The 124,532-nt window shown below is 38.0% G+C and overlaps 5 protein-coding genes and 2 long non-coding RNA genes across 34 annotated transcripts; 3 read left to right on the top strand and 4 right to left on the bottom strand.

The window, feature by feature from the left end:
* Positions 1 to 1,048: 1,048 nt before the first annotated feature.
* Eph (Eph receptor tyrosine kinase) lies at positions 1,049 to 14,751 on the bottom strand. Of its 11 annotated transcripts, none has more exons than XM_089472618.1 (15): positions 14,655 to 14,751; positions 13,623 to 13,963; positions 13,482 to 13,561; positions 12,781 to 12,961; positions 12,237 to 12,722; positions 10,903 to 11,799; positions 9,989 to 10,165; positions 9,439 to 9,456; positions 9,212 to 9,259; positions 8,845 to 8,973; positions 8,675 to 8,770; positions 7,692 to 8,062; positions 2,661 to 2,807; positions 2,257 to 2,589; positions 1,049 to 2,181 (listed from the first exon to the last, which is right to left on the bottom strand). In XM_089472618.1, exons 2-15 carry the CDS (start codon positions 13,798 to 13,800, stop codon positions 2,077 to 2,079), a joined length of 3,246 nt encoding a protein of 1,081 aa, XP_089328744.1. In that variant the 5' UTR covers positions 13,801 to 13,963; positions 14,655 to 14,751; the 3' UTR covers positions 1,049 to 2,076. The 11 variants fall into 11 exon arrangements, with proteins under 11 accessions (XP_089328744.1, XP_089328743.1, XP_089328742.1 ...); XM_089472617.1 differs by having other exon boundaries at positions 14,422 to 14,702; XM_089472616.1 differs by having other exon boundaries at positions 14,426 to 14,702.
* A 462-nt stretch (positions 14,752 to 15,213) lies between these two features.
* Positions 15,214 to 19,369, top strand: CaMKI (Calcium/calmodulin-dependent protein kinase I). 6 transcript variants are annotated; one of them, XM_089472636.1, is made up of 11 exons: positions 15,214 to 15,572; positions 15,662 to 15,681; positions 16,354 to 16,479; positions 16,541 to 16,675; positions 17,431 to 17,475; positions 17,728 to 17,802; positions 17,882 to 18,020; positions 18,098 to 18,362; positions 18,637 to 18,763; positions 18,830 to 18,917; positions 18,984 to 19,369. In XM_089472636.1, exons 3-11 carry the CDS (start codon positions 16,364 to 16,366, stop codon positions 19,284 to 19,286), a joined length of 1,293 nt encoding a protein of 430 aa, XP_089328762.1. In that variant the 5' UTR covers positions 15,214 to 15,572; positions 15,662 to 15,681; positions 16,354 to 16,363; the 3' UTR covers positions 19,287 to 19,369. The 6 variants fall into 6 exon arrangements, with proteins under 6 accessions (XP_089328762.1, XP_089328763.1, XP_089328760.1 ...); XM_089472634.1 differs by having other exon boundaries at positions 15,215 to 15,572; positions 16,292 to 16,479; XM_018013621.2 differs by lacking the exon at positions 15,662 to 15,681 and having other exon boundaries at positions 15,215 to 15,572.
* A 319-nt stretch (positions 19,370 to 19,688) lies between these two features.
* Positions 19,689 to 28,470, bottom strand: Taf3 (TBP-associated factor 3). Of its 2 annotated transcripts, none has more exons than XM_089472594.1 (8): positions 28,330 to 28,470; positions 27,973 to 28,205; positions 27,336 to 27,905; positions 24,380 to 26,188; positions 23,245 to 24,320; positions 22,608 to 23,034; positions 22,048 to 22,540; positions 19,689 to 21,988 (listed from the first exon to the last, which is right to left on the bottom strand). In XM_089472594.1, the coding sequence occupies exons 2-8, from the start codon at positions 28,136 to 28,138 to the stop codon at positions 21,859 to 21,861; spliced, it is 4,671 nt and encodes a 1,556-aa protein (XP_089328720.1). In that variant the 5' UTR covers positions 28,139 to 28,205; positions 28,330 to 28,470; the 3' UTR covers positions 19,689 to 21,858. The 2 variants fall into 2 exon arrangements, with proteins under 2 accessions (XP_089328720.1, XP_089328719.1); XM_089472593.1 differs by having other exon boundaries at positions 28,293 to 28,465.
* Positions 28,471 to 30,454: 1,984 nt separating this feature from the next.
* Asator (tau-tubulin kinase asator) lies at positions 30,455 to 45,441 on the bottom strand. Of its 6 annotated transcripts, none has more exons than XM_089472608.1 (15): positions 45,290 to 45,441; positions 44,732 to 44,832; positions 42,014 to 42,476; positions 41,547 to 41,912; positions 40,947 to 41,336; positions 39,861 to 40,067; positions 39,732 to 39,800; positions 38,959 to 39,306; positions 38,111 to 38,896; positions 37,294 to 37,424; positions 35,814 to 35,958; positions 33,304 to 33,775; positions 31,730 to 32,320; positions 31,508 to 31,607; positions 30,455 to 31,438 (listed from the first exon to the last, which is right to left on the bottom strand). In XM_089472608.1, the coding sequence occupies exons 2-15, from the start codon at positions 44,752 to 44,754 to the stop codon at positions 31,135 to 31,137; spliced, it is 4,395 nt and encodes a 1,464-aa protein (XP_089328734.1). In that variant the 5' UTR covers positions 44,755 to 44,832; positions 45,290 to 45,441; the 3' UTR covers positions 30,455 to 31,134. The 6 variants fall into 6 exon arrangements, with proteins under 6 accessions (XP_089328734.1, XP_089328736.1, XP_089328737.1 ...); XM_089472610.1 differs by having other exon boundaries at positions 45,131 to 45,435; XM_089472611.1 differs by having other exon boundaries at positions 45,412 to 45,434.
* A 17,617-nt stretch (positions 45,442 to 63,058) lies between these two features.
* Positions 63,059 to 64,897, top strand: LOC149268308 (uncharacterized). Its single transcript, XR_016270769.1, has 3 exons — positions 63,059 to 63,850; positions 63,929 to 64,067; positions 64,158 to 64,897. It is a non-coding gene; the product is annotated as an uncharacterized LOC149268308 (long non-coding RNA).
* Positions 64,898 to 66,859: 1,962 nt separating this feature from the next.
* zfh2 (Zn finger homeodomain 2) lies at positions 66,860 to 116,632 on the top strand. Of its 7 annotated transcripts, none has more exons than XR_016270767.1 (12): positions 66,860 to 69,200; positions 81,502 to 81,549; positions 85,241 to 85,351; positions 96,994 to 98,786; positions 100,784 to 100,965; positions 101,518 to 103,254; positions 106,513 to 107,868; positions 108,356 to 109,083; positions 109,153 to 109,296; positions 109,353 to 112,310; positions 113,150 to 113,343; positions 113,753 to 113,894. XR_016270767.1 is itself a non-coding variant. In XM_089472587.1 (12 exons), exons 3-12 carry the CDS (start codon positions 85,313 to 85,315, stop codon positions 116,589 to 116,591), a joined length of 9,657 nt encoding a protein of 3,218 aa, XP_089328713.1. In that variant the 5' UTR covers positions 66,869 to 69,200; positions 81,502 to 81,549; positions 85,241 to 85,312; the 3' UTR covers positions 116,592 to 116,632. The 7 variants fall into 7 exon arrangements, 6 of the variants coding, with proteins under 6 accessions (XP_089328713.1, XP_089328714.1, XP_089328715.1 ...); XM_089472587.1 differs by lacking the exon at positions 113,150 to 113,343 and adding an exon at positions 116,575 to 116,632 and having other exon boundaries at positions 66,869 to 69,200; positions 113,753 to 114,455; XM_089472586.1 differs by lacking the exon at positions 113,150 to 113,343 and having other exon boundaries at positions 66,871 to 66,953; positions 68,889 to 69,200; positions 113,753 to 116,632.
* On the bottom strand, positions 94,363 to 106,514 carry LOC149268307 (uncharacterized). Its single transcript, XR_016270768.1, has 3 exons — positions 104,060 to 106,514; positions 100,370 to 103,532; positions 94,363 to 94,675 (listed from the first exon to the last, which is right to left on the bottom strand). It is a non-coding gene; the product is annotated as an uncharacterized LOC149268307 (long non-coding RNA).
* Positions 116,633 to 124,532: the final 7,900 nt, after the last annotated feature.

The raw sequence follows: 124,532 nt of genomic DNA, 5'->3' as shown, positions 1-124,532 counted from the left end.
AAACTGTGAGCAAAGGGGACGTGGTATCCAAATCTGTAAATTACAAAATCTTTGTATTTATCAAATGTATATACACTGTAAATCTGAAGTGTTCAAATTAGGCTGAAAAAAGCAATAAATTTATCGATTGTCCTCGATAAAAAGATATTGAAAGAGTTATCGAAAAACTAGTGAGCCAAAATGAGCGGGTGAACCAAACCCAGCTAGTGAGCCAAAATGAGCCATATTGAAGGAGCTAGCTCAGTGGCTCAGTTTAGTGAGCCATTCATTTTGTCTCACTCACTCATGAGCTACCCAAGTCTAGTCTACATGCAAAATTTAAGTTCTCTAGTAGTACTGGAGAAACATCGATGTTTCGATGTTTTTCAATCAAAAACATCGATGTATCGATGAAACATCGGGAAATTATTTTTATAAATGTATTTAATGTTTATATTAACAAACATTAAATTATATATATATTTGATTTAAATCCATTCCTCATTTCATCAATTTAAAACTTAAAAATAAAAAAGAAACAAAAACTGAATGGAATATCATGGAATATTTTAAGATCTACAATTAAATTGTTATTAATATTATTGTTCAAAATTAATCTAAGTATGGGAAACCTTACCTTCCAATATGCTAAGAGGGCGCATTTGATCTTTTTTGTTGATGAATACTAGCATGTCAAAATTTTTGGATTTTTGCGAGCTTCGTTTTTGATGACATCCTCTCACTCTCAGTAGAGGTTGCTGACCTGACACGCATACATATTATTTAGTACTTTTAGCTCATAACACGTTTTCTGCTTAACTCAGTTGACTATTGTTAGAGATGTTTAGAAATAGTTCTATTAAACCAGTAAATTTAGTGGAGGTAACATTTTTACAAAACATCGAACATCGAACAAAAAACATAGATATTTCCCATTTTATTTGAAACCTCGATGTTGCGCCCAGCACTATTGTCTAGCTCTTAAGCTCCAAAAAGATGTATTTTAGATGAGATCTTTTATATATTTTATACCGGAACAGATCTTATAGCAATATGAAGCATCATAAACTAATCTTTATTGTTTCTTTTATTGAATTTTCGGTTCCTTTATATTTTGTGAACAATTTAAAAATAAATGATACTACAAAAAATACATGGGTATGCAATGTATAAATAATACTTGTTAAAGTCCAAAACCTTAACCTCAAGATTTAAACCAATCTACAATAAATGATGAATATATATCTATATTCTATATGCGCGCATATGTTTACAAGTGTTAATATATTAAAGAAATGAAATCAATTTCAGCCTCAAGAGGTACAAGGCATATGTATGCGGCGTGTGTATGTGTATGTATGTCTGTGTAACTTAAAGAATATAAGAATATTTTTATACCCTGAACCCATTGAAAATGGGAAATCAGGGTATAATGATTTTGTTTTTATCTCATTTTTGTATTTATAGTTAATTCTTTTTTTTTTTTGCTTTTTATTTTGATTTGGACGTTATATATACATATAAATACATATATATACATATATATATATGTGCGCATACTACTGTTAAATGACTTCTTACGGCTGCGTATACCGTTATATTGAGTGAAACGTAAACGGGTGTATGCCGTCATCAAACATTATATTTGAATTTTAGTTTGCGAATCAGTGATTATTGCGGCAAAATATAAATATGTTAACAGAACATTTTGCATTGCTATTGAAAAAAATTGCAAAATTTGCGTTAGCAGCCTTAAGATATATGCATATATATGCATATGAACTTATAGTTAATAAACTACAAAATGTACCTTACTATATATGTATATAATTTATATCTCTTATGTCTTGTATCATTTGTTTTGTATATGTAACACAACTTTAAGGTTATGACTCTGCAATCTCAACTGTGTTAATGCTATAAATGTATATATACAGAGTCAAATCCTTTAACTTGTGTTATTATCTTCTTATGTCATGAACCATATATTTAGTAAGATTTTGACTCTGCAATTACAACTGAGTTATACTATACTTTATAAAATAAATGAAAAAATGATATATATATATATATATATATATATTATGATTATGATGATTATATTATTGTATCCAGCTGCCGTGCTTGATGTAAAATCTTTTTTTGATGCCCTACTAATGTTATACCCATATCCGATAGCAATTGAGCTGTTAATCTTGAGATCTACAAATATAAAAATAATAAGAAAGTATTGAAAAGAACATGGGCTTGCGATACAAAGGAGCACAATAGACGTACCTGTTGAGCACTCACTAAATTAGCCTCTCTAAAGTGTTGACTGTATCTAGACATTTTGATATTCTCCAGCCATAGATCAGTGCTTATAAATATGTTATGACCACGTTGTGCATCCAAAATATGTGTACTGCTATCATTTTCTGGAGAATTTCGCGTCGTTAGCAACGATTGTGGCTGCCTAGCCAAGTTGTCCAAAGTAGACACAATGCTGGCAAATGTGGGGCGATGTGTTCGTTGCTTTTGCCAGCAATCCAGCATTAGCTGATATAATGCCTCCGGGCAATCCATTGGTGCTGGCAAACGATAGCCCTTCTCAATGCTCTTTATGACATCCTAATTGGAAGCAAGTTATAGATTCATCGTTTTAATCAGTCATTTATAGACAAAATGTACTTTACGCTTACTTGATTCGACCAATTCCAATAGGGACGTTCGCCATAAGACATAACTTCCCATAAAACGACTCCATAAGACCAAACGTCTGATGCTGATGTAAATTTACGAAACGCAATTGCTTCCGGCGCGGTCCAACGTACTGGTATCTTACCTCCCTGTCAAATAAATGAGAGGAATTAAATTAGGAGAGCCCGACTAGCGAATATGTTTGATGCTTTATGCCACCCCCTTTCATTCATAATATATCCTCATGCCCGTATGTATACAATCTCAGAAGATATAAGAGCTAGAGACTTGAATTTTTTTCCTAGGTTCGTGTATATCACGCACATATCGAGTTTTTCTCAAAAAATTGATAGCTAGTCCCGATATTTTGTTATCGATTATCTAAAATTAGTTTTTTAATTATATCTCCTACACCTTTAGAGCTAAAGTTTCCAAATTTTAAATCTAGACTCATATGTATTGTATAGAATTTCGATTTTTATTGTAATTTTCGGCGTGGAAAAAATTGTAAGTGGACAAATAAAAAATAAATAATGCAGGCGAGAAATGTAGTGTTATGGTTAAATAAGCACAGCAACGAATGCATCGATTTAACTTACGAAAACTCATATTATTATATTTGATAGCGGTCGATAGTTTGATTTCGACTTTTCGGCGTAACTTAAGTTATGGAAATGTCGAGCTGCTATCTTAGCAATATTTGTGTGTGCTAACAATCTAATATATGTACATATGTACATACTAACACTAACCACATAGACTAGACAACTAGTGGAAAGCTTTTTGCACGCTTTTTTTGAGGCTTTAACACCCCAGACTTTGGACTCGCTCGGCTCCTTACTTTTAGGTTCGAGCTACGAAAAAATACGAACGCACAATCATTTCGCTTCATGCGCTCGACCGAGATGGTCAACTTTTGAACAAAAGATCCCTCTATGCTCAATGTTTCCCTAGCTCTCTCTTTCTCTCGATGCTCTCTGCTCTCTCGAATGTGTATATGTATGTATACATGTGAGGCTCACATTGTGAGCACAAGCAGCAGCTCACGAAAATTGAAATTTCTTCGCTGCAAGAACCCATGTCTTCCCTTCTGAGTGAAGAGTATACCGAACTTTTCAAACCGTTTGCCATGCGTTTGCGTTATTATTTGTGGGAAGAGTATGAAAGCGTTGGTGCGCATAATGAAAATGTTTTCGCGACGAGCATGCACACACACACTTACAGTATGCTACATGTACTATGAGCATTTGTATGCCTGTGTGCAAAGCCCTTGCTGGCTGTAGCAATTTGAAATCCTAGCATTTGCATTTGGTCGATCTTGTGAAGTGCTCACACTTACATAAATATGTTTGATTGTGTGTACGCAGGGGCCGCGATGCTCACAAATGATGGGGTAATCATTGTAGAAGCAGTTTCAGTGCCTTTATATGTATGTGCGTGAGTGTATGTTTATATGTGTATGCATGCGACATGAGCATTGACGTGTGCCTACGACAACTTTGAATTGTGTGAACGATTTTGGGTTTGACCGGAAGAGGCGCGCTTACATTTAAGTAGCTGACTAACTAAAATAACAAGTGCACTTCCTATTACATTTATAGGTATTTTTTAATTGCATGATTTTGACATATTTTGACATCTAACAGATGCACCCTTTAAAATGGGTCCATTTAGCCAGTATATGTATGTACAGTTGCGAAAAATAAAATAGCACCACTTGCAAACGCAAAGTTTAAGAAGTTCTCCTAGGTGCATTTATCAATGTATTGATCTAATTTTTTCTTGTATATAAGCAGAAAACAATTAATAATCGCAACAAGCAAGAATTATCCCAAAAATATTAATCGTTTTTATATAATTCAAAAATTCTTAAAAAGTCGTAAAAATGCCGAAAAAAATAATAGCACCACTAACCCTTTTCGAGTGAAAATCTATATTTTTCGCAGATTTGAATATCTTCAAAAGCACTAATTGATGAGATTTGTTGGTTATATATCTATTTTGATTAAAAAATTTTCAGAATTTGTGAAAATTTTCAAAAAAAATGGGTCGTGAAGAGCATTACACCACCGAACAACCCAATCTCATCAAAAAGTTGATTTCGGCTCAAAATTTTCACAGGAAAGTTGGTCATTTGATGGGTTGTTCAAATAAAATGATCCACAATGCATTATTCCATAAAAAAAATTGATGAAAAGCGCAGATTGCGCTGAGTTCTGACCCAAAATCATGTCACTCGTCTCATTTACGAGAGTAAAAGGATCCTTTTAAGCCGGCTACTCAACTGAAAAAGGACCTAAACATATCAGCAATGGACCAAACAGTATGGAAATATTTAAGACATCACGATTTGAACACTTTCCGTTCAAGAAAAGTACCATATTTGAATATAAAACACATTTCCAAACGGATGCCGTTTGCAGGGGAAACACAAAAATTGGTCTACGCAGGAATGGAGAAACATACTTTTGAATAATGAAAGTAAGATGCTAATTTTTAGTGGAAAAGGATCGCGGTCCTACGTGAGACATCCACAGAACTTAGAATTCGGTCCTAGATATACAAAAAAAACCCTTAAACATGGAGGATCAAGTGTATTAGTATGAGACTGATTTTTTGCAAACGGCATCCGTTTGGAAATGTGTTTTATATTCAAATATGGTACTTTTCTTGAACGGAAAGTGTTCAAATCGTGATGTCTTAAATATTTCCATACTGTTTGGTCCATTGCTGATATGTTTAGGTCCTTTTTCAGTTGAGTAGCCGGCTTAAAAGGATCCTTTTACTCTCGTAAATGAGACGAGTGACATGATTTTGGGTCAGAACTCAGCGCAATCTGCGCTTTTCATCAATTTTTTTTTATGGAATAATGCATTGTGGATCATTTTATTTGAACAACCCATCAAATGACCAACTTTCCTGTGAAAATTTTGAGCCGAAATCAACTTTTTGATGAGATTGGGTTGTTCGGTGGTGTAATGCTCTTCACGACCCATTTTTTTTGAAAATTTTCACAAATTCTGAAAATTTTTTAATCAAAATAGATATATAACCAACAAATCTCATCAATTAGTGCTTTTGAAGATATTCAAATCTGCGAAAAATATAGATTTTCACTCGAAAAGGGTTAGTGGTGCTATTATTTTTTTCGGCATTTTTACGACTTTTTTAAGAATTTTTTGAATTATATAAAAACGATTAATATTTTTGGGATAATTCTTGCTTGTTGCGATTATTAATTGTTTTCTGCTTATATACAAGAAAAAATTAGATCAATACATTGATAAATGCACCTAGGAGAACTTCTTAAACTTTGCGTTTGCAAGTGGTGCTATTTTATTTTTCGCAACTGTACATACATATACTGGCTAAATGGACCCATTTTAAAGGGTGCATCTGTTAGATGTCAAAATATGTCAAAATCATGCAATTAAAAAATACCTATAAATGTAATAGGAAGTGCACTTGTTATTTTAGTTAGTCAGCTACTTAAATGTAAGCGCGCCTCTTCCGGTCAAACCCAAAATCGTTCACACAATTCAAAGTTGTCGTAGGCACACGTCAATGCTCATGTCGCATGCATACACATATAAACATACACTCACGCACATACATATAAAGGCACTGAACTGCTTCTACAATGATTACCCCATCATTTGTGAGCATCGCGGCCCCTGCGTACACACAATCAAACATATTTATGTAAGTGTGAGCACTTCACAAGATCGACCAAATGCAAATGCTAGGATTTCAAATTGCTACAGCCAGCAAGGGCTTTGCACACAGGCATACAAATGCTCATAGTACATGTAGCATACTGTAAGTGTGTGTGTGCATGCTCGTCGCGAAAACATTTTCATTATGCGCACCAACGCTTTCATACTCTTCCCACAAATAATAACGCAAACGCATGGCAAACGGTTTGAAAAGTTCGGTATACTCTTCACTCAGAAGGGAAGACATGGGTTCTTGCAGCGAAGAAATTTCAATTTTCGTGAGCTGCTGCTTGTGCTCACAATGTGAGCCTCACATGTATACATACATATACACATTCGAGAGAGCAGAGAGCATCGAGAGAAAGAGAGAGCTAGGGAAACATTGAGCATAGAGGGATCTTTTGTTCAAAAGTTGACCATCTCGGTCGAGCGCATGAAGCGAAATGATTGTGCGTTCGTATTTTTTCGTAGCTCGAACCTAAAAGTAAGGAGCCGAGCGAGTCCAAAGTCTGGGGTGTTAAAGCCTCAAAAAAAGCGTGCAAAAAGCTTTCCACTAGTTGTCTAGTCTATGTGTTCTCTGGTTAGTGCTAGTAAGAAACCTGTAGTCGAGACTGCCCGACTACGAGATCCTGAACTGGATTGCTGGCAACTGATATTTCAATAATTATTCACACATGCACACACACACGCGCACACACAACCATACGCACGCACGCATAAACACGCATTGGCTGCAGTGGTGGCTTACTATGGGAAGTTAATTGTTTAATAACTTTTCTTGTGGATGGACTATCTTCATGAAACTTTCAGATTAAGGTTATAACATAGATATGCCTGTATTTTTCCAAAGCACAAATGATGGTGAGGGGGTGAATTAGGGGTGGGGGTAAATTTTTAAATTGTATTAAATGCATATAAGTATACATTTAAAGTTTGGAGACTCTAGCGTTAAAGATGTAGGAGATATAAATTTATTATTGGTTGTCGATCATGTTTTTATTCGATAACCAAATAACGGGGCAATTTATCGATATTTAAAGCAAAACTCGATATGCGCGTGCTATACACGGACCTAGGGAAAAAAATTTCTCTAGTTCTTATACCTTCTGAGATTGACGCGTTTAAACATGCGGACAGACGGATAGAGCTAAATCGACTCAGCTCGTCGCCCTGATCAAGAATACATATATTTTACGGGGTCTGCCACGCCTCCTCCTGCCTGTTACATACATTTAACAAAACCATTATACCCTGATTTCCCATTTTCGATAGGTTCAGAGTATAAAAAGCCACAACAAGTCGGGTATAAGCACTTACCCGAGTGGTATAGGCATCGCTAGCATTTTCGATTTCACGCGATAAACCAAAATCGGCTATTTTGCAGATTAGTTGAGCATTGACGAGAACATTGCGAGCCGCCAAATCCCGATGGACGTAATTCATGTCGCTTAGGTAGGACATGCCGCTAGCAATACCCCGGAGCATCACAATGAGCTGCAGAGTTTGAAATTTTCCATCGTTGACTCGCAAAAATGTGTCCAGGCTGCCGTTTTCCATATATTCGGTTATAATCATCACCGGATTGGAGCGCGTCACGACGCCTTGCAGGTATATGACGTTCGGATGATCGAATTGCCCCATTATAGAAGCCTCAGTTAGAAAATCGCAACGCGCCTTCTCTGAGGACCCTGAGAAGAACAGATACAGATATGTATTAGCTACTGGAGTCTAACCAAGAATATGTCCTTGCATTTCTACTAAATTTTCTGTCAAGTCAGTTTATGTCACATTCCACAAACCCATTTAATATCAACATAAAAAGTGAGTAAGAGAAATTTACGCATAAAAAGCGAAGTAAAATGATCGATTATTGTCATCGATGATTGTTATCGAAAATATATCGTAAAAATATAAAATTTAAAATTTCTAGTTCTTATGGCTTAGATCTCAATTATCAATAGATAATCCGCGCTTTTTTGCAGGCTACATACACTATCGCTAAAATATTGAATAAATAAGTAAGAAAAGAATACACATTCACAGCCCATCACCCGAAATATTCAGATAAGATTTACCCTAGTGGGCGCGCAAAATTTCAACGTTCTAGCTTCAAAGCTGTAGATGATACAGTTTTACCCGATTTGTCACGCCCATATATTTTTGGTCTTGGTACACGAGTCTATGTTCCAAATTTCAAGCCTAAGGTTTCCGTCATGCGCACAGACGGACGAAGAGCAAGCATTGCACATAAGTATAAAAACATTCAAATTTAATCACGAGTTGTACAATATATATGGTACCTGGCTTCAAGGTTTTGATTGCCACGTCAATGTCCTGGACAAAATTTGGAGGAATTTTAAGACGACCACGGCACACATCTCCGAATTCTCCACCGCCTAAATAAATAAATATGTTTCTTGAATGAAATGATTTCTTTTTATTTATTTTATTTATTATTTTTTTTTTTTACCAATTATCGCCTCAATTGTAATATAATTTGCATCGATTTCACGAGCAAATTCTCTGATTGCTTGGTTAGGATCCTCATATGTGTGCGGATCAACGTAACTGCGACTATTACCAAATAAAGGAGTCGTCACTGAAAGAAAAAGTATTGAAACAAACAATTTGAAATATGTTATAAATTAGCTGGGAAATATGTAAATAAAAGTATTGGTTAATAATTATATATATATATATATATATATATATATATATATATATATATATATATATATATATATATATATATATATATATATGCAAAAAGAAAATAACTTGAAAAACCTAAATAGCTTCCCACAACCATAAAATCAACACATAAATAAATTATATACCATTCGAATGTAGAGTCTTGACTATTGGAGTTGTATCCATGGCATTTACTAAAAGGAAAGATAAAATTTTTAAACACATTTTATCGCCAGTTTAACAAAAGTATATTTCAAAATTAAATAATACAAATACAAAACAAAATAATTATTAAGAAAAAATATAAGCCTTTAATTTTAATAATATTAATTTCTCCCTTTCGGAGCAAGATTGTTTGTGGGAATACACTTACTATATGTCACAACGAGTCCTTAAAAAGAGTTTCGGGTTTGGTTATAATATAAAGGATAGGGATATAATAAACAATTAACATTTTGATTATTCATAGTTCATAATAATTATTTAAAAGGTTTTTAAAACTGGGTTTACCTACAAACTACAATCTAAAATAAAATTTATTCTCCTCACTTGTATGCATAATAGATGCCTATCGAATGGAAACAGCTATTAAGAAACAGCATTTCTTTAGTTTTAATGGACTGCAAAACACAATAGAATATGCGAAGAAATTGCTTGGAACGACGTAAAAAAAAAAAAAAAAAAAAAAATACCGGTTGTATATCTCCAAGAAGACTTGGAGATCTGCTACTAGCGAGAAGCCAGACAGATCAAAAGTATCTATTTATGTAGTCCCACTATCAAGGACATACAAAATTATCCTATTTATATTAAGTAGTAATGTAGAAAATGATCACAACCATATTATTTATTTTCTTTATAGTTAGCGATCTTTAAATAAAACAATAAACTGGTTCTTCTTTTGAATGTATTATGATAATTACCTTCATTACTTGCGTATTCCATAGGTAACGGCAGGTGGTTAGTGGACTTCTTGTCAAGCTCATCTTGATGTTTAGACCTCATAAAATAGACAGTGGCGACAATAAAGATGACCAGGAAGAACACGCCAGTCACAATGGCTCCAGCAATAAATCGTATTTGCATTGAATCCTCGTAAACTATGAATATAGAGTGGATGACAATGGTAAGATATTTATGCGTGAAGGAGACTTCTTATGGAGCAGTCAACTCAGCAGCAACTAAAGAAAACAGCGACCGGATAAGCGACAAGTAAGAGTGCCCGATCTAAAGAGCTTAAAATGTTTTCTTGCATAAAATCTGAGCTACTTCAAAAAGAGACAACATGAATACTTCCAATAGTATACACTTCCCTAACTTTTCTATTCTACTACTACTATGCCGAACACTATCTGATCCACAGTCAGAACTTAACTCTGGCCATGACGCAATCCTCGCTTTTGTCTGCAATTTTGGCGTAATATCTTCAGACCTCTTCTGAAGCAGGAAATGGTAATATGAGTGGTTAGTCGATGTCATTATATCATATTAATTATATCTTTTCATTCAAAGAAAAAGGCTTTCATAGTCAGAAAATGGTGGATCTTATTCAAGCCTGAACACTTAATAAATAGTGCCTAGAAATTTTCAAATTGCAAATGCTGACGAAATGCTCAAGATTGAACACTTGACATAGATAATATTCACAGATTATATTCGATAACCAACCCATACATTTGTCTAACAATTGGAAGCAGTTTTTTATTAACTACATCTATATTTACATGTGCTCGATTTCATCTCTATAATTAATTACTGATGAAGTATATTTGACGGAGTACATTTTAAGATTAACCACTCGATGACTACGGTTACGCATAGTTAGAGCAATAGTTACCTGTACCAACAGATTGATGTGTCTGGGCATACACCATGTTGCTATACGCACCAAAACCATTTACTGTTTTACAACGTACTTGGAAGCCGTATTCAGTATTTTCCAGTAGGTTATAAATAACTGCTTTTGTTTCCTTAGTGTTCAATGTGGTGTTATTGATAGTCTCCATTTCGGATTTGGGAAACCATCGTACTTCATATAGTTCAATCGGTGCATCAGTCTGCCCTGGTTTATCCCAAACTAGACTTGCTTCTTTGTTAGTTATGGCAACCACTCTTAAATTGAACACAGTCGAGAGCATTGCGGACTCGGTGGTAAATACAATTTCAGCATATTTTGTTTCAACTTCACTAAGATCAAGCTGGTGGCCGTTAATATTTGAAAAGCTTGAAGTATTGCTTAACGCATTATCACTGCTCGAATAGGTTAAATTATAATAAAGCCCGATATCGGCCACATAGGATATGCTATTCGCAGCATGGACCTGTACTGAATATGTTGTCGCTGGTTCCAGATTAGTGAGTGTGATTTTTGTTTCATTGAAAGTGTCCGTTGACGGATTGAACATAACATTTGAGCTGCAGCTACTGCAGCGCACTTTGTACACAACTTCTGTTCGATATTTCTCCAGACCATTTGCGGTTGCTAGCTGGTTATCGTCCCTTGTTGGTGCTGACCATGATATAATTGCACTGGTTTGATCTACAAATAATAGGGTTAAATTCATTGGCGCATTTGGCGGCTTATAACACGGCATATGTCTGCCATCAGCTGGATGCCTATAGTAGCCTGCTAGACAATTGCACATCGCGGATCCGGTTTTCGAACTATTCGAATTGGCTGGACATGATATACACTTCCGTACTTCAGCTGAGCGGAATGTGCCAGCAGGACATTCTGAAAGAGAAAAACAACAATCTTAGTGTGCTTACAATTGTATGCTTAGACTCCCATATGAGAAAACACTTGAAACCTAGAACAATGAGCCGGTTATTCGACCATTTTAAGTTTCGTGCATATACATACACTAGGCATAGATAGATAGATTAATAGACAATTATATGGAGCAATGTATCAATAACTATATTCCTTGACGATATCGATAACTAATCAGTTTCGACATCGATTCCCATTGTCCGAATGGCCAAGTTAAATTTAGTTTATTAATATATATTTTTACCAGAAAATATACATTTTATGATCTATGGGGCCAAGGTCTCCCATGCTTCATACATAGCAGTATTTATTGGGAGTTAGTTTAATTAATTTCTGTAAATTAATGTTCTGTAAAAGTATCGACTTGCTGGCACATGTATTGTTAATGATAGACCTACCTGTGCAAGTGTTATTAACTTCATTTGGTTCGTAGCCGACTTTGCAACGACAGCCACCTGTTAGTATTGTCCATTTGCCATCGCCCTTACATAAATAAGTTGGTGCCTCATACGGCTCAGCATTTTCTACGCACGTGCCATTCTGTTTCTCAATTATTGTTATCTCCCTTCCGGTGGGCGTTTCATTGAAATGAGCAAAGTTTTCGGTTACCGCAGGGCATGTTATGTAATAGACCTTAACGGCCAAAACACTGATGCAAGCGCCTTGATCACGAAATGCAAAATAAACTCCTTTCTTGCTGACAGCAATACTTTTCACTTCCGTATTAATATCCACATCAGAATTTTGATTAAAGCGCCCCTCTCCCGCCGCAATTCGAGCGATCAGTTTGTAGCTATCTGTTTGCCAAGGCGGTGGCTCACGAGTTGCTGCATCGAATTCGTAAAAAAGCAAACTGAACGTTTCCTTACAGGACAAAGCATTTCCTATTTCCAATATAAATATTTTTTATAACGTTTGAGTATTTGTATTTTTGTGTATTACCTGGAAATAGCGAACAGTCTCGTATCGTGAACTGTATCTCAATATAAAGTCGATTAGCTGGTCCGCGATCAATGAATGGTGACCATAGCCAATTGTTAACGTTGTGATATGCAACATCACAGACCACATAGCTGCGCCAGTTGATGCCCTTTACGAAATCTGTGAATGATTCCTCTACCCACTTCAAGAACCCAAAATTAGTATATCATACTTACATTTTAACTTAACTTAAATCATGATCTTGAGACTATGTCGGTTTGGGAGATTTTCTATGTAGAAATCGTTATTTAAATATATTTGTCTTAATCAATTTATCAATTTACAATCATTGAAACAGGTTGATAGTTGACAATTCTATAACTTAATCGTATGTGCATCTGTAGATAGTAGAGAGAATACAATCCTTAAAAGCAATTCAGGGTAGTGTCCAACATGGTCACAGAAATGTCCGCCATATCTACATCTTGATGTAGACGCAAGCCTTTATCATTTTAAATAAAATGGCTTCTAAATACTGGAAATAACATTTTCCCATGTTACGCATCTAGTATCAGAGAAATTTTAACAATTTATATATTTATGTACTCTTATTTCAAAAGTGACAAAATGGTTGACGGTCATAGCGTCGGACATTGCACAAAACTAATATACTCTACTTTCGTGAATAAGTTAACGTTGTTTAATTCAATTTAAATACTTACGCCTGGAGTCTGAGCCTGAGGACCGTATGGATACCTAGTCCATTCCAGAGTGGCTTCTCTCGTCGTGTCCAATAGCACAACTTTAAATAGAAGAAGAGAAAGCATCAGTAATGAAAGCAAAAGTAAATTGGGTGGCCTCACCTTGATCAGCATTTGCAATTTGCAAGTTGTATATCACGCTTATTATCCAAATTAATAGAACAATTGAGAAATTACTGAATGGAATAAGGGAAGTCAGCTTATTGTGTTTTGTTCTATTCCGATTTTGATTTGAGTTTTGTGTTTGGAATATGCGAAAAGTCCAGTGAATTGTTGACATTTTATATATTTCGTATATATGTATATTATATATATGTATATAAGCTCCCGTAGCAATCAAGTTATGAAATCAGTTTAGTCTGTCATATAAGTAATGAGTCCATCAAATACATCTCGATCAATATCCAATTCGATTAACACCATATATGTACATATGTATAAACCTGAAGATTACAAAAATATATGCTTAATTGATAATATATGTATAATATAAATAAGTAAATATAACGACTCTTAGAACATGCGTTGCATTCTAGTTTCAGAATTTAGTTATTAGTTGTTTACTAAATCATGTTTCGCCGCGTACATTGACTACCCCTATTGCATTTGTATTATAGTTTTTGCTTACAATCTTCAAAAATACACCAATGGAACCTTTTGTTTATACATATGTACATGTTTGCATGAAAATGCATGTACATACTTGCATGTCTATTTACAATGTATGTATGTGTGTAGATGAAAGTACAGCAATTTCCCCAAGATTAACGCACAACATAGCATGCATGTAGTTTAAGATTTATGGCATTTATAATTTTGCGGTAAGCTAAACATTATCTTTGTTAAGTATTGAATTGAATTGTATGCACGCTCAAGCTTTCCTCGCGACACATATACATACATACATATGTATTTTTCATTTCGATGTACATATATGTAAATAAATACATACATACACATGTATGTGTGTATACACACATTCACTTTTCAAGCCAATCACTGGTTGCTTTAAATCAAAGCTTAGTTTACATAAATATACGGCAAGTTATCGATTTATCATATTAGAGTCACACATTTTTTAATTCATTTAACTATTATTGTTTTCATAAAAGCAAAATATGTATATGTACACACATTAATTTCTAAAAAAAAGTGCTGCCACACTTGATAGTTTTCAGCATTGTTGAGCGAAAATCTCTTCGATATTTACCAACACTATACGGTTCGACATACATTCAGAAGTATCTTGCTTTGGAATCATTATTTTTTTCGAATAGTAAATCATCAATAAAATATTATTTATGTATATCGTTCATTTCTTTATTACTTGTATTACTATTATTTTCTTCAGTTAGATTCAATTTTATTGAAACAACGACACCAATAAACGACCCAATCTATCTATCGCTTACTATTCGAGACTTTGAAATATATTGCTTTAGAGTTGAGTGAATTTACAAAATAAAATGCGCTTATTTTTAGTATAAACGTTCTTATGATTCTACTTATTCACAACCCATACCCATATATATTGTAAATCAAGAGTGGCATTATTAATGCGGATCGGGAAAATCATCACAAAAGATATTTAATTAAATTGAATTGGCGGTCTTTTTATTAGATATAAAAATATGTATATTAATCGCTGCTCGATAACAGCCGAATGTATCGAATAAAATGCATAATATCCACATCTAAGTACGTACTCCCTTTGCAGGAACAGCAACGAGCGTTCATTGCTCGTCTAATTCATTTCTTATTCAAATATTTTTAGGGAAAATAACAAATTTGCAGTTCTATTCGATTTGAAAAAGTTAAATCACTGATTCTAAGCTTCGTGATGATAGTGTGACCAAACAATAATTTGTAAAATATACCGAACAAGATCTGCACGGACTTGAAAAATCAATATAATTCACATTACATTATTTTTGCGAGCACTTAAGTTCTTTAATGTTAATAAAATTGGAAAGTGTAATATATTTGTATTTGAATCGTTGTATTAAAAGAATTTAAATATTGTGGTATATAATTTAAGCCGTGATTTTATATGTAAGTCGTCAGTATGGTCAATTAAATATTTATTACTATAATCATAAAAATAATATGTGTATACCATTTTTAAATCGCAAATTGCAAAGAATATATTAATATAAATACAGTAAGTCGATTTGAATATTGTATACCTACTAACAGATTGTGGTCATAAAATTTGTATGAATATATATTTATTTGTAATTAAATATGAATATGTATTTGTCAATAACTATACACATACACATATTCATGTTTAAGTTCAGCGTAAATAAATCGATCGGGGTTTATTCACAACTTCACCAAAATTATTTTTAATATCGCAACAACCACACACCCATATATGTGCAAACACATACAACAAGAAATTTGAGCTGATGTATGTATGTATGCATATAAATTTGATTTTCGAGATCTACAAACTTCTCAACCTAATCTAAATATTTGTAGAAAAATCCATAAATTCTGTATTAGACTTATACATACATGTACAAACGTATTCATACATGTGTAAACATGTGTAAACAATATTTTTAAAACCTAATCAGTTGGGAAATAACCTTTGACTTCTCAAAATAATTGCATGTTTCTCTATTGACTGCATGTACGTACGCACGTACATATGTATGTACAATCATTTATATATAAATAAATAAACTAATTTTTTACTGAAATTATATCATAAGCAGTATTATAGTAGTATATGTATGTACTTACTATTTTGTCATTTATTATAGTTGCAAAATTATTTTGAAAGGATTCGATGGTAAATTTTCTTGATTAATTTATTAATACAAAGATTTGAAGTGATGCCACTGTTTGGCAAAAAAGATTCTGGCAAAAGGCCCAAGTCGAAGGACACGAAGGAACTAAACAAACAGGTCTCAATTGAAGAGAAATACAATCTGCACGGTCTACTCGGAACGTAAGTAAATAATGTATTAATGTCCTTACATACTTAACAAATTCTACTAAACAAACTGTAGTGGCGCATTTTCCGAAGTACGCTTAGCGGAAAGCAAAGATACGCCGGGCGATCACTTTGCAGTTAAAATCATTGATAAAAAGGCACTGAAAGGAAAAGAGGAATCTTTGGAAAATGAAATACGTGTTCTGCGAAGGTAAGTTTAATCTCGAGATATGTATATATATAGATATAGAAAGCTAAAGTGTAGCAATCGGACACAATCGACTGCATAATGCTCCTTCACATTTATGAAAACATCGACTTTTCAGCAGAAGAAAAATGTGAAAAGGAATAAAATAAGGGAAGCAGAATAGCAAATTAGAAAGAAGCAGAAAGAAAGAAGGCGGAAAATAAAAGAGGAAAAGGGAACAGGCTTGGAGCTTAGAGGAGAAGAAATTAAGATCGAGAGTAAAAAGATATGAAGGGAAGAAGAAAGGAAGAAGCATAGAAGCGGACAAAATCTGTATTCAATGAAGACTGTCCGAATATAAAGGACGTTTATAAGTTTTATATATTTCAAATCCTCTCTGTTAACTACTTACATACACACACATTAAAAATACAAAAATGAGTCGCAAACAGAGAAAATTTCAAACGAATACAGTAATATATGAGGGCATTAAGAGGTCTCTATTTCCATTGCTATTCTCTATTTGTATATTTATTATATTTTTCATTATGTTTGCATGATCAGCCTTATATATATTTTTTTTATTTTTATCTATGAATAGATAGTTTAGTTTACTCAAGATTAGTTATCTTGAGTTACGTAAACTCTATAAAAACTCTATAGTGTTCTATTTGTGTTCAAAATTTGTACTGTATTTGTGTTCCTTTTTTGTCTTATGTTCTCATTATTTTACTTTGTAAATTTTTCTTCTTCATTTAATCTGCTTTCTTTCTATGTAGGTTTAGTGCAAACCATTTTGATGGCAACAGTCCGAATGGAACGCGGTGAGTTTTGATCCCAATTCAAAAACTAAAAAAAAAAAAAAAACAATTAAAAATATCCCGTTTTTAAGTCAAAAGAGATTTAACTACATCTTAAATTAGATAGAATTTGTCCGAAATTCCCCATAAATTTACTAGAGGGCACTAAACTCAAGTATCCTCAGAAGAGCCTAAAGACAATGAATATTTCAATTCCAATGAATTATTGTGATAAAAGTCTATTTATCTACTTCTTTTGGTTTGTTGTATTTACAGACTCACCCACCCGAATATAGTGCAGCTACTTGAGACATATGAAGACAAGGCTAAGGTGTATCTGGTCATGGAACTGTATGCATATTGAACTTAAAACATTCTCAAATGAATTCATATAAATAAAAAAGATATATAAAAATAACTATTTCTATAGGGTAACAGGTGGAGAGTTGTTCGATCGTATCGTAGAGAAGGGCTCATATACAGAGAAGGATGCATCACACTTAATTAGACAAATCTTAGAGGCTGTAGACTATATGCATGAGCAGGGCGTAGTACACAGAGATCTTAAGGTAAACAATCCAAAATATTATTGCATATTATATTTTTATTATTTTGTTATATATATGTTTTTTTTTTTGCTATACAGCCCGAAAACTTACTTTACTACAGTCCAGAAGATGATAGTAAAATAATGATAAGTGACTTTGGTTTATCAAAAATGGAGGATTCGGGAATTATGGCAACTGCTTGCGGAACTCCTGGCTATGTGGCACCAGAGGTGCTCGCCCAAAAGCCTTATGGCAAAGCCGTTGATGTATGGAGCATAGGCGTTATATCCTATATACTACTTTGCGGATATCCTCCCTTTTATGATGAAAACGATGCCAATTTATTTGCACAAATTCTTAAAGGTGTGTTTGATTATATATTTAGCTTTGTCGAGCGATGCGAGACGTAAATTCGGCAGTACAAAGACCAATAGAATTCAGTAATAAATCATGCTACAATTCCTAATTTCTATGAAGCTCAATTATTCTGAATCCATTACAAATGGTCATGAAAGCGCAGTAAATCCTAGATCAACTGCTAAAGCATCGATAATTTGCTCAGTTTTCAAGGATTTGATCGAATACATAATAGGTATTTCTAAAAATATTTTACTTATAACAATATATTTTTTTCAAGGTGAATTTGAATTCGATTCGCCATATTGGGACGAAATAAGCGAGTCAGCCAAGCACTTTATTAAAAACTTAATGTGTGTCAATGTAGAAAAGCGATATACTTGCAAGCAAGCTTTGGGACATCCATGGTAAGTTCAACAGGAGTATTTTAAATTTCTATTAGTATACTTATTTTGAATAATATTCGCTTCTAGGATATCTGGTAATGAGGCTAGCAGCAAGAATATTCATGGCACAGTCTCGGAGCAGCTGAAGAAAAACTTTGCTAAGAGTCGATGGAAGGTAAATTGAACTATTGCCCCTATATATGTATATGTCTCATACTTGTGTCTTGTGCTACTTATACAGCAAGCATATTATGCTGCAACAGTCATACGACAAATGCAGCGAATGGCGCTTAGTAGCAATAGCAGCGGATCAGCAGATGGCAATTCCTCTCTCAATACATCAACAGCAACAACTGCAACTGCAACTGACAATGGAAATGGCCGAAACTGTGTTAAAGAAGCTGAAGGCGAAGCAAATGTTGGAGCTATCAAACAATCATCCTCAACAACGAGCGCGCCGTCTTTAAATGAATCCCCGCACACAGATATTAAGAATCACCAAAGAATCTCGCCAAATTGTAGTTTCAGTGGCAAAGCAAACTAACATTTTTTAAACAGGCGTATTTAGACCATAAGCACAAAATGAATGCTATATTAAATCTGAGGGATGAACTTGGCGTATCCATAGAGTATTTGGTATATATTTTGCAGCATGAGACGTAGATAATATATCTATATCTCTATACTATATATACGCGCATATTTAAATAGTTTGAGGTCAATCATATATATATACCCTGAACCCATTGAAAATGGAAAATCAGGGAAAGTATGTAACAGGCAGACCGCGTAAAGTATATATATGTCTTGATCGAGCTGAGTCGATATAACCCTGTTCGTCCGTATGAGCAAGCCGATCTCAGAAGATATAAGAGCTAGAGGGGTGGAATTTTGCATGCATACTCGTGTATATCATACGCAGTACAAGTATATCATATTTTTTCGATAACTCACCCGATATGTTTTTATAGAGAATAATCGATAAATTGATTTAGGTTTTTCAGCCTAATTTGAGCACTTTTTGACCTTGGAAATTTGCGTTGTATATAAACTTAATGGATACAAAGATTTTCTAATTTACAAATTTTGGATACCACGCCCCCTTCGCCCCAATTGGTAAAAAACGTATTTCAAATACTAGAGACTTGTGCTTTAGAATGTACACACATTTTAACTATATGATTAAGCTCTGAAAGTTTCATAAAGATAGTCTTACTACAAGGGATTCACTAATAAATTCTCATAACATTTCCCACACTGCAGCGCAGTCCAAGCGCTGTCGCTGCTAACTGCGCAGTCAGCAGAGCGAGTGATATACGTGCGTGTATATGCATAAAAGAAGTGCAGAATGAGTAGAATATCAGCTTAGAGGGTTCATGGTATCTCCCAGTCGAGCAGTCTCGACTGGAGCCTTCTTTTTTAAATAAAAAAAAAAAAAAAAAAAAAAGAATTGTTTTGTAAATTGGTTTCTGTAGTTATATGAACTTTAAATAATTGACAACCTATGTATATTAATTAATTAAGCATTAATGTATATTAATGCTTAAAAATTTATATACATTATATATTATATTTTCGCAAGCTTTTCGCACTTGTACCCTGTGAAATATTCGTATTGTTGTTTAAATCAAATCTAATGAGCTGGAACATGTAATTATATCCAAATTACATTTAATATGTAATTAAATCCGAATTAATATGCTTTGATTAACTCGAGCCCTAGTTAAATGTGTATAATTTTTCTATACAACTAAATATGTCTACTAATTGTGAAATCGAAATCTATAAAGAAAAAAAACAACAAATTACTGCATACAGAGCTAATCATGGATGTCCTTTCCAATTTCTACTATATCGTTACTTCCATTAGTCAACAGTTTTCGCATATTATTAAATTTAAATTAACGTCAGCGATTGAGAAAGATGAAATATATATATTTTGTTGGACTGAAAACTATTCTATCTAATAATATATGTTATAAACTTGTGCATTATATACATTACATAGATTATTGCAAAAATTCTATAGAACTATACTCTACACAGCTGAATACCTTCAATTGGCTATGGTGTATACAAATAATGGCTAAATTTTACATCAAGCAGTAGAGGCTAGAGCACATATTTCAATGTCAGTATTAGTATTACAAATAGAAATCCGCGCAGAGTTCTTGATGAATTCAGGTCGAGTACTCCTAAGGTATTTTGCTTGATTCGACGACGTATTGCTGCACATTTTTATACCCTGAACCCATTGAAAATGGGAAATCAGGGTATAATGGTTTTGTGAAAAAGTATGTAACGGGCAGAAGGAGGCGTGGCAGACCCCACAAAGTATATATATTCTTGATCAGCGTGACGAGCTGAGTCGATATAGCCCTGTCCGTCCGTCCGTCCGTATGAGTGCGTCGATCTCAGAAGTTATAAGAGCTAGAGAGCTGAAATTTGGCATGCATACTCGTGTGTACCATACGCAGTACGAGTTTGCTTTATTTTTTCGATAAATCGTCCGATAACTTTTTTATCGAGAATAATCGAAAAATTGATTTTGTTTTTTAGCCTAACTTGAACATTTTTGGACCTGAAGTCTTCAAATTTGTGTTGTATATAAAGTTAATCGATACAAAGATTTTGTAATTTACAGATTTTGGATACCACGCCCCCTTCTCCCCCAATTTGTAAAAAACGCATTTCAAGTACTAGAGACTTGTGCTTTGGAATGTACACACATATTTACCATATGATTACACTCTGAAATTAAGATCATATGTTTACAAAAGAAATTATTCGACAAATTAATTCTCATAATATTGCCCACACTGCAGCGCAGCCCAAGCGCAGTCGCTGCTTACTGCGCAGTTAGCAGAGCGCAGGCTTATGCGTGCGTGTGGATGCATCTGTATGTATGTGTGCATAAAAGAAGTGCAGAATGATTAGAATATCAGATTAGAGGGTTCAGGGTATCTCCTAGTCGAGCAGTCTCGACTAGAGCTTTCTTACTTGTTTATTAACTAATAGTTTAAGTTAACAATTGCAATTGGATATAAACATACATAGATTAAAAGCATAATATCTAGCTAATATTTAATCATTTATAAATCTCCTTTTGATGCTATTTAAGAAGTTAATTTTTTTTTGTTTCGCTTCTTCTTTTTTTCGGAGCCACTCACTTTTTTCTTAGATACGCAAACGCGACAAAACCAATCTTCATTATCGTTTGGAGCCACAAGTATGCCCACGCATATCCTATAATGTTCAAGCATGATAATGATGTAAAAAAGATATTTTTCAGTACACAGACTCACCAATGATACCATGCATCGCATCCGTCGCAACCGATCATGGCGGAGCCATCATCAACTTTTCCACATGCCGGACAAATCCAGATACGATAGCCATCAGCATCAACATAAGACGAAGGACGACTTAGTTCTGCACTCTGTGGCGTTGTTGGAGTGGGCGTGCCGTCAGACACTTTCGTTGCATTCAATGCTGCACTAGGTCTTGAGCTCTGCTTTAAAGGTGACAATGACAATGACGACGATGATGACGATGAGGTTGGCTGCATTAATTGTTGGGGTAATAGAACCGAACTAGCTGATATTGTTGATGTGGCCACATTTGAAGTCCAATTGTTTGCTGTGGCTCCAGTTAGAGCAGATAGAGCTGGCGGCTGGGTACTTATCAGTGGTATTGTCAACGCCGGCGACATCATGGGTGGAATAGCCTGTGTTTTGGTACTAACCGTAGAAACAGAAGCAGATGGGGCCATAGATAAATTCAAATTTTGCGTTTCGCCTAAAACAAGATGACTTATTGAATTACGCTTCATAAAAGTATTTAATTTTAGAATTCTATTGCCTACATTGCTTTGGTTTCGGAGCTCGGGTTACAAGTGGCGAGAATCTAGCCAACTCTGGCGAATTGTCTCTTTTAGTCAATGTGCTTGCCGTCTGAGGAGGGTGTCCCGTCGTATTAGTTACTAGCGCATTATGTTCATGATCCACTCCATCGACTGTAGGCTGTGAGGGTGTTGATCTTCCACTAAGCTTTAGTGTTAGCTTTGGTACGTGGTTAGGTGAGAGGTCTAACTTAGGTGACGCTATCAAATTTGGGGTCATCGGTATTGAGTGACCAACTGTCGATGGAGCTAAAGCGTCGACGTCTCCTCCAACTACTGTAAGACCCACGGCACCTACAGTAATATTTTTTGATTGCTTCATATCACTGCTTCCTTTTCCTCCTCCTGCTTCGTGGTTCTCTTTCATTATTTGTAATCTATCCGTTGGCAACTATAAAACAATTATATATATTAAATAATTTTTTAATTAAATTTAGAAGTGATAATTCTTATTATGTAGTTTCGTTGATTATTGATCATGTTTCTTGAGAAATCGAAAAGTTGTCTCGAAAATGGTTGGCAGTGATCTTTAAACGAATATAATTACTTGCCTTTGATAAATATAAAATAATTGTTTGAGAAATCAATTTGGAAGGCTTACTTGTTTTTTTCGTTTCTTATCCTTTCTTAATTTTTTCTCTTCGCTTCTTATCTTTTCACTAGATAAGACATCCATATCATCTGCCCTACATTTATTGCGGATTTTGTCTTTTTTGTCTTTCTTTTTTTTTATCTTTCCCTCTTTCGGCTTTTTAAATTTTTTATGTAACTTTCGAATTTTAAGTTCACTGATTGTCATACTATTGGTTGGGGTAATCGTTAAATCGTCATAGCCTAGAGCCCCAAGGAAATGTGGTTCGGCTGCTGCTGCTGTTGTTGGTGCTATTGCATCAGTTGATGTGGTTGTTGGTGCACCAGAAGTGGCGCCAAGTGCTAGGCTTGTTGATGGCACTGTCAAGGACGAATATGCCAAGCCACTGTCAATCCGCGACAGGGGTATTAGATCTGCGCCACCAGCAAGGCTAAATTTATCGCTACCCATGAAATTGATCTTAAATGGTGTTGTCGTTGCTGCCGTTGTTTGTTTTGTTGCTGCTGCTCCTACTTCTGCTGCTGTTTTTGTTGCTGTTGCTGTCGTTGGTTGTGGTGGGGGTGGCGCAACAGACAATAAGTTCTCATCAGTTTGACGCATTTTTAAAGTTTCCGTATGAGGTTGCCTATTGAATTGTGGTTGCAGCAAGGGATTGGAATTGATCGCATATAGTTGACATGCTTCAATACTTGGATTCATAAGACTCGAAGATTGCTTTAATTTCGATTTGTGACGAGGTGATAGACTGTTATTAGCCTTGGATTCGCCGTCGTTTGAGTCCGAATCGGATACCTCGATGGGATCACCGACGTTGCCTGTTGCAGTTGACAATAATTTTGCTTGTACCTTTCTAGTGTTAGTGGTGTCATCGTTAACAGCTTGAACGACAGTTGATCTATGAGCTACTTCTGCATCAGCGAACTCGTTACTTAGCATTCGATGGGGTGACTTAAGGTTAACGCCTTCAACTGGCAAAGTTGGCAATTTCATAGAGTCTGGTACCAGCGGCGCAACATTGCAATAGCTGCGCTCCATATGAATGTCTGACAGCGGCATTAGTCCACCCAGAGCATTTGCTTTATTATCTGTGAATTAAAAATTAGAATATTTCTTTATCTAAACCCTAAGTATGTTTCATGCTTACCCGGAGCTGTAGCTGAGAAGTTCATAAACGAATGTGGCATAATTAAATTAGAGGCCGTGCCGCAGGCAACCGACTTGTTAAAGCCAGTTAAATTCGGTGGAAATAAGCCTGGACCCGTTGGTATTAGGCCAGGTCGTGGAGGAAAGTGCAATAAGGGTAGCATTGGCATTATATTTCGCTCATTGTTTGAGCTTGAAAAATTGTTTGCTGTCTTTGGCCCAGAGTTAGTTGCAAAGCTAAGACTTCCAACTAGCTTTGTATCCGATTCCGCCCCTATGACAAGCGTTGAACCCTTCGACATTTTCATATCTGAATCCATTAAACAAATCTTTTTATTCAATTCTCGCGTATTGTCAATAATATTGCTGTCCTGATATTTTGTTTTCGATTTTTTTCTCTCCTTTTTTTCTTTAGCTTTTTGCACCTTGTTTTCACCCTGATTGTCCGCAAAATTTACATTACTTTTCAATTGATCGACATGACTTAGATTCAGGGGCTCCATCACAGGCATATGAAATGTTAAGGGTAAGGGGACAGCACTGGACATGGTTGGCATCACTGTAGTACCGTCTTGATATGTATAAACTGGATTCAGCTTCGCGGCTTTTGTTTTCTTTTGTATCTGTATAGACGAAGGTATGGACGACATGTGACTTAATGAGGGTCCTTGAGGCCTGCATTGATTTTTGCCTCCTGGTTTACGGCCACGTTTTTTTGGTTTATTCAAATCATTATTCGGTAAATTGGTTGCTGCTGGAGGCAATTGCGGATAGGTGTCTAAGTAATCGTATGTTGCCAAATTACCCAATGACAAATTTAAATTAGTATTAGTTATGTTCTCATTGACACTTGGGGCTGGCGGTGCTGGTGTTATAGTTGTACCGGATGGCAAATTGATTAACGGCGATGCTACATTGTTGGCATTTTCATATGCATTCGAAGAAACATTCAATTTGCTAGCCTTTTGCTTGGAGATCTTCTTGAAAATATTCAATTTATTCCGATCTGGTTCGTTAGCTAGTTTTATTTCGTCAATCAATTCAATTGCTATGTTGGGCGCTGTGGCTATGTTATATGCTTCTTTGTCTTTGGCAGCAGGAGGAAGAAATCCCACTTCACTCACGGGCTGCTCAACTGGTTCAGGATTTAAGCTATTGAATGGATTCACTGGCATAGTGTTGATTGCATCTATACTTAACTTGGAAGTTGATTGAAATTGACATAGCGGCTGCTCCTGAAGCTGTTGTTGCTTTTGGTATTTGATTTGCTTCTGCCTTAGTTTTGTTTGCTTTTTTATCAATTTCTCAAATTGCGCTCGCTCTGTTGAACCATCTGGCAAATCGGATAATATGCCACGATTTAAGATTTTCATTTTCTTCAGGTCAATCACATTGCTGCCGCTGCTGCCACCTTCAATTTGATTCTTTGACAACTTTTGAAAAATTTTCAAAGCTTTTCGCCGAGCCTTATCCACAGCTTTGACAGAACTTGAATCATTAGTCGTCTGACCAGTAGATATATTTTTCTTTTTGCTTTTCTTGGGTTTCGTGTTCGGGGCTACTGTTGCAAACGCTGTCGCTCCTGTCGCAGCAGAGTTTCCTTCCTCATTACATTTATTAATTTCATTCGATATGGTCGGACCATCACATGGGGACTTTTGCTCTATCATTGCAATATCTGGCAAAAGCTCTAGAGAATCAAATTTTTTTATTTGTGAAATATCAACGGCATCATTTGTGGCATCCTTTTGCATTTCCAATAATTTAGGCACATGCGGAATAGAAGGTGCGTCTAGCCCTTTGAATTTTTCTAAAAACAAATATGCATATCTTTCAGTATTATTATAGATACATGTTATGGATGATTTTATTATATATATATATATATAATCACAGGTGTAACTTAAAACCATTATCGACTAAAATAGCACATTCACAAACAAACAGCAGCTGTCCATTCAAACATAATTATATCGCGATTGTGATTCTAGAATGGAGATCATTGTCCATGCGTACTTTTACATGATAAGTAAAGTTATTATATCCGGGACCCATTGAAAATGGGAAATTAGGGTGTGATATGCGTTACAATTAGAAAGTAGAGTCGTGACAGAACCCATCTGTATACATATTATATTCTTCGTAGTTAGTTGACTACCTGCTCTGGCAGTGAAAGTGGGGATTTGGGCAATGTAGCATACATTTCTTTTAATGAATCATTTTTATACCCTGAACCCATTGAAAATGGGAAATCAGGTTAAAAGCATGTAACAGACAGAAGGAGACGTGGCAGACCCCACAGAGTATATATATATATATATTCTTGATCAGGGCGACGAGCTGTCCGTCTGTCCTTACGTATGAACGCGTCGATCTCAAAAGATATAAAAGCTTTTCTCTCGAAATCGACAACTACTCTCCATATTTTGTTATCGATTAAAAGCCCTGCAGATAGTCCATCGACAAGAAAAGTTATTAAACAATTAAGTTCCAATAGTGAGCCCACACCGCAGTCCATGCGTGTTTATACGTGCATGCCTATGTGTGTGTGTGTGTTTTTCTTGTGTAAGCAGAAAGACACGAAGAATTATTGAAATATCAATTCTTAGAAGGTTCCTTACATGCTATGTTTATATTTAAGGAACGACTTTCAGGGGATCTCCTAGTCGGGCACCTGGACTAGTTTCCTTATTTGACACTTACATAAAGAATTCTAATAAAAAGTTCATCATGCGATATATATGGTCTATAAAGTAGTCTGCAAAGTGGCCATTTAGTGATATGAAAATTCTTTCTCAACAAAATTAATCAATTCGCGGTATTGACTACATTTCAAGTCAAAAGAGATAGCGATCTCTTGTAGCTTCCGAGACCAGTGCGTTCAATAGAACACGTATTCTCTCTGTTACAGGCAATCCTTTTTATTGTTGCTTATTAATAATTGTCTGTGTACTCACCAATAATGTCTGGTACGTAAGCTTCTGGTAATTTGCCCTCAATTGCCGGCGATATGAACCCTCCAGTCGTCATAACGACGCTACTGATTTCTCGTATTGCATGACCATTGTCCAAGTTGTCAGTAGAGGATGAATTTTGAGTAGACAACTTTGGTATACCAACGACGATAGTTGCCGTAGCAGGAAAGGGGTTCTTCACATCTTGAATTAGCTTCGTCGTTGTAAGCTCTCGATTTGATTCCAGTTTACATAGTTGAAGATGTTCGTGCTCCGATTTCTCTGGCCATCTGATTGAGGAGGTAGAGTTGGAACAGGAGACAGTTGGCGTTGGTTCTGTGGGCAACATCGGTGGTAGGTATTCAAATATGTGAACGGGTCTCGTGAGAGTCTCTACACTGCCGGGTTTTAGGAAATTCAAGTTTGAATTTCTCTTTACTGGATATGCTGGTATTTCGCGAACGAATGGTATTGGCTCCACATTTCCAATATAATCTAGTAGCTCGGGTACATTAATGTTAACATTTTTTAGGCTCAGCACTGCATCCTTCAAATTTGGCTCAATGCGATTTGCTATATGGGATAATATAATTACATATCCGACTGTACGCATGTACATATTTAGAGAGAAGGTATTTACCGTGCTCGGCTTGGCTGTGTAGGTCCCGCGCAAGTTCTTGGATAAAACGCAATAAAATGTCCTCTAGCAGTTCTAGCGGCACACTCTGGGTTCTGTTATACCCAATAGTTTGCGCTATTTGGGCTATAACAACACCCAATAACTCAGAAGTATATTTTTCAGTCATCGTCTTTGCGAGCTGACGTCTTTCAGAAATAATTTTGTTTTAGTTATTTGCATGGATTGGTACTCTCCTGGTGTTGAGAAACAAACACAGGAAAAATTGTATTGTATTTGCTTTAGTCCCATAGAATTATATCATTTACAATTCATTGTTTTACCAATTTCGGGCAAGTGATTTTTTCAATTTTTTCTTACAAAGTTTCTAGTTCCGATAGACGTGAACTTTATTGCGCTTTTTTTACATGTATATAATTAAAAGAGTTCGGCGATAATAAATACGTGATACGACTACAAGAACAGAGATGTAACCGATATGTGTTATTAGTGGACTATCGACTTGTTCAAATTAAAGAAGCAGTGCTGCCACTAACCATACTATACATTAGTACTGGAGAAACATCGACATTGACGACATCGATTTTTCGATTTCAATCAAATACATCGATGTATCGATGAAACATCGGGAAATTTTGTATGGGAAAGTTTACCATCGAATATTCTAAGAGGTCTCATTTGAGACCGAATCTTTTTTGTTGATAATACTAGCATGTTGAGCTGGGAATCTATCGATGGTGGCAACACTTGATCGATATTGCAGCGATGGAAAGAACTATCGATACTATCGATGGTTCAGTCTTTAACCATCGAAGGAGAGCACCAGCGATACTATTGATGTTTCCATCGGTAATTTAAACGGGTTTGCTTAAAACTATTTTAAGGATTTAAACATTCTTTTAAAATTTCATAATGTTTTTAAACAAAAACAGAGTGCACACAAAAATAAGTGAAAAAAAGATATAAATTCAACATGATATCTATAGCTAGGAGAATCACTGCAATGCTTAAATTAAAATAACTTCATTTTGATGTCAACAAGAATCATTTATTGTGTAAGAAAAAAAAAAAACAATAACTTCATTTTGATAACTTAACCAGATGGATACTGACAGGATATGCCAAATATAAGTCAATTGATTAATGAGCCATTGTTTTTTGTTCATAAATATCAATGTGTTGACTATAGTTGATATTAAACTCGACCTTCGGTCCGAAGCAATCGATCCAGTTTTTCCAAATGTTCTTTCTGATTTGGCAGAACTTGCTGGTATACATAAATATTATTTTAACATTCATAAGGGCTTACAATTATATCCCTGTAAAATACTTACGCGAATACTGTAAGAACTTTTTCATCATATAGTGTATTTTGGTCAGTGGTATTATGTACCTAACTCACAACAACTTCGATAGATCGAATTCAAAAAATTTCCATCGATCTATCGCATTTCACAAGTCCCATCGATACTATCGATAGAGCCCTCGATGGATTTCTCAGCTCTACTAGCATGTCAACATTTTTGGATTTTTCGCTGCCACGAAGTCCAGCTCAGTAGAGGTTCCTGACACGCACACATATTATTTTTAGCACGTTTTCTGCTTAATTTAGTTCATTGTGATGTATAGAAAGAGTTCTATTAAACCAGTAAATTTAGTATGGGTAACATTTTTACAAAACATCTAACATCGAACAAAAAACATCGATATTTCTCATTTTATTTGAAAAAAAAGGTCAGAAAACAGGACCACACTTCTAATCGTATTTTTTTCTTTATTCTAACAATTTTGAGACATTGTCAATTGAGTGATCAGTGTCCTCTTCCTCTTGCAATCAGTGTTGCCGTTTTCCCCGAGAAAAACCGCTGAATTAGGACGAAAAATAAGCTAAATCCCAGAAACAGTTAGCTGAAAACAAGTAAGAAGACTCTAGTCGAGACTGCTCGACTAGGAGATACCCTGAACCCTCTAAGCTGATATTCTAATCATTCTGCACTTCTTTTATGCACACATGCACACACATGCATCCACACGCACGCATAAGCATGCGCTCTGCTAACTGCGCAGTAACACTAACCAGAGAGTTCTCTGGTTAGTGGCAGTAAGCAGCGGCTGCGCTTGGGCTGCGCTGCAATGTGGGCAACATTATGAGAATTTATTTGTCGAATAATTTCTTTTGTAGACATACGATCTTAATGAAACTTTCAGAGTGTAATCATATGGTAAATATGTGTGTACATTCCAAAGCACAAGTCTCTAGTACTTGAAATGCGTTTTTTACAAATTGGGGGAGAAGGGGGCGTGGTATCCAAAATCTGTAAATTACAAAATCTTTGTATCGATTAACTTTATATACAACACAAATTTGAAGACTTCAGGTCCAAAAATGTTCAAATAGAAGTTCCTATAAAAGTTATAATCGTTACGGTCCCTGGTTTTGTATGTTTATAATCTGGTTAATTTTGAATTTCAAAAAAGTTATGAATAGATAATAATATAATATAGGCAAAATATTGCATTTTATTAATTATTAATTGGCTATAATTCAAGTTTAATATTTATTTATTTACAGTTTAGTGAAATAACTATTAATTTATTTTGTCTTTAACAAAAACATAAAATAAATTCTAGGAGATATTTCAGGGTACTTATATGTAACATAATCTTCAACTCATTCCTGACAAGAGAAAAGTAAATAAAAAGCAATTTGAATCTTTCAGACGAGAAAATCATATATTGTCAAATCCCAGAACTCTTTTCAATTTGGAATGTGATGTTTCTTAGATTTTATTTTTATTTCATTTTTGATATAGAAGCCTTATATACCCAATATACAGATCAAGCTAGAGCACCTAAAGGAAAGGGTCTTACCAATAATTTGTAGCAAGCCAAACAAACAAGAATGCTCAAGCCGAGAGTGCCCTAAGGAAGATATATATATATATATATATATATATATATATATATATATATATATATATATATATATATATATATATATATATATATATATATATATATATATATATATATATATATATATATATATATACATATATATATTTTTTTTGTATGTTTATAATATATATAGGTGTACGTATATTTCGGGCGATTACCATGCATCGGATTCTATTATTGCTTTCATTACTGAAGAAGCTTTTTGAATTATTCTATATTATGCCGATAGCGACGAAGGCGTGCACTATTTTCTATTTTTGGATCGCCAGGTGGGGGCGAAATATCATTCCTTGGTGTTGTCGGGGGGGATGACGGTGTCGATCCAACAATATTTTGATTTCTTGCCGCCTTATTAGTGTCATCGATTAGTGATGTGGCCGTCTTCTTATACGTTGCATTATCTTTGCAAAACTCCCTAACACCATCATCGATACTAATCGTATCCACTGCCGGCGACTGATCATCGAAAGTCGTCAATATTGTTGTTGCTGTTGCGGAAACCTCACGCAACCTGCAATTGAAGAAGTGGTTAACTATGTTTTTGGGTACTCCGATAATTTATGTCCAGGCTTAGTCTTACCTGTTAGAGATGCGAGCTTGTGGGCGCTGAAATCTTAAATTCAATTGCGTGGGATCAGTCACGTACTTTCCCTCAGTTGACTCACGACGGCGACGCAAACCTTAATGAATGAGTGCAATTTATCATTGTTGTGTATATACCGCTATATTAATGAACTATATGTATCTACAGTCACCCGTGTAAGGGATGCCTTCTCTCTTAGCATTTAAGACATTAACTAACCTGGTGTCAAGTCCATAATATTTGGAGAGTTCTGTAAAACACTCGAATAAAGTTGAATTCGGGTGGGGCTATTAACAAGATCTACAGTATTGGATTTTTCTGAATAATCATGTTGTGTGTGAGTCTGGGATGCTGCTGCTGCTGTTGCTGTCGTTGTTGTTGTTCCTGTTGTTGTTGCAACACCAGCCCAAGAGGCACACTTCGCTTGTCGCAAATTGGAAGTGAGCACAGGAATCTTGCTGGGCGTACTCGACAAAGCCAATTCACAACCATCACACTCATCATCAGCCATGTGTGAGCTAGGATTTTCAATTTGTGATTTGGATTGTGGATCCGTTTGAATCTGATAAGCTGTAGCTGTCGATGGACCCATCACGCTCTCCGTTGGTGACCCATTGCCATTCAATTTGACTTTGTTGCTATCAGCATTCGACTCCTGAGCAACTTCGATTCGATCACAGTTAACTGAAATCTTATCATCCAAAAGCTTATCGCGCAGATCACCAGATGCCTCCTGCTTCAAAGATTTGAAATTTTTCATAGTGCTAGCTAAGGCATCGTAGTAGACAGACTCCTCCAAGTGCGAGTTTTCTGTATGAAATACAAAATAATTTATGTAATAACAGCCTACAAAATATAATGTACACAACAAATAAATTAGTTGGATTCTTCTATTCGGTTTTATACCCTCCCATTTTCAATGGGAAATCAGGGTATAATAGTTTTGTTGAAATGTATGTAACAGGCAGAAGGAGGCGTGGTATACCCCACAAAATATATATATTCTTGATCAGGACGACGAGCTGAGTTGATTTAGACCTGTCCGTCTGTCTGTCTGTCCGTCCAACCGTCTGTCAGTATGTTTGAACGCGTCGATTTCAGAAGATATAAGAGCTACAGACCTATTTCAGAAGATATAAGAGCAAGAGATCTAATTTTTTTTTGTAAAATGTCCGTGCATACAACGGGGATATCGAGTTTTGCTTTAAAAATCTATAACATGCCCCGTTATTTTGTTAGCGATTAAAGACATTATCGAAAACCAGTAATAAATTTATATCGGCTACTTTTTAAGGCTAGAGTCGCCAAATTTCTAATGTAGATTCATATGTACTTTTTAGAATTTCGATTTTTGTTAAAATTTACCCCCATCTCTATATTTACCCTCTCTCCTACATATTTGTAAAAGGCTTATTTCAAATACTAGAGACTTGTGCTTTGCAAATCCATGCATATCCATATTATAATCATAATCTGAATTGCAATCTTCATGAAGAAAGTAGTACATCCACGAGAAAAGTTATTAAGCAATTAAGTTCTCATAGTAAGCGCACACTGCAGCCCATGCGTGGGTGCTTGTGTACAGGTATGTGTGTGTGTGTGCATGTGTATGTGTGTATGTGTGTGAGTGTGAGTGTATACGTGTGTGTATGCGTGTGTGTGTGCGTGTGTGTTTTTGTGTGTGTGCGCATATCTTGTGTAAGCAGAAAGACGCGAAAAATGATTGAAATAGCTATTGCTCGAAGGGTCCAGGGGATCTCGTAGTCGAGCAGTCTCGACTAGAGCTTTCTTACTTGTTTCATTCATATCTTTTGGAATGACGCGAATTTCAAGACGCCCACTAACACAGCCTCCGTTGCTGTGGGTCGTAGCACCCACGAAGTTTGCAGCTCGATTTTCATGCTGATAGCCGTGCATGTCGGATGATATTGGGTCTGAAGCCAGGTTGCTTCTCTGGCAAAACGTTGTCTTGACACACCAAGGCACTGCAGCGACAGGTGCGACTGCGGATTCCTGTAGCTCAACAGGCGCATTTATATTCGAGTTCGGTTTCTCATCAAACATGTCTATGAGGCATACATTGGGCAGGCTATTGCGGTGCTTGCACAGTGATTGACTCTCGTTCGAGTTTCTTGATTGCATATCAATCAAATTGGCAGCCTCCTTGTACGTTGCAATAATCGTAGGAAAGTTGTTTGCCTTCGGTGCAATTTCCGATTGAGATTCACGTACGCAAACATTTCTAGTTATATCCATGCGATAAACCTATGGAATAATCAATCAAAAATTAGGAAAAATCTTTAATTTTGTGATATAATATGATTTATTGTCAGTGGAGTGATATTTTATGATTCTACGAGTAGTTTGTCCATGGGTATCATATATAGAAAGCTATTATATAAATATTTACTGATTTCATAGAACATGATTAAAATTTCAATTTATAGTCTTAGTTTTCTAAAGCTTAAATTTTAGTGCTCTCAAAAGTCATACATGTGAATAATTAAGAAAAAGTTAAAAGATCCAGAAAACTTAATTAAAGCACAGTGGAATCCGGTTAAGCCGACGCTTAAGGGACCGACGATTTTACGTCGCTATATCCGGAGGACGCTTAAACCAGAAAAAAAATATTTCGTTCTTCTTTTTTACAGTTGCCATGTTGCCATGTTTTACAGTTGCCATGTTAACCATGTCTGCTTAGTGGCTTAACATAAAACAATTTAATTTTTTAATCTAAACAAAAATCTTTATAAATTTCTTTCAATATTATAAAAATTTGTTTAAATATTTGTGAGACTTAGGCATTGAAGTTTGTCATTCTTTCTGACTCTCTGTCCTAGCAGCATTTGTGTCGTTGCAAGGGCACGTCGTAATAGCCGGTAAATGGCTGCAAAATATGAAAAAAAATCGTCGTGATAACCGGATTGTTGTTAAAAGCGGAAACGTACTAAGCGGAGGCTCCTTCATATAAGTTTGTATGGGGACCAACCAAGAATTTGCGTCGACCGGTTGAACGCCTTAATAGAAGTTGTTATAACCGGATTCCACTGTATGTATAAATTTGGATCTGGGCGTCGAACGGAGTTTCATCTGGCGTATAGTATAGTATAGGCTACCTACTAGTGTGACCGTCCCGACTTATTCTTACAATTTAAGTCTCTAGCTTTTATAGATTTCGGCTCGAAATTTTCGAGTCGGAACTTCCGACATCGACATATACCCAAGATATATTTTACGGCTTACGCCTATTTTGCTGTACAAAACTTATGAATAAAAAAAAAAAAAAAAAACATGTAAGAAGGCTCCAGTCGAGACTGGTCGACTAGCAGATACCCTGAACCCTCCAAGCTGATATTCTAATCATTCTGTACTTTTTTTATGAAGACATACATACACATGCATCAGTAAGCAGCGACAGCGCTTGGGCTTCGCTGCAGTGGGGGCAATATTATGAGAATTTAATTGTTGAATAATTTTTTTCGTAAACGGACAATCTTAATGAAACTTTCAGAGCATGATCATATGACTAGTGTGTGTACATTCCAAAGCACGAATCTCTAGTACTTGAAATACGTTTTTTACAAATTGGGGGCGAAGAGGGCGTGGTATACAAAATCTGTACGCGACAAAATCTTTGTATTCATCAAATGTATATACAGAGTAAATCTTAGGTCTCCAAGTTTAAAAGTGTTAAAATTAGGCTGAAAAAAAAAACAAAAACAATTTATCGATTATTCTCGATAAAAAGATATCGGATGAGCTATCGAAAAAATATGATAAATTTGTACTGGGTATGGTATACACGAGTATGCATGCAACATTTTATAACTTTAGCTTTATATCTTCTGAGATCCATGCACTCATACGGACGGACAAACAGACGGACAGGGCTATATCGATTCAGCTCGCCATCCTGATGAAGAATATATATACTTTATGAGGACTGCGATAATTCCTTCTGCCTATACATACATACTATACATACTTTTTCAAAAAAACCATTATACCCTGTTTTCTCATTTTCAATGGGTTCAGGATAATCATATTAAAAAAAAAAAAAAAACGTTTGAGAGTTTTTTATTGTTTTCAGTAGATAAACGTGTATATATACAGAGTCATCTAGTATGTTCTATATAAAGAGGTCACTTCACTATTCAAGTATTCAACACTTGACCCAAATGCTTCAAGTGTGGCATAGACATAACGCTCAATATGAAACATGCACACATATAGCTAACATACTACTATATCTACACATAAATATATTTAACATATAGTATGAATAAGTTGGGGTTAAGCTTACAGTGTCATCGAAGGCCGCTTGTTGCACAGCAGGTGGCTCTAGATCTTTTCGTAATACATTACCCATTGCAGGCTCTGACCAGCAGTGCGGTATCGACATTTGCAAAGTCTCATAGTTCTCAATTCCAGCTATGTTAAGTGTGTATCTATATATACATATTGGCATTTTGGGGAGATTATTATACAACTAATAGAATTACATTTGCATATAGAGGCTTGGCAATGTATTTAACAGGTGAAGAAAGTTGCAGCTATCGGATTATGTTTTGAGCATAAGAGCTAGATATTTGAGCTGAATCATTCACCACATTCATAGTTCAAAATTGGATCTACCTAGACATTCTTTCTATCCAAAAAGTTTGTTTTCTGTTCACTTTCTTATGATTTCCTCATAAAGTCATGTCAACATACCAAAAATGTATGCAGGTTGTGTGTGTGTGGTTGCGTTAAGAGCCTCCGTAGGCTTCACGAAGAACAATGATCTAACTGCAAGCTAACTCTCAAACTAATGGTTATATATTTGTTGCGAAACATGAAATATGAGGACGTACTTTAAGCGGACCAGTACTCCCTTATCATAATAGTAGGAGGGATCTAAATATGAAGTGAGGAATATTGCAGCGACTGCGCGTGGACGGCGCTGCAGTGAGGGAATATTATGAGAATTTATTTGTTGAATAAATTCTCTTGTAGTAGGACTATCTTTATTAAAGCGTGATCATATCGTTAGAACGTGTGTACATTCCAAGGCACAAGTCTCTAGTACTTGAAATACGTTTTTTTACAAATTGGGGGCGAAGAGGGCGTGGTATCTAAAGTCTGTAAATTACAAAATCTTCGTATCTATCAACTGTATATACACAGTAAATTTCTAGGTCTAAATGTGCTCAAATTATGCTGAAATAAATAAATCAATTTTCCGATTATTCTCGATAAAAAGTTATCAAGTTATCGGATGAGTTATCGAAAAAATAAGCAAAACTTGTACTGCGTTTGGTATACACGAGTCAACATGCTAAATTTCAGCTCTCTAGGTGTTATAACTTCTGAGATCTATGCGTTCATACGGACGAACGGAGGGACAGACGGGCAGGGCTATATCGACTCAGCTCATCGCCCTGATCTAGAGTATACTTAATGGGATTTGCGATGATTCCTTCTGCCTGTTACATACTTTTCACAAAACCATTATACCCTGATTTTCCATTTTCAATGGGTCCAGGGTATAAAAAGGTAGCCTGACTAAAGAAAGGAATCGTTCAATATTAATGGACGGTCGTCCGCTCAACCGTGTCAACTTGCTCATTTGGGCATGGCCAATCAGCTAATACTGACACATGACACTGCAACATTCTTACCTGTTTCTTTGGAAGATCAATCTAAGGTTGAAGAATTTAATTTAGACTGTGGACAGGAGTCTGATTCCTTTGCCCATGCTCTATCGATAACAGATTTTGAAATAGAGTTGATTTTGCACTTACCTCTTAACGTTTTCATTGTCAGATGGGTTTGCTTTTGGATCGCCGTTACAGGTTACGACTAAGTTCGTGTTTCTGCGTATTAACGGCAAAGATACGTCCGCTTTAGCAAATTGATCCAAATTTGGTTGTGACTGCGAGGCAAGAGGTTTTGGGATACTTTACATGTGGTAGATACAACAGAAACTTTGTGTAGCTCGAGCGTAAATACATATATAATATTGCTCATAACATATGAACGGATTGTGTTCAGAATTGACTTACAGAACTGGCGGACTTGAAAGGAGCTAAAAAAGTAAAAGTGCTCCTGTCGGAAGAAACTGACTATCGGGCTGCCTGCCGAGAGCTGCTGCTGAAGACGCACTTCATACGCATACACCGGTTAGGCATCGAGGTGTAATCGAAATATCTGTCTCGTTATTGATCTCATAGGAGGCACTAAAAATCCTTAGAGCATTTTCTTGGAACACAGTTCGCATATACATATACAGTAAATTGTAATTATAATATGGGTATATCTAAGAATGAGGCGGATAAATGTGAGTGTGAACCCGTATTGAACATATTATAATCAGGGAGCCCTAATAGGAGATGCGCCAAGCACAAGAAAGTGATTTTTTGCTTTATAAAATTATCCTGAGCTCGTATGTTCAACAGGTTCGAAGTATATGAATTGGCTATTGAGTGGAAATTCGAAGCATTTAAGATTAATTATATGAATTGATAGTGCCTCGGCGAAACTGTATGTATAGATACACACAATATGACATGCGGGAGCCTTTGAAGCATATGAATATTGCATTATTGATTATATAGTTACCGGCGGCTCCTGTTTCCATTCGTTGTCGGTTGTATCTTCTGAGTCGTCGAATTGGCTCTTCCATTGGGAGGCAAGAGTTAGAGCTCCGCCACCTTTGGTTACCTGTTGTAGTGCCGAGACATTCTCATCGTCGATTAAAGCAAATTGTGTTACCGAATGATCGCCAGCCGCTGTTGTTGTTCCAGTTCCTATTCCCGTTCCCGATCCTATTGCCGCTGCTAATGCATTACTTTTCGCTGAGATAATGCCAATGGCCGCTGCACGCTGGTTGGACGAGGGCAAACCTATAGACGATGATAGACGTAGATTGGTCGAGGTGGCCGAGCGACGGTTTGTCGGCGATATGCCAAAGATTTGCTCGCGCTGGCATATGAGACTCTTGTTATGATTTAAACTGGCATTCGATTCTTGATTCTGATTCAGGTTCTCCTGATCATTCAGCGCTGCCGTCGGAGCAGCCAGCACCCGAAGGCGACCGTAAGTTGATTTCTGTTCGACTACATTAGCGCTGTTCGAGTGCCAGCACCGTTTACTCTCGCAGCTCTTGTCAGCTGCTAGTTGATTGTTACTCGAACTTTCAAGACTTTCCACTTTTGTGATCTTGCTCGATTGCTTCGGCTGCTGCTGCGGCTGCTGGTTATGCTCTCCCCCTAGAGATCTGCAATTGCCGCCCTCCGCACTGATGAAACGGCTACTTTTATCAGCGGCATCCATGTTAACTTTGCCGTCAATTGTTTTCACAATATTCGACAGCGCTTGAGCTGCCATAGTTTTACTCTCCGGATACTGTTCAAATAGGCAAAATACATATACCCATATCTTTCTATAATCTGGTTTTTAGCACTTACATAAACTGGTGCAGAATTGTTTTGGTTGGTCGTGGCATATGAACCGGAGACGCTCTGAGGCTGACAACGTTTCCCGTGCGAAGACTTCAACTGCACCTCATTATTCACAATACTCACAGTAGAGGATTTGATCAGTGCACTAGGAAGATTAGGTGGAGCTATCGATGTGTTCGACACCAGCACAAGTTGTTGTTGCTGTTGCTGCTGTTGTTGTTGCTGCTGCTGTTGTTGCTGCAGCTGCTGCTGAGGATGCTTTAGTAGTGTGTTTGGATTTCCTAAATTAACGTTTTGCACAACGCAATCCGCCGAGGCTTGAGGTGTCATTGTGGCATTGCAATTCTTGTCAACCTGAAAGTGCGTGCCATGTATATTTGACTATGTAAGAGAAGCTCCCAATGCGCCCAAATAATAATTTTTTTTTGCATTCCATATGGAGTCTAGAAGTCGATTTCTAAAAGTTTTTAGTTCTGTTATCTTCGAAATACCTTTGAATTGAACCTAAATGATCTACCAGATAGACTTTTTGAATGGCAACAATTTAAAGGAAAATATTCAGGAACTTTAGTAGGATATCAAGGAATATTTGTAAATTTCGTTCTGTTCTAAAAATATATACAGATTTTTCAAAACCTTTATACCTATATTTATGTCATAGGGATATCAAGCTTCATATATTAACTTTTCGAAAATTTGATTCGATGATTCTGAGACGGATTTAGCGAGACGGAAAAGGGGGAATAGAAAAGTCTGTTTCAAGTTGGGTTCCATTTTACCTTTTCCTTTATATGCAGGGGCTCCGTTGAGGCCATTTGCGCAGTGTCTATATCGTTTCTCTTGCGCACCTACAATACACACCCATAGCTTAGAAGCTGTATTTCAAAGACGTTCTCGACTGCACTTACATAATCTGCGCCGCTGGCATTAGAAGCAGCCACCGTCATTTGTGTTACATTTCCGTGCATATACTCGTTCTTAGCCGGAGTCAAAGTGGCATTTGTCGAAGCGTTTATGTTACCAACTGCGGCTGTATCCACTTTCTCCCAGTCGTACGGATCAGCTTCCTTAACGCCACGTCGCTTCATACACCGCTCGAATAGACCAATCAACATCTGGCAGTTGAAATATATAAATATAGAGGACGTAGATATTTATATAGTTATAAATATAATAAATATATAGTTAACAAGTAAGAAGACTCCAGTCGAGACTGCTCGACTAGGAGATACCCTGAACCCTCTAATCTGATATTCTAATCACTCTGCACTTCTTTTCGGCGCACATACATACACACGCACGTATTAGAACGTTCTCTGCCAACTGCGCAGTAAGCAGCGACTGCGTTTGGGCTGAGCTGCAGTGTGTGCAACATTATAAGAATTTATTTGTTGAATAATTTAATTTCTAGACGTACAATCTTAATGAAACTTTCAGGGCGTAATCATATGGTGTATGTACATTCAAAAGCACAAGTCTCTAGTACCTGAAATACGCCTTTTACAAAGGTGAGGGTGAGGGGGTGGATATAGGGGTGGGGGGTGAATTACAACAAAAATCGAAATTATATAAAATACATATAAGTCTACATTTAAAATTTGCAAGCTCTAGCTCTAAAGGTGTAGGAGATATAATTAAATAACTAGCTTTCCATAAGGTTTTTGATCGATAGTAAAATATCGGGAGTAGTTACCGATATATAGAGAAAAGCTTGATATGCGCTTAATATACACGGACCTAGGAAACAAATTTCAAGTCTCTAGCTCTTATATCTTCTGAGATCGACGCGTTCATACATACGGACGGACGGACGGACAGAGCCAAGTCGACTTAGCTCGTCGCCCTGATCAAGAATATATATACTTTATGGGGTCTGCCACGCCTCCTTCTGCCTGTTACATACTTTTAACAAAACCATTATACCCTGATTTCCCATTTTCGATGGGTTCAGGGTATAAAAATTAAATTGAATTGATGTGCTTGGAAATATTTACCGCATAGTCCGGCCGATCGGCGTACGTAAGGGATTGTATGTGCTCCAGGAATTGCTTCAGGTCGGACGGCAGATGCTTTAATAATATTCTATGGTCATATTTCTCTTTGGTCAATCCGACTTGTTCCTTGTCTTTGATCTTCCTCCATGGCAATTGACCATTAACAAATTCGACGAGCATATAGAATAATGACCATAGATCATCATGCCGGCCCATTTCTCGGTTGCGATGCGCGTTTATGGAGGCATATCGCACAGTTCCTCGAAATCCAGCTGCTGCTCGGGGACAGCGAACTTCTCCGGTGCCCGTCGTATATTGCCGAGCTAGACCAAAGTCGAGCATATATACTCGTCGACAATTGTAGGGTAAACGTCCCACGGAAAAGTTGCTCTAAAAAATTTTCGAATAGCATTACGTTAGCCCTACGAATTATAGCCATTCACATTCCCAAAGCATTCCTTATCATTTGTTAATATTATATTTTATACTGACGGACCGACAAAAGTATCACGGACTTTGGCAGCAAGGCATTATAATATCACTTGAAGGTTGGGAATGCAGAGTATAGTACAGGTGGGGAATGGGAGAGTATCAGCTTACCGGTTTGATGTCGCGATGTAGGAAGCCAACCGAATGTATGGACTCAATGGCTTTGAGGATTTGCAAGCCAAGCCTGAGGGTTGTACTAAGAGAAAATGCGCCCCTTGGCTGGGCTCGTCTCAGTTCAGCTAAGTTTTTACCCTGAAGCTGCATGACCACATAGTTGAATCGGTCATTTCGTCCACACCCGATGAAGCGACAGACGTGTTCCTTGCCTTGCAGCTTCTTCAGCACAGCCACCTCCATTTTGAGTACCTGTTTGGGTTGTCGGGCGGACTCCACCTTAAGCGCCACTTGCTCACGGGTAATCAAATCTTGGCCCTCATAAATCTCACCGAAACCGCCGCCACCAATTTTACGTACAACCTATAAAGGATTTCAAATATGCATTAAGGGTTAAGGAAAAAATCTGTCTCTCTGTTCTCTCTTTCTCTCTCGGTATCCCTCTCTCTCTCTCGCAATCGTACCTTCCAACGCTCCTTAACCACATGTCCTGGCTGTAAAAGATCCTCAGACGTCATTTTGCTTGTTTCCTTCGGCAATGCGGCGTTGTTGCTGCTGTCCAAGTGAGGTGTTGCAAGTGGGACTGCAGGGGTCTGTGGTATCTTGAAGGTGACGCGACTTCGTACACCTAAACGATTGTGTTTCGCTGGCAATGTGGCAGATCGCTGCAATGCATTTGCGTGCGGAAATTTTGGGTCTCCCGATGAGTCAGCAACTGCAGGGCCACCGGTGCGAAGATTCTGAAAAAATAACGCTGGCTCTAACGTAGGCGGCGGCTTCGATGGGGGCGGTGGCTGCAATCGTTCTATATAATTGGGACTATTATCAATGTATAATCGCTGTGGATGCGCTTGGACTTGGTGTAGTCGTATGCCTTTAGCTTGAGCTTTGTGGATCCTATGTGAAACGGCGACATTTTCGTCATTTCTTAAAATATAAAAGAATCACAAATTGCAGTAACGGTATCCATGTTAAGGGTTAGCTCAAAGCTATACGATTAATTGTTAGGAGTGAAAAATAGGGAAGAAATAATATTTTTTCTATATACATCAAATTCGGAACATATGTATATATCAGTGTATATATTCATATATGCTTTTTAATTTTATTTGTATATATGTATGTATGTATATATACATATAATATATATGTGTATATGTACATACATTTGCATAATCTTTCTCCTGAGAAGACCTCAAATGAAAAAATTTAATTTAAAATTAAAATTAAAAAGAAGTGACCAAGGAAGATTACCTTAGTTATTTACTGAAATGCCACATGACTGGAATCCTCTGGCAGAACACGTAATGCAAATAAAGAAGCTCAAATACGTATGTATGTGGCCTAATAGTTGCAAAATTGAAAATCTATTGAAACACTTGAATGTCCTTTGGGCTTTTGGCACTTAACTCTTTTAATATTGCCCGGATTGACAAAGAATTGAATTATTTAACAATGATTAATAACGGAGCTGCGCTTGCCATATTATTTAAATGCGAACAAAAAATTCTCGTATTGATTGCAAAGCTCGCTGAGCTCTGTTCACAAGCAGAGCTTTTCTACTTAACAAAAACAACCAAAGGAAGCACGGCGGAGCGTGCGAGAGAGAACAACTGTGTGTGCACGGGTATGTGTGTGAGTGTGTATGTATGTGTGTGTTGCGTGTGAGCTATTCAAAATGACAGTTGCCAATGGTTACAACGAATTCGTCACCAGCTGCACCCTTAAAGCAGCGCATGCGCCTGGACTTGCACAGTCAGCGAGTGTTGTATCAGTGAGCTTATGTTTGTCCTTTTGGCAGCAAGGCTGACATTAGTTGTCTCTCAACTCTAATGAATAATACATTTGCAGTAAAGAATCAAAGTATTTTTTAAAACATATTCATGCAAAACAGATTTTATTTTCTCAACAACCTACGTACAGGAATTTGTGGAAATGGGAATATGCTAATATATATACAGTAGAATCCGGTTATAACGACTCCGCTTAAAGCGTCCAACCGGATATGTCGACGAAAATTCCACGTCTTGGTTGGTCCCTATACAAACTTATATGAAAGAGCCTCCGCTTAGTACGTCTCCGCTTTTAACGACAATCCGCTTATGCCGACGATTTTTTTTTCATATTTTTGAGTCAATTACCGGTAATTACGACGTGATAACAAAAAATCCCGAAATAATGACAACAAATTTCAGCATAAAAAGAGAGACAAAGTACAATGCCAACGTCACAAAAATGTTTCTAAACCATGTTATTGAAATAAGTTTATAAAAAATGGTTGTTTTGATTAAAAATTTAAATCGTTTTATAGTAAAAGCTATTACGAACATGGCAACCGTAAAAAAAATGAAAAAGAATATTTTTTACTCTTTCTGGTTAAAGCGTCCTCCGGGTATAGCGACGTAAAATCGACGGTCCCTTGAGTGTTGTATATAAAAAAAATATATATATAAAAAATAAAATATATATATATATATATATATATATATATATATATATATTTTTTTTTTTTTTTTTAATTTTTTTTATTTTTTTTATTTGAGCGTTTGTTTTTTGCTAAACAGAATTTACATGGTATTCCTGTGCAAATTTCACCTAAAAAAAATTTCATTTAACAAAATTTTATTTTAAAAATAAGATACGTTTTTAATTTAATCAAACAGCCGTGGCGTATATATATTTCTTCTTACTCAGGCCGATGAACTGAATAAATTTAGACCTTCCGTCCGTCAGTCTGTATGCTTGAACGCATCGATCTTAGAAAATATAAGAGCTGGTATAACTCCCGTTTTTTCGATTAAAGGCCTTTTCGAAATACAGCTATAAAATTATATATCCTACATCTTTAGAGCTAGAGTTTCGAAATTAATTTTCTTTTAAAATTCACACCCACAACTAAATCTATACCCTTCCCACAACATTTGTAAAAAGCGTATCTCGAATACTAGAGGGTTGTGCAAATAAACACAATTTAAGTCCTATGATAATAGCTGAAATACTTTTTGGGTTGATGAATAAGTCATTCTACGGTTTTAACACTTTATAATATAGTCCAAGCCAAATCTCGTTTAAAGGTTTCTTACTTGGTGAATTTCACATAGAAAATGTGATGTTTATGTAGATGTAGATTTGGATATAGATACGATATAGATACGATATTAATACGACTTGAAAATACTTACCTATTACTCTCCTGTAAATGCATTTGATGCTTTTTCTCTTTTTGTTCTTCAGGTAATTTTAACTATAGAAGATATTACACAATGGGCCTCCAGCCGATCAACTATATATTAAAAATGGTGAATTATATATTAATTATAATTAATTATTTATGTAATTCATATATCTATTAAATATATATTTTTTCAATTGTTTTTTTTTTATATATATTTGTTTATTTAATTTATCACCAATCGTGGTAAACGTTCTGGGTAAGTGTGTGTGTGGCTGAAATATTCTATTTTTAAATATATATATTTTGATCGATTTAATTTTAGAGAAAGGGACAGACAAAAACAAAAAATATAAGCCAAATATTTCGTTGACGATATGAAGCACGTGTCACAAAATCCAAAACTCACTAAAAAACTAAAATAATAGAAATAATAAAAGAACGTTGTAAATCTCAAAATTAAAATCGAATAATGAAAAGCGTTCAACAATCGGAAAATGAAAATTCAACAGTTTTGTTTTTGTATTTTATTTTATTTTTTTTTTTATTTGTTAGTTTCTATTTATACCAAAAAGAAGAATGGTACTCTCTTTTGAAAATATATACAAATCCATTTGAAGTGGATTTGGGAGAGTTGTTGACTCAATGTGATTTCTACTTTTCCGTTTTCGTAGAGCTTTTCTCACATACATACGAGATTGTTCACTGAAAAGTTTCGACTGAAACGTTTTCTCTTGTATGCCAACTCATATACACACGAATTTTGTTCGTATTTCGTATATCGTATAAGGGTACGGAATGCATACAAAAATATATATATTTATCTAAAAATATATGAGTATTTTATGAATAGTCATATGAAAATAAGATATCAAATATATAAGTGGAATTAAAATAAAACAAGTACATTAAGTATAAGAGCAATATATAAAAATTGAGCAAATGAATATATAAATGAAGAAATATATAAATATGAAAAACTAAATATAGAGAGTATTTATTAAACTAAATAAATACAAATAATAAAAAACATTTAAAAACATTTTTTTTTTTAATTAAATAATAAAAAAAAAACCTAAATTTTGATGAACAAAATTATTGACACACTTAGTTTTTTTTTTTTTTTATTTTATTTTATTTGTTAAAGCCATACGAGGTTTTTCGATAACCCCTTTGTGAGCTTCTTATCTGTTCATTCAGCCCTTTAGAGCGCGCCGGCAACTTACGTTGCTGTCGCAGCACTTAGTATTTTTTTTACATTTTCACCAATTGGGCAACATTGTTTTGGAAATTTCACCATCTCTTATGTTCCGTTGTTTGCGTTGCGTGTTGGGCGTTTCGCGCAGTGCTGCCAACTTTTCCGGGCAAGAAAATGCTAATTAATCTTTCAAACCTGCTAGAAACGGCTAGATCAAATTCTAGAATAGCCAGAATGATAGCTATTTCAGTTTTTTACCCTGAGCCTGAGTCGATTTAGCCCGGTCTGTAGGTCTGTCCGTATGTATGTGATGCGTCGATCTAAGAAGATATACGAGCTAGAAACTTGATTTTTTTAATGTCCGTAAAAAAAAGTCCTTCCACAAGAAAAGTTATTAATCAATGAAGTTCCAATAGTAGGCACACACTGCTGCCAATGCGTCTTTATCCGAGCGTGCGTATGTGTGTATGCATGTTTGTGTGCATGGGTTGTTTCTTGTTTAAGCAAAAATATCAGTTGCTCGAGGGCTTCAGGGGATCTCGTACTCGAGCATTCTCGACTAGAACTTTATTACTTGTTATGAATTATATTTTTTGTTCGAAAATCGACACACGATTATCGAGCTCAATAAAATAAATTTTCTCCTCGGCAGTGTACGAATTGTTTGTGGCAATAATATTCAAGTACATTGGAGGCACTTTAAATAATGATGATTTGATCTAAAAAAAATGCCAAATTTCCCGCCAGCAACTAGATTACAATTTTGTCTGCAATTGGCAGTTTAAAAAGGCCAGATCAGACCGGTCAAAGGCTAAGTTGGCAGCCCTGGTTCCGCGCAATACTTCAGTGCCACCTTGCCAGGTCTGGAAACTACTAAATCAAGATCCAGTGCTGCAAAGCGGCAAAGCTCAGCTAATTATTCATCTAACGTTCATATAAATTTAATGCAACAAATCTGCCTTTGATTATCGTCGTTTGATTTTTGTAGGTTATAAATTGAGATATTTCACTTTCTAAAAATGTAAACATACCTTATTTTATATTCAGTAAGTGCTAAAAGTATTATCGATATATTCGCGAGTGAAAGCTGACTGCTATAAATATAAGACGGACAGCCGTGTATGAATAAATCAATACACAAGTTATCGGCGCGCACTCGAATAAAGTTTAGTTTAGTATCTGCATGATATTTATTAATTATTCTCCTTGTTTATTATCATTTTCACTTACTTTCAGAATATATGGAAATTAATAAAAAGTGTATGTTTGTTTATGTTATATTCAATCGATTATCAATTATAATTATACTCTGATAATAAGCACAATAGTTTGTTAAAAAAATTATAATTTAGAAAAAAAGTAAAAATAATTATTAAACACACAATGTGTCGTTTCTTTGATCATAAAGACGTTGCGCTCATTTTCCAGTTTTCTTTTGGGTGCATTGGAAAATTCAAAATGATTTCTGCACAGGAAACAAGTAAAAAAGCTCTAGTTAAAACTACTCGACTACGAGATCCCCTGAGCCCTTCGAGCAACTCATATTTCAGCTTACAAAAGAAACAGCACAGGCACACACACCGGCATACGCAAGCACGCATAAACACGAATTGGCTGAAGTGTGGGCCTACTATCGGAACCTAATAACTTTTCTTGTAAATTGACTATCTATATGAAACTTTCAGATCGTGATTATAACATTAAAGTGCATGCATTTGTCAAAGCATACAAAGCATACACATACAATGACGACTCTAGCTCTAAATATGTAATTTTCAATAAGGTTTTTAATCACAAACAAAATAACGGGAGCAATGATCGATTTTTTAGAAACATTCGTGATATACACGGACGTAGGACAAAAATGCAAGTCTCTAGCGCTTATATCTTCTAAGATGAACGCATACATACATAACGAGGGGCGGATAGACAAACCGACTCAGCTCGTCGCCCTGATCAGGAATATATATGTATAGCTTATGGTGTCTGCGATGATTCCTTCTGCCTGTTACATACTTTTCCTAAAACCATTATACCCTGATTTCCCATTGAAAATGAATTCAGGGTATAAGAAGGGTTAAAAAGTTTCGAATTCCAACAACACAAAAGGCTCGACCCGATAATATTGATTGCGAATCGACTCGAATGGGGGTTACAAATGACACGCGGCCCACGACTAACAATATAAAACTCGACTGAAACTAGATAGACTATATGTGCACCAAATCAATATGGAAATAGAAAAAAAAAAAAAACAAAACAAAAAAAAAAACAAACAACAAACAAGTATCCAGCAGCAGTTGTCACCCTTAAATACTGCTCGATAAATAACAAACTAAATACGGCAGTGTCCGAAAAGGGATACCTTTTTATTTTGATCTGTTTTTTACTTGATGAAAATTCATTAAAATTTTTCCTTTGAGGAAACTCTCGTCAATCACGGAAGTGTTCAGATTTTTCGGTTACGCAAACTCCTTTGTTACTTTTTAATCCGCGAAATATGTATATACATAGATTTCTCTTGGGATAGTAGTCGGTTTCGACATATATATATTTAAGTTTTCTTAAGAGTCCCCATTTTCAACAACTTCGTCACTGTATTCATCAGCCAAAATTGATAACACTAATCGATGCATTGTGGCTGTACATTATTGATAGATAAAATAACCTAAGGTGAGGTGGCTAAGTCCATTTAAAAATTCATAACTCTATATATCCAACTTCGGGATCTATTGAATATATATTCCTAAAATGATTTTCCCGATTCGAAAATACAGCCGTATATACCACGCTATCCACCACCTGTTCGAGTGTAAACCGTTATAAAGCGCAGAAGTGGAGCTTAGCATTAGAGGTCAAGTTTTATACAGAAATATACTGATAGTGTTTGAGTTGATCAATCTGTTTGGGGATAGATTTTTAATTAGTCTCAAAAACTTTGTGCAGTTTCGATTCGCTACACCTTTCAATATTATCATATTTGAATTATTTTGAGTTTGAACTAAAGCGTCCCCCACCTAACATTTTATGTCTGTGCGTCCTGAAAGCGGGAAGATAAATGTTCCGCTGTGTATATGGATGAAAGCATTTTCGCTGTTTGCAAAAAGCCAAAAAATCGATATTCCATAATTCAATGTTAGAATTTCAGATGCTAAAACTGCCAAGCACTTTTTTTTATCCAATTTTTCACGGACTAACAAAAAAATATAACGAAAAAAAACTTGGGGGTGTCGTTTTATGGGCACACACGCACAGAGAGAGAAAGAGAAAGTAGGGCGTAGAGGACAATCGAATGAGCTGCAAACAGAACAACTGTACGTTCACTGCGCTGTCGTAGGGGATTCAAAGAGCGCACATGCCGAGACAACACACACAGCAGCAACAGCAGTAGCAAAAAAAAAAAAAAAAAAAATGAATGAAAAAACAACCCCGACAAAAATTATAATGAAGTTGGTGGTGGGCAAAAAAGTAAGCAGAATGCGAGTTTCAAACTCAAACGAGCCACGAGGATTCAAAGATTCGACGGGGAAGCGAGCAAATTTTGCCACCTTCTGGCACAGAGAACACCACCGGCACCACCGTCGCGTCGCGTTGCCACCCTACACACCATCAAAATTAAAAAAAAATGTATACATAAAAAACCGAGATCATCCACAATGATGAAAAAAAAGAAAACCAAAAGAAAAATAAAAGGGAAAAATAGCCCCAACCCTTGCATTTATTCCTGTATGTAAAAGCGTGCGTGTGTGTGAGCTCCTGCCATTGGGGTTTAATTTTTCTTTTCTCAGATTAGAGCAAAATATTCACAATATATATATATAGTGAATATTTTGCTCTAAAATATATATATATCTCAGCCACAACAGCTGCTGGAGATCTGAGATATGGTAAGTCCGACCTAATGAAGTACCTTTAAAGTTTCAGATCACGGATGGCATAAATCAATTGTTGTTGCGGTTAGTAGAGCATCTCCGAGCTAATCTCATCGCTCTTCCCTTGATTGATCAGACATTGTAGGTAGGAAGCGCCCCACACCAAAGTTTATCCTTATCCTGCCTTCAGAACCTCTATTTGCTTGAGGTTGACACTTTAAAAAATTGAATAGTGATTGACTTAAAGTTCTGTTCAGGTCCAGTTCAGTTTGTCCGAATGAACTACGAAAGAAGGGAATTTTTCATTTAAATTAATATCGGTTAAATGAATTACGACCCTTTGACCCTTTGGGAATAGAAAATGGCTGGGTCCCTGCGATCTTAGATCTTGTCAATATAAATAGCTTGAATTCGCTATTTCTAACTTGATTTCAAAACAAAATTTGATGTGGAGCTCTTTTATTGGATATATTTTACAGTCTCTTAGAATCCCAAACGCGCAGGATGTGAATCGCCTGGAATGAACTCGACAGTTGGCAGTGCGACAAGCTGCATTTATTGTGGAGCATAAGGGGAGGACTGTGCACGTAGGGCAAACACCGGATCGAACGAAAGAAGGGAGACAGGCGCAGGAATCTGCCCGTAGGTATCGGAGTGGCCCAGATGCGATTCATTTGGGTTTTGGTTAAGCCTGGAGTCTTCTCACATGGAACAAAAATATTTCTCTGCAACTAACGAGGCGCAAGCTGAGAGCGTGATTAAAAAAATGTTTTGCTTCATTTCGGGCATTCCATGGCGATTATTAATACTAATTAATATTTATGAACAGAGGGCGCCTCACATCATCAAAATACATTTACAAATTAAGACTCACCCTCGAGCCAACCACGGTGAGTATATCACAGTTAGTTAGTATAGATTGCACCAAATGGAAATGTCCCGAATATTCCTTTATTAACGCAATAAATAAAATAATATTTGTCGTTCTTACATTTTGTGAAAAATTATGGATACTTATACATATATTATATTATCATTTATTGTTATTTTTGTATTTTGGCTCTTTCTTTCATAATTCATATACGTTTTTACTTGAATTTCTGATTTTACATCTTTTTTAAGGTTTAAAGTTTAAGTAAAAAAATAAATAAAAAATATTACAGTACAAGTACAAGCTCAGTTCACTTGTCATTTACATTTGACCAAATGGATTCAATCTACTGTTGCACTTAGAGAGAGTTTTATATATTCCTACAATTTGTATGACTTAGATAATCGAATTAGAATAGTTCAAACGTATATTGAAGTATCTGACAAATTGCTGTAGGTCTCCGCCTTTGCACTCAAAAAAATATACTGCATACATATACCAACTATTTTCCGAAACTTATTTGTTCAGTGTATATTAGCCAGAAATAGCGTTCAGCACAAAAGTGTTAAAGAAATTGTGAATGAACGACGATTGTGGTGTCCACGTAACCACCCAACCACCCACACTCTGTGACCAATATACATATATCCAGAGCATATCCCCTTTGCTCGTCCACAACTACATAACATAAAGAGCCGGTCAGCCACACGTCTACAAATCCAGGATGGGTCCGGGCTCGGGCTCGGGCTCGGGTTGGGATGGGGGTTGGGGTTAGCGGCTCTCGGCATGTTGTGCGTGCAAGACCCAACGCGAAGGAGAGAAAGGGGATGTGTGATATCTTTGGCGATGGCATCACAATCACGACTCGCAAAACATTAACGCTTTAATTGCCTTTGTTTCATTTACCTTTTGGCTCTATGTACCGGAAATTTACAGGAACTTAATTTGTACTTCATGTATATATATATATATATATATATATGTATATATATGTGTGTGTGTATGCGAAGCGCATTCATGCATTCTGACTTCTTGTTCGTGCGTGTCAGAGATATTCGATTAGGTCGCCCGTTTCGCCCCTTTACATCAATAAAGAAACTTTCAGCACTTGTCCAGCTGGCGCTTAGCCTCTTAGCCCAGACTTCACTGTCTCTCGCTCTCACTCTCTAAGCGTACATCCAGCCGGATGTTGTGCGTTGCTTACAACAACAACAACAACAATGTACTCTAGGGTGTCCCATTTCTTCAGAGCTAGACAACAACAACAACAACAATTCCTCTATGGTTCCCATCTCTTCAGAGTTAGATTAAAGTATCTAGGTTAATGAATATCATTTAGTATTCGTAGCCATTTGAATAGAATAGCTTTAAAGTAACTAGCAACTCTTATAGTACGTTTTATTGATATTGCGGATATTTTATAGAAATATTCCCCATATTTTTCATAATCCGTTACCCACCACTTGAGTTATCTGTTGATATCGAATATATTACAGGGTGTAGTGGGCTTACTAAACTGTATGTGAAGAGCATAAGGAGGCGTAAACGATATGGGCAATTCTCTAGTGTCGAACATTCGCACGTATATTAAATAAAAACAAGAAAGCTCCAGTCGAGACTGCTCGACTACGAGATCCCCAGAACCCTTCGAGCAATAGCTATTTCAATAATTTTTCGCGTCTTTCTGCTTACACAAGACACACACACAGACACACACACACACACACACACACACACACACACACACACACACACACACACACACACACACACACACGCATAGTGCTTGCGAAGCAATGCTTTACGGCCGTCCCGCAAGCACCGCGCGCTATCCTAGCCACCACGCAACTTGCAATTTGTATAATTTTGTCAATAAATGAATAAAAAAAAAAAAAAAAAAAAAAAAAAACACACACACACACACACACACGCACGCACACACACGCACACACACACACACACATACACACACACACACACATACACACACACACATATATGTATATATACACACACACAGAGATACGCGCGCACGCATAAACACGCATTGGCTGCAGTGTGCGCTTACTATGAGAACTTAGTTTCGGAATAAATTTTGATCATAACATGGATATTCATGTATTTGCCAGCACAAGCACAAGTCTCTAGTATTTGAAATACGTCTTTTACAAATATGTGGGTAAGGGAGTGGAGGTAGGGGTGGGGGGTAAATTTTAACCAAAAAAAAAACGAAATTGTATAAAATGCATATAAATATACATTTAAAATCTCTATCTTTAAAGATGTAGGAGATACAATTTTATATCTGATTTTCGATAAGGTTTTTTATCGATACAAAAAATAACGGGATGAGTTATCGATTTTTTGTGATAATCTCGATATCCGCGCTGTAAATACGGACATTTAAAAAAATTGTCCGTCCGTATGTTTGAACGCGTCGATCTCATAAGATCGAGATATATTAGTGAATCAATTCTGCGAAGGGTTCGGGGGATTTCGAATTCGAACAGTCGCGACTAAAGCTTTCTTACTTGTTTATGTATTTTTTGAATACTACAAGACCTAGAGGCTTCAGATCTACTGTGTTTATATATTTGATGATCACACAAAGTTGTGTGATTGACCGATTTTGTATACTACGCCCCCTTCACCCTCATTTTGTAAAAAGCGTATTTTAAGTACTAGAGACTTGTGCTTTGGAATGTGCATACATTTTGATCTCGTTCTGAAAGTTTCATGAAGGTATTCCGACTCCAAAAAATAATTATTCAACAAATAAATTCTCATACTATTGCCCACATTTCAGGCCAAGCGCAGTCGCTGCTTACTGCGCAAATAGCAGAGCGCGTAGTGATACGTGCGTGAGGATGCATGTATAAGTATGTGTGCATGTGTTTTTGCATGTGTATAAAAGAAGTGCGGAGTGATTAGAATATCAGCTAGAAAGGTTCAGGGTATCTCTTATTCGAGCAGTCTCTCCACACCAGGTCATTATGAGTTCAGGGTATTTGATTATGTTTTACCCTTTTCGGTAATACTTAAGCGAGATTGAAGCAATTTATAATCAATCATATATTGTGAAAAACAATGAAGGACCGAAAACAATATACCGTCTTCCTAATGCGTGAGCGAGTATGAGTAGAGCCAAAGGAAACATTGAAAGAAAAGATTATTTATTTGGATATTTGACTGGAGTAGAAGCATTATTTGCAGAGCTCGTATAGCCGCTACATGTGCATGTATATTGTTTGGATTTCCATAATTCTTAATTTCTATTCATCATATGCCAAAGATAACAATCACATCCACACACACACACACACTTGCATATCTCTCCATTTCAGTTAATTCCCAGCGATGACTTCTGCATTCGTCCATTAAGCAGTGTCATTGAAATATAATTAATTTCGTTACGGTGCCAATCGAATTTTGGTTAAGAGCAAAGAGCTCGCATCCTTCTGGGTCGTAAAAGGCATAAAGCGCCCATTTATATGCTACGAATTGCATAATTATTGCGAAAGCTCCAGTTACAGGGAGAGAGCAATAGGAAGACAGACAAGGGAAGAGTTTGGGCGCGGCAGGCAGCGTTTTGTCATTTCGGCAAAATTGATGGAAATTGCGCGTGTCACAGCACGAAAACAAGAAGAAGCTGCCGATAGATTAGGGCGAGCGTAGCCGACTGCTAGACACTCTATTCAAACTTTAATAGTCTCGCATGTAATCCATGGGCTGTACCCAAGCTCCATTTGTGCTCCACTCCTATAGGGAATTTCCATCTCGTTCCTTGATTAGCTCCAACTGTTGAGTATGTTTGTTTGACCTTGCTTGTGCTTCTGACTAAGGCGAGTCTGCTTCTAATTACAGGTAACTGGTCAAGAGGCCAGGAGGCGTATCAAAGGGCGAAGGCGATATGCTCGCCTTCCTAGTGAGTGAGCATGTACGAGACGTCGTGGCCCTGCTTGCTTGCAGCTACATCATCCCCCAAATGAGTGATTCACTAATTCACTTTTTATGAATTACGTACGAATTCGTATTCACGCATTGCTTCCCATTCGGTCCGACACGGAGGACACGCTCACATATATACATATGCATCCGATATCATTAATTATTTACATTTAGTGGGCCCCACTGACTGCATAGGTCGGATTGAGATAGAGCCAGCTTAATTATATCGACGCACATCCTGCTTCCTTTCTATTCGATTATTTAGATACATCGATTGGAATCGCAGAAAGATTCATAAAATTAAATTGAAATATTCCATTATGTATGGTAAGATATTCCATATCCCTTCAAATCCTATCCCTACCTCGGCCTACTTAAATTTTAAATATATAAACGGAAGCGTTTCTAATTCATTATAATTTTCATCTTTGATCAATTACGAAGGAAAGTTTCGTGTGTCTTACAATCCTGGTCCCCAGTCGAGATTTGAGACCCACAACATTGCCCCATTGTCCAGATAGGAAAAGGTAACACACCTATCTTAGTTAACTCATATATGCGATTGCTATGCTATGAATGAGTGCTATGAATGTGATTAGATCAACGGTGTTTCTTAACGGAGTTGAGTGCATTTTCCACCAAATGACCATTTGAAGCTCCCTTCTCTGTTGAACCCATTGAAGACTATAATAATGTTATTTCACTGTGAGAATGCAAGCTTGAAAATTCATTTTGATTTCGGGTAACTTTGTGCTGAGCTCAAGCTAGGGAGTTTATTAAAAACGCCGATCAGACGGGAATCAAGGGATCTCCTCGTTGGGCCTCCCCGATCAGAGTTTTTTGCTTTTTATATCCCGAGCCCTTAGAAACGGGAAATAGGTCTATTTAATCCTTTGAAGAATCCACATTTGAGTTGCCCACTAAGCCAGCATTCAACTTCAGTTGCATATATAAGCTGGCCCATAAGTTCCTGCATATCATCGTATGTTGTGTAAGCATATTTAAAAGCACAGGTCGATCAGGGTCCAGGGTATCTGCTAGTCGGATGTAGCCGACTAGCACTTTCTTATGGCTGCCGGGCAAATGGACATGCGTGAGCGATGGCTGTGATTGTTCTTGTTGTTTCTCTATGTCTGTGCCTGTGTCTCGGTTATCTCGGCATCTCAGACTGCCCCAAAGGGCTACCCACTGGCCTCAACATAGTTTTCGCCAAGGCTTTCGAGCGGAGCTGGTTGCGGTCAAGTTTCTTGTTTCTTACCGTGTATTCGGGTTACTGCCTCTCGTGTCCTCCGTCTCGTTCGCTGTCTGTGACTGTGTCTGTGCCTAAGCGATCATTGGGACGGTATGGAAGGGCAGTTGGTTGCGAAAGCATTTGAACTACATTAACCAAATCATTTTCAGCTAGCTAGCTATATAAATTTAAGTTTGTTTGCGCATGAATGTCTGGTATAGCTCTGACTCCACCTTACATTTGTCCTGCGTTAAGGAAGTCAATTCTAGCTATCCCGACAATGCGAGGACTCTCTCGCTGGGAGTATATTGGTTTCGTGCGATTCTTCTTGTTATCCACGCATCTGTCCAGACTTGGACTAGACGTGGATAACCCCAGGATAAAGAGAAATGCAAACCATTCGGAGATGACTTATCTGACGTCCGACACAAAGCTATTTGCCCTGCCTAAACTCCGTTCTGCAATTCGATTCAGCCAACTCATCATTATCCACGAGTATATAGCAGAATGCAAGTGCAGTACATGTGTCTGGGAGCCGAGGCCATTATCCGGCGTTGTAAGCTGTGCGTAAATCACTTAATCGATGTTTTTGCTGCGGGCACTGAAAATTGAATTGAATTGAAACTGCGATTTTTATGAAATTCATTAAGACCCACAAAATATTGCCCCTTAACGAGAATTTGACCGTCGCTCGGTCGCTCAGTCGGTCGGGCGCTCGGTTTACGGTTTTTAATCTCAAATTAATGCCAAAACAAATCTGTGCGGGCTAGCTTAAATGGTCGCCCCAATGTTTATTTGTTTTCATTTCCTTTCAGCTCCCTAACAATTTTTTGTTTTCATGTTTCCTTCATGCCGGAAGTCAAATGGCTTTGCTGTCCGATTGCTGTCTCTCCCCTATTTCGCGTTAATTTTAAACTCTGTTAAAACAATTATAATTGAAAGAGCGCGGATTCCAGCAGCGGCCCTTGGCCGGCGAATTACCAGCATAATTATGCATTTAACGATTCTTTTGCCACTATTAAAGCGACAACATAATTAATTAAATACACTTCTCGAAAATCTCTTTCAACTTTGCTTCGCTCCCATCCTCAGTCAGAGCCTTTCACTTGCTCCTTGTTATGGTTACGCCTCTTCATCGTCATCGTTGAGCATAAAGCTGCCCCTTTAGCAGTTTTCTCACCAAATGTGAATACTTTTGTAACTCAGTATGCTTGCTTCCGTCCGTCCGGTAGTGCTTTAGTAGCACCAGTAGATACAGCAGCTTAACTGGTAGTAGTGGTACTAGTAGCAATAATAGTAGTATGTACCTGCTACTACTGTCGCACTACTTTGGCTGTAGCAATAGCACCAGGTACAGTTGCTTCAGTGGTAGTAGTACTTTAGTAGTAGCAAAAGCAGTAGTCTATGACTACTACTACTATAACTAGTGCTATGACGATCAGGTGGAGGAGCTAAGTCGACCTAGAGAATGGGTATCACCCTAGTCGCACACACCTGTGATCAGATCAGCGTTGATGGAGCGATACTGTTTCCTATTTAAATGACCCAAACCATAAGAAACTAAATTGGAATATTTATGTTATGTAGAACAAAGCCGCGCAATGCCGGTAGAGTCAAACTAGCTGTAAAAATATGTATATATATATATATATATATATATATATATATATATATGTGTGTGTGTGTGTGTGTGTGTGTGTGTGTGTGTGTGTGTGTGCGGGAAAGGTTTTACGTGTGGGGGATGCGAGGCGACGCAGTGAGTGGTCGTTCGGTAATTCTTGTCAATGAATATGAGAACGGCACGTCGATAAAATATAACCTAAAACGCTTTAATATCGAATGCTCTATAGCCCATTCATGGGGCAAATGTCTCCGGCCCACATACAAACAGCGTGCAGAGAGACAATAGAAGACAGCAGATTCAGAAGAAGCGGATGAAGACGAAGAGGAATGTTAAATACAACAAGAAACGCATTAAGTGGATAGCGAGGTGTGACCCAAACATAACATAAATATTTATGTACATACGAACACTCTTCGACTACGTTGTTTGTATTCGTTTGTCAATGGGTCCACACATTGTCCAGATGCGAGCATTTCAAATGATCATAGCCCACTATACCGGTTATCCGAGCCAAGCCTCTCTCTCTCTCTCTCTCTCTCTCTCTCTCTCTCCCCCCTCTCTCTCTCTCTCTTTCTCTTCCTCTCACACTCACCCTCTCTCTCACTATCTCGCATATCAACGTAACGTAAATGTTGGGTTCCAAGAGAGCATCTCAGAAATGATCAATACACAACTTGTGCAAACTAATAATAGTACATATATTATAATCATTTTAACATTTTTCTTCCCTCTCCCTCACTCTCCTCTCACCCCCTCCCCTTCTCTCGCCCTCTCTCTGTCTGTCTCCCTCTCTCTCTCTCTCTCTCTCTCCCTCTCTCTCTCTCTATTTTGTAACGTTAGAAACATACAATTTCAATCACAGAGTTGATAGGATCAACTTAGGCTCGGATATTCGGAGTATACGTAAATACGTATAATATTGACCTATGGTATTGGTATATATTCCAAGTATAGGCTTTCAGCAATCGTAAGTGAAAATTGCTCGAGTCGTAGCCCAAAGATTGTTAATTTATGTGAGCTGTAAAACTAAGCGCGTTAATCTGATCAAATCTGATATATATTTGAAGAGTTAATGAATGGACCCGCCTGAATGAACTCATAAATATGCTAACTAGACAAACGCTCAACTGAGCCCCAATACCAGAACCCGCTCTCAAAGCCGCATCAATGAGCTAGAAAGCTACAAAAAAAAAAAGAAGAAGAAGAAAATGACGAAGAAGAAAAAGAGGAAGGAGAACAACAGATAAAAAGCAGACGCAGTCTGAGAAATTGTTCAACTCTGTTTAGGTGTCGAATTATGGATAAAATTTTGAAAACGGAACTATGTCGACTCACCGCGGGCACTGCTCGACTGGCCAGATACCTTACAGCTCGTCGTAATCAGATCATTCGACATCGGCTCTGATCGATCTGATGGATTTTGGAGTGAAATAGATTTGATACATGTAGCAGTTTGCAGATCTCATCCTGCGCAGCTTATAGCCACCAACAGACGGACGGCATACTCATACCTATGAATATGCGTTAGAACACGCTTGGAGCTTAAACAATTTTTCGACCAATTTTATCTACTCACTGTGTACTACAGGGCCCAAGAATCGAATCCTAAGGATACATGGTATAAATATGCACATGAGTGCATGTAAATATGTGACTTTTATCAAGTATATCATGTGTATAATTAGAAATCTAAATACGGCAGTAAGTAGACTGAAAGTTGAGTAACAGAACTCATGGTTTATTTGAACACCTGTATTTATTTAAAACAAACCCGCGCTACGATAGCTGCTACATTCCTCCTTACGCCGTGATATGTTTGCCCCGATCAGCTGCGGCTTGCTGGCCTGATGCGTAAGTAATGAATGCTCTATGCGCACACACATACACACATACATATAAAGAGAGGAGTGGCTTCGAGTGTCGATCAATATCCACTCAATATCAATTACCTGCCTAATTATTTGTGTAATTAATTACTTCAGCCTAAAAACGAATAGGAAAATCAAAAATTTCTGCTGTGACAAAGCAAAGTTTGAAGAACTCGCTAATTGTATAAATCAATCCTACTCTACTTTGGGATAACTTCAAGCGCAGAGACAATTGTGGACAATGGCCAGTCTCTCTGTCCCTCTCTCTTAGTATCGCTCTTTTCTACCTTGGTGCACTTTCTCTGCCTTACCTTTCTATAACATTATCTCTCTCTTTCAGCTTTCTTTTCTCTCACTCTCTCTCTCTCTTTGTGTACATTAGCCTTTCTCTCTCTCTCTCTCTCTTGTGTAAGGAGGTCTTCTTTCTCTTAAATAACAAACCAGCTAAATAACAAAGATAAGAACTTCTGCTTCGCCGTCGAACTATTATTTTTATACCCTGAACCCATTGAAAATGGGAAATCAGGGTATAATGGTTTTGTGAAAAAGTATGTAACGGGCACAAGGAGGCGTGGCAGATCCCACAAAGTGTATATATTCTTGATCAGGACGACGAGCTGAGTCGATTTAGTCCGTCTGTCTGTCCGTCCGTTCATCCGTCTGTCCTTATGTTTTTATACTCATTCACGAAAGTGAAATGAGTATATAGGTTTTGTGCAATGTCCGTCTGTCCGTCTGTCCGTATGAACGCAGTCTATTTCGGTTCTATTGAAACTAGAGATTTGAAATTTGGAACACATACTCGTGTATATCTCCGATTTATAAAGTGTTAAAGAAAATGCATTTACCGTTATACCAGCAATCATATTAGTTAAAGAGCTACAAAGCTTAAATTTGGAATGTAGATCCGCGTCGACCACCCAAGATCATGAGCTATGGCGGATATAATAAATAATTTGATTTATATGCCTACTGGCAAATCGGACCTGAATATATAGTGATTTTTCGAGTTCTGCTATATTTTAGGCACTATTGGAGACCTGAAATTTTATATAATTGGGTTTGACCACCCAAGTCCAACGAGCTATAGTATATATATGTCAGCCCAAAAGGAGGCGTGGCGAACCGCTAAAGCTTATATCTCCTACAGTTTAAGAGCTATTCAAAGTTGGATAGTTGAGTTACTGGTAACCTCCTCTATCGATGCCCCGAAAATAATTGTTACGCCTCTTTAAGGGCGTGTCATATCGAAAAATACCCTGTAGTTTTCACATTTCTTTTTTGGCGTAATAATTCAAATTTTGAATTTAGGTTATTGTTAGCTCGTTCTAAGAACTGGCCAAAAATGAGGAGTCGACGGTGACTGAGGCGTGGCAATCGGCATTTATAGCGCCCAAATTGCGACATTTATATATTTATAATACCAAATTAAACATTTTTATGAAATTTGAAAAACATAAAAGAAGCTAAAATAACAAAAATTTACAATTTACAAAAAAGAGTTTTCCGCGGGATTTGAACTCGGACCTATCAAGCCGAATAGCATGTTCATGTCAAAATAACTAAAATAAAGATCGCCGGCGCTGCTGCCTACAACTGAGATTCTTAGAATATGCTAGAGTACGCATTTATCTGTGCATACATACACACATACAAATGAGCGCGTGAGTAAGGCTGGAATGCTTGATGCTATGCGTGCAGACTTATATACATATATACATATGTATGTATTTGCGTATATGTATTTGAGGGCTATTTAAGAAGAAAGAAATTTAAACTTATAAAATTATTCGACTAAGAAACAGAAAAGTATTAAGTGCCACTCATTCAAGCTCGCACCTTCCCAGTAAGTTATCTACTTTATAAAAAAACAAAATATGTATTCATGAAAAAAAAAAAAAAAAAGCATCGAAGAAGTTTCCTACTCTAAACATAATTTGCTTCGCTGCTTTGCTTCAGCCAGTTGCTAAAATAGAATAACTTAATAAAGCGTCATATGAAAAAATTAAAGTAACGGGTAGAGAATCCAGAATGTGCGAAAAGGCGTGCTTCTGTCTGTACGCATAGATGATGTATAGGAAAATCGCGCTGATCTGCTGCTAGCTTGGAGCTGGTATCCAATATATGGATATAAATATATAATAAAAATCAAAATTGTATAAATTGTATATGTAATTTGAAGATCCTTGCTGCAATGATGATAGCAATAGCTATCGATGATTTTCCAAGTTTAATGTTTAATGGGATCATTCCCTGTTTTTTGTTGCGCACTAGACTTGAAAATTGCACTATATACAGTTGACAGCGTTTGGGCTGTGAATGAGTATTCTGCAATCGGTATCGCCCGACTGCAACGTTCTTACTTGCTTATCGATTAAAAACCTTATCGAAAATAAGTTATTTAATTATATCTCATATACCTTAAGGGCTAAACTCCTAAAAAATTTAAATGCAGACTCATATGTATTTCATTGAATTTTGATTTTTGTTAAATTTACCCCCCACCCCTATATCCTCCTCAACAAATTTGTAAAAGACGTATGTCAAACAGTAGAGTCTTGTGCTTTGGCAAATGCACGAAGGATCAGTCAAATATCAGTTCCTCGAAGAGTTCAGGGAATCTCGTAGTCGAGCAGTCTCGACAAGAGCTTTCTTAATTGTTAATACATTATTATGCATCTAACCAATTTTCTTTTCCACTAACACTGACTTTTATCCAAAGTATTTGCTTAATTCCCTCTAAAGATCAATCGCAAGTTCTATATTCAGACCATTGCAAATCGGCGAAGCTTTCCTGTTTAAGAGCTCCTTTCAGATACATCTACGGCGTAGAGAGATGCTCTGGCAGTTGTTTTTATAAGTGCCTGAACTGATCTCATATTCTAATTAACTTTATTCATATACATATGTATAGAATGAAGAGCATGTGCGATCTCCAAATAAAATCATCAAAACAACCCTTCCCACTCCCCATCCACCTTTCCTTTCCGCCCACCTCGTCTGCACTGCTCACACACGCTGCTGCTCTATTTGCGGACTTCTAAATGAGCAAATCTACTGCTACGCACGCATACACCCACACATGCAACTAACAACAGTATGTACAACGATTGTGTGTATGTGTGTAACGTCATGTATGCAATGAATAAGAAAAAGCAAAAAGTATATTCTTGCACACACACACACACACACACACACACACACATGTTACGTACGCGCTTTCTATCTCTCTCTCTCCCCTCTCTATCTCTTTTTCTCTTTCTGTCTCCACTCGTATATTTTTCTCTACACATGCATTTATACATATATATCTGTATATATACATATACATAATTGCGAAGGAGTTAAGACGGCTTGCTCGTTAGTCAAAAAAAAAAAAAAAAAAAAAACTGCGAAGCAACGAACCTCCCCCTTTAGCTTTTTTTTTCTTATTTATTCATTTTTTCCTTTTTTTTTTCATATATATGTATGTATTTTGCTTGCTGGAGGCTGGCTCAATACACAGATGTTGAAAGGCTCCACTCTGCATGCATGCATGTGTGCTTCTGGGTGTGTGTGTTTGCATATGTACATACACATACATATAACATATATATATATATGTATGTATGTATATATGAGTATGTGTAGCAGCCTTAATGGGCGGAGGGGCGGGGAGGGGGGGGGGGGTAGGTCGAGAGACCCGAAAAAGGGGGATTTCTTTACCTTCTGTCGTGTGTGTTTTATTCATCTAAATTTAAGCGTAAACGCAGACGCGAGTTTTTGGCTTTCGAGTGTCACTATGAAATGACAATGTAAGTATATCTATATGTGTGCACATACATGCATACGCCACACTGTTGAATACAGACATACCTACATTCACACACACACACACACACACAAACATTTTTATGTAGGAGCATCAACGGTTGGGCTGTAGGTGGCTCGCTAATAAATGTATGTATGTATGTATATACATATGTTGCATGTTTAACTGTATGCAGCATTCGCACTCGACACACGTACACACACAAAGAGAGAGAGAGAGAGTAAAAGAGAGATAAAGATACGTTTGTCAGTGGATGGGCTAGAGCTGTTTCGCTAATAAATGTACGTATATACATATGTGCATGTGTGCGTATGTGCATAAATTTACATTCGTACACACACACACACATACACACACTCATAGCTACCGCTAAGGGTGGAGCATTTATAATGTACAGCAGATTCTCCATACGCAATTCACTAGGGAATAAATAAAATGGAGTTTTCTAATTAAGGTTCCAGAATTGTTCCTTTGCTTTGAAAAAGTCGTCAAATATTGCATACAATATAAGCATATACAAACATGTATGTACTATGTACATATGCATAGATGTATGTACATATAATAGTTAAATAACTATAACTAGGTGAGAATAAATAGATATAATACGAAATGTTCATATAATCGCATGCCCGTCTGTACCCATTCATCGCCGTCTCGTCTATCCAGTATGGGCATATACCGATATGGTGAAGAGATTGAGTGCGTAAGTATTATATAAACTTCCTCTCCCCTCTATGTATGAGAATGTGTGTACTCCCAATGTTCTAAATATTTGATAAAGATTCAAGATCGAAGGTTGGGAATGTATTCTATTTAGCTATCTGTCGATTGGGGATATGAGTTCACATAGTTCTACTAAATCGCTTGGCTATCTAAACATCCATCTATAATTTCATTTTATAATTATACATACAAAACAAGTAAGAAAGCTTTAGTCGAGACTGGTCGACTACGAGATCCTCTGAACCCTTCGAGGAACTGATGTTTCACGGATTCTTCACGTCTTTCAGGTTACACAAGAAACACTTAAACACGCATGGGCTGCGGTGTGTGCCTACTATGGGAACTTAACTGTTTAATAACTCTTCCAGTGAATGGACTTTCTTCATGAAACTTTTAGATTGTGATTGTATCATTAAAATGTATCGGTTGCCAAAGCACAAGTCTCTACTATTTGAAATACGCCTTTTCAAAATTTGTTGAGAAGGGATGAATATACAATATATATATGTATATATTAATGCGTCCTTCCATCCGTCTGCCCGTCTATCCGTCTGTTTGAACGCGTCGATCTCACAGACGCTGGAAACTTTCTTAGGTTCATGTATATCACACGCTTATCGAGTTTGCTTCAAAAAATCGATAACTAATCCCGTTGTTTCGTTATCGATTAAACCTTATCAAAAATCAGTTATAAAATTATTAATCATCATTAAAACTAGTGTACCCATATTTTAAATATAGATGCATTCGTGATTATTTTTTAGAATTTCGATTTTTGTAAAATTTCACCGCTATCCCCAAATGCGCACTTGTGAAAGTGTATTTCATATCCCAGAGACTTGTGCTTTGGTAAAAAGTCGCATATTAATATTGTAATAAAGATCTGAAGATAGTCCATCTGCAAAAAAACGTTAATAAGCAAGCAAGCAGTCTAGACAAGAGCTATCTTACTTGCCATATCGTTGCTAGATCGTTTTTTACCCCAAACCCATTGAAAATGGGAAACCAGGAAAGTACATAGACTTGATAGACTCCATTAAGTATATATGATGATTCGATAGTTTTTTAGACGCTATTGAAGCTAGAGATTTCAAATTTTGAACATATATTCGTATATACCCTAAATTTATAAATTGTTGAAATTTTCCCGATTGGCAAATTGGAAAGTTCATTTCCCAAAACCAATATACTCATTTCAGTTTCGTAAATAAGAATAAAAAAGGGGATGGATTTGAAGATCAGGGTACTTAACCGAAGATACCTTCCGGCCGCAATATGATATATGTATTTCGCAAAGTCTCCACGCTCAAAATCAATGCGTGAAAGAGTCTAAGATAGTTTGCACTTCTCAGTCAAGGCCCCACTGCTCATCTTCGTATCTATACGTTTATATGTACAACAATACTGTAAAGGCAATCAACTTAATTGAGATTCACAGTTTAATCGCAGTTGCTTCACTTAAAGGCATAGAGCTCTACAGCACAATTGGTCTATATAAATAATATCGTTAAATTATTTTGGCCTTAGATTAATATTTACATTTGGTATATATGAGAACGTCAAATATAATACTTATAAATCATATACATATTATATATCTTCTTCATCTTATATCGTAGTATTCCCACGAAATGATCGTATGTTGATTTTTTGTGAAATTGAGGTTTTAATGCAGAACGGTTAGAAAACGTCTGTCTCACATACTTGCAAAATAACAACTAAATTCGCTCTAGATTCCGAAAAAAAAAAAAAAATAATTTCAATTTAAGCCTATGTACATTACCAAAATTAAACAATTAAGAAAGCTCTAATCGTGACTGCTCGACTACGAGATCCCCTGAACCCTTCCAGCAAATGATGTTTCAACAATTATTCGCATGCACACACACACGCACACACCCAGAAATACATACGCACGCACGCATAGACATGCATTGGTTGCTTACTATGGAAACTTAATTGTTCAATAACTTCTTTCTTGTGAATGTACTTTCTTCATGAAACCTTCAGATTACAATTATAGCATATGCATGCATTTGCACAAGCACAAGTCTTTAATATTTGAAATACGCCTCTTACAAAGGTGCGGGTGAGGGGATGAATATAGGGGGGGGGGGGGGGGGGGAATTTTTTTTAACAAAAACCAAAATTACTTGTGGGGCTGCCACGCCTCCTCCTGCCTGTTACATACTTTTAACAAACCCATAATACCCTGATTTCATGTTTTCAATGGGTTCAAAATATAAAAAAAAGCTTTTTCTGTAAAATTAAATTTTTCGACATACGCTCAATGCGCAGGAATGCGACGATAATTTATACAGTTTTGAGTTATTTTGATATGAATCGGTATTTAATTACCTAAAATGGATTTCCTTACTCGACACTGAAATAAGTCTCATTGATGCGACAAAGCATAGTGAAGGAATATTTGAAGCGCATATGCATATGCATATGTGTACATATGTATATGTATGCAAAGAGCGGGACTATACTACATAGCATACATACACACAGATTCATGCATACATATGTAAGTAAATTCAACATCCGACGGTAGTTATAAACAAATATAATGAACGATGATTGTCATTGCTTGGACTACTCCCACACATTGGATACACGAACCTGTACGAAGGGGCAGCCGCATATAGGCGCTCACGTTCTCGCACGACTGAGAAGCTCATTGGGTACTTTGTTTTATGGGATGTTTTGTCTCTCTCCCGCCTAATTACCACTCTGCGTGGCAATAATTACCAATTACTAAACTCTCGCTCTCGCTCTCTCACTCTCGGTCTCCCACGCTCTCGTGCTCACGTCCTCTCTTTGACGCTCAACGGTCGACGCTCTCAAGCTTGCTCTTTATGCTCTAGCGCTCTCACACTCTTTATATCTCTCTCTCTCTCAACAGTGATTCCGGTTCTTCTCTCTTGCTTTTATTGCATACTCTCTCGCGGTGTGTGTGTGTGCGAGCCCGTCGTGCGTTTAGGGTGAAAACTAACTCAGTGATACAAAAAATGTGAAGATACTGATACAATTGGTAGTATGAAATCGACGGTGGAAGCGGCTAGGTTCACGTTATCGAGGTACAGCGCTTAGTGCAACAGAGGATTAAACAAAATTAAAAAGAAAAATCACAAAAAATATATAACACATAATTCGAAATGAATATTAATATTAAAAGCAATAATAAAACATTTTTATTGTACACACGTACAAGCATTTGTAAATCCCTACATATGCCTAAATGCTAAAAGAAGCCAATGAAACTGCGCAATTTTTATTGCAAAACTCAAAACGGTGCTTACACGAAATCACTAATCATTGTCGCCTAGCCTAAAAATAAGCGTATACATTGTATATACATTATGTATACTTGCATCGGGTTCATTTTGTGCTAAATATTTGTGTTTGGTATAAATTCATTGGTGACTCTATTTGATTTTACATAAATTCAACTGCAAAATAAACAAATCCCAGAAAAATTGCCGGAAAAGTAAATTAATAAATGAATATCGAATTTGTCCACATAAAACATGCATTCAACTGTGTTATTTCATATATTGTGTGCTATGGATTATCAGTGCATCAGAGTACAAATGAAAACTGTTTTAGTAACTGTTCCCATAACGGTTCCTTATATATCAATGCCTACATCTATTAACCCGACAACCGCAACCACAACAACTGTCTTCCCATGGCATATGTTCACCCAAACGTTGCGTTTTCGTTCCAATTCTTTGTGCTCTGCCCACTGTGCCAAAAAAAAAAAAAAAAAAAACAAAAAAAAATAATAATAATAATAATTACTAAATTCCTGCCTATGGATATATATATATATATATATATATATATATATATATATATATATATATATATATATATATATGTGTGTGTGTGTGTGTGTGTGTGTGTGTGTGTGTGTATGGAATTTAGATAGTGCAAAACTGTATAGAAGCAGTAAAGAGCAATGGAACAGTCGTGTGAGTGAAAGAGATGATGTATCACATCAAAGGGGTAGGGAGAGAATGCGTGTGTGTGTGTGTACTCTCACCGAAATAATGAGGCACGTGGTCCATGTGAGAGTAGTAGATTTGCAGCAAATTTGAATACATATGTATATGTGAACACACAGGCCTGCCTGAGCCTGTGGTTGTGTCTGTGTTGGCGTGTGCGTGTGAGTTCATGCGGCTGTGCGTACATAAAAAAGAGACAACTGTCTCGCCCGTTATAAGCAGCCACGGGTAAAAGTGTTGATATTAAATATGCAAAAAGCACAATCGAGCGTTCATCTATTCGCTCGCCATCTATCTCTCTCCCTCCCGCTCTCGCTTTTGCTCACAACTTCGCCCTCGCCTGCAAGGGTTTCGGGTATCGTGTGCGCACAACAATGCGTGCATACGTTAGCTTCTTTACATACAAATAAATACCTATGTATGTATGTATGTATGTATGTCTGTACACACAGCATCTGTAACTATGGGATGTACATACGTACATTCATGAGGCGTATGCGAATCGCGCTTGATGAGCTTTGAGTCTTATCAAGTGTATAAATAATTGACTCGCCTTGCAAGATCCCTTTAACTTCTTTAAACTCTAAGACAGTCAAATGCACATGCATGTACATGCCTTGTTTGTAAGCTTCCATGGTCGGCAGTTCACCTGCGCCTGCCTCCTGGTCACAGCAATTACACCCTCGGTCTTACGTATGCGCTCACCCTCGCGCCTCACCTGGACTTGGTAACGTGCGATCTGGCCCTCGGTTCTAGGTTGTCTTTGCAGATTGCAGAGGTACCGACCGGAAGTTCCTTCATTCCAGGCTCAAATTTAATTGCGAGGCCCAATCAAGGACAACTTTTACCCTACTTCATCTCTACCTGTACCTATACTTCTAACTCTACCTCTACCGTTCTGTTCGTCCCTCGTTTCGCATATGAGTAACGTATAGGATGCACATACGCTCAGACTATGTACGTACATTCACATGCGCTCCAATCCACCTCTCAATTGTATTTCAGGTGCAAACCAGTTTGAACTCGTCACGCGTCTCACACCCGATTCAAAGTTCCTATAATATTTAAGATAAATTAAAGAACAGTACAAAAACAAAACAAAACTTAAATACTACGAAAAATAAATTCAAAGCCCTATATATATCAACCATAAATATCGTAAATGAATATCAAGTATATCGCTCAATCAATGGCAAACAAATCGTGAAATCGTACGGAATCGGATTTCGAATCGGAGTCGTTAATAAGAAGCAAATCAAATGAGACTAATAGCCAAGCGAAATAGATCTATTTGCACTAAGATTTATTAGATATTGGGTAAGTACAGCCAGCAGATTTACCAATTACTTAAATGGAAACTTCGATTCTCTGCGGAGACTTTGAACAACACTAAATCATCATCAATTCACTCATGTATAAAATTATTTATGCACGGAGCTGCGCACTGTCCGACTATTTATCGCATATTATCTCCAAAAAAAAAAAAAAAAAAAAAAAAAAAAAAACACCAATTCGACATAAGTTGCAAAAACAATCTTTTGGTCAATACACAAAAATAAAAGCCCGAACAGCTAGCTGGATATCTAAACTGCAAATGGAATATAGTAGATTTTTCTCCTTTTCAAAAATGTGGTATACTATATCTCTAAAATAAACAATATAAGATATTATTTGTCGAATTAATCCTATTTATACAACTGATTCCTAGAGTTCGTTAGATTTTCACATACGACGACCACATACGAAATACGACATCGACAACGGATTCCTAGGGTTCCTTAGGATTTTCCTATACGACATACCACATACGACATACGACATCAATGATCAACGACAAAATTGACCTCAAGTAACCCGATTGCGGCCGAGCATTGTGTTCGTAGCCAATTAAAGTAAGCGTAGATATTTGGCGTCGAGGCAAAACCGAGGCGAACGAAAATCACCCTTTAACGCAAGGCGATAATTAGTGGCGAGCTCTAATTAGCCAATGACAAGGCATTTGATGTTTGTGTTGTTTTTCTCCTCCTCATTTAATTTCAGTTATTTGCAATGTAACGCCGCACTCTCTGTAGCAAAAGTTAAAGAGCGCGTCAACTTGTGCGCTTAGCCGCTCTTTCGCTGTTGAGATGCTGGGGGAGAGAGCGACACTTTGTGCCTGCGTGTGTGTGTGTAGCCCCCTTGCTCTGTGACAGAAGAGTAAAGCAACAGTGCGATATTAAGTTCGGCAGCTCGGGTCTTGATTGGTCGTCGCTCGTCGGGCGGCCCCATAGCAGTAGCAGCGGCAGCGGCAGCTCTAGAAGCAGAAGCAGAAGCAGCTATTCCCCATACCATCGTACCCATGTGCTGTCTCTTGCACATATCTCACCCCCTTCGATACACACACACACGCATCGCAAGTGTTCTGCCTGCTCATATGTTTTATATGGTTTGGCTTAGCTTTGCCCACACCACGCCACATACATACATACATTTGCGTTAGCTCTTCAGCTTTTTGCGCTCACTTCTGCTCTCTACCGTCGCAATAATCAACGTAAGCTGAGGCGCTCTCTTTGCGCGTGTGTTGGCTTCTTATTCTTCGTTTTTTCTTCTTCTTCTTTTGCATGCTTTTCTTTTGTAATGCCGAGTGGTAATATGTTTGTATGGTAAGTTAATTGCTCCTTGTCGCCCGCACACACAGATACGTTCAACCGGCCCGACCCCTTCAAGCCATATACATATGTCTGAATGTATGTATGTATATACATTTGTATGTTTGCCGTCTGCTCTTGTTACTGGCTGAACATCAAACCTTGTGATTCGTTATGGTCTCGAATGGGGAGGAACGCGATGGCACAACCAAACGACTAATTACAAGAGCACGCAATTAACCAGCACAATATAACTAACTGAGTAAGCACACACACAAGTATTTGTATCTGTGTGTGTCTCTTGAGCCTGTATGCTGCCGCTCGACTTTTGTGGACGTTTACATGGATACATGTACATATATGTACATATGTTTGTGTTTCGCTGGTCGCGTCATGTAGCCAATTAAAATAAAGCTGTGCAGACTCCAGCACATGGTATGCGTAATTGTCCTCACACGTACACACATATGTAGGAATATACATATGTACTTACATGCACATATATGAGTATATAGCTATGTATGTGTGATTCTATTTGAAGATTCCATTCTTTGTTACTTTTATCTGAATTCTTCCAAGTGTTTTAATTGGCGCTATGGGTGTGGCCGAATCGAGACAAATTTACATATAGCACTACTCCCACACACACGCGTACATATGTATGGTTATATGTTAGTGTCTCTGTATGTGTGCGCGTCTTCAGCCAGACGTCAGGCATTTCTTACGAGCTCTTCCGTTTGCTCCCACCAAAGCGTGCACATGGAAATCAACAAACAAGGAAGTGGTGGGAATAAAATCGATAAGAGCAAACAACGAAATTAAAATAAAAAGGAATAAGAAAAAACTGCGAAAAAGCTTCTTTTAACCAAAATTCACTGGGGGTCATGCATATACATAGATACGTATATGTATGTAAATATATGTATGTATTTTCGCAAAAGTACATTTCTACGGAATGGTCTCGCGGTGTGAATATATAAAAATAAAAAGGAAAGTTAAACACACACATTTGAATGTAGACATATACATATGTACATATGTATCTTGTTCATAGGTAAATACATATGTAGATAAATTGAATTCCCTGACTTTGGCAATCAATAATTACATTAGAACAAACGTCCTCACATATATATGTATGTATATGTATATGTATATGTATATGTATATGTATATGTATATGTATTTTATTACAATAGATGTATGAAAATATACATACATATGTATATATGTATTCAAATAGAAGTAAGAATGAGAATGTATAAATAATATGGAAAAACAACAACGGGAAGTGCAAGAGGACAGAATGTGGGTGTCGGTTCTGTTAAGGGGAAGTTGACTGATTCTAAAGTAAAATGAAAATGTATGCAAGGAAAATAAGAAATCAGAGCGCAAAAGGAGATAAAAAACCAACTGTAACCGAAAGCAAAAAGGGAATAGTAAACAGACGCGCGCGTAATTGTGCACATTATGCTTCTGAGTGCGTACTCAATGTTTCACCCTCGTTGTCTCTGTCCCTTTCCAGCGATTGCCATAGCTGTAGCTACAACGGCAGTGGCAGCAACTGCTACGGCGACCGCGACAGCGACTAGCTCTTGGGCACTGAGAAACAGCAATAGCAACACCCACAATGAACTGTAACTGAGTCTGGGTGGGGGGCTACGGTGGCGTTGCCATAGAAGACGATGAAGGTGACGACGACGACCAACAAATGCAGAACGAAATCTGTGTATATGCGACTAAGAGAGAGAGAGAGAGAGCGAGAGAGAGAGAGAGAGAGAGAGAGAAAACTGGCAGCAGCAAGTACAAGTCTTCGCGGCGCAGTCAGCGCATTATGTATAAATTATTTATTTACATTATATTTATGCGCGCCGCGCACTGCCGGGCTCTGCCGCTGTGGGCTGTTGTAAGGCGCTCGGCTGCAGGAGCACGACGCGTTCTCCCAGTTGGGCTGCCTCATCGTCTCTGGCAAAGAGACCCCAGCCAACCTCGTTGCCATGCTGAGTGTGAATTTGAGCAATTACAATACAATAAAAAAAATTAAAGGGGTAAGAATTGCAAAGACAAAATGGGAAACTTAATCTGAGCCCTCTATCTATCTCTCTCGATGTGTATGTGTAAGAGAGCAGGAAGGCTTGCAGTTATTATTAAAGCGATATGGTTATTGAAGAATATATGTGTGTATGTATGTATGTACAGACGTGGTCACCGCAAGATAGTGAGCTATGGGAACAGGGAGGGAAATCAGCCAGAGTGAGAGCCAAGGTGGAGAGGCGCGCTGTTGAGTTAAGTACATCTCGCTCTTTCATTTAGCACTGCAGAAATAATTACAAGCTCGCTCTCAGAAAACACATAGCTCTCTTTGTCTCTTTTTTAAGTTATTTTCGATTCATTTTGGCTTTGGCTGAGGCTCTCAGAAATCACATGCTCTCACTCACGGCTCCCTCTCGCTCGGTCTCGCTCTCGCCCTCTCTCTCTCTCTCTCTTGCTATGACTCTTTGTGTATACAATATAATCGTAACACGCTCGCTCTCAATCGGGCGCGAGCGAGATGGGTGCGCTCGGCTCAAACTTAGTGGCAATGATTGCGCTTTACTGCTCATTGCTTTTGTTTTGCGGATGCTGATGCGGCGGCCGCAGCTTCGTCAGCTTTTCTGTTTCACTCGCGCTCGTTTATGATGCTTTAAGGGGTCTCTCATTACCGCTCGTTACCGTAACCCTAAACTTGATATAAGCCAGAGAGATGGGGCTGACTGACTGCTGGCTGGCTGGGGAAGATGACACACCAGCCAGCCGCGCTGCATAAGGCGTGGCTCCGATTCCCACACTCAGACTGCTTGGCTGGGGACTGATGATAAAACATGCCTACTGCAACGACGCGAGGCGAAACAAGGCGAAGCGAGGCGAGACTCGTCCCGCGACTCGCCTTGTCATGTTGTCAGCGACTGTTGTTGTAATTATTTGCATTTAAATTTTTTGGTACAGTTGCAATTACATAGAGAGCACTACAAGCGTATACCATATATGTATGTATGTATATATGTATTTTCGATGTATGCGTATTCACAATTCACATACCCGCATGTATTTTTCACACACTCGCGAATCAACTGCCGTCCATATTCGAGCGTGTGTGTGTGTGTGTGTGTGTGTGTGTGTGTGTGTGTGAGTATATGTGTGTGTTTACATAACGAGTGCTGTGTTAGTATTTAAGCATATTTTGCATGCTTGCACGCCAATCTCACCACCCACTCGACACGCTGTATTGTACACATTATATACATAAATCGTATACATACGAACGTACATAAGTATTTGTGTAGTATGCAGACGATTATTTGTGTGCTGTGTCTGTGTGTGAGTTATAGCAGCGTCGCGCTGTGCGTGGAATATTCGCAGTGCTGCGAATGCGGTTTCCTCATCGCATCTTTTGATTGGTTGTTTGTGCGCCAGCGCTTATCTACAGAGGGCCCCCTCCTGTCGCTCAAGCCTCCTCTGCCCAATTGAGTCTCTGCTGGCTTCGTTAATTAACATTTTCCATTTGCTAAGAAACAATATGCACTTAATTGGCGCAGACAAATCGGCACACGATTCGTCACGGCGCTGGGATCCACCCACCTGTCATTGACTAGGCTAATACATACATATGAAAATAAATTGCACATGAAAAAAAAAACAGAAACCGAAGTTTTAGAGAAATAGTTAATAACCAACATAGATGACTTTTAGTCAAAATACATAAATAGTATAATAATGCGGAGTGTGCGAAATGAATGTGGCTGAGATGGATACTCATATTAGCAGAAGAAGAAGAATTATTTATGATACAAAATTGAATGTACGTATATAGATGATAGGATGCGGGAGACAGGAAACATCAGATGGCAGATAGAAAAGAGAGGATAGGCGATAGAACATAGAACATAGAACATTGATCCTAGAACTCTCTGATGAATCCATCACATGCGAGATGTTGCATGAGACGATGTATTGAAAATGATGAAGAGATCGGGATAACGATACAGAAGAGATACAGAAGAAAATTTCGATTTCCGACTTTGCCTGTCGAAGGACATATGTATATGGTATAGAAAAGAGACAGCAGGAACAGCCAACTGAGGTCTCCCATATATGGCCATTTCACACGGGCGCGATCTTCTTACGCTAGCCTTGGTGAGTGTGAAACATCTATAAGTTCTCGCTATCCACGACAATTCTTATCAGATAACGTACTGGCAGTAAAATAGAAATGCTAGGAATAACATAACGGCAATAGTAATAAGTCTAGGCCCACTCATTAGTAAACCTCAATGATCTATAAGTAAACAAGTAAGAAGTAAGCGACAGCGCTTGGGCTGCGCTGCAGTGAGGGCAATATAATGAGAATTTATTAGTTGAATAAATTCTCTTGTAGTAGGATTATCTATATCAATCAATTTTATAAACACCGTAAATCTGAAGTCTCTAGGTCTAGAAGTGTTCAAATTAGACTGAAAAAACAAAGTCGATTTTTCGGTTATTCTCGATAGAAAAGTTATTGGATGAGTTACATACTTCTCACAAAACCATTATACCCTGATTTCCCATTTACAATCACAGGTTTAGCTTATGTACAGAATTTAAAAACACATATATTTGGAGTAAATTAATTGCTATTTGAGGAGAGGAGGTTGTGAGCGGTGTAAACGATTTTTTATAAGACTCGATTCACTCTCTAATAAAAAGGGCCTTGGACACACACTATTTGTTAGTAAATGGCAGCGGCAGTGGCAGAGGCAGAGGCACCGGCGGCAGCGACACGCGCGCTTTGCTGGTTGGAGTCTCGTGACTGGGTCAGGTCAAGTCTTCGTTGTAGTATCGCATGTTTGACCACAGTTTGCTTGTCTTCCGTATTTCCGTACGTCTCCCTGTGTGTCTCTTGTACGTGTTTTAGCACCTACTCCTCTTCGGCAGTGCTCATTCTTATCTTTACGGTCAATAAAGGTTTTTTTCATGCCGAACTGCTTGCTTTAAGGGTAGCAATTCATTCACACACACACACACCTAAACACACACGTATACCTTGGCTCGCCTATAAACACCCACATATACATGGCGCTGAGTGTGTGTGTGTGTGTTGGTGTGTGTGTGAATGGTGTGTGAAACAAGCGTCAGCTGTCGATTCATCTGTTCATTCAACTCCAGGAGCAGTGCTCGAAGGGAAAGGACAACAAGTTTTGCACCTTTTGCACAGTTGGAATAGTTACACTAGCGAACCGGAAATACCCTGTAGTTTATTAGAATAGCGCGCAGGTTAGTTCGCGTAGTCTTGCGGACTCTCAGTGCCCCTCTCTTCAGTTAGACAATTCCTCTCGTAGTTTCACTGGCTGCTTCAGTTGAATTAATGAGCCAAGGGCTCTAGTTAGTGATTTGGTTCGAGAGTTGCCAGTGATATTGTCATCCATCTCTCTCTCTCTCTTTCTCTCTCTGTGTGTGTGTGTGTGTGTGTGTGTGCGTGTGTTCGCTAACCAATCGCAAGCAGCCTTCGCATTAATTAGTCGCCAGCTCTGCTCTTTGCTCTCGGCTCTCTGCTCTGGCCTTGGCAGCCACCCTTAGTACCCTCATTGGGGTTTTAATTGGCAGTGGACAGCAGTCGCCGGGCAAGCTGCGGGCGAGCGGGAGCCAGAAGGGGGAGGACTGATGAGTGAAGAGCCAAGAAAGAAAGGGCGCAGCAAGTCGTTGGCGTTGCAGCTTTTCCATTGGCCCATTGACCATTCGAATGACAACTGCTAAAGTTAAGCCTCTCCGTCCGTGGATAGAGACAGATAGAGCGTAAAGGAGTGCTAACTGACTCTATAGAGATATGCATATAGTGCATATACTACTACACATATATTGTGTAAATCTAATGAAATATTCGAGTGATGCACCAGACGTAGAAATACCAATGGAAATTTTGTTTATTTTTTTTATTTTAATTTTTTTTTTTTAATTTTTTTTAATTTTAATTTTTATTTTTATTTTTTTTTTTTTGTAGTGAACTAAGAAAATAAAGATCCAACAAAACAAATTATAATGAATTCACAGAGAAGTCATAGAAATTTTCTTCCTCTCATAATTAGCATGCATGTATGTGTCTGTGAGTGAGTGAGTGTGTGTGTATGTGTGTGTGTTGAAGTTGAAGTTTCGGTTGAGCAGCAGCAGCAGAAGCGGAAAGAGGAAGAGACGATAATAACCTCGCCAATTTCATTATAATTTTTCTCCTAATGCCACATAGCAATTACCTCAAATAAATTGCACTCACGGCGTAGAAATTTTTAATTTCTACAAATTTGTGAACAATTAATTCTCCGCTGTTACTGCGTACTCACCGTTCCACACACATATTTGTGTATGTGTGAATCCATATATATTTTTGTACCCTAAAATTGAAGCACTATGCTTTGTGGAGACGTGACGGACAGGCTCGGACAGGCTTGGACAGGCGGATATCGTTCGGCACATTTATGTAGAAGTTATACGGGAGCATATCATAAGATCTAATGCAATAGCCAGATATATTATATATATGCACATAGTATGTGTATAATCTTTTGCTGTGTGTGTGTGAGTATACCATTGTGCAGGTTTATAAAACTTCAGCTGCGCATGCATTACATTATGTATAACACTTTTGATTTGTATGTATGTATGTATGTATCAATATGATATATATATATATACCACTATAAGCTTCTTTAGTGTGTAATAATCTCTTTTAATTACGAGTGAAAAGACGTCTCGACAACATCCGCTGCGATTGGCGCTCTTATTGCTCAAATTGCTTTCGGAGTCATCTTCGTTCAAAAATAAAGTTTCGAATCACCCGCAATCACACCTCTTAGAAGTGAAAGAAGAAGCAGAAGAAATTGTACACACACACACTCAGGGCGGACTGTGAAGCAAAAACAAGTTTGGGTTAAACCAGCGGTAAAGAGAAAGGGATAAGGGAAAAGCGAGCGAGAAAGAATGAAATGGGAAACAAAAGATAATTACTATTAAGATTCATTCCACTTAAAGTTTTGTCGAAGAGGTTCAACTACATACATCACGGTCAGTCATTGTGAGAGATCCCTGTACAGTGAGCTGCATCGCATAGATATTTATTTTAAACACTACATACATACATATGTATGTGAATATGTTCCTGATAAGTCTCAATATTAATTCGCTTTCGCGTTGGCATTCATGTCGGTGTAAAATTATTTTTCAGATATCAAGATATATGATATGAGAGTCGAAATCCAAGGTTCCTTTTTGAAGATTCAGAATTCATTTAATTTCAATCAATCAAACAATATAATAATATACATACATATATATTGTATATTGCAATTTCAAGCCTCTACGAAGGACAGACAGAGACTGCCCACCCGCATAGGCAGATTACATAATGCACAACTCCATATGTGGAATGGGATATTCCAATCTTCCACTGGAAGGGGTATTGATCGCATACGCGCTACGTTCTATTTGCTCGTTCCACATTTCTTACTGCTATGCGAAGGCAGTCAAAAAATCACTCTCCCTCTCTCTCTTAGTGCGTGTATCTTAGTACGCGCGTGTGTGTGTGTCTGCACGCGTACGTGATTTGGTGTCCACTCCACTCGATTGGCGTCGTTTCGTGCATTTGAAATAGTTCAACACCTTTTGTACGACACACGAATTATGTCGTTTGCCAGTTTTTGGGCATTGAACTTTTTGGGTTTCAGTTTTTTAATGCTTGACATGATCATGAGCAATCGGAATCTGCCAAAATTAAAACAAGTAAGAGGGCTCTAGTCGAGACTGATCGACTAGGAGATGCCCTGAATTCTGCCAGCTGATATGCTACTCATTCTGCACTTCTTATTGGTGGCACTATCTTCTCGGAACGTGATCATAATGTTCAAATGTGTGTATATTATAATGCTCAAGTCTCTAGTACTTGAATTACTTCAAGTTCTCTACTACATGTGACTAAGGAGCATGGATTTCAAAATCTGTCAATTGCAAAAGCTGAGTGCTCATCACATGTATATACACAGTAAATCAGAAGTAAGCTTGTCGAAAATATATCGAAATATTGATATTTTTTGATTCGAAGTTATATTTATATCGGGATATTGTTTTTTTTTGGCCAAATATCGAATATTTTTTGCGGTTTTTATACTGAAAATGGGAAATCAGGGTATAATGGTTTGTTAAAAGTATGTAACAGGCAGAAAGAGTCGTGGCAGAACCCACAAAGTATATATATTCTTGATCAGAGCGACGAGCTGAGTCGATTTGGCCCTATCCGTCCGTCCGTCCGTATGTATGAACGCGTCAGAAGATATAAGAAACTTGAAGTTTGTTCCTAGGTTCGTATATATAACGCGCCCTATATTCACCCCCTCACTCTCACCTTTGTAAAAAGCGTATTTCAAATACTAGAGACTTATGCTTTGGCAAATGCATGCATATCCATGTTATAATCATAATCTGAAAGTTTCATGAAGAAGGTGCATCCACAAGAAAAGTTATTGAACAATTAAGTTCCCATAGTAAGCAACCACTGCAGCCAATGCGTGTTCATGCGTGCGTAGGTATGGCTGTGTGTGTCCATATGCGAATAATTATTGAAATATCAGTCTCGACTAGAGCTTTCTTACTTGTTTACAAGTTGGGGGCGTGGTATCCACAATCTGTAAATTACAAATCGGATGAAATATCGAAATATGATAAACTTGTACTGCGTATACCACGAGTATTAATGCCAAATTTCAAGTCTCTAGATAATATAACTTCTGAGATCTAGGTGTTCATGCGGAAGGACAGGGCTATATAAACATAGCTTATCGTCCTGATCAAGAATATATTTAATGGGGTGTGCGATGATTCCTTCTGCCTGTTACATACTTTTCACAAAACCAATCAGGGTATACCTGATTTACCATTGAAAATGGGTTCAGGGTATTATAAGAATCACAGAGAGAGAGAGAGAGAGAGAGAGAGAGAGAGAGAGAGAGAGAGAGAGAGCGGGATACGTATGATGATGGTGTTTCTTGCTTTTACACTATACTCTATATAGAGGCTCCATAAAATCAAGTCAACTTTGTTGAATAGTGCAACAGATGCTTAAGCACATGTGTCAGGTCAAAGGACCAAAGGAACAGGACGAGAGTGTGAGTGTTATATGCTAGTATAACAGATTTCTGCCTCTAACGCTCTCCACACTAGTCACACTAGTGCCAAAACTGTTGTAGAATAGTGTAATTTATCTCTTAGCACACGACGGCGAGAAACACCTACGCCTACATACATATATATATATATATATATATATATACATATATATATATATAGGTTAAGACTATCGACAATCAAAGGAGGACAAGAGAGAGAGCTTAGACCTATTGTTACTGAATTATATAAAATATATTACTTCATTGAACACAAAGTTATTTATATTCATGAGAACCCAATACAATATTTTATGTACATATATATAACACTCTATATATGTATGCTTGTATACAGGTATATACAGTCTCTGTCTGAGTGTGTGTACACTAATAAAGCCAATTACGTGAACGCAATATTTAATTACTGCTCGATAAAAAAGGGCTCAAAAAAGAAAAGAAAAGGTTTAAGGAAATGAAGTGGCAATGAACAGGCAAGACACCTCCGTGCTGTGGCCGATCGAAGATTGTATACCCTACACATATACAAACGTGCGCACACACACACACATAGATATATACATATGTTACAGTCCACTCTCTTTATTTCAAACCTACGAGATTTCGAGCCTCTCATTAATTCAAAGTAACCACTAGTCCCCTACAAGTGTTAGTTTTGTGTTAGTAAGAACATTGAATTTGAATTTTGGACTCCTCTGAAACTACCTTTACTGTGTGTGATTGCGTGTTACGCATAAAACAATAAAACTTACAATGCTTTTATCTAAAAGACAAAACTGACAAAGCAGCAGCAATATGCTTCTAAGCAAACCGTATAAATGAGTCCTTTTCAGAGATTAATTAATTTGAACATAAGCATAATACAAATATGTAAAATTGCAACAGTTAAATAACAACCCTAGCTAATTCCAAGTTCTTTTGATTTTTATTAAAAGTTTCGCACCATTTAGTATTTCAAACATTCGTAATATTTTAAGAGTCCTTTGAATTCTATATATATATTGTATATATTTTCAATTGAAGTATATGAATCCATCCATTAGTTAGAACATACCGCTGTAGACACCTTTAGGGTAGGGCATCCAACAATAGCATAAAGCATCCAACAATAATATCATATAATAACGCATAATTAGAAAGAAGCTTGTATGCAGTGTAGCCTTGCTAGGGTTTCTACACATAAAGAGAACTGGGTTCTGGCCAACACTTAAGACCCAACTTCGTCGTGGATTGCCGCGCAGTCAGTTGGCCGTGATTCAGGTTGGGGTAATCATATATGTCTGTCTCTCTTTCTATCTGTTTGTGGGTCTGATCGAGTATGTGCGAACAGTTACTCAAATTTTGGCTGTCTGCTCCGTTAGCTACCTAATTACAGATGAATTAGAACCAGCTGACTTAATACGAGGCCCAAGGTATTGCTGATTCCGGCTCACTTTACTCAGATACTTTCAATTTTCGATATTCGACCATAGATACTTATTGATTTTTTTTTTACTGTCGATATTCAATCCAGATAATCGTTACTTCATACTCTACATCTGATTGTCGGCTCTAGATTCGCAATAGCGATGCTCGATTCTCCATAATCATAAAATTCGTATTTCGATCCTTAATACAATATACTCGATTCTCTATACTTGATATTCGTTTTAAAATTACCTCATTGAATTTCTATAATGTTGACTCTCAATAATCAATAATCGATACTCCGTACCCGATCTTGAGCTTAGATAAATTATTGAAAACTCTACACCCCTATAACCGACCTATGCTAATTTTAAACTGATCGAGGTCATCTTTTTCTTTCAGTGCATACAATGTTGTGATGGGGTGAATCATCATCGCCTAATTTCATTGGTAAGTTTGCCGAAGGCGTCTCACTATAATAACTCAGTTCGGATCAGCTATATAGCTATATAGTTATTATCATTGTACTATTTATACCCTGAACCCATTTAAAATGGGAAACTGAGGTTTTGTTAAAGTATGTAACAGGCAGAAGGAGGCGTGACAGACCCCATAAAGCATATATATTCTTGACCAGGGCGACGAGCTGAGTCGATTTAGCTCTGTCCGTCTGTCCTGCTTCAAAAGCCCATAACTTGCCCCGTTATTTCGTTATCGATTAAACACATTATCGAAAACATTTATATCTGCAACATCTTTAAAGCTAGAGTCGCCAAATCTTCAATGCAGATTTTTGTCATAATTTACCCTCTACCCCTATATTCACCCCTCACCCCTATGTTTGTAAAAGACCTATTTCAAAAACTAGAGACTGTGGTTTGGCAAATACATGCATATCCATGTTATAATCATAGTCTGAAAGTTTCGACTATTTATGATGCTGTATTACTTACGTAATAGGCCAATATTTAACTCAATCTTATTACCCTGCTACGACAATTCTAATTTCTACTACTATTGCTGCGAATACTTTACTATGTGCTCTATATGCGACTTATATATTTTATCCGTCTCTGGCAAACACACACACAACAATCGCTCACAGGTAGACAGGGAACGATTCGTAAATACTTACATATGTATACGCACATGCACACATCTAAGCAGTGTTGTCAAATCAGCTTTTTTCCCGTCAAATCTGCTTTTTTATACCCTGAACCCATTTTCAATGGGAAATCAGGGTATAATGGTTTTGTTGAAATGTATGTAACAGGGAGAAGGAGGCGTGGCAGACCCCACAAAGTATATATATTCTTGATCAGGGTGACGAGCTGAGTTGATTTGGCCCTGTCCGTCTGTCTGTCCGTCTGTCCGTATGTATGAACGCGTCGATTTCAGAAGATATAAGAGCTAGAGAAAAAATTTTTTTTAAATGTCCGTAATTACAGCGCGCATACCAAGTTTATCATTAAAAATCGATAACTCATCCCGATCTTTTTTATCGATAAAAAACCTTATCGAAAACCTGTTATAAAATTATATCTTCTACACCTTTATAGCTAGAGTCTCCAAATTTTTAATGTATGCTTACATGCAATTTATACAATTTCGGTTTTTGTTAGAATTTACCCCCCACCTCTAAATTCATGTTATAATCATAATCTGAAAGTTTCATGAAGATCGTACGTCCATAAAAAAAGTTATTAAACAATTAAGTTCTCATAGTAAGCGCACACTGCAGCCCATGCGTGTTTATGCGTGGGTGCTTGGGTGTATATGTGTTTGTGTATGTGTGTGTGTGTATGTTTGAACGCGTCGATTTCCGAAGATATAAGAGCTGGAGACTTGAATTTTTATACCCTGAACCCATTGAAAATGGGAAATCAGGGTATAATGGTTTTGTGAAAAAGTATGTAACGGGCAGAAGGAGGCGTGGCAGACCCCACAACGTATATATATTCTTGATCAACGTGACGAGCTGAGTCGATATAGCCCTGTCCGTCTGTCCGTCCGTCCGTCCGTCCGTATGAGTGCGTCGATCTCAGAAGTTATAAGAGCTAGAGAGCTGAACTTTGGCATGCATACTCGTGTATACCATAGGCAGTACGAGTTTGCTTTATTTTTTCGATAAATCGTCCGATAACTTTTTTATCGGGAATAATCGAAAAATTGATTTTGTTTTTTTTAGCCTAATTTGAACATTTTTAGACCTGGAGACTTCAAATTTGCGTTGTATATAAAGTAAATGGATACAAAGATTTTGTGTGCATAAAAGAAGTGCAGAATGATTAGAATATCAGATTAGAGGGTTCAGGGTATCTCCTAGTCGAGCAGTCTCGACTAGAGCTTTCTTACTTGTTTTTAAATGGCCGTATATACAGAGCGGATGTCGAGTTTGCTTTTAAAATTCGATAAATCATCCCGTTATGTTTTTATCGAATAAAAACATTCAAGTTCAAGTCAGATGCCAGTATAGCTAATTGTGAATGATTTTTCATTTTTTTTAATTTGTCAAATATTCAATATAATATGTAGATTATATGCTGAACGTTTCATTAAATTCGGTTAAGTCAAAAATTAATTAAAAATAATCAAATATTTGGCCAATTAACAAACGCACGTGCAGTAGCTACAACAGTATCGTATACGTGTGCACACACACATTCAAACTTATTCTGGAACATTCTTTAAATCACATCAGTTGTTAGTTTGAATGTATTTCAGTTTTGCCAAAGCGGCTTCCGAAAGTGAGGTGGCGTAGTGAGTAGCGACATGATGCTCGATCGAGAAGTCGCGGTTCGAATCCCGATCGGTGCAGCTGATGTTAATTTTTTTAATTGTTTTAAAATATTTTTATACCCTGAACCCATTGAAAATGGGAAATCAGGGTATAATGGTTTTGTGAAAAAGTATGTAACGGGCAGAAGGAGGCGTGGCAGACCCCACAAAGTATATATATTCTTGATCAGCGTGACGAGCTGAGTCGATATAGCCCTGTCCGTCTGTCCGTCCGTCCGTCCGTCCGTCCGTCCGTATGAGTGCGTCGATCTCAGAAGTTATAAGAGCTAGAGAGCTGAAATTTGGCATGCATACTCGTGAGTACCATACGCAGTACGAGTTTGCTTTATTTTTTCGATAAATCGTCCGATAACTTTTTTATCGAGAATAATCGAAAAATTGATTTTGTTTTTTTAGCCTAATTTGAACATTTTTAGACCTGGAGTCTTCAAATTTGTGTTGTATATAAAGTTAATCGATACAAAGATTTTGTAATTTACAGATTTTGGATACCACGCCCCACTCGCCCCCAATTTGTAAAAAACGCATTTCAAATACTAGAGACTTGTGCTTTGGAATGTACACACATATTCATCATATGATTACACTCTGAAAGTTTCATGAAGATCGTATGTCTACAAAAAAAATTATTCGACAAATAAATTCTCATAATATTGCCCACACAGCAGCGCAGCCCAAGCGCAGTCGCTGCTTACTGCGCAGTTAGCAGAGCGCAGGCTTATGCGTGCGTGTTAATGCATGTGTATGTATGTGTGCATAAAAGTGCAGAATGATTAGAATATCAGCTTGGAGGGTTCAGGGTATCTCCTAGTCGAGCAGTCTCGACTGGAGCTTTCTTACTTGTTATATTTTATTAAGTGAGTTTTGTATTTCATTTATATTTTTAAATACATCGAAATTGAAATTTTAGCCATACTAAATGGGCATTTTTATTAGTTGGGTTCAGGGTAGTATCTAGTCGAGCACTCTCGACTAGAGTTTTCTTACTTGCTTTTAAACTAATTTACTCTTTGCCGCTTTTTTCTTTACTGATCAATTTATCATAATTTGTAGCGATGTCATTGCAGTTGAATTAAAACTAAATTATTCATTGGGTCCATTTTCTATGAATAAACCAATCGATAATAGAGTGGAACTAACTAAACTAAAATATTTATAGATTAGATTTATATTTTATTCAAAATAACTTATTGTGAGCAATCGAACTTCTTGATTCTATGCAAATAAAAAGTAAAAATTCTCTAACAGAGCTTATAAAGCAATTAAAAAGAATGTATGCAACTCATTTGATAACATGTAGTACAAAAATTTATGTGCTAACTAAATATGTTTTAATTAATAGGTTGCCGGCAAATATTCAAAAAGTGACTATTCGGCAGGAAATAAAAAATGTAGGGACTTGGCCACTTTTGCAATGGAATTGCTTTCCTTGCCATGGTCGAACGCGCAAGTGGTAAGAAGTTTTAGTCAGGTGAATGTTGTAATACCATAACTACGCAATAAAATGAATATTGATATGCTTACTCAATTTCTAGTTACTAAAAATGTATTTAAATATCAATCAAATCAAAGCAGAAACCATCAGCTTTTATGTTCGACTTTTTTTTTAACAAAATTTCAGCTTTTTTTAAAGTATCTTCCCACTAAAAACAGCTTTTTTTGCTCAAGACTTCTAAAAAGCATTCGAAGAACTGATAATTCCGTCGATTCCACGCTTATGTACTTTAGAACGTAATAATGACAATTATACGATATCTAGTATATAAAATTCCTTTTGCAAATTTTGACGAAAAAATGGGACAGGTTCAGTATAAAAACTATAGAACTACCATCGAACTACCTGTTGTATATCCCACCTGCACCGTCGTATATCGCTAACGATTCATATTTGTGAGACACCCATAGTTATAGGATCGGTAAAAGCTCTACATATAAAGAACTAATATACCCGTTAAGGCAATGCTCCATAGTGATTAATATAAAGTGATCTTATGTTCGAGCTCCAACATCCGCTTATGTCCGCTTATTAAATAAATAAATATATATATATATAAATAAATATAAATATAAATATATATAATATATATATATACGTGTGTAGGACTTGCCCTCGACAACTGCTAACGAAATCTTACCTCAGCCTCAGCCGACGAACCTGGCCTATTGTTGTCATTGTTGCCATATTCTATATTCATTCCCCTGTTGAGGAAGATGCTTTGGTGACTTGGGCATTGCTCCTCTCTCTCTCTCTCTCTCTCTCTCTCTCACTCCCTGTCTAAGCCATTTGGCTCTATGTCTATTATCTCTCTTGGCTTGGCCAGTTTAACTTTCCCCCTACCCCCATCGCAGCGCCTCCTCCACGGAGCCAGACTCATCGTGAATAGCATTGTGCAGCACCCGTTTCTCAGAACAGGAGGCAAAAGAAAACAATTCCTTCAATACAATGTACACATATACATACATGTGTATGTTCATATATGTATGGGTGTCTGTCTGCGTATGTGTGGGTATTTCTTCTTCATTTTTTCTTTTCTTTTCTCTTTTTTTTTCATTTGGGTCTGTTTTTGTCTTTGTTTTTGTCCTTTCTATATTGTGCCTATACATACATACGTACATAAATATGTACGCATGTATATTTACAGTACATTAATTCGTTTTATTATTACTTTTTACTCGTACTCTTTTTACTTATCCTCGTCTCTTCCTCTTCCTATTTTGTAAATCCGCATTGTGTGCGCAGCTCGCTTATGAATTTGTGGATTCAAATCTTCGTCTCCCTTGGCATTTCTTGTTGCAGTTGCTCTTATGTTTATTGTTGTTGTTTTCTGCTTTCTGCAGCGTCTTAAGTCTCAAGAATAAAGGCGTCGCGACATCTGTGTGTGTGTATGTGCATTCAATCTGGCACTCGCTACTCATTGCAAATAGAGGGCGATTGTGACAGCCTGCAAGTTGTGTGTATACATGTATGTGTATGTACACATACATATGTACATATGTCTACGCATTATGCATATGTACATATCATATGTGCATACATATAAATATATTTATATATGTACATGTATAGATTTATATTTATGTATACCCATTGAAAATGGGAAATCAGAGTATAATAGTTTTGTTGAAATGTATGTAACCGACAGAAGGAGGTGTGGCAGAACCCACAAAGTATATACATATGTACATATATTATTGATCAGGTCGACGAGCTGAGTTAATTTAGCACCGTCTGTCTGTCTGTCTGTCTGTCTGTCCGTCTGTCCGAATGTTTGAACGCGTCGATCTCAGATGATATAAGAGCTGGAGACTTGAAATTTGTTGTAAATGTCCGTATCTACAGCGCGGATATCGAGTTTATCACAAAAAAATAAAAAATCAAATACCAGAGACTTGTGCTTTGGCAAATACACGCACGTTATTATTATAATCATGAACTAAAAGTTTCATCAGGATAGTCAATCCGCAAGAAAAGTTATTAAACAATTAAATTCTCATAGTAAGCGCACACTGCAGCCCATACGTGTTTATGCGTGGGTGCCTGCGTGTGTGCGTGTATGTGTGTGTGTTTGTTTCTTCTGGAAGCAGAAACACGCGAAAGATGATTTAAATAGCTGTTGCTCAAAGGGTTCCGGGGATCTCGTAGTCCAGCAAGCACACACATACACATTTATAAATAATGTACTGCCCACTGATTCCAACTGTAGTCGGACCTATTTCCCTGAACGTGCTGCCGGATCTCAGGGCAAGCAAAGCAGATCTGAACGGAGTCGACAATTTGACAGTTGCCTGGTACAGTTTATCTTATATTAATATATACATATATGTATAATATGTATGTATGTATGTGTATGTAAAATTTATATATGTATGTATATCCGAGCATGTTAAATATTAAATTATGCACAGGATGTCTTTAAAAACGGCAAATTAAAATAAAATACAAAAAAAAAAAAAACTAAAAACTAAATTTAAGAAAAACTATTTAGAACGTTGCAGTCGGGCGTTACCGACTGCGAAATACTCATTCACATCCCATCAGCAATTTAGTAGTTAAGTTTCGCTTTAATACTGTAGAAAATTCAGTTTTTCCCGATTTGCCACGCCCCTACTGGGCGTAGACACCTAAATGAGTTCTTAGATCGAGATAACGGTGCACTAACTGGAAAATTTGAATGCTTTCGCTCAAAAAATATGAAAATTACAGGATAATATTTTTGGGTCATCGATAGAGGAAGTTACTGCTAACTCAACTATCCAAAATTTGAAGCTTCTAGCTATTATAATTTAGGAGATATAAGCGGTTTGACACGCCCCCTGTGGGCGGACATATATCCATCGAAGCTTTTTGGCCTTAGGTGGTCAGCCCGAGTATATATACAAAATTTGAGGTCTCTAGCATATATATCTTCAGGTCCGAATGGACACATCTTGGGTTCGACCACGCGGATCTATATTCAAAATTTCAGCTTTCTACCTCTTCAACTAATATGATTTCTGGTATATTGGAAAATGCATTTCCCGATTTGCCACGCTTCTAGTGGATCAGGAAAATTTTAACACTTTATAAATCAGAGATATACACGAGTATGTTTTCCGAATTTCAAGTCTCTAGCTTCAAAAGCGCCGAAAGCGCGTTCATACGGATAGACGGACGGACAGCACGACGGACATTGCACAAAACCAATACACTAATTCACTTTCGTGAATGAGTATAATAGCGAGTGTATACAGGTATGGTTAGAGTTATTTAATATAACAAGTAAGAAGGCTCCAGTCGAGGCTGCTCGACAAGGAGATACCCTGAACCCTCCATGCTGATATTCTATTCATTCTGCACTTCTTTTATGCACACATTCATAAACACGCATCCACACGCTCTGCTAACTGCGCAGTAAGCAGCGACTGCGCTTGGGCTGCGCTGTGGGCAATATTATCTGAATTTATTAGTTGAATAATTTCTCTTCTAGTAAGACTATCTTTAGGAAACTTTCAGAGCGTGATCATATGAATGTGTGTACATTGCAAAACACAAGTCTCTAGTACTTGAAATACGTTTTTTACAAATTGGTGGCGAAGGGGGCGTGTTATCCAAAATTTGTAATCTTCGTATCCATCAACTGTATATACATAGTAAATCTAAAGTCTCTAGGTCTAAAAGTGTTCAAACTAGGCTGAAAAAATAATGTCGATTTTTCGATTATTCTTGATAAAATAAATTATCGGATGAGCTATTGAAAAAATAAGATAAACTTCTTCTTCGTATGGTATAAACGAGTATGCATGCCAAATTTCAACTCTCTAGCTCTTATATCTTCTGAGATCGCTTTGGTCATACGGATGGACGGACGGACAGGGCTATATCAACTATATCATCGTCCTGATCAAGAATATATGTATTTTATGGGGTCTGCGATGATTCCTTCTGCCTGTTACATACTTTTCACAAAACCATTATACCCTGATTTCCCATTTCCAATGGGCTCAGGGTATAAAAATACTTATTTTTTGATGAAAGAAAAGATCCCTGAGTCAGTTTTTTACCTACAGATTAACTCTAATACACAGGGTATCACTCAGTCAAGCAGTTTTTTAAGCTTAGACATATGTTACGCATAATTATTTGCACATGCACAAACTTTGTCCAAGTTCTTATATGCTTACGCACACATGAACAAACATATTGTACCTATATATGAATGTGAATGTGTAGGTATGTGTGTGTGTGCAAAGGGTGCTTTCAGAGCGCGGCATTTTGGAGGCTTTGAATAATGTGGAAGGACGTGAAAGGGCAAAAGCCGAAACAATGGGCTCACACTTTTTGTGATGTGCTGTTCCTGTTGTCGTTTTGGGCCGAGGGTATCCTTGGTAGGTGCGGGGCCCCATGCCGTGACCTCTTTGTATGTATGTACATGTTTGTTTCTTTCTCCCTCGGTGTGTGTGTGTGCGGGACAATAATTCATTAACATATTCATGCGTTGGCAATGCGATTCGCGACAATTTTAATGAGCGTAAAGCGAGGAGGCTAAAATAAATGATATTTATTGTTATTGTTTGCCCAAATTGGCATTCGACATTGGCCACCGAGAGAATTTTGAAAACAGTTCATCAAAGCCTTAGACAGGGATTGGGGCTTCCTTTTTTCTTAGCTGTCCCGTATCGATCCATTGATCTTACCGAAATGAATGATTGCGAAGCGCTTTTGTTCAAGCGAAGAGGACGCGACACAAACACCAAACACGATCCACAAATAGCAACAACAACAACAAACTAAAAAAAAAAGAAAAACAAATAAGAAGGCTCCAGTCGAGACTGCTCGACTGGGAAATACCCTGAACCCTCTAAGCGTATATTCTACTCATTCTACACTTCTTTAATTTATTTATTTATTTACTTACTTAAAAGATATTGACAAAGCTAGAGTCGGCTTAAATTAAAATAGCCTACAAAATGTACAGCAATAATGACAATAGTATCACCAACCCAATGACAGCATTTTATTTGCCAGCTCTCTAGCTCTTATATTTATATATATATATATATATTATATTTATATATATATATATATTATTTCACAAAACCATTATACCCTGATTTCCCATTTTCAGTGGGTTCAGGGTATACAAAAACTGAACGCACAGAGACAGCCATACATACATTTGTATGAGTGTGTGCACGTATGTGTGTATATTGACTGTATTTATGCATAAAAACTGCAACAGCCGTAAAATGGTGAAAACAATGCATGTTTCGATTGCCCCTCGTCTCCTGGCGGCGGCAGAAGTGAACAGCAAGTGACACTTTTGTTTTATATTCGCAACTTTTTATGCTGAATCGGAGAACAAAGGAGATTTCTCAGTAAAAACCTTCACGCACACACACATTCACAGCATAAAGAGATTTGTATTTTACTTCGAGGTACTAAGCTCCCATAGCTGGATGCAAGCGCTTATAAACTTTCAGGTATATACATCTGTATATATATATACCTATATATATATAATTTTTTCAAAGTCCTCTAGTTTCATATCGATAAATATCGATAGTATTTCCAGATCATGGATACTACATGGATGAATCAGATCACTAAATGCCATCTTTCAGGGGGCATTGCCCAAAGTTGGCGTGGATGACGAAATTGGGAGAATATATTGCAGACTTCGGGTGTCATTGCCACCCATATTTTTTGGCGGCAAGTTTCGGGACCTCCGATTTAGTTATTTGCCTGCAGTCCGACCAGCAATGAGATCATAGGACATAGACCCAAATCGAATGCCTCCATGCACAATCCAATCTGAACTCAACTCGCAGAAATGAAGAGTTCAGTGCCTCCTTTGGCTGCATAAGAAAACAAAGGAAAGTCAAGGTTCTCTCCTTGCATTCGATTCCTCATCGCCGCACACATTCCCTACCGGCCCACCTTACAGACCTCTTTTCTTGCCCTTGACGTTGTTGCCTGTTTACAACTGAGTCTGCGGTAAGAATAGGGATCTCCGTATGTGTGTGTTTCTCTCTCTCTCTCTCTCTCTCTCTCTCTCTCTCTCTCTCTCTCTCTGTGTGTGCGTGATTTGCACGTGCCTTGTTGTTGTACGTCTTTATTTCTTTGGAGTCGTTATCTGTTTTCATATTCCTCAACTGGTTTATATTGTGTGCTCGTCTTGCTTGTGCACTACACCCACACACAAATTCCGTGATATATCAACCACCACCATCAAGTGGCATGCCGCTTTGACGTTGCCCCCGCGCCGCTGCCCCTGGCTTGGTGCTGGCTCGCGCTCGTATTTTGGTCGGTTTCTCCGGCTGTCGCTGTGTCTCTCATTCCGTCTCCGCCTCTGCCTCTGCATCTGCCTCTGCCTCTACCTCTGTCTGTGGCTGGTATGCAAAAATAAAAAAAACCACCGATCCACCTCACCTTCACTTCTATTCACTGTATCACTTCGCCGGGCTCATCGCACTCATCAGTTTTAGTTTGGCTGGGCTATACTCTCCTTCCTTCGCTACCCCTGACATTCCTCACTCGCTCCTTCTGTTCAGCTGCCCTCCTCACTCCTCCGGACCCAGCAGTGGGCAATCCAAATGTAGATATGCGCGTCTTTTCATTACACCTTCGGTCCTCATAATTTCAGCTCTTTCTTGTTACTCTTTTGACGCCAATGCTGTGCAATATCCCTACCCCTTAACCACCTCTACCTCTTTACCACATTTACTCCCTCTAGCCCCCTACTCCACAGAATTATCTACAATGCAATTTTTGTTTCCCTATCGCATGCCCATTGCCATTCGTTCGGTTGTTTGGGACGAGGTTGGCGCAACTCCTCAACATCGAGTTGATCAGAAAATCATAAGCCAACTTGAAACTATTAAACAAATTGAGAAGCGCGTTTTATTTAATTACATTTACTGTTTGTGGCAATGTCGTTCAAAGTTTCGATCAATGTTTTCCCTAATGCAAGAAGCATAAAACAACGTCCGGAAATGAGTTTGGCAAGTGCCAGTGACAAGCCGAAGAGGGAGTTGCAGACGCACTTGGGTCTAATAAGGCGGCGGTTCCTAAACGAAGGAAGATTTTGGTGTGTTTCGGGTGTCGTATGCCTGTGCTCAAATACTCGATTAAGAAAGTGCAACTTGGTCAAAGGCTATTCAAGACAAATTAATTTCCCATTATACTACTCTGGAGTGTGTATGTGTTATTATACCCGGAATCCATTGAAAATGGGAAATCAGGGTATAATGGTTTTGTGAAAAAGTATGTAACGGGCAAAAGGAATCATCGAAAAATAGAAGAGAATATTAAAAAAATTGATTTTGTTTTTTCAGCCTATTTTGAACCGTTTTAGACCTAGAGACTTCAGATTTACTGTGTATATACATTTGATCGATACAAAGATTTTGTAGTTTACAGACTTGTGCTTTAAAATGTACACACATTTTCACCATATGATTACGCTCTGAAAGTCTAATTAAGATTGTATGTCTAAAAAAACAAGACTAGAGCCTTCTTACTTGTTGTGTATGTGTGCGTGTTCGTCTCGTGCTTGTTAGAGAGCGTGATTGGGAGAACAACTCTAAAAGAACTCCGAGCTGGGCACTCCCGACTGGAGCAATCTTACTGTTATTCCCGTATTAATATTCAGTCATACATCCACCCACACACAAATGCTGCATATGTATGTGTCTCTATGGATGCGACATGCAGATTTCATTTCACGGACAATGACTCCTCTGATAACAGCTATTAAATACTTACTGAATTTGGTTTCAATTTTACTTTAGGTCTTTTCAGAATTGTATTATTATTATTTTTTTTTTTTTGTATTCTGAGCCTCCAGAGGTATTTAATGTTTAACCATCTATAAGACCCATACATAGGAATTATATATGTATGTATGTTCATGTCCCTGCATTTGTTAACCCTCTTCATTCAATGATTTCACTTCGGTTTAAATGGAAGATGGGCTCGGGTCGTGATCACGAAAAGTTCTTTATGTAGTTCTATTGATGGTATGACTTTTGGGAGGGGGGAGTACTCGAGTGGGAGATACCATTAATATCACTTTGAGCTTTTTCCACATATTTGCATACGTATGCAGGGGACAAATAATACATACTTGCGCACAAACACACACAGGCACACAAATCTAATCGCTACAAATCAAAACCCTTTCCCTTTAACAGTTTATTCCATTTAATTTTGTGGACATGGTTAAGTTACCAACTCAGTTCGCCCTCTTGATAAAAAATTATCGTTATGCAGTTCTAGTGTGTCTGGCACTCCCACTTCTGCCTGTTGCATATCGAGCACGCGCACATCTCTAGCTAGGCTCAGCACAAGCGAATTGGTACACACACTTAATCACATACGGCACAGAACTTCTCGCTATGCACTTATGTATGTATTTGCATTTAAATACCACCCCTCCTCCATACCTACACCCACACCCACACTCACAGACACACACACACACACACACACTTTGTATATATGTGCATGAAGTAATTGTCAACAATTGTTCGGATGCAAATTGCAGTTACATTGAGTGCCCACACACGCACACACACGGACTGTACTGCAGAGGTAACACTACAATGACAAAGCACTGAGATTGGGAGAGAAAGGGAGACAGAAAGAGAGGTACAGTCAGTTGGGCAGAGGTGCTCACACACACGCAAGCATACACACACACGCACAACGTATATTTAAGTTGTCATCAGAACCCCGTTGTCATTAAATAGCTATAAGGCATTCTGAAAACACATTTCAGATAATTGTCGAATAATTACCCATTTTACATTGTTAGTGTCATTGCTTCTTCTTCTTCCTGTTCCCCTCTTTCTTCTTGTTGATAACATTAAGTAAATGCGCCACTGCGCCACAGAGTCCAGTATATAAAATGTTTATATATATAATAATTTATAATATTATATAACCATATAATACATATAATATATTAATTCTCTAGTGTCGAATGTACAGGTTTGCACGCTGCAAAAAACGTAAGTCGCTTTTTAAACGTACAGTTCAACCCCAGATTTTAGCGAAACCTTAATAGGCAATTTATTACAAATAATTTCTAATTATTAGGAATGCTTTTTATTTGATTTTAATTTTTCTCAGTTTTAATCAGGGTCGATCGTGACGTATCGAGTTCGGCATTTTTCCACCTTAATTAATTACTTAATAACTTTTCTTGTGGATATACAGTGTACCAATAATGTCTTCGTAGGTCTTACACTGTGGAAGATATAAGCTTGTGAGGTTTGCCACGGCCCCTGTCAGCATCTGAAATATAATTTGCCCATTAATCTTTATAGAATTGTAGCCTTGCTGTCGGGCGGTAGTGACGTTCACAGCTCCAAAGCTAATTTATTTGACATATCTAATTGATTTTGGGCTCTGTATATACAAAATTTCTCAAAATGTCTCAAACACTAATAGAGCTCACTGTTTTCGTTTTACCTTGCTGGTAAAGGCATTGGAAGTTGTGCTAGATTTGGGTCTGATGCTCATATCTGTCCATTTTATACCCTGAGCCCATATGAACGCGTTGATCTCAGAAAATATAAATGGAAATTTGTTTGAAAGATTAAAAAGACTACCGAAAATATGTTATTTATATATCGGCTACATCTTTAGATATAGGGTCGCCAAATTTTAAATGTAGATTCTTACATGCCTTGTTCACCCATATATAGTGAAGTCCGATTTTAGCGACGCTCAAGGGACCGACGATTTTACGTCGCTATACCCGGAGGACACTTAAACCAGAAGGAGTACAAACAAGTAAGAAAGCTCTAGTCGAGACTACTCGACTACGAGATCCCCTGAACCCTTGGAGTAATAGATATTTCAATAATTTTTCGCGTCTTTCAGCTTACACAAGAAACACGCACACACACACACACACGCACGCACGCACGCACACACAGTCATACATACACACACACACATACACAAACAATTACATACATATACACACACAAGCATAAACACGCATGGGCGGCAGTGAGCGCTTACTATGAGAACTCAATTGTTTAATAACTTTTTTTGTGGACGTACGATCTTCATGAAACTTTCAGATTATGATTATAACATGAATATGCATGTAATTGCCAAAACACAAGTCTCTAGTATTTGAAATACGCTTTTTACAAAAGTGAGGGTGTGGGGGTGAATTTAGGGGTGGGGGGTAAATTTTAACAAAAATCGAAATTGTATAAATTGCATATAAGCATACATAACAAATTTGGAGACTCTAGCAATAAAGGTGTAGAAGATATAATTTTATAACTGGGTTTCTATAAGGTTTTTTATCGATAAAAAAAGATCGGGATGAGTTATCGATTTTTAATGATAAACTTGATATGCGCGCTGTAATTACGGACATTTTAAAAAAAATTTGAAGTCTTTAGCTCTTATATCTTCTGAAATCGACGCGTTCATACATACGGACAGACGGACAGACGGACGGACGGACAGACGGACAGACAGACGGACAGGGCCAAATCAACTCAGCTCGTCGCCCTGATCAAGAATATATATACTTTGTGGGGTCTGCCACGCCTCCTTCTCCCTGTTACATACATTTCAACAAAACCATTATACCCTGATTTCCCATTGAAAATGGGTTCAGGGTATAAAAAAAAAAAATTTTTTTACGGTTGCCATTTGCCTGGAGTCTTCAAATTTGTGTTGTATATAAAGTTAATAGATACAAAGATTTTGTAATTTACAGATTTTGGATACCACGCCCCCTTCTTCCCCAATTTGTAAAAAACGCATTTCAAGTACTAGAGACTTGTGCTTTGGAATGTACACACATATTTACCATATGATTATCCTCTGAAAGTTTCATTAAGATCATATGTTTACAAAAGAAATTATTCGACAAATAAATTCTCATAATATTGCCCACACTGCAGCGCAGCCCAAGCGCAGTCGCTGCTTACTGCGCAGTTAGCAGAGCGTCGGCTTATGCGTGCGTGTGGATGCATCTGTATGTATGTGTGCATAAAAGAAGTGCAGAATGATTAGAATATCAGCTTAGAGGGTTCAGGGTATCTCCTAGTCGAGCAGTCTCGACTAGAGTCTTCTTACTTGTCGTAATAGGTTTTAACATAAAAACATTTAGTTTTTGATCAAAACACAAAAATTGTATAAGTTTATTTCATTACCATTATCCCCAACCAATACATCGAATTTTCGTCGACATAACCGGTTGAGCGCACGCATTTCAATGTCACTTTCTGAAAGTTTCATAAAGATAGTCCGTCCACAGTTAACTCATCCGATTGCTTTTTTATCGAGAATAACCGATACATTTATTTCGTTTCTTGAATACTATTAGACCTAGCGACTTCTCATTTACTGTGTTTACACATTTGATACCACGCGAACTACTAGAACCTTGTGCTTTAGAATATACACATTCAGTCCAAGCGCAGCCGCAGGTTAGTGCACAGTTAGCAGAACGCGTGCTTGTAGTCGAGCAGTTTCTACTAAGGTCTTAGATGTAAGAAACTCTTAAGTGTAACGTTCTTAACTGAATAATGCATCGATTACTAATGATATTCTTGCTTGCTTTTGCTGTGTGTTCGTAGGACTCCAATAATGCTAACGACGGCTCTCCAATGTCCAGCTCTGATGTTGAAACTTTTAATGGCAAAATAGTTTACAATCTTGACGGCAGCGCCTTAATAATCGATGCAGGCAATGCGACTGTGTCGTCCAGTAATCATTTAAGATCAAGCTCTGCCACAACGACACCAACAGCAGCAGCAGCAGCAGCAGCAGCAACAGCAACATCAACATCAACAGTAACAGCAACAGAAACATCTACGGCAAGAGCACCCACAGATGTACAGTCAACAGGCATAGAGAATCGGAGCAGGGGACAAGTTGACGTTGAGTCTGAGGCTGACGGTGCAGCTGAGGGTGGTGATTTGGGAGTGGATGATACTTGCAGGGTGCCCAGACACTTGAGCCCAAGGATTCATTCATTTCGCGTGGTATCCGCCCAAGATGCCAGCAGCCATTGCCTGGATGCGGTAGATGCGTTCCAGACACAAAATCATAAGCCGATATTAATGTGCTTCATATGCAAATTGTCGTTCGGCACTGTCAACTCGTTCAGCTTGCATGCGAATAGCGAGCATCAATTGAATCTGGTGGAGTTGGAACAACAGCTTTTGAATCGTGAATATTCGAGTGCGATCATTCAGCGGAATATGGATGAGAAGCCGCAGATCTCATTTCTACAGCCATTGGATGTTAAGGATGCTCTCAACATTGATGCCAGCGAAACGAAGCGCATTCAGGATCAACTATCAGGATCGGGCTCCAGCTCGGGCTCTGGCTCAGGTCGAGGGGAAAGCTCGAGTGCCGAGGATGCCGTAGCTGATGTTGAGATGACAGAGGCGTTGCATAGTATTGCAACAACTGTGAAATTTGGTTCCTTAAATTTAGCAACAATTAAGACTAATGATAAGCCAGGTGCAAGTGCAGGTGGCACAGCATTGACAGCATGCAGCTCTCTTCCAACTGCAAGAGGATCATCAGCATCGCCGACAGATGCAGCCGAGCCGTTGCGGGTGGCTTGCGAGGGCGCAACACGTTCGCCTACCCCTTCGCCCCAACCTCCACCTCCTCCTCCTCCTCCTCCTCCCCCTCCTCCACCTTCAGGCTCAGCTGCAACTGCAGGTCTACCCAGTCCACCTTCTTCAGATGTAAAGTCCAGTACTGATAATATAGATAGCGATAAGTCAAACAAGCGTAGCCAAAGGTCGGAGTCACTCGCCTCCGGATGTGGCACTGATTCACCCACAGCTCCACAACAGCAGCAGCCTATGGATGCAGATGCTGCAACACTAACAGCGGCCGAAATGTTGCAGCAACATCTGCTCTCATTGCAGCAGCAGCAACATCCGGCCGGCGTTTATCCACCCACAATACAGGCCCAGGCCCAGGCTCAGGCCCAACTAAGTTCCTTTCATGCGTCTCTCACTGCCTTGGCCAATGAGCAGAATGCACGAGGTGTTAAGCTACTCACGGAATTCCTGCAGCAGCAGTTACAGCAACAGCAGCAGCAACAACAGCAGAAACACCTTCCGTTCCCCACACACTGCTTGGAGCATCCCGATTTTAAGGGTGTCGACTGCAAAACTTGTGAATTGATTGATATTCAACACCGAGCCAAGTCCCCGGCTACTCCCCAATCTCAATCCCAATCTCAGTCGCTGCCGCAGCCTCTGCGCTCGCCCAACGGCAGCATCTCAGCATCTATGCCCATCTCGCCCACCGCCTCGTCCGTTGGCAATACAACAGCATCGAGCTTCACGATTGGCGCTTGTTCTGATCATATTAATGGGCGACCCCAAGGCGTGGATTGCGGTCGGTGAGTATCCACGTTTTTCTTCCGAGGCAATCCTGCGTACCCAACTAAAGCAGGAATATTCTACTGGAATATATACAACTCATATATATATATATATATATATATATATATATATATATATATATAGAAAATTTGATTACATTTGAAGTCCTTAGCTTTTTTGGACCGTTTATGTGGACGGATAGAATAATAGAGGGACATATAGACAGCCGAATACCCAGACACGACATGACTGTGTCCAGTTACCCAGCTAAGCGTCCGGATTGTGAGCTCCTTGGGCTATACGCTGAAAGTACATGAAACTGTATCTGTATTCCTTCTGTTTTTGTCTATCTGGCTGTTTGAGGAGAAGGAATTGAGAATTATAATCGATCATTGAAGCGTAACATTACCAATTTGGACGTAAGCCGGCGTTTGCTACCCCGCCGAAATATTTCTGCATATACACATAACCATAAATACATACATATGCATATAACGGGAGGCTGGTGAAAAGGGTTGATTGGGTTATGGGTCGTCTATCGAGGTATTTCTCGATATGGGCAAGTCTCCGGCGAGCCACGTCGTTGCTGACAATGCAATGCGCTGTGAAAAGGGGTCGAGCAACACATAATAAGCGTAATTACTGCTGCTGTTTGAACTTTAGCAGTGTGCAAAAGGGGATTCATCGCCATCATCAGCCTATGGAATAACTCATTAGTCTAATTTCTGACATGGCGAGAGGGTTTTGGCTGGCCAGGCTTTGTTGATTGGTCCCAGCCCCCGACTCCCGTGTCACCTCGGGCTCTGTTCCGGCTGTTCATTTAAACGCAAATGAGCCTTGGGACATGTTCGCTCCAATTTGTGTATTCACATTGATTGCATGAAGACATCTGAATTGAAATCCTTACTACTCTCTGACGTATATGCGAAATAAATATGGAGTTGTCCATCAATAGAGTTTCAAGATTATAGATTGTGTGTGATCATGGCAAGTCCAAGACAAGCTCAACGTTTGGTCGTCTGATTTGCTGTATACACAGATAGGGGGTGTACATAAGTGGATATTACGTCTCCGTGGTGCCAACTCAAGTCACAAACAATGGTATTTAAATAATACGAGCTTATTTAAACGAACGCATTGTCGACAATCTCTCTTGGGAGTCTTCGAGGCAGAGATGAATATGAGGAAATGGTCGGACGGAGGCGGCGCAACAAAAATAAATTAAACCAATTGCACAGATTTCACTTATATATATATATATATATATATATATATATATATATATATATATATATATATATATACACATATATATATATATATATACATATATGTCGGCTTCAATTCAAATTGCCGCTATGTATTGCGATCATAAAATTCCATCAACACTTTGTAGGGTGCTGTTTGCCCGTCCCGTCCATTGTGAACTACTTACTAATTGAATGTGCCACTCATTTACAATAGAGTCGTCCGACTCGAATTCAAATTAAGTACTCATGATAGTCATGAAGCGCACATAGCACAGAGCATAGAGCATTCATTCTCTGAGCTGAGATTGAAACCCGTATAGATATAAAGTAGTTCTAATTATTTCAATTACCTGCATCTCATCTCAGTTCTCTCTCAAAGCATCGATATCTGTGGCCTTTTCAATCTCCCATATCCGTGGTCATATGTGTGTCCAAAATTAAGGGCTTTGAGTATATGTGTCTCGGCTGACTATATATAATGGTTCAAGTATGAACTCAAGTCGCCCGTTCCCTGTAGTGCGTTAGTTATCCGTATCCGTTATCCGTATGCATAGGTTGCATTTCTATTTGGATAAACGATTTGCCATTTCCAGGAGTCCGAAACAGTTCAGATATCGACAAAGAGAAACCAAGAAAATATCAAGAAAATATCAGAAAATATTTTGAACCTCTAACAATTTGCACTTCCCTTTCGACAGGCTACATATGTATGTATATATGCTACAATTTATTTCATTGTTTTATTTCACTGTTTATTATTGCAGCTGCGAGATGCTATTGAACTCGGCTCGTCTTAACAGCGGCGCTCAGATGTCCACGCGTAACTCCTGCAAAACTCTAAAATGTCCGCAATGCAATTGGCACTACAAATACCAGGAAACTTTGGAAATCCATATGCGTGAGAAGCATCCAGATGGAGAGAGTGCCTGCGGATACTGTTTAGCAGGTAGGACTCGAAAGAAAAGAGCTAGAGAGGAAGAGAGAGAGGAAGAAAGAGAGGAAAGAGGGAAAAGAGAGTGTGTGGGAGTGAGAGGGAAAGAGCGATAGAGAGTGAAACGGAAAGAGAGAGACAGCGAGCGATATCAGCTCTATGTATAAAAAGAAATTGTGTGTGAGAGAGAGAGAGAAAGAGAGAGAGAGAGAAAGAGAGAGAGATAGAAAGAGAGAGTAGGAGGTACCAGCCCGACTCTGAGCCGTACTCAGAGGGATGTAGGTTGCAGTAGAGCTGAGCTCTGTTTTCACTCAATTTCTGATGGAGCTCCAGGCTGAGAGCAAGCTATATATAAAGTCTAGATTTCAGCATCTGAAAGTCCAGATTGTTGGCCAGACTTGCAGCCGAAGCTGCGAGGTATATTTAGGCTAGGGAACGCAGTTTCCGGTTGGAATAGATATAACGGATCGGAGTCACCGCGCAGTCAGGTGCCAGACTTAGGGTATTTGGCAATCGAGCACTTTTACTCAATCATAAAAATATTCACATGAAATCAAATCGTTTCAGGTCAACAGCATCCACGGCTGGCTCGTGGCGAATCCTACTCATGCGGCTATAAGCCATATCGCTGCGAAATTTGCAACTATTCGACGACAACGAAGGGCAACCTATCGATACACATGCAGTCGGACAAGCATTTGAACAATATGCAGGAGCTGAACAGTTCGCAGAACATGGTTGCAGTGGCAGCAGCAGCAGCAGCAGCTAGCGCCAAGCTAATGCTTCCCAGTCCAACACCGACCCAAGCTGCACCGCCTCAAACAGCAGCAGCGGCAGCGAGTGTTGGCGCTTCAGTCAATGCCAATGCTGCTGCAGGTAATGCAGCAATATCGAAGGAGATTGCGACGACGGCAGCAACATTGTCATCGACCAAACCGAAACCGACGTTTCGCTGCGACATCTGTAGCTACGAAACATCGGTGGCGCGAAATCTGCGCATCCACATGACCAGTGAAAAACACACGCACAACATGGCAGTGCTGCAGAATAACATTAAGCACATCCAGGCATTAAATTATCTTCAGCAGCAGCAGCAGCAGCAGCAGCAACAGCAGCAGCAGCAGCAGCAACCAGCAGCAACTGGCAATTCGAGCAGCTTTATGACAGCTGGGCCGGAGGTAGCCTTAGCTGACTTGGCTTATAATCAAGCGCTGATGATACAGTTGCTGCAGCAGAATGCCCAGGCGCAGCAGCAGCAGTTGCTGCCCTCCACTGCCAGCAAAATGTCGCCAACAAACACGGGCTCGCCGGCTAGCACGCCTGAGCAGCTGCACGCCACGTTCGCCGCCTACTCGCCAAAGCCCATGAAGATGCCAACGGGGATCGGGAATCTGGCGACTGCAACGAGCGTTGAGCTAGAGGCGCTTGACGCGTACTCGGAGAGCCAGCCGGAGCCGTGGCCCACGGCCCTATATAGCTGCCTGATATGCGATTGCTATAGCACCAACGATATGGAGGAGCTGAATCAGCACCTGCTGCTGGACCGATCGCGGCAGCTGTCGAGCTCCTCCACGGACATCATGGTCATCCACAACAACAACTACATTTGCCGCCTATGCAACTACAAGACCAATCTGAAGGCCAACTTCCAGCTGCACAGCAAGACGGACAAGCACTTGCAGAAGCTCAACTTTATCAATCACATTCGCGAGGGTGGGCCGCGCAACGAGTATAAGCTGCAATACCAAACCCAGCTAGCGGCGAATGTGGTGCAGGTGAAGTGCAACTGCTGCGACTACCACACGAACTCCATTCAGAAGCTCTCGCTGCACACGCAGCAGATGCGGCATGACACAATGCGCATGATCTTTCAGCACTTGCTGCACATCATACAGAAGAGTCGCATGCATCGTAGTTACAGGGAGTCGTCGATGCCTGTGCCGATGTCGATGTCGATGTCGATGTCGATGCCGATGTCGATGCCGATGTCGATGCAGTTACTCAATGACGATCCGCAGGAGCAGCAGCAGCAGCAGCCACATCAACATCAACAACAACAACAACAACCACAACAACAGACATCGCCATCAGCATCATCGACGTCGCCGAAGAAATCCCTTTGTTGTCAACTGTGTAACTTTGTTGCCAAAAATCTGCATGACATGGTGCAACACGTGAAGGGCTTGCGGCACATGCAGGTTGAGCAATTCATTTGCCTCCAGCGCCGTAGCGAAAATATGGAGATGCTCGGACTCAACGAGGTGTTCAAGGTCACCGAACAACTGCCGCTGGCCCCCACTGAAGGTACGTGTTAGCCAATCCCAGAGAAACCAGTAGACCATGTTAAATGCACCAGAAGCTTATGCAATACATTTCAAGATCGAACGCCTAACTAGAAGCCTAGATGTCGTTCCGCACAGACCTCAAAATTAAGATACAACAATTAGAGCAATTACAATTAGGGAGGGTCCTAGGAGCCTCTTACCAACAGCCGGGGTCCGTGTCCAAGTGGGATCAGATAGATCCGAGCAAGTCCTTAAGTAAACACATGTGTAGGGCGGACGGCAGCTGGCCAGTTGGGTCTAGAATCAAAAATAAAATGCTCGTAGTGCTTAATAAAAATGACAGCAGTTGGCCAAATACATTTTGTGGTATGAGAGAGGGACAGAAATGATCGGCCGACGTCTACTACGGCTCAAGAAAAGGTTTATAATTGTTTAAAATTGGATTCAGAGATCCGAAGAGTAAAACAATTACAAGCCAATTGCCAGGGAGGAAGAGAGGTCGAAAGAGAGAGAGTGTAGAAGGCGCAGGGCAGAGTGCTATTATCCATCATTGGAGAGAGCCTAGATACCCTGTAGCTGTGTCTGTTTCGCTGGTGGGAGTATACCGTGTACAGCACAAAATCCGGATTCCAGGTTCTTGCCAGCTGTGATCTGCCCCTCTCCTTCTCGCTCTCTCTCTCTCCCTCTCTCTCTCTGTTTCTCTTTGGTTATGGCCACTGCGCGCAGCAGCGTCTGCTGTTGCTCTGTGGCTTAGGTGCTAAGCCTGCGGTACGGCACCCCGCACGATGCCGCAGCTGAGATATGGAACATCACACTGTATTTACCTGCTCTTGGGCCAACTGCCAACTTCCAACTGAAAACTGAGAGCTGCAAACTGCAAGCAGCGACTCAGGTCGGGCCTGGACGTGGAGCAAAGTGTGTGTTGTGCACGTCACTAATTGCAAATTCGATGGATACATATAATCGTTTTTGCATTCTTAAGTAATTTGTAATAATTTCCTCAAGGGTCAGCGTCAGCGTATAAATCTCAAAGCGCATATAAATCGGCAGAGGGGCAACACACACACACACGCGCATACACACAACGTAAAACACAGACAGATAGTGATGTGTCTATATATAAAGAGAACGAGCGAGCGAGCGAGCGAAAGAGAGAGACAGATAGACAAATGGAATAAGACGGAGAGGGGAGGAAACTGGCGCGTTTCGCCACAAGAACGATAATAATCGAAGAATCGGGCAACCAAAAAAGTAAAATCGAACTGGGATCTCGGTTCTTAATGATGAGTTACGAACGCATCGCGTATTATAAGTCTTTCTATGCGTGTATGTGTGCGTTTGAATGAGTGCGTGTGTATCTTTATTGCAGACATTTGGGAAGGTAAAATAATAATAATAATAAGATTAAACAAAAAAAAACAAAAAAAAAAATGGGAGGAAAAATAAAAATAATTTTAATTAAATTTTAATTGTTTCTTCTTAAATAGTATTCAATTTTTTATTATTATCGATTAGTTAGCTTATTATGCCATGAACAACAAGTCTCTCTCCCTCCCTTGTTATTTCCCTCTAGCTATGACCCTCTCTATATGGGCCAAGTTCATTGTTTTCTTTCAAGAATTTATATACTCTACATAGATATGTAGATGCGACGTTAATATCATTAATAAAAATCTGTGAGCGAGTATTGTGCAGTCAGTTGTGCTCGACTCCAGAAAGTTCTCGGTATCTGGGGCTTTTTTGTTGTCGGCTTTTTAATTCGATGCAATCAAGCTGTATGGAAATTGCTTTGAAATTGGTAATGGAATTTGAAATATATTCGCATTTGGTCCGTATCACAACGGCTGCACCCTTGCTTGCAATTAACTGTACGCAGCTGAGACCAACTTCGGCTCCAACACCAACACCAACACCAATCCAAATCAGACAGAGTTCGCGTTGGAGTTGGAGATAGAGACGAAGTCGGACTGAGGGTTACGCATGGTATGGGCATGGGCACTGGGCGCTGGGCTCTTGATTCTGGATTCTGGATTTCTTGTTCTGGCTGTGAACGTGTTGTGCGTTTCGGCTTTGTTGTGGTCGCTCCTATTATCAAAGTCATTGATTAGCCAAAGGGGTCTCTTACAGGATTATTAATCTGTACGTTAAAAAAAAGCATCAAGTCTCTGTTTGTATGTGCGTGCTTTTCGAGGAGATGCAAAGCTCTTTAATTAATTCAATCAAATTTTCATACGAGTCCCAACCAACTAATAATTCGAACAGTATGTTTATTTGCGCGATGTTCAACACATCTATATAGTATCAATTCTACTAAAGATAACGCATTCCAATGTACTGTGTCTTAACGAGAATTTCATATTATTGACGATGAAAAAAAAAGGTTTTTTCTATTTCCAACAACAACAACAATTTGAGTCATTTATTTTAAAGGTAAACTTAAGAGATAAGAAACAAATTACCACTATTGATTAGTGGTATATGATTTCCTATCCTATCCTATATCTTGCAACTTGATTTGCAAGTCGGAAATGTTCCTTTGTGGCTCATTTCAAAGCTTACTTTGCATTAGCCACCAATTTTCGATTGGTTTGTTTGGCTGTGTGCGAGGGCACTCCAACCTGCTGGAAAGGGAATTCATCGTTAAGAGAATAAAATTGTCTTTAAAATAAAATACATTGGTAGTATTGATAATATGGTGTGTTGAACATTGCGCACTGCAAGTTCGCATAGATAAAGATATTTGCAATGCCCTGGATATCGATCCTTATCCATATGGTATATGTAAAAGCAGATTATCCTTGATAAAGGCCACATTCTAAATACCCAACTAGGAGATATCCTGAGCCTGAGGAGAGCTCTTGCCGTACTCATTCTCAGATTCCTATATACACTTCATTCATATACCTACAACACAGGGATTGTCAGAAGCACCCGCTTCACTTATAATGTTTTTCCAGTCCAACAATCCTACAATCGATTATTATACTCATTCATATATTGTTTTTGTGCAATGTCCGTCTGTCCGACTGTCCCTCTGTCTGTATGGCAAATCGTTGAAAACATTAGAGTAGTATTAGAGCCAAACTTTGCTTCTAAATAGCCGATGGAATGTGAATAAGTATTCTGCAGTTGTTTAATATACGCCTTGATACATACCCTCTTGTCCTCTTGTCCCACGGACATTATACAATGCGTCCCTAAAAGTAGAGATTGAATCTTAGCCCCTTTCTCCCCTATATACATATATATATATCGATGTCCGTCTTTTCGATTGCAGATTCAAGCCTCGACTGCGGCCTCAATTTAGCTACGACTGCTTCTGCTGGTGCAGCGACAGAAATGGGCTTTGGACCTTCCACGGATGTCAATATATTCTCGCCGGCCTCCGTCTCCAGCTGTGCAACTTCCAGTGGCAAGGCACAGGCGCGCGTCCCTTCCCCCTTATCATCAGGCTGTGCGTCGACGACTATTTTCAAATGTAACATCTGCGAATACTTTGTGCAATCGAAAAAGGATATGGAGGGCCACATTGAGGCTGTTCATCCTAGTTCTGAGACAGACGACTATGTTAGTATGCCCACAAACACGGCTGCGCTGCAGGCCTTTCAAACAGCTATCGCAGCTGCTGCTCTAGCTGCCGTCCAGCGCTGCAGTGTCACACCCTCTTCGACGCCAACTCCAACGCCCACGACTCCAGATGGGCGTGGTTCCGGAGTGGACATGGATGACTGCCCCGTTGAAATAAAGCGCGAGCGCTTGGACGATACCGACGAAGCGCCTGGAGCTGAGGTCAAGGAAGACGCCAAGAGCGCGAACGAGAAGCTGCCCAAATCGGGTGTCTCATGTCCACTATGCTTGGAGAGCGGATATAACGAAAAGTCATCACTGGAAACGCATCTGATGAGCGTACACAGTGTGACGCGAGACGGACTCGCTCGACTCCTGCAGCTGGTCAATCACAAAGCGTGGCGGCCTCTTAAAGACACTGATCCGACGACGACGACGACGACGACGACGACGACAACAATGGGAACTGACGACAGCAAAGGAGCGATGGGTGATGCCACGCCCACAGCTACGCCCACACCCACAGCTGTCTCAACTGGCGTTATGCAGGGCCTGGCGTGCCAGCAGTGCGAGGCGAACTTCAAGCACGAAGAGCAGCTGCTGCAACACGCGCAGCAGGCGCAGCATTATCCAATGCAAAGCGGCGAATATCTTTGTTTGCTTGTTAACCATGGCAGTCGGCCGTGCTATATGACCTTTGGTAGCTTGTCCGCAATGACTGGGCACTTCAAGGACTCGCACATGAGTCTGGTCATCTCGGAGCGGCACGTCTATAAGTACCGCTGCAAGCAGTGTTCCCTGGCATTTAAGACGCAGGAAAAGCTTACCGCTCACATGCTCTACCACAGCATGCGAGATGCAACCAAGTGCTCGCTGTGCCAGCGCAATTTCCGCAGCACTCAGGCACTGCAGAAGCACATGGAACAGGCGCACCCGACCGAATGCTCGCCCGTCACGAGCAGTCCTGGGGACATGTCACCTAGTCCGTTGTATGGTGCAAGCGGGATAGATAAACCAACCGAGACAAATGTTTTTGATTTTACTACCACACGAGCCAGTGAAAGAGGTAAGTTTTCCAAAGACCTTTACCCTACACACGAATCCATTCATAATAGAAATTTTGGGTGTGGTATTAGCCTTCTCGAACACATTTCGAAAAAAAGGCAGAGTCAGGCGCGGTCACTCCAACATTTATTCCAGATCGGGATAAATCTATCTAGCCCTGTCCGTATGTCCGAATTTCTATATCGGAGCCTTACAGCTTGTTAGATCGATCTAATACAATCTAATACTTAGACAGGCAGCCCTGGTCTATACAGGCCGATCAAAACTTGAAGGCTTTACCCATTGATCTTATTAAGAGCAATTGAGCAAAAGGCATATTTGGCTAATTGTCCGTTTACAGTTCCGTACGATTTCTCCTAGTTGCTTATCAAGATGCTCAGGATATCTTCCAGTCGAGCTTGTACCAAATGCTATCCCCAGTAGGAAAATGAGCCTATGTGAAAGTGAATATGTGTACCAAATTTTATTGCATATTTCATGTTGTCCAGTGGCCAAGGCGAATGAGACTGGAGCAAAGCAATCGCCGCAGCGCCTAGCCTCGCCATTGCCGCTAGACGTACATGCGAAGGAAGGAGCTTCGAGCTCTCAGTTGCTGTCGCCAAGCGCGCTAGATGAGCCTTCGGCAACGGAGCAGAATCAACACTTTGCAGTTTTAACTGCTGCGCTGCTCAAACAGCAACAGCAGCAGCAAGAGGCACCGGATGACCAGCAATTAGCGATCTCAAGTGGCGACCTTCATCAGCTACAGTTGCAGCTGCAGGCGCAGCAAGACAAGGCTCATCAGCAGCAGCAGCAGCAGCAGCAATCAGCTCCATTTGTTAACATCAATCCGCAGTCCTTTCAAGGACTTCAGAGCATACAGAGCTTGCAGCAAATACAGCAACAATTGAATGTTGCAGCGGCGGGCTCAGGGATGCCTATTAATCCGGTGGACATGCTCAATCTGATGCAATTCCACCACTTGATGTCACTGAACTTTATGAACCTGGCACCGCCGTTGATATTTGGTGGCAATGCTACAGCTGGAGCCGCTGGAGCAGCAGCAGTAGCCGCAGCAGCTGGAGTTGGCGGAGTCCAGAACAATGGCATAGGCTCCGTCCAAGCAGCTGCAGCTGGAAGCTCCGAGCGCCAGTCAAAGAGCTCAGGCGCTACAGCAGGCGGCAGCCTGGCAGCGGATGCCACCAGCATCAACCTCATTCCGCCCAACAACACTCAGGTAAGGCCCAAACGAAACCGCAAGTCCCAGTCGAGCTAACTCAATTTGAATTCAATTTTCACTCGGCAGCAACTGAGCAGCAACCAGAAGCGCGCTCGCACTCGCATCACCGACGACCAACTGAAGATATTGAGAGCTCATTTCGACATAAACAATTCGCCCAGCGAGGAGAGCATTATGGAAATGTCCCAGAAGGCAAATCTGCCAATGAAGGTATAGAGAGAGCGAGAGAGCGAGAGATGATAAGACATTAATAAATACTTTTGCAGGTTGTTAAGCACTGGTTCCGCAACACGTTGTTTAAGGAACGACAGCGCAACAAGGACTCGCCGTACAACTTCAATAATCCGCCGTCGACTACTCTTAATCTAGAGGAATATGAACGTACAGGACAAGCAAAGGTGACCTCTTTAGCTCCAGCGGATGCTCCAGTGGCGCCAGCTTCAGCGGCAGCTGTAGGAGCAGCAGCTGCAGCCAGCAACAACCTAATAGCAACAACATCGCTACCAGCGGCAACGGCAACAGCAACTGCAAAAGATCTGAGTAGCAACAGCAACATAAGTGATTTTTTTAAAGCGCAAGTTATTGACATGATGCCCACTCAGGCGGTAGCCGAGCAGGTAAACGCATTGCCATTGGAGGTGGAAATCAAATCTGAGCCGCATGACGACCACCTTGACTTCTTTCACAAAAGTCAATGCCAGCTGAAGCAGAATCAGCATCAGCAGGAGCAGCAGCAGCAGCAGCAGGAGGAGCAGCAGAAAGAACAGCAGGTGTTTCAGTTTCTGAACCAACAGCAACAAATGGAGTCAGCAGAGTCGCTGATGCCACATCTCAGTATGGACATGCATGATAACCCAATGCAGCAGCAATCAGCCGGGCACCATCAAAGTCAGCAGCAACAGCAACAGCCGCAGCAGCAACAGCAAACGAATTGCTTTGAAACGAAGTCGGAGAGTGGAAGCTCGGATGTGCTATCAAGACCGCCGACGCCGAATAGCATTGCACCCGGCAATTTGTATAGTAGCATGAACGATTTACTTAGTCAGCAGCTGGAGAACATTGGCAGCAATATGGGACCGCCGAAGAAATTGCAGATATCTGGTAAATCATTTGAGAAGCTAGCGGGAACGAGCTCATCGTCAGGCGACCGGGCTTTGCCGACAGCGCAAGTTTGCTTGGAAAGCAACTCATCGAACTCATCGAACTCCTCGTCCTCAACATCCGGCGGCAAGCGTGCGAATCGCACGCGCTTCACGGACTATCAAATCAAGGTGCTGCAAGAGTTTTTTGAGAATAATTCGTATCCTAAGGACAGTGACCTGGAGTACCTAAGCAAGTTGCTGCTACTGTCGCCACGGGTAATTGTTGTGTGGTTCCAGAACGCACGACAGAAGCAGCGCAAAATCTATGAGAATCAGCCGAACAACTCCCTGTATGAAAGCGAGGAGACTAAGAAGCAGAACATCAACTACGCCTGCAAGAAGTGCAGTCTGATATTTCAGCGCTACTACGAGCTGATACGCCATCAGAAGAATCACTGCTTCAAGGAGGAAAACAACAAGAAGTCGGCCAAGGCACAAATTGCAGCTGCGCAAATCGCTCATAATCTTAGTTCAGAGGACTCCAATTCCTCTATGGATATACATAATCACCAGGCAACAGGAAGCCTGGGTCCAAATGTGGCAGCTGCTGTTGCTGTGGCTGCAGCAGCAGCAGCCCACTCGGCACATTCTGCTCATTCGGCTCATTCGAGCTCACAGCCATTTGGATCATCTCCATCGCCGCAGCATCTATTTAGCAAGGCCTCATCGCTAACTGACTTTAGTCCATCGACGACACCAACGCCACCGCAGAGGGAGCGCAGCAATAGTCTGGACCAGCAACGCTTGCCAAAATTTGATTGTGAGAAGTGCGAAATGCAGTTCAATCAATTGGAGTCACTGCGTGAGCATCAGCTCATGCACTTGATGAGTCCGGCTCTCTTTTCTGCCAGCAGCCATCAGCCGGCCAGTCAGTCTGAAGCAGCTTATGGCCCCTTTGGCAGTATATTGCAGGGGCTGCAGCAAGCGGCGCAGCAGCAGCAGCAACAGCAGCAGAAACAACAAGAGCCGCCAGCAAAGAAAAGAAAATGCTCTGAAAGCTCTTCCAACGCTGAGGAGGTATCAATGGGAGAGTTTGAGACTACTCAAAAGAAATACGAGTTCCTATATCAATACTTTATGCAGAACGAAGCCAGCGCAGAGCTTAAACAACAATTTCTACTTCAGCATCAACTGCAGCAGCAGCAACAAGGAAATGAAACGGACTTGGAGCTAGAGTTCTTGAGCGATTTCTATCAACAAAGAGAACTGAAGAAGGTCAATAGCTATGATTTTTTATTGCAATACTATCGAAAAAATGAGGATGGATTGAAGCAGCACAATCAGCAACTGTCATTTAGCGCCAGCAAGAAACCCACAATTGAATTCCTGTTGCAATACTATCAGCTAAATGAATCTAAGAAGTTTTTTCAGTTAGCCGCCTCGCCCCAAACCAAGTCTCAACCGTCGTCGCAGCAGCCGAACGCGACGACGGATGAACCAAACACATTGATCGGCTTACAGGAGCAGCAGCAGCTGCAAGAGAAAAAGGTTAAGGTTGAGCAAACTGAGCACCTGGAGGAGGTGCAGGAGAATTGCATCGATCCAGACGGAACTCAAGGCTGTCCAGCTGATGCGAATGATCTTCTGCCGCCCGACGCGAAGCTCAATAACAACCATATCAACATAAACATCAACGAAGCTCAACGCATGCTGAGCAGAGATACAAAGGAAAATGATGTCATTGAGTGTCGTGACATGGCCTTGGAACAACTGAACCAGTCGAATGAAGCAATCAATGGAGACAAGCAGAAATCGCTCAACGACAAGCCGCAGTATTTTCAAAACCTCGAAGACTTCCTCGACGCAACAATGATTGAGAACAATTCGCAAATGCTAACATTCAATGACGACGAGAATCCAAGTCCTAGAGTTGAGAGTATCAAGTCCAATGATTGTTTGCCCCTGGACACGACATCAGTGCCGCTCAGCGCGCCTTCCAAGCAGAACAAACGGCTGAGAACAACAATACTTCCAGATCAATTGAACTTCCTGTACGAGTGCTACCAGACCGAGTCGAATCCCAGCCGTAAAATGCTTGAGGAGATTTCCAAAAAAGTCAATCTTAAAAAACGTGTCGTACAGGTAAGTCGAAGCCGCGTCAAGCAATGCCAGTCCAGTTCTTCCGTTTAACTATCCATATATTCGCTCAGCGAAATCGGATATTACAAATTTGGTCGGCGTCTCCCGGCTTTGTCTTGATTTATTCTACTTTTGGCTCGCATCCCCCCATTCGTTTCTCCGAAATTTTCATATTTTATTTTATACCCTGAGCCCATTGAAGTTGCATTGAATTCGTGTTACAGTTTTGCTCGACAATGTATATACTTAATCAGGGCGACGAGCTGACTCGATTTAGCCCTGTCCGTCTGTCTGCCCGTCCGTCCGTCTGTCCGTATGTTTGAACGCGTCGATTTCAGAAGATGTAAGAGCTAGAGACTTGATTTTTTTAAATATTCGTATATACAGAGCGGATGTCGAGTTTGCCTTTAAAATTCGATAAACCATCCCGTTATGTTTTTATCGAATAAAAACAATCAAGTTAAAGTCAGATGCCAGTATAGCTAACTCTGAATGATTTTTCATTTTTTTAAATTTGTCAAATATTCAATAGAATGTGTAGATGTTAAAAGCTTCATTAAATTCCTTTAAGCAACGTGACGCTCGATCGAGCGTATTTAGTTTTTAATTGATTCAAAATATTTTTATATTTAATTAAATCAATTTCCTAATTCTCTTATATTTTTAAATACATCGAAACTTAAATTTTAACTGTATACTAAATTTACGTTTTTATTAATTTGGTTCATGGTAGTATCTAGACGAGCACTCTTGACTAGAGTTTTCTTACTTGTTAATTTTGACCTTCATAGCTTATTAACGTTTCTTTTTGCTTTATTTTACTTTTATTTTATTTTTTTTAGTGAAAACTGAAAACATAACTGTGAACTGTGCACTAAAATTCGGGCGCCAAATAAAATGTTTTGTTAACGAGTAAATGATTAAACCAAATCAAATTTAAGTACCGCCTCACATTAGATCGACATCTCTATTATCAATGGGAGAACGAAGAAGAACATATATCTGATATTTTATATCGGCTATCTGCTGCATTGGAGTAAGATTTTCAATTTAGAAATAAGACTAAGCAAAAAATAATTTAATCAAAGGGTGTGGATTATGAAAGTTTAACCAAAACCTTGTATAATCCATGTATAATGACCACAGAACGGTCATGTCCGTCTGAAAGTTGGAGTCTCGAAATGCTCAAGGTCTCAGCATCGATTGATATTCAAGAGAAAAGTCGTAGAGAGAAGCCCGAACAACCAAAATAGTCATTTTGTAAACCTGCACACATACGAAAGTCGATATGCGCTCTTTTACTTTAGAAGAGAGAAGATCTGCTAAAACAATAATTTTTCATAAATGCATTCCGTAGTAAACTTTATTAGAAAATGTTTTAATTCAAGTGTCAGTAGTGAATGTTCATAGTTATTAATTCAGCTGTCTTTGCAATGGACTTACAGGTTTGGTTTCAGAACTCTCGAGCTAAAGATAAGAAATCGAGGAATCAACGACAATATGCGCACATTTCGGATGACAACAGTTTTGACGGATCCAGTGGCAAGGAGGTTGGCAACAACAGCAATAACAGCAACAATGGATGTCTTGGTGGTGCTGGCATCAAGTCAACCAAGACTCTAGCATTGAGCCAAGAGGGCAACGACCAGCAGCTGCAAGATTGCCAATTGTGCCAAATACCACAGGTGAATATGCATAAGCATGCATTCAGCGTGGAGCACATCTGCAAGATGAAGGACCTGCTTGAACAGACCAGCGAGTTATATGCCCACAGCAATGCCAGCGGCAGCGACAACGACAACGAGAGCGACAGGGACAGGGAGAGGCGCTTCTACAGCCTCTCAAAGGCGTTTCTACTGCAGCACGTCGTATCGAATGCGAGCAATAATATTGCACCCATCGCCTCAACTCGGCAACTGGGCGATGAGAACAATTGCTTACGGAACTACGACCCGAGTACATCGATGCCCGCTGTAGATGATTCGGCGGCAGATGGGCGACCGGCTGCGGTGGGCCATCGTCACCTGGCCGGAGACATCGCCGTATCCGTGAAAGACAACGACGTCGATATTCCAGAGGCTGGCCGAAAGAATTCGTCGACCAATCGAGATCTAATGCAACAACTATTCAATCGCAATCACATTACTGGTAAGATTTGCGAAATCACATGGATCACCCCAGCGAAAATATAAATTATATTATTATTATTATTATTATTATTATTATTATTATTATTATTATTTGGTTTATATTTATTTTAATTCGCTTTGTTCGATATAATTTTGTGATTATTGAGTTTGATTATTCGCATAGACGCGTGCATTCATGCACACATTAGAGAACAGATGCCTGCAAGTATAAACGATGACTGAGGCCACATACATGTACATAGGTATACATGTGGATGCATGAGTACGCAAACATGTATGTACATACGATGCATACGCATGCATATATGCGTGTATGCAGGCATGTCAGCTTACACATGGACAGGCGTTGAGGAGTGCGGAAAAGTCAGATAAATCAGTTTTAAGATAGGTCCACTAAGATACACTCGTACACATATCTACATGTAAGTGGTTTATTTATTAGGCTATTTAGATTTTAGTTACATGTTACATATGTATGTACATATATGTATGTGTGCCCAACGACGTAGCATTATACATGTATACATACATTCGCAGAACGTAATATCAAAGACTAAACAGAAATTGTTTTAACGACGAATACGGATTAGTTAGCTAACAAAAAATATATACATATATGTATATTTACGAATGCCTCGCAATTTTTATTCATAATGGATAGGTATTTAGTAAGTGCGAATGATATGCAAACATAACTGTCTTAAGCATCAAATAATTAAGAAAAAACTATACTTATGTATGTAGTAATATCTCTAATGAACTAGGAAACACAATCTTCCAGTTTACACTCAACACTAAAAGTGCTCTAGCTCATATACATGCGTATGCATACATAAATGTATGTATGTATTATATTCATATATATATGTATATACATATATGAAAGTGTTAATGAATGAATATATATGTAATTCCTGATTGATAAATTGATACATACGTCAACGATCATTGTTTTTTGAGTATACCAATATAAAAAAAAAACAATTACAAACTCAAATGATTATAATTTTTAAAATTCTGTAAAAAAAATTCTTGTTTTATTAAAACTTTAAAATCTAATTTTTAATCAATTTTGTTTTTTGTTTTTAATTTTTTCAACTAACATGCTTCTGCTTATTATATATTATACCCTTAAATACATTGAAAGTGCGTTCAAAATGTTATCTATTTCATGGACTCTCGGTATTTCGAAATTTAAGGGATCTTAAAATACTACGAATTATCGAATGTTCGAAATATTAAATGGTTCGAAATTTTTGAGAGAAAATGAATAAGATTTCGAACTATCAATGGTTTTTATTAAACTGCTGGTATTTTACATATTTGTAATTGTATGTTCTTTGAAAATAACTCATTTATAAGGGTTTGCTTCGAAGCCCATGGTTGCTTTTTCTCCCCTCCTTCTACTTATTCAATTAATTTTTTTCTTTTTCTAAAACAAAATGTTTAATGCATAACACGCACAGTAATCATAGTTTCAGGCGAGTCCCCAATTTCAAATTCAAAGGTCGTATTAAGACACCAACTTGAAATGTGAATTGTCGAATTATTGACCATATGAGTACGCATTACCGCGTCTTAGCAAAAATTTTTTAGTTCGAATTACTGAGTGCATAAAAATATGTGGGAATAATTCGAATTATAAAGAGAGTTTGTAGGGGACACGTGATTACTTTGAATTAATGAGAGGTTCGAGAGGTATCGCAGGTTTGAAATACTGAGAGTCGACTGAATATGCATATCGTCGCATTCCCGCGAAATGATCCTATGTCAAAATGTAATTTTACAGAAGAAGCTTTTTTTCAATTATGTTACTGTATATTAGTATTCATACGCTTAAATTGAAATTGATTTTTTCAGTTGTTATTTTTTGCAAGTATGTGAGACGGACGTTTTCTAAGCGTTCTGCATTAGAATCTAAAAAAAATCGCAAAAAATCAACATATAATCATTTCGCGGGAATGCGGCGATGTGTATATACATATGATATATATATATATATATATATATATATATATATATGTGAAGGGTATAGGGTATGCGACAAGTCGTTCACTCACGACTTGAAATAATAAAACAAATCGGTAAGCAGTAGTAAAGAATTTTTTTCTGAACAGTTATAGGTGGGAAATAATTTGGAATGCTTTCACTAATTGACTTTATATAATTTCTGAGGTAAGTCCCTGTATATACTTCTATATACATATAAGTATAGAGAGAGAGAAAAAGAGATGTGTATGTCTCTCTTTCTCTTTCTCTCTGTCTCTGTGTCTATCTCTCTCCGTGTGTGTATCTAAGATTATAAATGTATATTTATTTATTTACAGAAAATAATTCGACGAAACAAAAAAAAAAAAAAAATAGAAACGAAGAGAAGGAGGAGGATAATAAATCATTATTTAATGAAACCCAAATATATATAAATATATATTTATATATCTTAACTACTATATGTAAACTTGAAAGTTCCTATTTTAAAGAAATTTAATGCGACTAAATTTATACATAATATATGTGTAAGCTAACGAGATTATATAATATAAAAATATTTAACATAAGAAATATACGGAAGTGTTCCTAACTATTCAAAAAAACAAAAAAACCAAAAAGAAAAAAAAATATATAAATATATATATATATATATATATATATATATATATATATATATATATATATATATATATATATATATAAATTATAAATTATATATAAAATTTAAAAAAGAAGAATAGAAGGGGAATTATAAAAGAATACTGCAAATCTCTCGTGTTCTGCAGGGTTAGCAGTTAACTGATAATTATGTTCTCTCAATATATACTTAGTGTAATACGTACGTATATATAAACCATCATATATATATCAAACAAACAAAACTAGATGACACGAGAAAAAAAGCTCGAATTAGAGAGATGCAAACTGAGTTCCTAGCATTATATTGCTTTATGCCTTTATTTTCTATTTAAGATATATTAATTAAACAATATATAACTATATATTTAAAAGAATAAAACATCTGAACACAGATGTCAGTTTCGGCTTGCCGGAGAGCACTATAAATGGCATACATATGTATGCATATATATACACCAAAATGCTCAATATTTTGACGTCTGAAAACACCTACATATATATATATTTTACTATTATGTTTTTAATTGTGTCAAATTATGAGTTATAACTTTTTCGAATGTACATTTAAAAGAAACAACAAGTGTGCAAGCGTATGCAAAAACAAATTATTTTAGAAAATGTGCCAATGCTGTAGTTTCACATATATTCGCGTGTTTGTATATACATGTGTTCCTATATATTTAAATATGCATACATTTTGTAGCGAGACGCGACTGGCTGACTAACTGACTGATTGACTTATTGACTAAAGTCATAGTTTTATTTATTCCTTTTGTCGAACGAGATTATGCATACATTGTTCGAGCAGCTGGCTAAATTATGTATTGCTTCAAAATATTTCAAATTTAGCTTTTCAAATCAAGTTTCCCAATAACTTCTTCTAATTATACGACAGTTATCAGATAGTTAACTTCTACTCTACAGGTCCTCACTATGGCACCTTAATATACCAGGCGATCATACCCTATCGTACCCTATTATAATATTATGTATTTTATTATAAATGATAAATGCATATACAGTCCTTCGAAAATACGCAAGGCAATTAACAATTTGTTTATCAAATCAGCTAATTATATCTTTAAATGAATCAACTTCAAAATGATATGCCAGTTATCTTGGAATTGATTTTTCGCTCGCGAGCGCAAATTTACTTTACAATTAAATTGGACTTAATAGTTATATTTTATTTTTTGCAACTTTTGTTAAATATGTTTTAAGCTTCCATAACAGTGTCAAATATTATACCGTTATATATGAACATCACCATCTCTAATAACATTTGTAAATATATCTGTTCTTATGCGTTATCCTCATTAAAATGAAAGTATAAAACTGCGATCTTGATTCCAGTTCAAAAAGGCTGAAGAGGATGTTCTGCTACATACGAGCCCCAACCACTAATGATTCAGCACACTATACTAAAGATACCGCATTCCAATGTACTTTGTCTTAATGAGAATTTCATATTATTGACGATGAAAAAAATGTTTATTCTATTTCTAACAACAACAACAATATGAGTAATTTATATAAAAGGTAAACTTAAGTGGTAAGAAAAAAATTACCACTATTAATTCGCGCGCTCCATAATATGATTTCCTAACATACTTAAAACAACAATTTAATTAACATTACAATTGTGTAACGTCGCCTTTAACCTGTAATACGCATTAAACCCAAGTTTGTGCAGTTCTCTTGAGAAATTAATTCCTACATCTCTTGCAACTTGATTTTCAAGTCGGGAATGTTCCCTTGTGGCTCCTTTGGAAGCTTACTTTTGCTGTGTGCGAGCTCGCTCCGTCCTGCTGAAAAGGGAATTCATCGTTAAGAAAATACAACTTCTTTAAGACAAAATGCATTGGTAAGCGTTATCTTTAGTAGTATTTATAGCATAGAGTGTTGAACATGGCGCTCTGCAAGCTTTTTCTAAGCGATTTTTGTCAGCGATCTGAACACTTTCAGTTTGAATCCAGGCTATAGGTATCTCATCTGTAGACCCTTCGTGGTGTCTCGTAGCGGGGCACCCACGCCATGAGTACTTTAGTTATTGATTTCAAATTAGCTCTAGGCACAAGACGAACAGATTTAAGGGGAATGTGATTCGGGGGTGATCCAAAAATGAATTTGTTGCAAGACAACGGCAAATATTATTACGGTTGATATGCTACATTTCAAAATGTGAAATGTGTGTGCGTTAAAATACTTAATTCTCGAAAGGTGTATTTGAAGAATTTCAAAATATATATTTTACTATTGTACACTCCATTAAAAACCTTTTTTTTTTTTTTTGATTTGCTGAAAATATTGAATCGATCATTGCTAAGTAATGACGAAATCGAAACCAAATAGTTAATTTAAACTTTTTTTTTTGTTATTACTATATAGTAATATATATAATATTATATATATTACAGTTATTTTATAACTGAAATGGAAAACAATTGTAATGCATACAAGAAATCCCATAAACTAAATTTCGGAGTTTAAGAAATAAACTTTAAATTAAAAGTTCCTATAGCATTAAAAATAATAATAATAATTCTTTAACTATAAGAACGTATTAATATGCGAAAATATATACATATATATAATAAATTATAGACCTCGCAAGGAAATTCATAACTGAAATAGAAAACAATTGTAATGTTGAGAAAAAATTATATAAAAGAGTGCATGAGTTGCATATATGTAGCTTCCTTATATTACTTTTGATTTATTCTCACACAGACATAAACTCACTCAAACAACTGCTTGTCGAATTACTTCATCTGCTGACCTATGTATATGGCAACTAATATACCCCTAAAAGTTGGCGACATATCACACACATACACACACATGTATACATATATAAGCAAGCAAGCAAGCATATACATACATACATATTTGCAAGCATTTATTCCGTGTAAGTGTCGGCACACAAAACAACAATAATCATAATGTTAATCAAGAGTTGCTGCAATACTTGCAGAGAAATATATTATATAAAATGTATGTATAATCTATATATATATATATTATATATATTATATATATAATATATAGATTATATATATATATATATATTATATATACTAATATATATATATTATAGTATACCTACTATTATACATATATAATATATATATATATATATATATATATATATATTATATAGTATATAATATATATATATATATATATATATATATATAAAGTTTCATATATTAAGTGTGTTAAAATGGCAAGAGATGTGGCAGATAGTATGAAAATGATAAATAAAATAAAAAACTAAAACATTCAAATGCTGTCTATTATTTTAGGTTTAATAATGATGGGTCTGGCAAAAATGATATGCCATGCACTACCTTTCCCCGTCAGAAGTGGCTTTTTTTACAGTCAGAATGCGAAAAAAAAATTGTAAAACAGAAGCAGTGTTGCCAAATCAGCTTTTTTCCCGTCAAATCTGGCTTTTTTGAAAAGCCGTTCGCGGGAAAAATTCCAAAACAGCGGGCAGCGGGAATTCTGGATTTTTTGAAGAATAATTTGCTTTATTTCCGCTTTTATTTTATTTATTAAAGAAATTTTCGTATTTTGTATGGATAATTCGTATGAAGAATTAAGTTTTCTTCATTGTAGTTAAATTAAAACCAAATAGTTCAGTAATTCAATTTTCAATGAACGAACCAAGCGGTAATAATATGGAGCTAACTAAACTAGGATATGATTTATATTTAATTCAGAACAACTTATTGTGAACAACAATATCGAACTTTTTGATTCTATGTAAATGAAACGAAAAGACTAAAAAATTTATGCAACTCTTTTTGTACAAAAATTTATGTGTTTAAAGTTGCCGACAAATTTTCAAATAGTGAAAAATGTTGATTCCTTTTCATGCATATATATTTTTGGAGAACATTGATAGTATTGAACACCAATATAAGAACATCCACTCAATTCAGTAGGAAACTACTCAAGACGCTACAAAGTTTTGAGCTGAGAAGCGTGTTCTAAGGGTTTGATAGGATATATGAAATTTAGGAACTTGGCCACTTTTGCATTGCTTTCTTTGCCAATGCCGAAGTGGATAACATTTTTCGTCAGATCAATACTGTGATGCTTAACTCAATTTCAAGCATCAGGTAAAACATATCTATATATATAAAAGAAAGTTGTGTAAAAGTGAAGACTGCTTATAACTTGATTTGGGCTGAACCAATTTTCATGGTTTTTGATTTGTTGGATTTGTCTCCGCAACGAGTTTAGTATAGGGTCTTAAAAATACTGAAAAAATTTGCCGAATACTTGAAAAACGCGGTTTTTTCCCCAAATGTTCAAATTTTTTTTATACCCAGTAGGCTTGGTAACAGTGACAGTTTTGACAATAGTGTAGAAGTAAATAAACAAATGTAGTCAGTCAGTCTACGGTCTCCTGACCTCGAGCAGACCTGACTATTCAAAAAAAAAAAAAAAAAAAAAAAAAAAAAAAAAAAAAAAATTTTAAAATCAAAAGGAAAAATATTTCAAATCAAAAATCTGCAAAAAATCAAAAGATTAAAACCTGACTGTTCAAAAAATAAATAAAAAATTAAAAATTCGAAATTAAAAAAAAAAAGGTAATTATTAAAAAGTGTATTTTTGGCTTTTTATATTTTCGGACTTTTAAACTTTATAAATATTTCAAATCAAAAATCTGCAAAAATTAAAAAAAAAAATCAAAAGATTAAAACCTAACAATCAAAAATAAATAAAAAATTCAAAATTCAAAATTCGAAATTAAAAAAAAAAAAAGTTAATTATTAAAAATTGTATTTTTGGACTTTTACAAAAGCTAAATATCTCGAAAGTTCAGGTATTTGTTTGTCTCAAACATAAATTTGTGTAAATTATTTATATTTATATTTCTCGATTGTTTTATATGGTTTTGTGCGAGGGCAGTATTACTATTAATAAAAATGCCGCGTCCTAGAAGATCTAATCTTTCCCGGCGGACCCATAATGCAATTAGGCAACGGAATAGCGCGAGTCAATTATCTGACGAAGAGCGAGAAATCGCCCGAGAAAGGCTCCGCGTTAGTACCCAGCAAAGAAGGGCCTTAATTCGTGCTTCTCAAAGAGAGGCAGCCCGTGAAATGGCAATAAGAAATGGTTCAAGGATTGATTTGAATCGAGCAGCGTTTCGATATGATTGCACCATTGATTACAGCTTGAATCGTTTAGTTTGCATTGGTCCAATGGACGTTGTTTGCTAGCATTGTGGCGCATTGAAGTTTGCTGGTGAAACGCCCGGTTTGTGCTGCCTTAGTGGTAAAGTGACATTGCCATTAGCGGTCACCATAGCCATTGCGTTCCCTGCTTTATGGCGAAACACTAGAATCACGACATTTTCTAGCGAACACTCAAAAATACAATGCCTGTTTCCAAATGACATAATTTGGGGCGGAAAATATTGGAGACGGATATTTAAGGTAATTTACGTTAAAAATTTTATTTTCTATGACTGCCAAAAAAAAATTTTGAATAATGTAGTTTGTTAGATTTCTGTAAATAGTGTTTGTAAATATAACTATAACTATGGCTTTGAATTTAAAGATTCAAGGCCAGATTTGCCATCGCATTGGATCATTGCAACCTATTGAAGATGCACAGCAAAAATTCTTGCAAATATACTTCATGGGCAATATGGAAGAACAACTTGACCGGCGTCAAGAAATGAACACAGCTATGAAAAGAGCAATTCTCCATGATTTGCATGCTTAGAAATTTAAACCAACCAAAACTGTGCAATGGAACGCGTTTGGTGATAAGAAAACTGATGAGCAATGTGATTCACGCGTTGATACTCAAAGGAAAATTTAAAGATGAGGAACATAGCTTTCAACAATTTTTTACCTAGAAATAATATAGAGGGCAATGCAACGTTTGCCGGGCCAGCTAGTATATTATAAAACTTCACAGATACGGCTTGCGGGGGTTGAAGAAATGATGCCATGATTATAAGTTGTTAAAAATATATTTAAATATCAATCAAATCAAAGCAAAAACCATCAGTTTTTTTCCCGATTTTTTTCACAAAATTTAGGCTTTTTTTAAAGTATCTTCCCACTAAAAACAGATTTTTTTGCTCAACAAAAATTGGCAACACTGAACAGAAGAAAGCGGGAATTCGAGCTTTTTTCAAATTTATGATTTTTATTTTTTAATTTTATCAGTATTTTTTTGTTTGTATACCTTATTTAGTATTTAAATTGAAAATTTATCGATGAAGCAACCATTATTATCGCCACTGGTCAGTGTTATCGCACAGTCTCCCCCCCACTAGCCTATTCAAATTTTTGCCAATATTGTCACCTCTAATTAATGAGAAGTGTTTTACGAATACATTTCAAATGTCAAAAGAATTCTACAAGCAGAAAATTCGTGATGTTTGGTTGCACAGCTCTGAGTTTAAATATTGGTTGAGGAAGGACTTAACTGTAGCTATTGCAAAAGCAATATTAGGGCCAATTAGCGATTCGCGCGTACATGCTTCAACGAAAAAGCATATTGGCGTATTGAAAGGGCACCAACAATCAGTGTCTAAAACTATTAACAAGAGATAGTTCCTTTGTATGTTCATAGTTCAGCATACGGCAATTTTTCCTGTAGATCATTTTAGTGATCAATGCCAAAAAAATTTCATGACAGCTGCTCAGCTTTAAAAAAAAAACAAGTAAGAAAGCTCTAGTCGAGACTGCTCGACTACGATTCAATTTCAATAATTTTTCGCGACTTTTAGCTTACACAAGAAACACGCACACACACATACCCTGAACCCATTTCAATGGGAAATCAGGGCATAATGGTTTTGTTGAAATGTATGTAACAGGGAGAAGGAGGCGTGGCAGACCCCACAAAATAAATATATTCTTGATCAGGGCGACGAGCTGAGTTGATTTGGCCCTGTCCGTCTGTCTGTCCGTCTGTCCGTATGCTTGAACGCGTCGATTTCAGAAAATATAAGAGGTAGACACTTGAATTTTTTTAAATGGCCGTATATACAGAGCGGATGTCGAGTTTGCTTTTAAAAATCGATAAATCATCCCGTTATGTTTTTATCGAATAAAAACATTCAAGTTCAAGTCAGATGCCAGTATAGCTAATTGTGAATGATTTTTCTTTTTTTTTTAATTTGTCAAATATTCAATATAATATGTAGATCATATGCTGAAAGTTTCATTAAATTCCGTTAGGTCAAAAATTAATTAAAAATAATCAAATATTTGGCCAATTAACAAACGCACGTGCAGCAGCTACAACAGTATCGTATACGTGTGCACACACACATTCAAACTTATTCTGGAACATTCTTTGAATCACATCAGTTGTTAGTTTGAATGTATTTCAGTTTTGCCAAAGCGGCTTTCGGAAGTGAGGTGGCGTAGTGAGTAGCGACATGATGCTCGATCGAGAAGTCGCG

Source organism: Drosophila arizonae, chromosome 6 (genome assembly GCF_054131065.1).
Source record: "Drosophila arizonae isolate 15081-1271.41 chromosome 6, UAZ_ARI_1.0, whole genome shotgun sequence".
NCBI classification, from domain to species: Eukaryota; Metazoa; Arthropoda; class Insecta; order Diptera; family Drosophilidae; genus Drosophila; species Drosophila arizonae.
Note: the sequence above shows the minus strand (reverse complement) of the source record. Positions and strands in the feature narration are given on the sequence as shown.

Excerpts from the sequence above, each read along its gene's own strand:
- CaMKI (XM_089472636.1), top strand. The coding sequence starts at position 16,364 with ATGCCACTGTTTGGCAAAAAAGATTCTGGCAAAAGGCCCAAGTCGAAG. Across the intron at positions 18,363-18,636 it reads ATTTGCACAAATTCTTAAAG|GTGAATTTGAATTCGATTCG; the intron begins GTGTGTTTGATT and ends ATTTTTTTCAAG. Across the intron at positions 18,918-18,983 it reads TTGCTAAGAGTCGATGGAAG|CAAGCATATTATGCTGCAAC; the intron begins GTAAATTGAACT and ends CTACTTATACAG.
- Asator (XM_089472608.1), bottom strand. The coding sequence starts at position 44,754 with ATGCATTTACAGGAGAGTAATAG. Across the intron at positions 42,477-44,731 it reads CATTTACAGGAGAGTAATAG|AAATGACGAAAATGTCGCCG; the intron begins GTAAGTATTTTC and ends TTATATTTTAAG. Across the intron at positions 35,959-37,293 it reads GACAATGAAAACGTTAAGAG|ATACACACTTAACATAGCTG; the intron begins GTAAGTGCAAAA and ends ATGTATATATAG.
- zfh2 (XM_089472586.1), top strand. The coding sequence starts at position 85,313 with ATGGAATTGCTTTCCTTGCCATGGTCGAACGCGCAAGTG. Across the intron at positions 85,352-96,993 it reads CATGGTCGAACGCGCAAGTG|GACTCCAATAATGCTAACGA; the intron begins GTAAGAAGTTTT and ends GTGTGTTCGTAG. Across the intron at positions 103,255-106,512 it reads GCCGCTGGCCCCCACTGAAG|ATTCAAGCCTCGACTGCGGC; the intron begins GTACGTGTTAGC and ends TTTCGATTGCAG.
- Taf3 (XM_089472594.1), bottom strand. The coding sequence starts at position 28,138 with ATGACTGAAAAATATACTTCTGAGTTATTGGGTGTTGTTATAGCCCAA. Across the intron at positions 26,189-27,335 it reads TTACGTACCAGACATTATTG|AAAAATTCAAAGGGCTAGAC; the intron begins GTGAGTACACAG and ends ATTTGTTTTTAG. Across the intron at positions 22,541-22,607 it reads AGCTCCGAAACCAAAGCAAT|GCGAAACGCAAAATTTGAAT; the intron begins GTAGGCAATAGA and ends ATCTTGTTTTAG.
- Eph (XM_089472618.1), bottom strand. The coding sequence starts at position 13,800 with ATGTCAACAATTCACTGGACTTTTCGCATATTCCAAACACAAAACTCA. Across the intron at positions 12,723-12,780 it reads AGACTGTTCGCTATTTCCAG|GAAATGCTTTGTCCTGTAAG; the intron begins GTAATACACAAA and ends TATTGGAAATAG. Across the intron at positions 8,974-9,211 it reads CAAGACTCTACATTCGAATG|TGACGACTCCTTTATTTGGT; the intron begins GTATATAATTTA and ends TTTTTCTTTCAG.